Raw genomic sequence first — 128,715 nt, forward strand, 5'->3', positions numbered from 1 at the left:
CAAATTGTGGACCTAAGTAGAGATTGACAGGTAGACAAACAACAAAACAAAAGAAATGCTGGTCAGTGCTGCCCTCAGCTTCCAGAAGACACACCTGTGTCATCAGTTTCAAAATCTTACGTCACATTGTTCTCAAGTTATTGATTTCTCAAAATTTTCAGAAAGCTTACTCTGACCATGAGCTTAAGATTGCTGAGATTGAAAGTCATTCAAGATTTTTAGTAGATACATCCATGGTATGAATTTGAGAGTTATCGCATTCACAAGATTTTTATAAGACTTGACCTTAGACCTTGAGGTCAAACTCACTGAGATTTGAACTCATCCAAGATTTTTAGTAGCTGTATTGATAGTATTAATTTAAAGCTCCCATGTCAGCTCATTCTTGAGATATCACATTCACAAACCACGGTGTCCACACACCAAAGAAGAGCTTTATCTTTATTGTCATCATATAAAGAAATGCATATTAATTGGATCGAGATCACTGGTTATATTGTTGTCATGTGCTTTTATGTCTGTGTGCATAAAACTGAGGGCAGGTGTGGCTTTTTTGAAGAACAAAACAAAAAATATAGTTACTAAAATAATTAAATGCTGATTTTTTTTATATTGATAGTCTTTTATCATCATAGGCTATTGGTGATTTATAACATTTATCCATCATAAGACATGTCTACATACTAGTCAAAGTACAGTATAGGCTGAATTGGTTACATAATGCTAAATGACATCAGTTATACTGCCGTGGTCCTTCCTTGCTTGGCTAACCTGTCATTTCTTCTTTTGTTTTTTCTTCCACCTCTAGCTCTTTCTTTGCCTCCTGTATGTGTGTATATGTTTGTATGCATGTGTTCTTGTCTTTGTGCAGCATAGGGACCTTGAAGAAGTTCCTGCTCTTGAGCCACACATCTGCTGATAATCCACACTTGCCTTGATCTTGATGACGCCATCAAGGGTCACTTTAGTAGAGTGGCTGAGCTTCAGTCAACGCTGGATCGTTGATTAACAATAGCCATTGGAACCCTGCCTCATGCAAAGAATTGAACTTGTTCAAAGTTCAAAGAATTGAACTTGTCATGTTTTTCTGAGTGAAGGAAATTAACCCTCTGTCCTCTCTGTGTCCAGCAAATCTGTGGAGAATTTTGGAGAGAGCACTAAGGCTTTTCTAAATATTTTGGAAGGAACTATGGAGTTTTTTTTTTCTTTCTAGGAATCGCCGCACCCACCGGGAGCTGGGACTATCACCACTGAGGAAATCACATCTTGTTGGAACTGTTTTGCACTTAGTTTTTTCACTTTAAATAAACTCACTGTAACTGTCCATAAAGTCGTGCGACTGGGTCCTGTTCCTCTGCCATTCAACAAACCTGATCTATACATTCCTGTGCAAACCATAATGACACACTTTGACATCAAAAGCTTTTGATTGGGGTTTTCAGATTTGAGGATTGGGCCCAGTGTGTTTTGTAACAGAATTTCTTCATCATATGATATGTGATGGGGGGGGGGGGGGGGGGTTGTGATTTATCTTTTGCTGTCGTTTACGCAACCAAATATTTCTTGGCCCACAACAGTAATGTGACAGTGTGTCAATGTAATAGCAAAGTTCAATGCAAATTCCTGCTGAATATATTTAAACATGTCAAGACTTACTACTTCTCGTGGTTTCATTCAGACTGACTGTAGTCGGTAGCTTGTTGCTACCTCTGTCTTTCTCTGTCCTCTCTGTTTCTGTGTTCTGCTTGTGGATGATGAAACAAAGGATTTTCCTTTTACCCTTTTGACTGCACAACTGTCTGGACAGAACTGAGTCCATCAGCCACTCAGAGTGTAATCATGGTCACAATGTCTACACATGACCTGTTTTACCTCATAATTTTTCCTTACAGTATTTCTCAACTCATACTAGATATCGGGTCCTTCTGTGTTGATAGTTAATAAATTCTGTCTTGGCAAAATGTTCTGTCAGGATGCCTCGACTGTGTAAATATTTTGCTCAGCTTCATCTCTCTGATTTTAAGCTCAGCTGCCTTCTGGAGTAGCCAAAGTATCTAACCCTAACCCTCAAAGTCAAAGTGCCCTTAAAGTACCTTAAAGTGACCCGCTAAGGTCAGTTTAAAGTGGTTCCTGCTTCATGACGAGTGATGAGGACCATTTTTCTTTTTCATTCAAGGACACACACACACACACACACACACACACACACACACACACACACACACACACACACACACACACACACACACACACACACACACACACACACAAATATGAAAGCAAGCCCAGCTACTCTACACTATGTGGTAGTAAAACGTTTACTCAGTACTACTACTAATAAAGAGGTGGATCCTGCCCTCTAGTGGTGGAAGGAGTGACACACATGCTGTCTGGACTATGACGTATCACTCTGCAGACTTGATGAAATGCCTTTGTTGCTTCACATACATCTTCCAAACACTCTAGAATAAACCTAAATCTTCAGCCTGATGTGTTTCTTCAGCATGACTTTGCTCTTGTATGGATGACCAATGCAGAACCCTGAAACAACCAAAGAAAAAGAAAATAAAAACATGAATACCACCTCATCTGTGCGCCCTGGAGCATCATGTATTCATATGACAGGTGTGAATGTCTAAATGACTTTGCGGTTAAAATCTGTTAAAGCTGATATTGTTCAAATAATAGTTCTGTTTTACCCCAGGGAGAGACACAGCAGCAGCAGTAAAGCGGTTAAACAGGCGGCGAGAAGCGGTAACAATGAGGCGAGGAAGGAGCGGGGAGAGTCACCAGACGCGGGGAAAAACTGCCCTCCTGGGAGCAGAGACAGGTCAAATGTCTCTTGCAGCTCTGTGTGGCCTGCCACAATCTGGGGGGTCACTAAGAAAGACACGAAGGGATGAAGACAGGGAATATAGAGGAGAACCAACGATGAATGAAGTGAAAGAGGTTGGTTGAGGAAGTCTGCAGTTTTAATTGTATTTGCTTAGTAGGAGTTTCCTCATTTATTAAGCACAAATACAGAGTTAGTTAGTCTTCTGTACACAGTAGTTGACATGTATCATTAGTGGGTTATAACCCACCAATTCAACAGTTGTATAATTTAAGAAAAAATGTGCTAACCCAGAAAACTAAAATAATTATTCAACTAATCATATAATGTTCAGGAGGTGAGATGCACATAATATTATACCCATATACATAATTACACATGCTAAGCTGTGTAAAAATGCATAATCATGAATGCTAATAGATGCATTCATATAGTCAAACAGTTATTTTTGTTCTTTCCTCCTTTCTAAAATCCCCTTTAACTCCATTTTTCAGTAAAACACAATCTGTACACAGGGAATTGTCTGCACAGGGCTCATTTACATTCTGATATATTCTTCCACATTTCTTTAAATGTGTTAACAACTTTGCTACCAAAGGCATACATCCAGCAGGCCTGATTTATTTCCCTGTAAGAAGAATTTGGCTATAAAAAGCAAGGGTATAGTCAAACTGGATGTGCTTTAGGTTAGTTAGTATTCAGTGTTAGTTATTAGTGCTTTAGATGGGTTAGCCTTTAGTTTAGTTAATATGTTCCTCTTTTGTTTTCATGCACATCACTCCCTCTTGACTCCAAACAGCCAGCGCTTGCTTTGCCAGCCAACAGCTGTATTAAGATACCTGCGGCAGCACGTCCTCGCAGCAACACACTTTCCAAATATAATTTATTTGCAAGGTCACTCAGTAGTAGTGGAATAGTGTTTAGAAACCTTGGGTTCATCATAATTATAATTTTATTTTACTGGATGTGAACATGTTTGGAAGCGCACCTGAGCAGTAGACTCAGAAATAACAAGCTTCTCAGCAGCTCAACAGTCCAGTCTCTTTTTATTCCCTTTTTCTTCAGTGGATTAGTGTGTTGGATCTACATTGCAGACTGGTTAGACAAACTGAAGAAAAATCAAACTAAGAAAAATAATTTTTTTTCGAGAAAACAAAACAGCTAGTGTTTTCAACTTAAATATTATATTTCAAAACTAAATCAACCTTCTAAGGAACAATTCTGCAACAGGCTAAATCCATTATCAGTGGGACCTTACAGCCCTCTGACCTGCTCAGCATCACAGACTGACACGCAACAATCCCTGAGAGAAACTCCTGGCTATATAGTTAATAACTTCTCTCATCCCAGGAAATAATACTTAAATACCAATAAATATTAAACTTATAGCAGTGCACAGTGTCTCAGTCAAACACAATGGTAAAAAGTTAAGTTTAAAAAAATAAAAGTAGATATATTTATCTATCATCTATTTATTTCTTAAACTTCAGACTAAAGCCCCCCTCCTTCATACCACACTTCCAGGAAGGTGACCATAAAAAGCAGTCCCTAAAGTGCCTGGACATGCACAGCACAATGAAAATAGAAACACTGTGGAGTATGTTTGGAGGTCACAGGCCTCCCTGTGACACACAGTAGCCAGCTTATTTAGAAAGGTGCGTGGCTAATTTACAGTGATTTTCCAGAGGATGCTAATTTTGGACAGAGAAGGCTTTCAATTAAATGCACTTACTGGAGACTTTAGAGACTTTCTAGCCAACTACTTAGAGTGTCTCTGAGTGCAATCAAGTGGTGAACAAGACAAACAGGAGCCAGCACTCACATCTCTGGAAATTTATGGGATATGATTTGACTGGTGATGGCGAATTTAGAAAAGAATATGAAAGTTCAATGTACCCTCAAAAACAGCTGTTCTTTCTCATTTAAAAAAAAGCAAAACTACAATGTAAATAATATAATATCTTTAAAATAGTTTCAATACATGTCAAAGTTTGGACCTATTTACTTATTTCATCAAGTGTTCAAACATTTCTCTGGTACAAAGTAATGTTGCTTTAAACGTGAAGAAGTTGCCTTTTTCCAGGTACAACGACTCTCCCCTTGATCAGTTAAAATTTCCAAATATCCTTCTAAAGTCAGCTGTTTTACCTGAGACATAGTAGTATACTCGGATAAAGGAGAGCTGGCCCGAGTACACCTCACACTGGTAGGTGCCCTGATGCTTCAAAGTCACTGAGGGGATGGAGTAGAGCCTGTCAACGCCCACAGTCACTTCTTTAAACTGATCCAATTGCTGCGTTTCAACCTGAAGGATTAAAATGTTCTCAGTTTTTGTCTGCTTCACACAAACAAACAACAAAGTGTTAATAATAACAGCTCAGCATTTTATATTTATTAAATCTGTTGTCACAAGAAGTCAACTCTGTTCATGTGGTTATAAATTTGCAAAAATTTGTAGGCAGCTGAGCAAAATCACGCACTGACAAACACACCTGTTATTAGGAGACATCTTTAAGTCTGCAGTGCAGAGCTAACTGTCTTCCAGCTCCAGCCTCAAATTTCAAAGATTTGAAATCACGTTGCTCATTTCGTCTAACTCTAACTCGAGTAAGCTAGCGTGTGTATTTTGCAAAAATGTTGAACTGTTACTTTTAACAGTGACCCTGAATGATTCACCATATGCTGAGCGTACCTCCTCTGCGAACCTCCAGATCACTTCAATATCAGTTGGCAAGGCAAATGGCACGTCGCACCACATTCGAATCCTGCTGTTTTCCATAACTTTAATTTCTTCCACTGAAATAAACATATAGCCACCCACATGCACACAGACAAATGCACACACTCAGATAACATTCGCACAGGGGCAGCTCTTGCAGCCTGAGCTCTCCTTAATGATAATATTTAAGCCCAGTCTCAGAGGAGTCGAGTAAAACTGATGATATGCTGAAGAGTGGCGGTGCTGTAAAGGCTTGATACGAATACCATGTGTGTGGGAGTCAACTGTCACCTTGCATAAAGAAACCAAGGACTTAAAGAGTACCTTGGGGGCTCTGTGCAAAAGATATAATGTGTGGAAATAAAACCTTTCCTCTGTCTCTCTTTCAAATCCTCACTTTTTGCTAAGAGCATTTCAAGGATCAAGAGTGGATGCTTATGGAGGTGAAAATAGGGCTATTTAAGGATATGTCACATCTGGATTAGTACTTATTTCTTTAGTTGGAAATTGTGACATAACAGAATCAGTGATGTGTTAGAGGTAATAATATGAATATCAGTGCTCACCTGGGCAGTCGAGAGGAAATTCACAGGAGTCGTACTGGCAGGTAACACAGTCGTACACTGCACCTGCACTCTGAAAACCTGATGGGTGAATGAAACCGATACTGATGCCAATATTATTTGGTTTCTAAAAGCAATGATTGTTATGTTGTAGAGTCAAAAAAATACAATAAAATCAAGACAAACCACATGGAGGGATACATCCAGAGACTGTGAAGAGAATAAAAAACTTTGATTAATAAATATTACTGATACAGCATCCAGGAGTGAAAGCCACTTAAAGCAAACCACCTTCTGGATCCTTCATGGTATTTTAAAGACTCTAAAAATGTAACTGGCATCTTAGAGAGAGTACAGAGATCACTGTAAGATGTGATGACCTAATATAAGTTATTATGGACAGAAAGATGGAGGAAAAGGGAAGTCCGTGGCTCACCTCTAGGCAGTTTGGAGGCAGCTGAGATGAAATTGTCTGCTGCTGTCTGCAACCTTTGCTCGTACACAGTGTCTGATAGATGGAGGGGAGGAGGAGGAGGAAGACAGACATATTTGGCTCAATTCATACTGGGGAATTGTGTGGCTGGGGGCATCGTTTTTTGTTTTTTCTAACTTCTCTTTTTCTGACCTCACTTAGCAAATGTATTACTCTTTTATCGATGCAGCTATACAGTCTGCTTAAACAGGTGTTTAGCTACCGTTATTCAGCTTTTGGTCAAACTCTTTCAACAGCCGGAGGACCTCTGCATCCAGAATTTCCTTCAGTTGGACGTCATAGCCTTTACCTAAAAAAAATCAAGAAATTACATATCACCTAGATTTTTACATGCTGTCACAAACTGTTCCTAAATTGGCAAAGAAGAAACTCTTTCGCACCTACTCTACCAGCTTCAATCACTGTCTCATTATTGTTGAATATGCGGTCCAGCTTCTCGAAGCAGGCGTCAACGTTTCTCACATTGTATTCGGTCAAAACGTGACCCCAGCACAGACGGAGACTGTCTTCCACATCCACAAAACACTGATAGCAGCTTTGAGACAGGCACAACAGCAGGCTCACACACACAAGCCGCAAAGCAGATGTCTGCATCTTTCAATATGAGCTTTAAAAACTCAACTAATGTTTCTCTGTAGGTGTTTTGATTCGAATCCTGGTCTCATAGTGACTAAAAATGTGCAAATTCTAAGGTTTTTGTTTTCTTTTTTCTTCAGGGCTTGATGAATTAGAGCCCTGTATTTATGTTCACATCCCACACGGGGATAAAAGTAAAGTCTTGAAAGTGTATCACGCTCATCTTTTCTCGACACGACAGGAGAGCATCACAGACTCCTCTCTGTATTTCCCACCATTCTATTGTCTCTAGTCCCCATTTCCTGCTGCCTCAATGCACCAGTTTTACTGCAGAGCACAGAGATGAAGCGAGCCAAGGAGGGAGGTGGCGGCAGCGAGAGGGAGAGGGGCAGATGAAGATGGAGTTAAATGCTTGTGTACGTGTAGGGGATGGAGTGGGAAGGGTGCCGACGTGAAAACCCAAGAGAAATATATAATATGCGATAAATGAAAGTCTACCCGGCGGTGTGGGGTGGGGGTGGGGGGTGGACGGCGAGACGGAGAATGAAAAAAAGCCAAATATGAAAATAAAGAACAAAAGGGACAACAAAATCGATGGGGTAGCAGAGATAGAGAAGGAGTCAGTGCACATCATTGATGATGAAGTTTAGAAAAAATAGAATTGGTGAAAAACAAAAACGTGAGAGAAACAGAAACAAAGAAAAGACAAGAGGAGGTAAGGGAGGACACGCAAGTGACAGGCAGAGGCAGGGAGAGAGGGAGCGGGACTACAAATCAAGTCGACTGCCTCATCGCATCCTGTATCCCCCTCTCGTCTCCCATCCTCCTCATCCCCTCCACCACCACCCCTTCTCCCTTGTCCCTCACTCCTGGTGCATCTCCATGGCAACCAGACAGGGTGCCTAATACATGAACTTAATATATTTCCAGTGGCAGGGTGAGCTGGGTACTAATGCATTCATCTGTCTCCACACAGACAGGCCAATCAATATTAGGCAAGAGTGTGCTCCAGGACTGCCAAAGTCAGACAGCTAGTCAGATGGTTGGACATGGAAAATCCCAAATGAATGTGTGTGTGTATGTTTGAGGGCATTTAATTGTGTCTAGTGACAAGGACACTTTGATCATTTTTGCTGCTACATATCCAAACTCACTCAGAGCTTTCAAAATGTCTGGCTGTGAGAAAAGATGACTTTATGTATATGGAAGATTTGACACTTAAAACAAACAAACAAAAAAAAGAAGGAGGAAATAGTGCAGGATCAGAGAATTCCCTAATCTCAGAGACTGTCTAGATAACATTAGGGGAAAGCTGGGATAAAGTATATTTAGTGCTTTTTTGTTCATCATCCAATAACATGTTTGATTAAAAAAAAAAAGAAATACACAGAGTACGTTTTCACATTTTATTAACGTACAATTGTTAAAAACAAACAGGAAAGTATGAAAACTTGTACATGATCAAAAACAAATGATGCCATAGATTTTTGAAGGTGTCATATATGGCGGGGTCACAACCCTTGGCTGTCTTCTTATTTTGCCCCCCAACTGGGGTCTGTAACACAAAGTCAGCCAGAAGGGTTGGCTCCCTGAGACGGTCTGTGCTGCAGGACAAGCAGCCGTTCTCTTCTTCAACCTGAAAAGTCTTGACGGTCACTTACAGATACTGAGATGCATGAAATCCAGAAGAAACAGTGACAGGTATCGCCTGTCACTTTTCTTGCACTTAAAGTCCTTTTAAACATACCACTTTAACTGCAAGTGGTATCAAATATACTTTGTAGAAGAGACGGAGTGTATCATGTCGAATATAGTGCTAAAATGATCCCCTCCTCTACAGGATGTTGAAACTGAATGCAGCCCTGTTCCCGAGGACCTCACCTGTGACCTGCTTTGACCTCACAGGTTAAGGGTCTCAGGGACAGAGGGGCATACTGTAAAATTAAAATACACTGAGAAGGTGTAAAGACGGATCCAGTTATTATACAAAAATGCCAAAGCAGAGTTTCAAGCAGTTTAAACTCATTCGAGTTAAATGAGAGAACTGCAGAGTCACTGCACCGAGACAAAGAAATGACCTCATCTGACATTTGGATTCTGCGGCACCAACCGGTCTCCTGGTTTGCTGCAGATTAGAAGCAAAGCTGATCAGTTCAATTAAAACATAATCGGTGCATAATCATGACAGATTTGTCCTTGTTTTATCCACGCTAATCTTTTTGTTCTGCAGTTCATCAAATCAGATATAAAGTAACATTTTTAACAGCAGGCACACATACTCTCAGAAACGCAGCCGCTGAGAGCTCATTGTGGAGGAGACACAATTAATTTAGAGGAAACAATTAATTATAAACTGTTGGTAAATGCCACAGGAGTTTTGAACATAATTTCTCAGCTAGCATGGACAAATTACAGTTTCTAATAGCTTTTCTGAGCCCACTGAGCTGAAGAGGTTTTATAAATCAATTTGTGCTCATGTAAAATACGTTACTAGACCATTTCACACGCTGGAACTTAACACACATACACTGAAATCTTAAAGTTGTCAAAGCTGACAAATAATTATTTAAATATGTAAGCATACTTTGCATAGGTCACATTTTCTTTTTGTTCTCTAGTAACTGTGGCGATATGACTGTTAAATTTTCCACAACTCGCTGTAAAGAGGACTTCAGATTACTCCATCCAGTCTGAGACTTTTTCATTTCAAAGCATCTTTCAGGATCGACGGTGTCTCCGTGCAGTTCTTATCATTAAGGCGTCGCACTGTGCTTTGTCCGTCCACTTCTGAACACAGGGCAGCATGTGTCTTCTGACTTACCAGCAAAAGAGGAAATTAGTTTTCAAACATTATGAAGAAAAAAGAAGAACCCGAGCAGGACACAGGCGGCATGCAAATTATCAATCCACCTGTAGATGACATAACATTATTACACTGCTTGGTCACTTAAACTATGGTGATATCACTATAAAACACTTCAAAGAAATAAATAAATGTCATTGCGTAGAAGTATTAGAAGGCAACGCCACCCACTGGTAGACAGACAGAATGACTGGAGAAGACTGCATATGACCATACCTTAAAATCCAAAATAAAATGGAAATATTTGTATTTCATAGCTCATCTGTGGAGAAATAATGTTTCATCTTGTTTTAATACATTCGCATTAATTTGAATAAAATGAGACGCATTGTGTCCACATCAGTTTGCTGCATTAAACTGAACTCCATTAATGCATATTAATGCATCACGAAAAACCTACAGGTTAACTTTATAAACGTCAGGCCTTCACATTTTGGGACACAGAGGTGCGATTTTTGAGGTTTTCTTTGTTAACAGTTGCAGCTGGGGCAGACCACAGGGAACAGCCGAAATGACTGGAATAACGGCAAAAGAGGTGGAAATGAACATTTGTTTAAATCTTGTCAGTATCCAGAGAACAAAACTCTGAGTTAATTACACAGCTCACAGAAATGATTATATCCAGGTTAATTAAAATGCGTGTCATTTTATTGCCTGTCATAACACTGAAATTCATTGACAGCTGTGAAGGGGAATAAATTAAAAAAGAGATGCACGAATGAGGTGCAAACAGAAAATGTGAATTAAAATGAAGGGCAACTTAGACACAAAATGCAGACATGACCTCGACAGCATGGAGCATGGATTCTAGACACTAATTGAAAGGCTATTCAGCATACGGCAACAAAGACAGAAGAGCAGAATAAATACCACAAATACAGGCACTTACAGGAGGGCTCTCATGCTTTTCCATGCACCATGTTTTATTACAGTCAAAGGGAAGAATGTGAAGTGAATTAGTGACGACAAAAGTTTCGTATTATACTGCATTTTAAAAGCGGCATAAAAAAATACCACTCTTACTCTACATTGAACTTGTGACATAAAATGCGTTTTAAAAAAAAGAAAAGAAAGAAATTCACCTTACACTCAGCCTCTTCTTTCCTTTTCTTCCCCCAGTCAGAGTGCTTCTGTGTTTCCTCTCAGCTCCCTCTCTTTCTGATGGTCTCTGCCGGGGCCAGACAGGGAGCCCGGTGGCAGGTAGGTTACAGACAATAGTATTGATTCCATTATTCTTCTTCTCACTGCCTACCTGCCTGACTAACAGCAGCACCTATACAACACTTCACCTTTTGTCTCTGCAGGGCTGTTGTCACAAACACACAGAGCTGCAAACAAGGGGAAAATAAAGAAGAGAGAGGGGTGAAAAAAAAAGAAGAGAGCTCACTTACTTGTGCGCTCACATTCTCGTGTACACACCAACCCGCCTGGTGCACATACTATCCAACAGTTAAAAACGACACACACACAGACACACGCACATTTACCCTCCATGCTGCATAAGTGGTCTCCAGCCATCTCTTTTTCCTTTCCCTCTATCCAAGTCTCCTCTCCTCCTTTTCTCTCTCCTTCTTTTACACTCTCTGGTCGTCATCCTTCCATCTCCCTCTTTTTCCTCACACGTATTTCCGAGTCTCGTACAAACCCGGTAACCTCCCCAACACGCTCGCAGGCACACACGCACGCACACGCTCGCACACACGCTCCAGTCTGCGAGCTCCATATATCTGTGTGAAAGTGTGAGTGAGGGAAGGAGAGAGGGAATGTGAGTGCCGCGAGTGCATGCAGGCGTGTGTGTGTGTGTGTGTACGAGACAAACTCCGTGTGTGTATATGTGTGTATATGTGTGAGGGGGGGGGGGGGGGGGGGGGAAGCAGGGAGGCTAGCAGAAAGTGGGGATGGAGGGGGAGGGTCAGAATCTCTAATAGGATGAGAATAGAGAGAAAATATGAAGCCCAGGAGTCTCATGAACCTGAGAGGCTGACATTACTGCCTCCTCATATGTGTACAGCAATCATACCGTCATCAAATTGATTACAGGATTTATGGTGTTGCTCCAACACTGCTGTAAATTGCAGCTGGAGTGACTTCAAACACACTAAATAAAGCCGTGGTGGAAAGCTCTGCTAATTGTAAAATGCGTCTTGATTATACAGCTTGACATCAGAGGTGAACAACATGCATTTAGCCATCCTGTACAGCCGAATTCATCCAAATGAGTCTGAAATGTGGGGAGCTGCTTAAGGAGGAATGAGGAAATAACATTAAACCTGCACCCGTGTTGCATGCATAAGTAACAAAACTGCAACAGCTTTGCACGTACGGACAAATACAATCAATATTTCCGCTCTTTGTTCAATCAGCTCACATCTCTTAAGGCAGTTTGATTCTAATATTTGAGCTCGTCTCCGGGAGGAAAGAGAGTTGCCATTGTGCTTGTTGGGTAACAGAATCATACAGCCCCCAGGGAAATTCAGAAATGAAAGTAAATCCAATTTGGACCCACTGATTGGCTGTCTCTTCAGCGAGAGCGAGCATAAACACTACACTTGATGGGTAAGCGTCATTAATGGCTCTAAAGTGTTCTGACCATGTTTTACAACAAAGCATATCACCAGTGCCTCACACATTTAGAGCAAATGGGGGTAAACTGACAACAAAAACACATTGCTTTTGGCCACAAAGTAGCTGCAGTGAGGAATTGATAAAAAACCTCAATGTAATGAAAAGCTAGTTAAGACCTTGGCAACTATAAAAATAAAATAGGCGAGGAGATAAAGAAAACAGCAGGAATAAATAGAAGCACACTGATTGCTTGTATCATTAGGTGAAAGTTTCAAAAGCCTTCTCACTAAAAAGCAAGAACTGACCAACAGCAAATGAAGTGAATCCATCTTCACCTTATTTCAAAAGGGATTTTTTCATAAATACACAAAGCAGGAAAAAGAGCATTCATTAATAACACTTGGTTAATTAACCTGCATGCATATAGGCTATATAGTAGTCTGTGTCACTTTGCCGCTTGTATTCTATACATATACTCAATTTACACTCTTCAGAGTTTTAACATCCTCCTCCATAGCTGCAATCATACTGTAATGGCAAGACACATAAATTTGCATAGAAACAGCACTACAGAACGTGTTTACACAATCTGCTGGGATTTGTGCATTCAGTGGTCGGCGCAATTCCTCTGCACCGAATGCGAGTTCCTCGTCTTGTGCAGCACATATAATCCACCTAATCCCGCTTTAATGTCACACAGACAAACGGCTGTGCGTTTATAACACACATATTCTGGCTGTGGATGGATTTCAGAGTGCAGGAGCCTTTGCCTGCTCTCCTCTACCAGTAAACTAAAGCACCTCTTTCCAAGACAGAGGCAATGTGGGCGCCATTTTGGCAGAAGAACCAAGAAAAAGCCCCTCTCTAGCAGAACGGCAGTATCCGAACCCAAGTCACAAATGCATAACGTCACAGTCACAGACAGGTGTGTGTGTGTCTGTGTGTGCCTGCAGCTGCACTCTGCAGTGCCGCTGACAGACAAAGCACTGGGAGTGCTCCACAGGGATGACATCATCAGTCTGGGATGATGTCTGCCTTGTCTGTCTTAGGATCAGGATGCTCTAGTTTGCCGATGCACCCCACGAGACTGCACATGGCACTGTTTGTGGCAGCGCCGATTTTCACAAAGTATCGCGCAAAGTCTGATGTAGGCAGAGTAATGTAAGAATTTCTGCCTGAGCGAGAGGGCGCTTCAAGGAACTCGCAGCACTTCATATAGAGATTGTAGCATTTTACTCACAGTCCCAACAACTCCTGCAGGCGTTTTTGTAAGGAGCATATGCGCATGCGGACGTCATGAGAATATGTTCACATAACAATCTGTTCACACATATGCACAGTCTGCTGCATATGCAGAGATGGAAACCAGGTACAAAAGGTCGCGAACGCAAACAGTCTTTACTATGTCAGCATGTGACACAGACAGAACAACATGCGAGGTTAATCGCACTTCCTCCCATGCACATTATTATCACTGCTCCACACACCTAGCAGTTGTCTGATGTTCAACTGTCTGCTCAGGCAAGAGAGCAGTGTTGCGCGGTGGATGATAAAGAAGGCTACGACTGACAGTGCAGAATCAGCACATTTCTGATATATGCCCCCTATTTTCCACCCCTTCCAGGAGGCGCGTTGGGGGGGGGGGGAGAGAGAGACTGTAACGCACTGCAGATGGCTGCTGTTTGAACCACCAGTCTGACTTGCTGAGGGGAAGAGGAGAGGGGGAGGAGGCAGGGAAGGTTTCAGGGTAATGAAACGGGTATAAGTACAACGGCAGACACGCAAGGCTTCTCAACCTGTGGTAGTATACAGCAGTCCGTGGATACTGTGAAATGGTGCAAAAATACAGGCAGGGAATTCATGAATGTCACAGTGAGGCTGTGTATGATGAATGTCACTTATGTGAGGTAACTAAAAGAGGGGGAGAGTAGTAGGTTATTTTCATTTAACGAGTGTAGTCTTACATTTTTATATTAATTAAAAGTCTTATTTCATCATTTGGAGCTTTAAAAACACCTAAACTAACCTGTGTGGTTATATGCGAACAGCTTGTTAAGCAAGTCTTAAGGGTATTTCTGCTGCAGTACGAGCCACTGATTGCTGTACAGCCAACAACCTGTCAAGCAGCGGGTAGTCATCCCAACAACTACAATCCAACTGCCACAAATATTGCCCATGAAATGACACAGACCCGGGAAAGAGACTTCATGAGGGTTTGCCCAAAGGAGAGAGCATCATGATAAAGACCTTGAGGGGATAAAAGGCGCTGCAGTTGAAAAGGACGTGCCGTGTCATTAAACACTAGGAGATCCGCTCACAGAGTAACAAAACATACTTACCTCTCTGCTGGTGGTACACTAGACGTGGCTAGAAGTGACTCCGCAGGGAAAGCTAGAAGGTTGTACAGTTATCTCCATGCTGTTTATTATGCGAAACCATACAACCAACTACCTCACACTGCAGAGCACAGACTGTAGAGACTCCAGACAAGATTTCAACAGCAGGACGTAGGCGTCTGTGTACATACTCACCTTTCTGCCTCCTACCCCATGCCCTGCTTTACTCTTTCAGCAATACATTCATAGTGTAAGTGCCCTCTTCACTACAGAATTCAGCAAGTGTTGAGACTGAGTCGCACAAACTCAAATGGGAATTTATCCTTTGATTTCCTTTTGTGCACTTTTCATTGTGCTATGGAACGTCTCTGTTTGCTCTTGGATTTGGGCAAAAAAATCGATTCACTGACATTACAAAGGGCTGTTTTTGTGTGTGTGTGTGTGTGTGGGGGGGGGTTCTATTGAGCTCGTTCAGTGGCGTGTTTTCTATTTCTTTTTTATGAATAGCAGGAAAAGAAGAATAAGAGATGCATGTTACTTCTGAGCAGTAATAAATGGGGACTAAACCTGCAATCATGATTGAAACGTGGGAACTGTAGGCGGCTGCAACCACACAAAAATTCACCTCCGGTCCTGCAGTGATGCCACGGGAAGGAAGATGTTAAGTGGCTGCAGTGGCACATGTTGTACAGAGCACATGTATACAAAAGCACAAAGACTCGGCATGCATATGTATGATGCTGGAGGATGTCTTATGTAATCAAATGTACTGTAGGAAGGAGAAAACCTTGCTGGTCTGAAATTTGACAATGCTGGAACAGAACTATGAAAATCCTTTTCCTGACATCTAAGCCTCTCATGCAAGTGTGAGTACTACAAAAACTTCAATTTATCCATTCATTCATAGTATTTCCAACCATTTCTTAGGACTTGTTGCCCTCTACTGGTGACTGGGCAAACTCCTGCTCACTTCCCCTTCTGGCCCTTGTTCTATCAGTGCCACTAGTCTGCAATAGAGCAGCACTGACAGCTACAAAATACGATTCCAGGGGTTGACTGTCTAAGAAGAGCGACATGCAAAGAATTACAATTACAGTCTCCTATTCTATCAGAGCCTGAATTTTGTCTTTGGAAAAAAAAAAGTCACGAAGCAAAATTATTCGTCGACCTATTGTTGAACCAAATTCCTACATTCACTGACTGCAGCATTTCATCCACATCAACTGTCCGATTTCACTTAAGCGCTGACAGGTTTTCATGAGAGTTAAAGGCCATCTGCCATAACACTGTCACAAGCATAAATTCTGCTGTCAGCTGTTACATCTAAATCTGGGGGACTTCTGCTTCACAGTCAAGCAGGAATTTCCTTCACATTACAAAATGATTGCTAAACTGAAACTTTTTAGGTGGATGTAGATCATCTCTATAGAAATTGCAATTGTTGTGTGCTGCAGTGCTACATTTGCTGGCACAGTGATACATTCCAGCAGAGACCAGCCAGGAGTGATAGGCTACTCTGAACACTCATTCAGACATAACTGGGGCAAGATGATATGCTGTGCAAATGATGTTTAAAGGATTCCAGCAGACCCTTATCAAGGCAGAAATGTAACAAGAAATGATATCAAAGTAAAGATGATTATAGAAATGTAAACACTTCTGTGATCAAGAAGTTAAAACGTTTCTGCATGCACTGACAAAAGAGAGCTATATGTGTGGGAGCTCTGCATTCTCTGCATGAAACCGGTATGCAGGATTTAAGGAATCTGACTTCCAACAAAGAAGCATTAGAGACATAGAAAAGAAGAAACTGAATAGCCTATCTTGAAAGCCTTGAGCCAATTGAGCTGCAGTTTGGTGTAACTTAAAGAAAAAAAAAGCTAGGTTAATATGTGCACATCTTCCTCCTCTTCCTTGTTTCTTTCTTAGTATGCATTTATAGTCCAAACCACTCTTTTTTTGCCACTCCCTTTCAATCTTCTGTCCCAAAGTGCACCCCCACTCCTCCTTCCCCTCACCCACTCAACCTTTTTTGGCTTTTTTTTTTGCTTCATCCCTCATGGGTCCCCATTTCCCGCCTCTTACCCTTTTAGCCACCCTCTGTCTTCATACCCCCCTCCTGCCCTTTGAACACACACATGCTGGCATTTTTACATACCAACAAGCTCCTCTACTTTACTCCGCGTGCAGTATTTCACAGTCAAATCACGCAGAAATGCAGTGTAATTGTGCCAATGTCAGCTATCATTCACCCGCTCCCTCTTTGTCTTGCTCGCTCCACCCTTAAGCAGGCCTATTGAGCATTTATTAAGCTGTAAAAACAAAAAATACTCCACTATGAAAAATGTGTGCAGTAATTCCCGAATGGGTTGGTGTAACTTCAAGTTCAAAATTCCTCGCATACTTGAGCATCATCCACGCATGCTGACGCAGAATGTGATATCACTCAAGTCTTTAAAAAAAAACTTCCCTGATTTACAAGTTGACACAACAAGTTTACTGTAAATGATTTCTTGCTGTAGGCGATGATGCAACTAGGAAAACGTAAAGTGGAAAATACCTGTCCTCTCTGAAAGTGTGCAGTACCATCTGATTTTTATCAACCAGGTTTCTAAATCATGTATTAGCATGCAACTTCTGCCACGCCCTTTGCATTTCCAACACTATTTCTGACAGAAGCCATCTCCACGCTGTTGTTGATATTTTTACTGTTACAGAGTGACAGTGATCTGATGTAATGTGTGTTTTTTCCCCAGGTAAAAGCAGTTCTAATCTAAAGTAATCTGCTTTGGTTTACGCCAACCACATATACCAAGATGGCAAAATGAATGTTGCCATGGGAACCTTTTGCCTGGCAACTCTAACAGCCTGGCAAATAGCCAAACTGTTGCTATGGCACAGCTGTCAAGCTACGTATACTGGGATTGGTGTGTGAGTGGCTGTTCATAATGCCTCCCATCCCAAGTTTCCAATCACATGCCTGATGAAAGAATGGATCTGATTGGAAATGAAGTACTTGGGTTTTAAAGGGGGTGGCTTTGTGGTGGTGGAGGGGTGTTTAACTGAAAATGAGCTTGGTCCATTTTTTCCCCCAAAAGCATCCTCATTTGAAATCTGATTGCATCTTAAGGTTTCATGATTTTATTTTGCATTTTGGTTTAAAATCACTTTTTAGACATCACAAAATATTTTGATGTTGGGTTTTCAGCTGCTGGTAAAATGCACCACAGGTTAAATTTAACTGAACTGTAGGACAAGCATTGTTTAATGTCTAATAAGTCAAAGACAAATATTTTAGACTCCTAAAGCTCTAAGGAGTTATTGCAATCCACTCTGCCTCTGGGCTAAAATTTGTAAAACAAAGTGGCATGAGTGTATGTTAATATATCTGTGAAGCCTGCCCTTTGGCTTACAGCCTTTCTAAATGTCATTTGAAATATGATGATAATGAATTAATTTTGTAAGTAATGCCAATGCCATCTGAGTGATCTCTAATTTACTAAAGATCCATACATTTCTAAATTAAAAAATAGATGTAATGACTATTGAGGATCTATATTTTTGTACAGATAACAGAGATGATGAAAGACAGCTATTAGTCTGCCAGAGTGCAGATATTTCAATCCGCACACTTTACAGTGAGACTATACATAACTCAGGCTTTGGACAAAGATGCTTTTACTACTAAGTCCCTCAGGAGACTGAAAAGATTTGGCATGAGCCCCCGCATCCTCAGGACCTTCTATCGCTGTGCCATTGAGAGCATCCTCACCGGATGCATCACCACCTGGTACGGCAACAGCACCGCTTACAACCGCAAAGCTCTCCAGAGAGTAGTGCGGTGTTCTGAACGGATAATTGGAGGTGAGCTTCCCTCCCTCCAGGACATCTACAGGAAGCGGTGCCTGAGGAAAGCGGGGAGGATCATCAAGGACTCCAGTCACCCCAGCCATAAACTGTTCTGACTACTTCCATCAGGAAGGAGGTTCTGCAGTATCCGGTCCCGAACCAGCAGACTGAGAGACAGCTTTTTCCATCAGGCCATCAGACTGCTGAACACTTCATAGACACCTCACCTTCACTACTGGAACTTCAACATTATGCACTCCACACTGTATATAAATGCCACTGTTTTGCACATGTCCAACTACCAACCTCTGTATATTTTATATATTGTATTTTATTGTTTACTCTATTTAATTTGTAAAATATGTATACACACACACACACACACACACACACACACACGTAGAAAAACATATTTAGTATACACATCCAGTAATGCATACACTCTTATATTGTACATATATTTATTACTCTCAGATTTAGCCATTCTTATATTTTGCTTGTTTTATGTTATTGTATTTTTGCACAACTCTGTTGCTTGTGAAGCTCGCACACAAGAATTTCACTCGCATGTACTGTACCAGTGTACCTGCACATGTGACGTGACAATAAAAGTGATTTGAAAGTGATTTGATTTGAAGTCTATACTCAGCTTTGAAAAACATCTTTCAGTTAGTTTATCACTTTAACTCTTTGCAACGGCCCTAAAAATGAATTCACTGGTAACTTTGCAGCTGTTTTCACACGAGTTTAGAAAATGTTAGGAGTGTCAGAATGGAACGCTGTATGAAAATATGCTTTTACTCACATACAGCACACAACCCGAGATGGTTGACTTTACTACTACTGGACATGTTGCTCTGGCTTAGTCATAGAAGCGTGCAGGAGGTAGAGCTGTGTCCGCTTTGCTATGTGTAAACCAATCAGATCGGCACTATTCCCACCTGTACTCAAATAGATGCAACTGGACTTTACACATTATCGTCATCAGATAATATCAAGAAGAGTTCAGCATGGTGAAAAGAGATTAATTTGAATTCATGATCACAAATTATTTGGCTCTGTTTGCACCTGTTTTAATTGATCTGCCCTTCACTGACAGTGTGCAGTTTCATTTTAATGGGTAGGTAAAAGTATCTTTTATTTGTATTCTTTAAAGCAAACTGCTATTAGCAGAGATTTTTTTAGTTGAAAACCTTAATTTAATTTACACAGGAAATTCTGTTGCATTTTCCTGCAGTGTTAACATCTTTTTATTCTGTTAAGTGTAGGCTTGTTTTACAGAAAAACATAACAAGGCAAATTAAAAAAGAAATGTCCTTGTCTTTGAGACTACTACCTGGTATGACTGAATAATCAAAGGCCTGATAATAAGTGAATTATTTTCTCTTTGATATTCTTGTATTACAACCTGCTACAGGTATCAGCTAATAATCTGTCAATATTTAATTTGGCTGCAATACAAAAGAACAAGAACCGCAACAAATGAAATGTGTACAATAACATATTGTTTAAATATGAGTATGAATATGTGTGTAAGTGCGTGAGAAAGCCATCCATTCACAAGAGGCCATTATTTCTCCACAGAAATCTGTAAAATGTCCTACTGAGATTTTTACCTTGAGATCGCTGTCATGTCGACGTTCTGGATCTTCTTTTAGACTTGAACCGAAAAGTAACTGAAAAACACAAAGAAAACACAGATGGTATCAAGGTTAGAGTGAGTAAAACTGGCCTTGTGAATTAAAAGACTGTTTACACAGTAGGTCACAGGTTCAATGTCAGCAACAGCTGAAGAGAGACTGGACAACCTACCAATTTAATGTAACAGATTAAAACAAAATGAGCACGGTCACTACTGAAGCAGTACAAAATCTGAAAAAAGATTATTCAATTATTTCGTTTAATTACACCACTCAAACAAAATAACTACAAAGGGAAAGCACACTATTTTTTGTGTATGTTGACACAATTTTAATTTTCATTAAGGATTTTAATGTCAGTATTTAGACATAAAAATAACAAGGGAAAGGTGATCCAAATATTCAGCTCAGGGGAAATCAAAAGGTGCACAAACTGAGAGAGTAAAAACAAAATGACACAATCAAATCATCAGTTTATTACCACTTAAAACATCATGACACGAACCTGTATCTAAGTTTTACAATAACTCTGACACATGGAAAAACACATGGAAAACATGAGGCTTAAAGTGCAAAAAGCAATTCATGCATCTCAGTTAATTTCATTATATTTAGTCTGATTTAAAAGAAAACTGTTTATTGCTTTTTGAATGCTTCCATTTGATATTTACTTACTGTGAGTTTTTGCTATGAGGGAATTACTCAGAAAGGGATAATGCTTTTAGATGCTATCATATCAGTGTTTTACTGCTTACAGCTAACATGGAAAGGCATCACTGTTAGAAACACTGTAACCTAAATTGCGTTTCATGCTTATTTTTCTAAGATTTTTTATTTTTAAATAAACATATCAGGGTGCTCAAGTCTTGATGTTTGAAAGCCATCTCAGTGCACACATGCGTTCTGCAGTATGGACAAAGCAATGCACCAGCTTGAAGCGTTAAGCCTCCTGCTCCGGTTTGATAAATATAACTTCAAAAGAAGCAGCCAAACAGCTTTAGCTGGCCGACTGCACAATGAGCATAATAACTCCCCACCTCCTGGGAGCTCCAGCCTAGTTCATTTACCCTTCCAGAGCGCTGCCAGGTCAGTATGTGCACATGTGTCTTTGTTTCACTGCAAGCCTCTTGGAGGCTCCCCACCTTCTGTTCAGTACAAAGCGGATGTATAGAGGAACCTTTTGGACCTAATTTTTTTACAGAGGAAATGCAGTCCCCCCTTTACTCTCCTCTCTTCTATTTGCCCCTCACATGTAATGCCTGATTGACCACAGAGCCCCTTAAAGAGGTCAAAGGGCAGACAAAACAGTCTGGTGTCATGGCAACCTGTGTGCCACCAACCAGAATGTCGGGGGAGAGGAGGGGGATCAAATGGGCTGTCAGTTAAACCTCTTAAAATGCAGCTTTGTGTTTAGGCTAATGTGTGGGCAACATACAAACACGTAATGCACCTGCACTGTGAAATGGACCCTCCTAATTTGCACTCCACAGCCCGGAATAATCAAGCCAAATCCCCCAGTGCAATGCAGTTAAGTGTAGTACCTATCAAAGTGTCACATGACGCGCACGCTGCAGTGATGTGTCGGACTGCACGTGCACACGCTTGTAAGTGTGTGCGTTATTTGTGCGCATGGGAAACATTCCTGTGTAAAAGGTTCTTTGTGACCGCTCAATGCAGTGGCAGTGCATACGTGATGGGGGGAGGGGTGCTAACGGATAAATGGGAGGCAAATGCATTCAGATCAATATTGAGCTGAGAGAGGGTGAGTGGGGTTGCGAAGGGAGAGTGAAAGGTGGTGAGTAGAAAGGGTGGGACCATGGAGCGACTGATTAATCATTCCTGTATTGTTATTGACTTTCTGTTAAAGGGAGTGCGTCAGACTCTGAATTATGTCCCTATATATGTGTGTGTGTGTGTGTGTGTGTGTGTGCGTGTGTGAGCGTGGCTTTACTGTATTCATTGAAAGCACAAAGTCATCAATTACAGACTTCGACTTCCAAAGGGTTGGCACCATTACTGGTCTAGCTGCGCTCTGACTAGCTTTTGCATTCCTAGTGTTCAGTAACAACTTTTGGCCGTTGGTTCACAGAGTCAGCACAATAACTGTGAAGGATTTAATTATTCATGTTTTGTAAAAAGAGCTAATATGCTGTTCCATTTTGAACATGAACAGGAAAGTGAAGGAGGTGAACAGGAAATCCCATGTGAGGAGTTAATGAGGAGCTGTCGAGTGAACAGACACAACAGAGCGGGAGGCAGGCGGGGAAGCAGCTACATGTGGAGGAGGGGCAAACACTGCCCTGACATCTGACCCTCTGACTGTGACCTTGTTCACTGTCTGAAAGGGCAGAGACTGGACACCCCTCAACATGAGCCACGTGCGAGCAATATTTTAAACGATTCGCTTTCAATAATTCTTTAAAAATAGCCAAAGGTTGGTACCAAAACCCTTATTTAAATAAATAAAACTGACATAATTAGTTTGCAATTATAACCAAGATACTGACATCAGATGATGCCAAAGGCAGTATTTCCTCTAATTACGACCCTTTTGAAAAACAGCAGCTTGTCAGGGGATGGAGGGCTGAGCTAAGTGAATGAAAACCCTATTCAGTGTTACCTTGAACTTGAACAATAAGTCTGGTGTTTGTGCTGGGGCCACTTCCTGACCCTTCCATCTCTCTGTGGAAGCAGCCAACCAAAGCTTCTCCTTTCATCTTACAGATGTGACCCTGATGACCTACTGACCAAAGAACAGGCAGCTACTGCAGGTTTTAACTCAGCTACAGACTCCTTGATCCTAAACATTTTTATACTTACACAATTCTTAATGTATGGATATTAGTTTGGCTACTACTTGGCTCTTAAACTGACAACCTTTTGTGCTAAGGAATCACAAGGTTCATTTTCTAATGATACATTGAGCAACACTGAAATTTTTCTTGTTTTCCACCACTTCAACGACTGCACCTCCTCCCATTGTCTAGCATTAAACCCTTTCTTCCCCCTCAGACGCTTTCTGTCTCGCTTTATCACCCACTTGTCTCTACCTCTCAGACAGCATGTTTCTTTACACCTTCATCTTTCTTTTGCCTTCTATCTTCATGTTCTCTCCCCTCCTCCCTGTTGTATTCTCTCCTCTTCCCTGCCTGGCACCAGAGAGCTGGCACGCTCAAGGGAGTCGTTGTGTGACGACACCTCATTGCAGAGTGCGTGTATCGCTGCAACGTGTAACGAAGAGCCTTGTGAATGCCATCAATATGCTTACAGAGGACACACAGTGACACATTAAACCACTATCAATAAACAACATATGCTTTTAGCATTTGTGTCTCATGCATATTTTTTACTTGAATTTAAACGCTTCTTGTCAGTATGAAACGGGAGCTAGCTTAAATTAACTTAAAACAGAGAATGGAAACAGCTAATCGAGCTTTGTTAGAAAGATTACATACCAGCACACAAGGTAATACCAGGGCTCAGTAAACATAATGTTCCATTTGATTTTATTCATATACAATTAGGTGCTGGTAGGAGCCAGACGAGACTTTTTAGCATTATATTTATTGGACAGCCATGAGAGTGGTGCCAGTTTTGTCATCTCTTGAAAAAAAGTATCTTATTATATTTTCAAAAATGTGCAACTACATTTTTTTAAACCTGGTTTGTAGTTGAATCAATTCATGTGATATGCAGTTATGTGAAAAACTAAGTAGACCCTTAACGCTTCCATAACAATTAACATTTTAATAGACTATAGAAATGTCATGGTTCTACCTATCCCGCTGCCCTATGATAGCTGGGAGAGGGTACAGTCCTCCACAACCATTAATTGGGTAAGTGGTAAAGAGAAATGATGGATGGATGAACAGGATGAACAGATGGATGCTAATCAAGTAAATTAGATAAACTGATCATCTGCAAGTGTCATCACTTCTATAAAAAAATAGTTTTTGGGCAAATTTGCTGCTATGCAGCTTTCAGGTATGTGCTAATGCAATGCCACAATCTTCCAGGAAAGATTGTGAAAGCAAAATCTTTTCAAGGTCAAGTTGTACAATACTCAGAGAACTTTTGAAAAACCCAAGAGCTAAATCCCTGACTCTCAGACTAGAGGCAGTCAAGTTCAGCATGTCACATTTGGAAGTTTATTGCAGTAGAATTAGAAAAAGATTGACAACTGTGGCTTGCTTGGAAAGGTTACAGAAGAAAGCATCTTTTCTTTAAAAGGACATGACACCATGTTTGGCGAAAACCAGGCATAACAATCCAACTGTTAGGTACAGCTGTGACGAGGCAAGGATTTTAATTCCAATTGTATTTATTTATTGTCAAATGACAGCAACTGTTGCCTGAAGGGGTTTTATATTGTAAGGCAAAGACCCTATAATAATACAGAGAAAACCCCAATAATCATATGACCCCCTATGACCAAGCACTGTGGCGATGATTTAGGCTTGTTTTGCAGCCACATGAACTGGGCACCTTACAGCCATTGAGTTGACCCTGAACTCTTCTGTACACTATAGTGTCCTAGCCTCAAATGTGAAGCCATCTGTCCAACAGCTACAGCTTGGTTAAAACTAGGTCATGCAACAGGACAGTGATGCTAAGCTCATAAGAAAATGCCTGAAAAAGAAAAGAATCAAGGTGTTGTAATGGCCCAGTCAAAGTCCAAACCTTAACCTGATTGAAATGTTGTGGCAGGACCTTAAGAGAGCTTTGTATAAACAAATGCCTGCAAACCTCAATGAATTAAAGTATCATTGTAAAGAAGAGTGTGCCAAAATTCCTCCACAATGACGTGAGAGACTGATAAAGTCATGCAGCAAACACTGTGAGCTACTGAATCATGGGGTGTACTTTGTTTTGTTTTTTTTACAAAGTCTTGTGAAAACTTTCTTTTTCACATGACTGTTTGAACAGATGATACCGGATGACATCAACAAAGCCAGTTCCTCAGGAACCTACTCCATAAATCATACATGACTGATGTACTGAAGAGGAGCCAGCAGGAGAGCACTGCACTATAGCATTATCAACACTCACTCACAGTTTCACTATCTCTTGCTTTTTACCCAACCCCCAACTCCTGAGGCTCTTTAGATGTCTCACACACATCTAAAGAGTCAGAGAGGAGACGTGCAGAGGATCAAAACTTGAGGCAGAACACAGCAGATAAAGATGTGCATCAAGAATGAGACAGTGGTAGGAACGTGTTGATAAAGACGTGACAGAGCTGGATGGGAAGAAAAATGAGACAGACAAGGGGGAAGAGGGGGAAAGAGAGGATTGAGACAGTTAGGGGAGGTAAGAAGCAATGCTGTGACCTACTAATGCAGAACTGAGGAATTCTCACTGCTGACTCCAAACACATTCCTACAGCTTGCAAATATTAACCCCCACCTTACCACCTCTGCTTGCTTTTGAACACAGAAGGCAGCCACCTGGCCCGTATATGAGGAAACTATTCATTCACATTAGCCAGGTTCAGAAAAGATTCTGACACACTAATAGGTGGAAGGACAAAAAATGAAAACACCCTCCACCCAGCGTGACACAGGCTCACTGTCCTCTCTGTGCTCCAATGCACAAAAATCAGGCAACACCATGGAGGCAAATGTACCAGAAGACTCATTTCACGATACCAGAATATACAGAAGAGCTAAATAAGCAAACGCATGTTAAGTGTATACAATTTTCTGTTAGTCTCATTGAGTTGAGAGAGAGTCATGTTACATATTATCATATTTTACTTAAATTCTTAAATTCAACGTGTTTTATAAAAGCCATAAAAGAGGTGACTTATACCAAACACTAAAAGATTGTAACAGTAGCCACTGAAGTTAGAGGCTGATATGGATTCTGAAATTAATTAAACATACATTTTTAAAGAGCTGTTACTAACATATGTGCTAAGCAATTGAGAAAAAAAGCAATCATGATGATTCTAAACTATCTGCACATCTCAGAAGAAGGAGTGCAGTAGGAGTGAATTTTTCTAGGCCTACAGTTCTCTACTGCACTCCATGTTAAGGCTTTACTGTTTAATGGGTACAGCACTATCGCCTGTACCAAGCTCCTGGGTTCAAAGAAACTTCCTGTACCCGTTCCTTTTCAAGTGTACAAATGAATAATAATAATAATAATAATAATAATAATAATAATAAAATATATGAATAAAGAACCCCTTTACCTGCACATTTTTAAAGGTCAGCTACATTAAGGTACAAATTTGCCACCAGAGGTTGAAGACTGGGCTCTGTGAGGTACAAATAAGTAAAAGCACGCAAGTACGGTTGCAGCACCTTAAAGAATGCCACTCCAGTGACAAGCCATGGTTCCCCCTAAAATACAAGAAGGTACTTTATGTTCTAGGAGTATATATCCTGGCACCATGATTGCTTTTTCACTGTAGCTGTACTTCAGATAATCTTTTTTTAAACTGCTGTTACTTCTAAGCAAAATATCAATGTTAGCTATTAAAAATAACAGCAAATGAGTGCTATCAGCTCCAGTTAAGCATTGAATATAAACAGAAAGTGCACTACCCCGCTTAATAAAAAAAAGCCCTGCACTGAAGATTTTACTTGCATGGAAGTGCAACATATTTTAACAGTGTATTCATTTATATCAATTTGTATAGCATTGCCTGATGGATATTTAGGTGTTAATGTGTAATTAACGTGCAGTTGGTTAATGTGTATGGTATAAAAGATTGAGCCTTTTATTGCATTCAATATACGGCATTTGAACATTTACACATTTCAACAGAGACAAAGCATCTGCAGTAATAAGCCAGCTTGAATGTATATGAAACATTGCTAGGCAGCTGAAAATAATTCAAGCCATGCATCTTTTAGAGGTAGAAAATTTTCTTTTACAAGGTCAGTTAGAGATTTAAACTGGTGCAAAAACTTGCATCCTATGCAACAGAGAGCAACATTATCAGCTTCGTGCCAATAAAGGAGGAGGGCCCTATGGATGTCCAGATGGAGCTCGCTCAGCTCCGGCCCCATTTCAGCCCCATATCCTAGAGAAGGCAGACAAACACTGATGCAACTGGAACACTGAGTCCAGGGGGAATAGTTCTCACTCAGACCGTGAGAGAGCATTAGTACATCTACAGCAGTCACGTGGTTCAGCGCTTTCTCACGCTGGGCCTGGCTGCCTGTTGTGTGTGGCCCTTTTTCCTATCTCTTTCACACCAGAACTACATAATTGATAGCGAAGGCCAAGTTATGTTTTATAAAGTGAAACACATGAATGGCTTCCTCTCCACTCTAATGTTTAGATGTGCTCGGGTCAGTAAGTGGCAGCCTCAAGTTGAGAGGTTTTAAATAACTGATAGGTTCTTTGTCACTTCAAAAAGCCATGGCAATCCATTATTTCTGCCAAAGGATTCAGTATGGCAAGACACTTCTGTGGCCATGTAGTCAGTGTCGAAACTGCTTATTTGCTCTGAGTGTTGAAAAGTGATAATTAGTGCTTAATTAGCTTAATTTTTTACAGTTTCCTTATTTTTTAGTTTGGCATAACATGATTAAAATATATATATATATATATATACAACCCACTGATTTATTAGTACCAAACTCAAAATGTGGGTAAATCAAGCTCCAGGGAATTTATCATTAGTGTAAATAATGTCTAAATAATCCTATGTAAAGGGCAAGAACAACAACAACAAAGAAAATCGCTATAATAATTCAAAATGATGCACGGATCCCAAATATCATCACCGTGTATACCGCACAGCTACACTTTGTGATGTACAAGCTGAAGTGCCACTCACTAATGCAGGAATTAAGGTCAATGAGCTGTACAATTATCCAAATTATTTCTGTGATTTTGCTGTACGTTTTGGTTACACTGGAGTTGAAGTTGTTGCTGCTTAATACAAATTAAATCAGTAACTGCACTGATAACGATTAGACTTCTTAGATATGAATATTTGTGAGTTTAATGAAGTTTTCAATTATAGCAAATTGAGTATGTTGTGGTTTTAGATGTTTCGGCCACACTATACAGTTGACAGCTTAGGCAACATTTTGACTATGCTTTGATATTTAAATCCACTACTGGGAAAACACCTGCCACAATAATTATTGTGAAAATAAGCTATTTACTATTCTCTTATGTGTTTCTTTTACACTAAATCTAACTCTCATTATGCAGTCAAATGCCTGAATATGGGGGTATTTTGTGCCTTCATTTTGTGATAATACAAACGATTTTATACTTTTGGCCAATAATGCATGGTACGTAAACTGGTATTCCAAAGCATTAAATCGGGTATCTAGCAGTGAGTTTTTGGTGCAACCATTAGCACACTCTCCGTTTTGGTTCTCTTCCGGTCAATCAAAGGGATTTCTCATATCTACTACTCTATATCCATCTCCCAACTATGAATTTAGAAGGAAAATGAATAAAGATTTGCTCAAATGTAACTGGGCATGGTGATTTGGTGATTGCTCTTCATTGTTCCATTGCTACAACCTGTACAAACCAGCCACCAAGGTCGGCCGCCTGTTAGTTTTGTACCAACACTAAGTCTTGGTTTAAATCAGATGTATTCAGATCAACACTCGGGACTGCGATCGTCCCCCTATTCAAACTCTAATCCTAGTCACGAAAACCTTTTTACTCCCCTTTGTCAAATGGCACACCCTTGCACAGAGACTCACTATCTGTGCGTTTTGGAATGAGCGCCTGGATCATATTTTCTTCAAAATGGACAGGATGGATTGTTAAGAATATATTTCAAAGACGAGGTTATATTATAGATTTCCAATATGACAGTAACTTGTCAAAACTACCTAATGAAGGCGAGGCCATGAACAAACAGCGGGGTGAGGACGAGATGAGAGGGATGCATACTGATACCACAAACAAACAGTGAGGGGAAGTAGAGGGTGGGACGTGTCGGTCCCAAAGTCGGGAGCATGATGACCAAATAATCCAAATTCAATCCAAGTTTCATATCAGCTGAAGCTGAAGATCCGAAACTGGGCCGAAGACACATTCACTATGTAACACAATCATTATTAACGCATTATTAATATGTTGAAGATTTACAAAGACAACGACAGACACAAAAATGACACAAAAGTGAGTGCCCCAACCCCATTCTTCTTTCCCCGTTATCCTCCCAGCTGGGCCCCAAAACCAGCCCTGAGCTGTAACTGAACGAGACTTAAGGAAAAACGGTTTTAAAGCAAACATGCAAATTCTGCTAAGCAAACAAAAATGATAAAAGACATGTTTGAAAGACTGGAGAAGGATGGAGACAGGAAAAATGTTTCAGTGGGAGTGGGAGGAAGGAAAATGACTTTATGTGCACAAATCAAAGCAGATCCGAGAACAGGAATGAAAGAGGCAAAAAAAGGAAAGAAAAAAAAAACACGATTACTTCCCAAATAAAACGCCGAAAGAAGGAAATAAGAAAATATTATAATAACATCTAATTCCATTTTCTTTTACCTTTTCCCACGTATATTTTCCAACTTGAATCTTCCTCTCAGTCCCCTCATCCTTACTCTCGACTTAGTGCTTTGCCTCTTGACTTGCAGCCCTGCATCTCTATGTCACTCCAGCCGCATCACATTTTATCCACTGTTGTCTCACCTCGTCTTTCACACAAACCATTAAAAAACAAACAAAAAAAAACCCATCTTTTCTTTATCCCGTTGTGGACGTAAGGGGAAACATGCCTTACAGACAAAGGAAATTAACACCAACCATGAGGAGGAAAAAGTGCAGGACGGAAAGGCGGCCGACAAAGTCAGAGGCAGTAAAGTGAGAGGCAGGCTGATCCGCTCCTGCTGCGGCTGCTTCTCAGTTTGTAGCTGGGACAGCATGGTGCTGGAGCTGTGCAGAACGGCTTCCACCGCACGGTTATAACCAGAGGACAAAAAGCCAAAAGTCTCAGAGGTGCCACAGAGAGCTGAGAAAACAGAGAACGCACGAAGAGGAGGGAGAAGACATCAGTCATCGTGTGAGTGTGTGTAGCTGTGTGTGTGTGTGCGTGTGTGTGTTTGTGTGTTTGTGTGTGTGTGTGCATGCAGGAATGAAGGAGAGCGAGAGGGAGGGACGGAGATTGAGAGAAAGGAGGTGGGAGGGAATAGGAGGAGTGTATGTGGAAAGAGGAAAAGGGGAGGAGACATTTTTTCCCCTTTTTCCTGTTCACATTTTTTAAATTTTCTTTTTGTGCATGTGTGTGTGTGTGTGCGTGTGTGTGTGTGTGTGTGTGTGTATTTGCGAATGAGCCCTATACTGTCCTCAAGTACATGGCTAACATATCAGCAGGGTTATTATTCCACCTTTCCATGCCTGTTTTCTCCTCATCCTGTAACCCTTTGTTTATGGCCAGCTGTGTCTTTAAGCCCGTGCACTTGAACTCAGAGAGTGCTTTTCTTTCTCTGTGTACTTCCCCTCTGCTGGCCCCCAGCACACAGGAAAGAGACACAGCTTGCAGGAGAGAGAGAGAAAGACAGAGAGTGAGACACAGAGAGAGAGAGAGAGAGAAAGAGAGAGAGAGCAGGACAGAGGGGCAGAAAGGGGCAGAAAGACAAATGCAGATGGGGGATGGGAATGGATTTTTAAATGGTGGTTCAAGGCTATGGAAGACTTAGTTTAAGAAATACAGTATGTAGCATGTAAAGTGTGCAGACATGAAAATGAAACGAGGCTGAGCACTCTTCATTTTCGTGGGCTTCTCTGATATTAAAATAACGATTGATATGTGTGAACATGTGAAGGAGAGGTGGAGAACAGGCTGCCTTTTGAAATATTGATTTACAATATGAAATATTCCACTATGATTGTTATATCATGGAAGCATACAGTGGAGAAAGTGCAAGGTTAAGGTCAGACCATTAAGCAGAGCCCTGCATATCTCCACAAAATCTCCATGGCAACTGCTGACATACAGGTGAAATGTTTCATAATAAGAAAACTCATTTGTGCTGTGGGTCATAGAGTGGACTATTATGGACTATTATACCAGCTTATCCTTTTATCCACTTGCCCATTTTTTAAAGAAATGTACAGTTACCTCACCTTCACTGGTTTAATTGTTGAGACAGCAAAAAAGGGGGAAGGGGTGGACATAATGGACTCCATCGTAGGCCATGGAGGCACACAGTAAACTGAACCTTACGCGACGCCTCTCAGACTTGCAAATGTTTAATTGCTCTTCAGCTGTCCCTCAGCATTTTCCAGTTTGCATAACAGGTTCTAAATACACCCTGTGACTGCAGGGTGCTTTAAAAGTTATAGGGTTCATTTAAGAATCAATAGCATAAACATATTTTAAACAATGACGAATCACCATATGTAAATCCTATTTTCCTAACTTTAATACCAAACTAGTTGAAATCCCAGAGCTTATCAACTCACTTCTCAGGTTTGTGAAATTCTGCCCTTACCTTGGAGTTTCACATTCACATGTAAATCTAAAAACCATCTAGCAGAGCGCTAGGAGGAAATTTAGGGGAATCAAGAGAGTGTTTCTTGAAATTTTATTTTATTTTTTTAAAAAAAACAGGAAATGCAATTTGAAAGCTTTTTGAATCTGTTTGCAGGCTGGTAGATTTTCCACCCACCACAATTCCCACCTGGAAATGTTCATTTATGAAGTATTTTCCCTTCTCAGATTGTTTCTTGTGTAAACTACTTATCTGTTTATCATCGGTCACTCATTTTTAACAGGACTGCCTTCCAGCTTACTTCTTTTGGGCTTTTTCCTTTTTTTACCTAGCAACTTTAATCCTCCTAATTTGCCACACCTCTTGAAACTTAAATACTATCTGTCCACAAACAAGGAATAAACTGAGGAACCACTCGGAAAATATTGTGGAGAACTGGTGCTAAAGAAGAGAAAACAGCTACTTCACCTTCCTCCTTATTCCCAAGGTTTGATTTTTTTATATTCGTCCTGGTACACACCCAGTGATTTGATTAATTCACCTAATTAATTGGACTCACTGTAAGAAAAAAAAAAACAACCCAAAAAAGATATTTCTATATTACATGGTGGAAAACCTGGAAATTTTCTGTCATTTAATTATTAATCTATCAGTTAAGTACCGTATTTCCTGGACTACAAAGCGCACCCGAATATTAGCCGCACAAGCTAAAATCAGGGGAAAATCCTGTTTTGTACATACATTAGCCGCACCTGACTAAAAGCCGCAGGTGTTTCAATGTTGACTTATCATATGTAAGAGAATATGCACAAAGGGAATTGTCAGGAAAGAGATGGCTGTTTGGAGACACACCCCTTTTATTAATATTTTGAAAAACAAGTTATGGGTACATATTTGCATAACTTTTTAGGTATATGTACAAGTAGTGGTAATTACAAGTACGAAACATGTACTGTGCTTCATAAATGAGTAACAAATGTAGTACATAACAATAACCTACAGCACACCAGAAAAATAGATTCGGCCTACCTTTTAGGCTCAGGTGCAGTGACACGGCTTTAACAAGAAGAAAAGTCAGTCATTCACCACCATCTTTCTCTTCTTCCTGCGCACTAAAACCACCAAAGTCCTCTTCTCCAGTGTCGGAAACGAACAGGCTCAGGATGGCTTCGTCATCCACTCTCGTCATCCCAAACAAATCCTCGTTGTCAGTGTCAGAGTCGAACACCCTCAGAAGGGCCGTGGCGGTGTCCTCCTCTCCATCATGCAGCAGTCCAGCCCTTCAAAATCCGTTGGTGATCATGGATGTTTTCACACTTTTCCACGCTGTCAGAATCCACTGGTGGAGTTGGGCATAACTTGCTTTTCGCAAGTTTATCGCCGCTCATCATCCACACCTCCCGCTGAACGCGTAGCGCTACTTTGAAGTTTGTTTTTCGCGCTACTTCATACGGCACTACATTGCCTGTGACATGTGACCAACATACCACTCTTGAACCCTGATCCTTCCGCCAGGCAACGTAGTGCCGTACAACAGCGGAACAAACAAAACAAATCCTCTTATGATATCACAAAAATCATGGACAAGCCATAGAAAAGCCGCACCTGACTAAAAGCCACAGGGTTCAAAGCTTGTGCAAAAAGTAGCGGCTTATAGCCCAACAATTACGGTACTTTGTGTAGTATGGATTGAACTAAGGGGAGGGGTGCTGTAGTTGTGAAAGCTGCAAAGCCTATAAAAAATACAGTTAAAAGTTTATAATCTATGCACCCCTTCACATTTTCTAAAGCTGTCTAGTGGGCAAGATGAGAGTCTTGGCTGGGCCGATTCTGGTCCCCGGGCCTTATGTTTAATACACCTGCACAGCACTATAGCACCATCAAGGATTGCTGTGAAAAACCCTTCTATTAAAAATGAATAAATAGAGGAGGGCTGTTGAACTTAACGTAATCAGATAATGAGCCATTCGTTCATTTTCACTCTTACAGTCAGATGTGGTAACAAACTTTTTCTAACAAGTTCACCGCATAATTTAATGGTGGCCTTCTGGTAAGAGTTTCTTTCCACTGCCACCTTGTGGCTTACAAAGGTATGTTTAATTACATCTCCTGTCTTCTTTAGCGACATTTTAAGAGCATTTTTCTTTTGACATGCCTTCTCAAATCATGAGTCATTTTAAAACCTCTCAAAGACCAAAACTTTTACACCCACAGGTTGAGAGCAACAGCCCCTCCCTCATGGAGAAGATGAAGGCTTGTTTCGCTCTTCCACAGCTTTAAATCATTTATGACGGGCTGGAATCTGGATTCTCTTCTGATTTTTGCTTGCCCTCCTTGACCTCCTATCTTTAATTAGAAAATCAGAAAACATGACTTTCTGTTTTTTTAACTGCACTAAGTCACTGGTGACTTTTTTTTATTTTATTTAGTATTACTTTTTTCCATCATTTTGGCTGTGCATATGCCAACAAATTCTGAAAAGTTTGAGCTTCTTGTCAAATTCCCCAAAGCTCCCCACTACTTGCACAACCAAAATAAGGCCTCTGAGCACCTGAAGCACACTTGAAACAGGCAAAAATTTTCAGCATAGTGTTGTAATGGACTTAGCTAATTTGCTAAAATATCAGGTGCTCCCTTTATTACTGTCCCAGACAACTTTAGCTTTTAACTCTTTATTAGCAAACACTAATTATCCTTTAAAAAAAGAAAAAAAAAAAAAAAAGAAACAAACACGTGTGGCTCTACAATTTCCCTCATTTTAAGAGGTTTGTCTTCACTTTTCGCTTTTTTTCTGCCCAACTGCTTTACTCTCATTGGTCTTCTCAAAAAAAGACAGCCCACCGTCATCTCCAAAGAGCACACAAATAAGGCAACCAGCTGGTGAAACTACAGGAGAACTACAAGCAAATGACAGGAGCTTAAAAAACAAACAAGTAAATGCTGGACTTACCTCAGATGACGACTCCACATCCATCCGCCCTCTGTTACAGATAAACCCGTGTACATGGTTTGGCTAACAACTCTACCATGGAAAGAGAGTGTTAGCACCGCCCCCGTGTGGACGACAGAAGGTAGGTTTAAACTATTGCTACTATTTCTTGCAAATAGTATATGAGAATTTTTCCTTTTTCACATTCTCGTTCACATACCTTTCTAGAGCAACTGCAGTTTTATAATATTATAAAACACAATAAAAAAAAGAGCCTTTATAAACTACATCTTAAACCTTTAAACTTTGCACTGATATAGGTTTATAACTTAAGTCTCCTGAAAAATAATTGCATTTAGGTTCTCATAACAGGGACAAAGAAGTTACATGATACAGGGACACGCTTTGAACAAAAATCTTATTTACTTTTAATTTAGCCTTTTGTTCATTCATGTTGTATTTATGCAGAATCAAAAATAATTTATGCACCTATACACACAAAATAACATCTTGTGTGTATAAATCCCAGAGCTTACCTTCTCTCTCATCAGAAATCTGAAAGTTGGCATGGGAACTGAAGATTCACATTCACGTTTGAGCTTCAAACCATCAGCAGAGAGCTACTGTACAGGAGGAAATTTTGGGGGATTCAACAGGGTGTTTCTTGAAAGTTATTTTTAAAAAACAGGAAATATATTTTGCAAGCTTTTTCTAACAGAACCAGAATAGAAGAGCTTTTCTCCAAACAGAAAGTCAAACTGAACCAACAGTTATTTTGGTTTTTGCTTTTTCAAAATGATATTCTGTATTGAAATGTTTGTCCATTAATGTATGACTGGAGCTTTATTGTATGCCGTGTTTAAAAAACAACCACGTGACAACCACAGAGACACTGAGCCTTCTTCAAAGCATTAGAGGATAATTATCATGCTTTAAGCAAAAATTGTGTTTACTTATAATTAATCAATTAAAATATCAATGGGATGAAGTAATGCGAGTTCAGGTTTGTCCTCTACATTATTACTCCACGCACCTATTTTGGTACAAACCCCTTTTATTGCCAAACACAGTGATTGGCCTTCCCTTCACATTCTTATCCTATTATTTCTCAGTTTAGGTCAAACTTCCAGTTTTGCAGTCCAATCTCACTACAAGGAGTACAGGTTTGAAATATACATTATTTACCTATATATCTAATGCGTATACATATATAAAATAAATTTCCATGCGGGGGCTTGTGACAAAGTGGATGAGCAGTTGTAATACTCTCCACTTGTCCCAGAAGTATTGACTTATTGACTTTTTGCACACTATGCACATTATTCCCTCTATATATTTATTTGCTATAATTTGCTATTGTCAAAGTAACATTGCTGCACTTACTATCCCGGGTTTGTTTGTGTAAGCATTATGTTGCCAGCAAAACAAACATTCAGCAAATGAAAGCAAATACTCAGTTACATGTTGCTTTATATTTTGTTATGTTGCATAATTAATTCATTTGTGCATACTTACTTTGTTTTTTTTTATTTGTTTTCAGTCAAGGTGTAGGTCAGGTGTAGGGAAAAGCCCGCCCAATGTTTCCTGATTTTTAAAGTACCGATGATGTCATCTCTGACATGAGCTGGTTAAACCAAGAGGAGGGGTTTCTTTTACCATAGGAATGCTTCCTTTTGTTTGTTTTAGGATACAAGGAGATTTATTGAATATTTTTTTTCTTATTTAGAGCCATTTAGTTAGTAAAGATGTCAATCAGAAGAGTGGGGAGCTAACTGCAGGGAAATTGATAGCATTATATATAGTCAGTCTCTGCTTGATTCGGAGGAGGAAGGAAAGGTGAGCTGTTTTACTGAATCCATGTACGTTTGAGTTTTGTTAATTAAGTTAATTTGAGGGAGTTTTATTAAGTTTCACATATGATGGAGGTCACTGTAAATAAATTGCTCATCTCTAGAAACCCCAAATTTCTGCTGACCTATTACCTTTCTTGACGCTCGAGTAGGAGTACCTCACAGAGGTCTGGGAGTTTGAGAATCCTGCGCAGTATCTTTGCTGTTCCTAGGACTGCGCTCTTCCGCTGGGGTTCCTTGCGTAGTAGTAGTCCAACAGCATCCTGTTCTCATCCCTTGTCCATCTATGCCTTCTTGTTCCAATAGTAAACTTCTCATCACTGTGTCCTGGTTCTCCCAACACCTGAATGAATCAATCAAGCAATAGAGCAATTTTTTACAGTTTTTAACACAAAAATCTTTCAAGAACATGATATTTGAAGACCCTAATTATAAAAATTAACAAATACAGTTGACCTTATACCACTGTCCTGAGAAAAACAAAGTACACTCCAGGATCGAGAAGCTGAGAATCACTTTTAGCAGCAGTAACTTGAAGTTATAATTTTCTTTATGAGTTTTTATCAGTCTCTCACCTCATTGTGGAAGGATTTTGACTCACTCTTCTTTACAGCATTGCTTCATTCAGGTTTGCAGGCATTTGTTTAAGCACAGCTCACTTAATCACTTAAGATTCTGCCACAGCCTTTCAGTCAGTTTGAGGTCTGGAGTTTGGGCCATTGCACCACCCTGATTCTTATTTTCAGCCATTCTGTTGCTTCTGTATTTGGGATCATTTTCCTGTTGCATGATAGAGCTTTTGCTTAACTTAAGCCGTCTGACAGATGACCTCACGTTTGACTCCAGAATACTTTTGGTATACAGAGAATCCATTGCCAAATCATCGGCTCCCCATCACCATGCTTGACAGCTGGTGCGAGGTGTTTGTGTTGATGTGCTGTGTTTGGCTTTCACCAAACATGACACCGTGCATTACCATCTCCACTTTGCTCTCCTGTCCAAAAAACATTGTTCCAGAAGTTGTGTGGTTTGTTCAGATGCAGCTTTGCAGATTTAAACTGTGCTGCTATGTATTTTTTCAAACAGGCTTTCTCCTGGTAGTCTTTCCAAAGAAGTTGTGCTTGTTCAGTCTTTTTCTAATTTTACTGTCATGAATTTTAGCATTTTACATGCTAGCTGAGGCCTCCAGAGTCTGAGATGTAGCATGTGGGTTTTTTTTTTTTTTTTTTTTTTACACTTTCTCTGAGCATGGTACGGTCTGACCTTTGGGCAAGTTTACTGTGACATCCACCCCTGGTGAGATTGTGGCGTTGTGTTAAGACATGCCTGAAGTGCTCACACTTCCCAATGATCAGTTAATCAAAAAACATTTGATTAGCATCATCTGGCTGCTACTTAAAGTCTTAATTCCTATGGAAGCAGTAAGGGTGTATAATATATTTATTTGTTTATTTATTTAATTTCCAGTTGATTTTAATGGTGAAATTGTTAACATTCATTTAAAATCAAACCTGCCTGCAAGACGGGAACTTGAGAAAGACCAACTTTTTTTAATCTAAAAAGAGGGAAAGGGTGTAATGCATTGCAAATACAAAGAGGTATCGATCCACTGACAGGTGGGGAGAAGGAGTGGGGTGTGGTGAGGATTGATAAAGGTCAAAGCATGTGTGTGCTGCATCTGGCATACCTTTTGTTAAAGAGGAAATTAAAAGTTCCATACTCATCCCCATTACTGGGGACCAGAGAGAGGAGGAGGAGGGGGATGGATGCCCAGAGAAACAGTTCTCTGTCTTAATGCAGACAAACTCTTCCCTCAGGCCAAGGACAATCATTAGCTGAAGGGAAAGAGCCAGCATGTGTGTTATAAGAAGAGATCCTTATACTGGCGCTGATCTTGAAAGAGCCTGGACGATCGATCGCATTAAGCTCCCTGTGAAAGAGAGAAATCAATATGTTTTTAAAGGCAAGGCAGGCTGCATGTGGTGTATGCGTGTGGGCTTCATTGATACGGCCAGATGCATTCAGGGAGAAGCTGTTCCTGAAAAAGAATCACATTTCGAGGTCAAGTGGTCTCATTTCCAATACTTCCACAAAATGACAACGCTTCTGAGAGAGCCATATAACGGGAAAAGGTGGCAAAGTGTGTCTGAAGAGTCCCAGTTTGGGTTCCTGTTATCACAGCAGAATATCAGTCAATGCTTGAAGAGCCCAGATGACACACTGGCAGGGGGAAAAATCAATAGTTTTCAGTTGGATAAAGTTATACTAGGTGAGGTGTGTGAGAAATACGGGAGGGAAAGGAAAAGATAAATGACCTGTGAGTGTCAGAGAAAAGTCAGTGTTAAAGATACAATTCATTGCCTGAATGGGTTAATGGGAGAATATGGAGTGGGGCAGAGGTCAGCGAAAGAAAAACAAAGAAAAACAAAGAGAGAATTGAATTCCAGTTAATTGTCAAAACAATGCTAATCAATACAAAACACGACCGCCACGCAGCAGATTTGTTGCTCTCACCCTTGCCTTGCCTATCTCTCTCTCTCTCTCTCTCTCTCGGGTATACTCACAGTAATAATTGACTCTTTTTATGGTATCTGGGTGAGTGAGTTCAACCCACTAAAGGCAGGAGTGAAGAAAAATCAACCCAAATGAGACAAACTCCCATGAGACACACACACACACACACACACCTTATAAAGCGGACTGTTTTTAAAACAACCCTGATCCGATTTGATTAAGGGTGGTCCGGAGGGGGGGGGGGGTACCAGTCTGTGGTTGCACAAAAAATTGAAAACGATAAATGGGTGGGTAAGGTTTGAGGGGGATAATTCAGGAAGTAATATGTGAGAATGAAGATAAAGGAAGCAAGGCAAGAAATTTCAAATGTGGCTCAGTGTTGTAAAACAGGCCAGTGACTCTTCTTTTGAAACAAAATACCACACTGCCCTCACATGGTCACAAAGAGAAACAAACTGAAGTGTTGAAGCACACTTCTTGCTTGAGTTTATCTTCTTTTTTGCACATAATGTGGCACTATAGTCAGAAACATTGTACATATATTTGTATTTAAATTGCTGGAATAACCAAGACCTTCACTAAAATATTTTTCGGCATTAATATAACCTTTATATGCATATTCTAAGTATTTTGTTTCACATTTGTTAGTAGTTTTTTTTTTTTTTTTTTTTGCTGGTATATACATAGAAAATAAACAAAAATCTCAATTTTAGCACTTCATGTTCTCTCTGTAATATATATATATATTTAATTTAATATAAAAACAAATGCAAACATTTCTTCAGTGATTTGAAAATAGTTACTGCATTACATCAAAATGATGAAGAAAAAACAATAAACCACCAAGATTGAATCGGGTGGTGGATTTTCTGCCATTTGTGATTCATGTGGAAAATTTATGACATTTTTTGGTCTGTTTTTCAAAGTCTAAAGATTGTTTTATGATTAGTTTGCTATACACCATATTTTAGGAAAAAAGTCTACTTTTCAACATTGTAACAGTTGAAATATGTTCTAGTTTGATTTACTGTGAATTTAGAATTCCCTTTTTTGTCTTTTCCCCCAAATTGTTTTCTTTGATAATTTCAGAGAAAATTGTCGAAGTTTTGCTATTGTTTTCATATGTATGGCTCTCTGGCTTTTTAACTTCTAGCACCCTCTTGAGGTTAAAATATTTTGCCAAAGATGCTGGCTGATTATCACTCAGGGGTGGAGTCAGCACTGGTCTGCTTTGGAGGATCCAAGAATAAATTTGTTACATATTTTTTAATCTATGCAGACTGTCCCAATAACTCACTTTTTTAATATTGAGCTTGTGTTTGTCTTACTGATGAGCAATTGTTGGATAAAGCTTTTAGCACTTCATTTTTTTTCCTTTAAGAAAAAGAGAAAAGCTTTTACAGCTCTTATATGCAATTCTTGTGTCAAACTCTAAAAATGTGTTTGATTGTTTTTTACTATACATGCACAGTAATTGAACTGTCATGGGCTGGGTCTTTTGACCCAGCATGTTGAGTTTCATGCCTTTGTATTACAAAGTTTGTGTTTGTATAGTTTAAACTTCAGTTCGTTCTGTTTGAGTTCTGTTTTTTCTATCTAGGTTTCTCTCATGTCTGTCTCCCCACTATGTTGTTTATAGTGCAGTGTCCTCTGTGTTTAAGTCTCCCTCGCACTTCGTGTGTTTCAGTGATGTCTTTGTCTTCCTCCCGTCATCTCCTCTTGTTTACATGTTTCCCTCCTTGTGTTTCATTCAGTCTGCCCCGTTTGTCTTGTGTAGTCTCCTTGTCCATTTAGGTTCTCCTTGTGTCTCTGTCCTGTTTCCCTCTCTGTGTTTATGTGCATATGTCCCTTTTTCTACTCCCATGTTCCCCTATGTTCATTCCATGTCTCCTGCCTATCTTGTTTATCCATGTTCCCGTGTTCCCTCGTTTAGTTTTGCTTCCCCTGTGATGTCATGTTCATTTGCATCAGCTGTTTCACCATTTGTTTTCACTTCCCCTGATCACCTCCTGTGTGCATTTAGTCTGTGAGTTTCATTCATTCCTTGTCCGGTCGTCTGCTATGTCATGCCATGCTTCCGGGTCTTCATGTAGTCAAGTTGTCACATTTAAGGTTTTTTCATGTTTAGGATGTTTCATGTTATATTTCTGGTTTTCCCCAGTTTAGGTTATTGTTTTGCTTCAAATTGATTTTGCCCTTTTATTTTTCTACTGCTTAATCAGCCATAATAAATAGCGCATTTTCTGTTAGAGTCAAGTTTAGTTTTTGCGTGTCTGCATTTGGGTCCTCCTCCTCACTCCACACAGTCAGCTTCCACCTGACTGTGACATGAACTTAGCACATGAAGCTCAAATTATGCAGTGACTGTATAAACTAAAAACGCTGCTGGCCCATGCCTACAGTTTTAGCAAAACTGCAAGAATTACAGGCCTTTCCTTCCACATTACCATATGTAAAAGCATGATTTTACCTACCAATCAAACATTTTGTCTGGATAACTGCACAAATAGTAAAGAGGGACATCTGAAGAAAGATGAGGAGAAGGAAGATGTATAATAAGATGGAATGAAGATCACTAAGAATCAGTAACACAGCTGTGTAACTGATTGAAGCAGAGTCAATGTAGCTGACTTTGTTGTGGATCATGCATGTGCAAGGCTGAACAAGTGATTCAATCAAATCAAGCAGTGTGTCCAAAAACACCAAAATGCCACAGGCATCATCCACATATGTTGAAATTAAAAAATAAATAAATAATGTGTTTTCTGTAATCCTACTGAACTTTTATAACGACCAACATACATCAGCAAGAATAAGTTCGAGTAAGCACTTCTCATCACACTTCTCTGTTCATACTCTCTTCTTGAATTTTTCTCTGGATTAGAAGCTGTGTGATCATCAGCCCACTGATCAGCTCGTCTTCACAAGGCTTGAGCAGACACTGATCAAGCTTCATGTTAGGAATGGAAACAACACTCTGGGTGGCCCTCTTCATGTTGCCTAGCTAAAAATTCATTCATAGTAACATAGTATTGTTCCACAGCTTTTGCTCCAAGAGTGGTTGGTATATTTGTTTTTCAAATGCGTGACGCTCAACCTGTTGCCTGGTGTTTTTAATTTAATTCATTTTAGATGTATTTTCTATGTATGTTTAGATTTTGTTTTTGAAGCAAGTATCTGCATTTCAGGGGATAGGAATTTTTATTTCTTTGAAAAAAATCTCTCAAGGTGACTGTGTGTCAGTGCAGGTTCTCAGTAAAGCTGGGATTATATTTTCTGGGTCCCTGGCTCTCATGCAGACTCATTCGGGTCTGCATGACATATCTACATTAAAATTAACAAACTATGCATGCGCCCCAGGCAGGTTACTTCAAAGGGACTTCAAGGAAGTATAACAGAAATGACTACAGGGTTCCTGGATCTCCTGCTGTCTGTGTCCGTGCCTACAATGGAGTACAATTGAGGCCTTATCTAGGCCAACTAACACTGTTGATAAAATAGTCATCTTAAGAGTTTTGAATGCTTTAACTGAAGGCAGCTGGTTCTTGAAGATGCTTCATCCCATATCCAAAAGACTTCTTCAGTTCTGAAAACTGATCCAGGGTATTTAACTTCTAATGAAGCTATTACTTTGTGGTGGTCCTGAGCTTAAGACCCAGTAACACACTCAGACAGAAACTGGGAGGTTGAACTGCAATGCACAGAGTGCACTGACTGAGAGGTTTTCAGAAATGCTACCAAGAGTCATGGTATGATATCATATATCAGATTCTGTTTGGAAAGCTCTATACCATGACACACAAGGATCAGTTATAATATTAATAAGCACTGGTTCACAGCTAAGCTGGTTAGGCAGAGACTGGGAATGGAGAAAGTGTTGTGAAGTGGGGACACACACTTTTGCCTCTGTATGCTTCTGTATAAAACAGTTAAAATGTAGTTGAAGTACTGATTTTCTGCTTTAATTGAACGGGTTAAGTAAGAAAAATTAGTTCAGGACTTAGGATTTAAGTCTTTAGTCATTTTTATTCATAGTCCTTTATTCTCAGAGGCTCAAACATATTTGGACAAATTAACATCAATATAAATGTAAATATTGTTTTATCACTTGAATGAAAATCCTTTGCAATCAGTGACTGCCTGAAGTTTAGAACTCATGGACATCAAATACTGTTTCCTACCTTGAGATATTCTGCTAAGCCTTTAACTTCAGTTGATGCTTGTTTATCTGCACTCAGATTTCTATTTAATAACTGAAAAACATGTTCTGTTGAGTTGAGATCAAATCAAAGATTTAGCCATTCATGAATATTCAATTTCATTCCCTAACAAAACCCCTCTTGTGTTGCTTTTGCAGTATGCTTTGGGTTATTAGATATTTCCACTGTGAAGCTCTATCTGGTCATTTTTGTTGCATTTGACAGAGTATGATCAGCGACTATTACCCTGTACACGTCACATTTCATCCTGCTACTTCTATCAACAACATTGTTATGAGTGAATACTTTCACTGGCAGACATACTTGCCCATGACATAAAATTGCATCCACCATGTTTGCCAAATGATGTGGTATCCTTTGGATAATGACTTGATTCTTTCTGCGTACTTCATTCTTCTCAAGTTAGTCTTGATTTAATGTCTTCAAATATGTTTTTCTGATATGTTCTGATGTTTACCTGCAAAAATCTTCTTGTTCTTAAGTGTAACCAGTGATTTCCACTTTGCTGGAATACTTCGTTTAAATTCAACAAATAAATTCAACCTCCTTGAGTTCTCAACTCGATTAGATGTTGGAAATCATTCTGTCATTATCCATTTTAGTTTGTCATTTGTGAGCTTTCGGCCATTTGGTGTTTTCGCGATGACCAGGTCATGCCTTCATAATTGTAATTTTGACCACTCCTAAAGTTTTTGCTGTCTCTATGGTAGTTTTATTCAGGATTTTTAGCCTTTTTTTAGCCTCCTTCACCTCGAATGGCATCACTTTGGGCTTCATATTTAAACTTACAGTGAAATTCTATAAAATACAAATTCATCACTTTTCATTAATATGGCTGCTTCCATGAAACTGCTTCTCAATAAAATCCGTTGAATCAAAGCTGAAAATCTGCACTTTGATCACATGTTCAACAGCTGATTTAAAATCCTCTGTGATGGTGGGCAGAGGCAAAAATAAATTTTGTCTTTGTCTTAGGAATTATGGACCTAACTATATATCCACTTGAACTAATTGAAGCTAATAGTCTACAACACCAAACACCAGCCACCTATAAAACAATTCTGACATCTCTTTCTATGTGTTTCATAACCCCCATTCACACATTGAATTGACTTTAGTGATGGCAGGGTGGTGAATCGTCTCATGGATAATTCACACCTGGGTTCATGCTACCCCACCTTTTGACTGGCTTTGTGACCCCCTAGTGATGACAGGGTGGGTCAACGACTCTCAAGACGACAATTTTCTAAAGACAACTGTCCCATTAAAGGCTAAATACCTGAGACCTCCCATTAGCTTTTAGAACTGAAACAAACTCAAGAGATAACTGTTATTATTATTTCATAGCTAGAAATGCTATGACTGAGGTGTGTGTGTGTGTGTGTGTGTGTGTGTGTGTGTGTGTGTGTGTGTGTGTGTGTGTGTGTGTGTGTGTGTAGCAGGGGGTCTTCATGAATTTTATACACTGAAGTCCTTCCAGCCTTAAGCTGTTAGAATGGGCTGTTCTAATGACCTAAATAAACCTGAAGGCTGTTTGTTTGAATGGCTTCACTATATAAAATTCATGAAGACCCCCTCCTACACACACACACATGCACTAAACCAACTCCCAGTTTTGGGTTTGGGAGACAGAAACTCCAGATTTTTTCTCCAGATCAGTCTTAAAACTTTGATTTTTGTTAAAGCATATACTTTAAGATTTGTGCCTCCCTTAGCACTAATTAGCATCTATCTGTCTCTGTTCAGTGAATCCATGCACTTTATAGATGCTGCTTATTAAACAACCAGGCTTGCAGGAATTTACTGACAACTTCACCCTAAAAATAAATAAACTTCTAGTATATATCTCTCTCCTCAGGGTTCATTTAAGGAAAATTAAAAATAATAATAATAATAAAGAAATGTAAACATAAAATAAAATAAAATAAAAAAGAACAACGATTTTTGGCCCTCATAGACTCGAGGCAATAATTTTTAATTAAAGTGTAAGAACTAAAGAAACTGTTTGGTATAAAATGAACATATAAGATTCAAATACATTTCATTTGATCAATTACATTAAATCTAATGTACTTATGTACCAAATTTACACAGAAAATCAACATGTGATCAAATTACTTAAAGTCAGCATTTTGGGCATAAACATTTTTTAGATCGGTCAACAACTGCTTCAGACCAGTGAGTCTAATGTTTTATTGATTTTTTTATGTAGTTAAAAGTTGAAAAAGTTAACATCCCACAATTTTAGTCTGTAAATGACCATTAAAAAAAATCCACGTTTGACTTCAGTGAAAGTGAGTTCAGCACAATAGCACCACCCATCCATTCTAGTTTATTTGGTATGTAACAGTTATGCAAATCAACCTCTTGAGCGCTTAAATAGTTGTAGGATACCGGCCAAGTCACTTCGAGGAACACTGACAAACAGCACTCACCTCAAACAGAAGGAATCTCTGCTCCCTATTGTAAGTAAAATTTGATTTCCATCGTTAGTTCTGATAAACACTTTTAATTGGTATCTTTCATTTGGTTATCTTTTGAAAATGTCCTCATTTCATGTCCGTGTGAACCGTGGACAGGTTTTTTAGATTCGTCTCAGCAACCCTGGTTACTGTCTAGCACGAGACCAATAGAGACCAATACTTTTTCTCTGTTCCTGTAAATCTTTTCTCATTAATTTGCGTTATCGTTCACACTTTGTCGGACTTTTTAGTCTAAGCCACATTCAGACATGCGCGTCTTTATATTTGGTTCTATATGTTATATGGGTATGTCACTTTCCGTAAGCACCTGAAATTGGCAGAACTGGTCATTATGGGGGTGTCTCAGTCCATTGTAAGTAGTTATCTTGGCCAGGGTAATTGCTACATGTATTCCAACTTAACTTGTGTTTATATTTGTTACAAACTGCGGCCCTCTTGTCCAGGTTTGTCCAGGATTTCAATAGCAGTAAAACTTGACCGTGACATATATAAAAATTGTATTATATAAAAATCTCAGATGTAAAGCCACAATAATCTCTCCAAAATCACAAGCCTTTACCCCTCATTGGCATTAAACTGTAAGTTCAATTTAACACAGACTTAAAATTTCTACAAATTTACAAGATAAATCAGCATCTAACAGCAACAACACTTTAACAGTCTTAACCGACCCGTTTACCCGTGACTAGGTCTTGGGTTATTAAGGTATTTTTCAAATTTGCTCGTCAAGTTCATCTCACCTTATATAAGCTCATCATTGTACTAATTAAGTTATTTTCAAACGTAGCACGGCCTTCAGTTCCAGTTTCCCGAGACTTCAACAGAGAGCGTGAGAGAGGTGGTAGGCGTAGGCGTGGGGGAGTACTGTACTACTTATGCAAATGATCACCATAGCAATGCAGCCCGCCGTTAGAGTCGGTTATATGGTAATAATTAGCCAACGAACAGTTAATTAAGTCTGCTGCTAGTGAAGCTTCAGGTATGTAACAATCAAGCATGTAAATCCATTAAAACGTAACTTCATAATGATGATTCATAGGAACGCATTCCCTATGTGACATGTGTGTAGCTGTGGGGTACAGTTAATTACAATCCTGGGTTTGTTTGTATAGCACATAGTTGCTAAGTGCTTCACAGTTTGGGTGAAACCACACCTTTAAGAGGTGAGGACACTATTAGGTATCCCCCCACCCACACCCTCTTCCGCCTAGAAAAGCAGCAGAGTGAGGGATTTCGCTCTCGTTCACGCTCATCAGCTGTTTACTCCGGTATTCCATATTTGGGCCGGGCGGGCACTAGTCACCGCTTGCTCACTGCACACAGCGAAGGAAGTGAGTCACGCTGACGGTAATCCTACGTCTCTGTTGCTTTACAGCCGAAGAGAACAAGGAAGGAACGTGCCGCCACGAGAGTTCCAGCGCATCAGTACCGAGGGGCAGACAAATACAGCAGGAGGGCACCGACAATAACTACGTTAAAATGTGAGTACTCACTTCTGTACTTCTAACTTTAATTTTATCGCGTTTATTTGTGTAATGTGTTGAAGTTTTGTCGGCTGTGTTACGTCTGTTTGTTGTTGTAAATTTTATTTGATTGTATTTTATTAATGTTTTTTAAACATTTTATTTATTTATTTATTTATTTATCTAATCTCATCTCCGGAAATACCCCCCCCCCCCCCCCACCCACCCAAAATACATTGTTTATTAATTGTTAATTAATACGTTGTTTGGGTGAGCTGCCTACAGCTGTACGCTTCTCGTCACAAACTTTCTGAATTTCCATTTGGGGGTTTCCGCACCGCCTGAAAACTCAAGCGCGTTATTTCCACTAAGTAGTGTGACGTTCCCTTCATCACAGCTGGCTGGAGGATATACATTTTTCGCTTTCTTATATTCTTTGTCTGGCTTTTTTATTTTGTATCCCAACGGTCCACAAGCACGTGAACACGCTTTGCGCCGTGTCCTCATCTGCAGGCGCGGGGGGAATATCGACGAAACCGCTCCTAAAAATGGCTCAACTAATCTTTCCTTTTCAGGGCGACATTTTAACAGAGTTTTGCCCTCGTAGTTAAACATTAAAGACCGCAGTATAAGCAGCTGGAACAAGCCTGTGCCTGAAAATAGGTCAAGTTGTTCCAAACAAACCTGTATCAGAGGTTTGCGTATAATGACAGCCGCCCGCCTTTAAACGAGCACAGTAAACATGGTGTGCAGACTGAGAAGCTACCTCATTTTCGAGCTCACCTAACTTGTGATTATAGAGAAGTAATCAGAGAAAACAAACACCCCCCAGTGATGCGTTTAAGTTCCTTCAAAACGCAAATCATCCATCTGTATAACTCCAAATGAACGTGTGTAAGACCATCTGTCTTCAGTAACATGCTGTTACATTTTGTTAATCATCCAATTTAAGGACTTCATTAAGAACAAAAGTTCAAGATAAACCAGGGATTTAAAATAAGAACATCAGTTTTAAAACAACCTTTTATAAATAAATCAAAGCGTTTTTACAGGCATTACTTACTCTTTGTTCGACAGTAACTAAAATCACTGGTTCAAGTGTCTAAAAATGAAGGTGTAGGCCTGCTATAAAAAGAAAACAGAAAACAATATTTATATTCAATTCTGCAGATGTGTGGTTTAAATAGCTGTTGCGGTCGCATGTACCACAATCGTTGAAGCAATTCTTAAGATATTGTGCTGTTTTTAATGGCTTTAATGTCTCTTAGCACTTGTCACCCAAACCATATTGACTCTTCATTGCAGATTCTAGCCTACCCCTGTTTACCTCACGGACAAATTATAAACTGGAAGTCCGAAATGGTGTCTGAGGGGGATAACACATCGATGCTCTCATAGTTCATGCTACAGCAAAACATTTGTTAGGGATTTAAAGTTGCTGCTTGTGTCACAGGATCACGGCTACCCTTAAGGGAAGGCTGTGGCTCCATGTAGTAGAGAAAATGATTATTTTCTGTGACAACACATTACCCAGACTGAAGCAAGCGTGGCACGTCGCAAGCCACAATAACAAAGTACAGTTTGCAACTCAAAAGTTCAAGGATGGACTTTCTTGTCAGGGATAACAGGAAGATGTTAGCACTGTCAGCTGGTTTGTCTGCAGTTGGCCAAAGCCTTGGCCTAATTAAGCACATTTTTTCTCTCTCTGATCAAGTTGACACTGACACTCAACCCAAAACAGACATGCTATCAGAAAATAAACAGCACAATGGCCTAAATTAATTTGCATAGTCAAATTACTTGGATGTCAACCTGGCATTTATAGTTTGCATCTGATTTGCCCGTGTACAAACTTTATCTTTTTGTTGGCACAGAGCATGGCAATATATGTAAAATTCACTCAGGACATCTCACCCATGCTCAACACTCCCCTGAAGGCAAAGAAAAATAAATATACACTTCAGGGAAAACTGCACAGGGAAGTGTGATAACTGAAGTTCACGGTCTTCCACACCTCACTGAAGTCATAGCAAAACACATGCACAGAATCGCATGGATAAATTGTGTGGTTTTCTTCCTTCTTTCTTTGTCTACAGTCACAATGAAGCAAGAGATCAAGGCCGGGGTGGACTTCCTCAAACGAATGGCTGTGACACGTGGTAACTTAGATGGTGCCAAAGCAGAGTTGTTTGCAGAAAATCTTCAAAAACTTCTATGTGAAAAATACAAGGATCACTGGTACCCCGACTGTCCCAGCAAAGGCCAAGCATTTAGGTAATCATCGCTGTTTAAACATTTACACAGTGGTCAGTGAGTGACTTTTTTCTGCAAAGAAAGAAGGCACCTAACTTTTAATTCCTGAACTTTTCACAGATGCATTCGCATAAACAGAAGCATACCCTGTGATGAAGTGGTGTTGCAAGCCTGCAAAGAGACTAACATCATGCCCACCAGCCTGGGATTTCCATCCGAGATGACTCTGTGGATTGATCCACTGGAGGTGTCTGCAAGGTGAGTCACCGGGTGCCTGCAGAGGCAGACAAAGACGCAGCCATTTCTCAGTCTGTTCTGTTCTGAACGAGTGACAGTTGTGATGCAATATGTGAAACAACAAGTGCAAACTTGTAGGAAGTCACAGGCTGGAAAATGGGTGGCATGACTTAAAAATCATTTACTCCCTTCTTCACAGATCCAAAGAGAACAACAGTCCCTTTAAAGTTGCTTCTTTTGACAAAGAGGAGGAAGAGGAGAATGAAGAGTGTGTGAAGGATGACCTGGATGTGTCCTCGCTGGACTCACTAAGCCAGGAGACTTCAGATTACCACTCTGCCACATCTTCGGATTGTGGTTCAGCTTCATCGAGCGACACGGAGGAGGAGGCAAAAGATGGGGATGTGCAGGGAGAAAAAGAAAAAGAAGGGCAGGTTGCTGAGATGGGAAAGATGGAGGATGAAAGCTGCAAAATAACCATGGTGCCCAGGATTCGAAAGCCACACGAAGATGGATCAAACAGGGTCAAATACCCAAGAAATATGGTACGTTTTTCTTGCTTTCTTTTCTTTTTGTTTTGTTTTGTTTTGTTTTGTTTTGTTTTGTTTTGTTTTTGTTTTGTTTTGTTTTGTTCTTTTCTTTTCTTTTCTTTTCTTTTCTTTTTTTTTCTTTTCTTTTCTTTTCTTTTCTTTTCTTTTCTTTTCTTTTAACAATCTGTTGGTCATCTATTTACCACAATGCTTCTTAGAGCAGTTATCTATGTGGCCAAACCTGTGCTTATGTTAGTAAAAGAAAGCACACCAGGGCTCGCAAAATCGCTAGCCCGACGGGGAGACCAAAATCTATCTTAGCCCCGCCCGTCGGGTTATCATATAGCCCGACAGACGGGGCCGAGATAGATTTTGGTCGCCCGACCGGAGATATCGCTAGCTCCGGGACGTCAGGCTAGCGATTTTGCGAGCCCTGCACACTAATTAACAATAGTGCTACAAGAAATGACTTCTTTGTTACAATGAACCTGAGTACAGTAGTCTAGTCAGAAAAACCCACATGCAGCATCCAGCTGCCACAAATATACACTTACAGATTCTCATCACATATCAGTTCAATTCAGTTTTATATAGCGCTTCATCAGCAGCAGTGATCAACATCTGTTGATCATCTCAAGGTAAAGACCTAGCGTAAAGACCCCACAATAATAAAGAGAAAACCCCAACAAATTAGATGACCCCTCTTTAAGCAAGCACTTGGTGACAGTGGGAAGGAAAAACTCAGGAAACCTTTTTCCATACCTTTTGTAAATTTTTTTAGCTGGCCATTCATGAGGTCTTGTTGATGATGATTTCCAATAATGGAACGACCTCTGAGAGTTGAATGAGGTTTGAATGAGCTTTAAGGACTCTTGTCTACATAAAAGCTAATCCTAGCCTGCCTTTGTTGTGGTGTAGCAGATGTCTTAAGTTGTTGTGCTGGAAATCTGGTTGTCAATTCACACGGTTAGATCACTGCCTTGGCATTGTGCGCGACTATAAATCTGGGCAACTGAGCTACTGAAGGCAAGATTTTTTCCCTCTTAGTTAATTCACTTATTATATAGAATTAATGGCTTTAATAACCTATGCAGCTGAACATTTCTGTATGAAATAAGTGTGAGTTATCTGTGAATTATACGTTATCCAGTTTTAAGGATTTATGGCCTTGTTGTTAGCGACCGTATAGGTCCAGTGTTGTGATTCATTGGATTTGTTGTTGTTATAAGAAACTGGCTTTATTTCTTTTGGATTAACTGACTCACACTTTTTGCAATTTCTTCCTTTACACAAGTAAGATACATGAACAGCTATTTTGAGTTTCATTTGCAGGCTGTTGTTGATGTTAGCTGCTGCTATATTATTACAGTGTTATGTTTTGTTGTTGTGTGCTTTAGAAAGGATTCATCACATATGGAAAAAATGTGTCTGTTACCATCCTTTCAGATTTCACTCAATCCAATCTTTGTCTCTGTTCAGGTGCCTCCTAACCTTCAGGTCATCTACCACCCTACACCAGTGTGGCCTCAGTTCAAGAAGCGTGCTCCAGTTTTCATCAGCACCGTGCCACCACCTCCAGCCCAGCAGGTCGTTGGATACTACGTTGTGCCGCGGACCTTTCCGCAGTTCATCATCCCTCAGGCTCCCCTGCAGCCATGGCGAGCAGGGAAGGAGTAGACCAATTGTGAACTATGGGGAGGGCAAGTTTGGGGGCATTATAAGCATTATAAGCTGAGCCGTCTGATGTCAGGCCTGAGTACAGATCTACTTGGACCAAAAGGTTTAGCTGTACAGTTTAATTATTCCTTTCATAATCTGAAAAAAAAACCTCTTTTTTTTTTCATTTTTCTTTGTCAACGACGGCTATTACTCTGCACAGGGATACCCCACAGCTCAAGTGAAAACTGCTCTTTGAATCTGTTGTGTTTGCACTGCTGCTTTTGTATTGATGAACTGTACTCAACAAGAACAACATCAGTCACTGGGTGCTTGAAGTTGAACTCAGGAATTCTCAGCAATATGTTTAATGCCAAAAATATGTCTTTTAAATTTTTTTTTACCATCTGTAAATCTTTGCAGGGTGTAAAAGTCACAGTTAATCACTGTGAAATGTGATTCAGGATTTTTAAACTACTGTAGCAATAGTGACAATATCTGTATATTAAGTAGAAGAGGCTATTTTTTTACTAAGCTGCTTGTGAATATTACCACATCCGATGAGCACTTTATAATCGTATATTTGTTGTAATTTATTCAGCCACCAGTGGATGGCAGTCAAGTCACATACAGTCAGTTTTATATATATATATATATATTTCAAACTTTGGTTTTACTTTAGAAACTTCACTTTTCCAAACGTGAACATGTTTATTTAATAGTTTAAACGCTCTCTGCTGTAATATACAGAACGCTTGTGTCACTGTTTTTTTCTTGTTTGTTTGTTTTTTAATTTGAAATAGGCTTGCTTAAAGTCGTGACTTTTTTATTGTTCATTGCTTGCTATGAGGTCCTGCTACAGCTTTATAAACCATGAATTGTTACTTTTCATTTTTTATTTATTTACATTTCACGCTTACGCATTGATTGATTTTGTTCTTACTTCTTGCTTGAGCCGCTTGTTTTATCGCAGAAGATTAATCCATGCAGCTTTTTCTGAAATCATTGTTCTGACATGAACCGTACTTTTCAGTAAAGTCTTTGCTGTTGCGTTTAAATCCTGTTTGTGTTTCTTCTTTTTTTGTTCACTTGGCTGGGAAATCACCTGTATAAAGTGTATCCTCGGGTAGAACTCTTACTGCCGTCAGCGGAACAGCAGGATCTGGTTAGCGGAAGTACTCCAGTGCGTTGGATGCGTCACGTTGCCCAAGGTCATGACGCTGTGCCTCAGTTGAAAGGGTTTAGGAGAAAGGCTTTTTTTTCTAACTTTTTGTGCAGTCTATTTGGGGGCTTACCTGTGCAATTTAATAACAGGAAATATGAAGACATCGAAATCAGAGGGCACAGTTACATGAATGTTTTCAAAATGACAAGAAAAACATTTTCAGGTAGAAATGGAATAGTGACAGCAAACGATGTTAGTGAACCCTGACTACTGCATTGAATATAACCTAGTGCAACTCATCCCCGCCACGGCTCTGTAGCTATTGTGAAACTTGCGCAGTCCAGATTGCATTGCGTCAGAATCAAATTGAAAGATTAAAATAAAAGCACGGGGGTTACATAACTGAATTTCCATACATTTGCCGTTTGGCGTTTTCTCTCAATTAAAATAACAATGATTGGATTTTTTTTTCTTACACATCCTCAAATAAAGAAATGTACAAAAGTTTATGTCATTTCACTGCACCTGCAACCTTCCTGTGCTTCACTGCTAAGAGAGTGCGCCACGCATGTGACGAGCGCATCCACCCGCGCACAAAGAAAGCGCTTATCAGACCAGCGCACACTCTTAAATAATAAGACATGCAAATAAGAGCGCAAAGTCCGCTGCAGTGTGGACAGTGTGACGGCGGTGCGCGCGAGCAGTGCGCGTAACCGCTCCGCGCCGGTTGGGCTGGAGCGGTGATTGTGGAGAAGACCCGAGAGTTTTGGTAAACCCGCATCGTGGATGAGGAACGCACGTGAGAAGGGCCTGCTACGCGACTCTGCCATCGGACTATGCCTTACCCAGCTCTGGAGGAGAGCAACAGGCAAAGCATAGGACGGGAAAGCGCAAGGCGACAAGGAGAGGGGAGCAGGCGGACGTCTCGTGTGCGCTCCGGAGATGGAGATGACAAACCGCAGCCTGCACGGCGACTCCAAAGTCGACTGCGTGAGCTGCGATGGCCTGATCAGCCGAAACCGTGGGGACTCCGCAGACGTGTCGGTGCCACTGACACTCCCCGGGAAACGGACAACTCACATGGAGGGAGACGACCTTTACAGACTCCGAGACAGAAAATTATTACTGGAGGATAAAAAGCGTCTGTGCGCGTGGACTCTGGGCACCGCTCTCTTTGGGATACTGCTCATGATAATCCACGCAGAAATATGTCCCTATGTTTACACTCCGGTAGGTTTAAGACACGAAACACGTCAGTGTCTTTCAGACATTATCTCCACACCGAAATGCACAGCTTACATTTGAAATTAAATTAAATGTTTAACCATAAAACTTTATCTTGTATAGTTCGCTACCTTCGTCATTTCTGTGTCAGCTGCCGCCTCTTATTATGTGGATTCATGTGAATATTTTTCTTAAAAGTTCTTAAAGCCCACGCTAGAAGTGATGTGACACATTGCTCTTTTGCGCATGTTGTAAAGCTTTTAAATGATAGCATCTTTAATGATAGCAACTTTGCATCTGCAAAGTTAGTCCTCCGCTTGTTCAGCCCTTCTCTGGAAAGAGCAGACAAAGCTCTGACAGCAACATTAAGCTCACTTTCTATTTTCAGGAGCTTACTTTTTTATTGTTTGCCCTTGGACTCATGCTCAAATGCTAAATGAACAAATGAACACTACTGCTTCTACCTTAATTCAGAGGAACTAAAGCCTGTAAAGACTTGTTCCGCTGCTGGCAAGCAGCACCTCAAATCAATGTCAACCTTTTAATAATACACACCTAGATTTGATTTTTCTTAGAAGCACATTTCAGGACACAGTTTTTCATGACTAATTTCTTGGTTAGCAAACAACACTAACCGCTTGCAGCTCAGCAGCATAATCTGCACCTGGTGTTTGAACGTCCGTGACCCGCTAATTAGTTAGTTCATTTCCAGACAGTCTATTTGGTAGCACAGACTCATGATATTAAGATGCAGATCTCAGTGGATAACAATGCCAGTCTACACAATCAGCGAATGATTGACCCCCCCGCAACACATGCCAGTTCCACATGTGGAAAAAAGTTACGACACGTGCTGCAGAACATCAGACCACATCCATGCTGTGAAGTCAGGGATTGATCATGCTGTCAGGGAGTCTCACATTTCTAATGCACACCAGGTACACCGCTCTGTCTGTTACATTCAATGAGGTTGACCTGGAGAAATTATGATGGTGAAACTAAATGTACTGGCATAAATATGAGTTCAGAATTTCAGTTTACAAACATGAACCAAGAACAGGTGCTGTTCAACTGCTCCTAACAGCAGGCATCGGCTTTGGTATGATGGAAATGCTGATGCACTGGAAAAGTGTTCTCTGCCCACAGTAAAAGCATATTATTTTGGAGAGGCTTCAGTTCTGATTTAACCATAGCTTATATAACTCATGCCAGGATTCATACTATTTTTTGTAACTTCATGCAGTGCCAAAGTCATGAATGTGAGCTGCACCATGGACTCTTTTGGGGGTGGGGGTATCACATAACAGCAGCGTTAATCAAACATAGCATCTATATCTTTCCCTGGAAGTGCACCATATAATATTATTTGTTTTTATGTCATTTTTATGTATGCTGCAGCATATATTTGGAGCGGCTCTATCAAAGTTAACAATCGTCTACAAAGTTGTATTCAAGCATACCTTTTTCGTGGTTATGCACAAAAACAAAGCTATTTATGGAACGTTTTTCCACATTTCACCTCTTCCCCTGCAGCATGATTGTTAACAGTACTTCAGGCGATCTTTCCACATCATTTAGTGTATAATTAGAGCGTTTGCATGGCCAGGCTAATGGTCTCTCTGTCTTGACTAAGGTTGTTCTAGTTGCCAGGGGGATGCACTTTGACTTGAATGTGACCTTGTGTCATCTTTTCTGCTGCTTTTTTAATTAACTGGCTTTTACAGTTTGAAACAATTTACATGCACCGAGACTGAAAATGTGAGCATTCGATCATTATTGCAGGCATTTGAGTGATTCTGAGACTACAGGTCAAAAAGAAAGTTTGTGACAGATTGGTCCGCCTGAACATAAATGGGAGATTTTTGTCTCATACAGAAAACATCATTTGGTAGACAGCCCATACATTTTTATAGCATCCTATTGTTGTATCAAACAGCACCTCTCACTAATCATTACTTTGCAGATTATATTTAAACTTAGTCAAAAGCATTCCATGTGCCAAGCAGGTGAAAGTCCTGATAATGAATGTCAATATCATTATCATAACTTTAACGTGGCTATATTTCATCCACTGACTTCACAGACTTTTGTTTTTTTAAACTCATCACAGCAAAATAATCAGCAGAAATGGATCATCTGATCAAAGGTCAAACAAAATGGGGAGAACATTTTTTTTTCACACACGCAGGGCAGCCACATTTGGTATCTGTGTCCCAATCCCCATAGTGGAAATGACTTCTGTGTGAGTTTTGCTTTTGCTTGATATGGGTCAAAAATGATGTAAATCTTTCTCTTTTTGAATTTGACTTATGTAAATGTAGGCTGTGCAAGCCAGATGTGTGGGTGTGCTGCAAGTACTACACATCCTGTTCTTAAAAATGATGAGTTTAATGTTTCGGTGGTTGCGTTTCCTGTTTCACTTTTATGAATCTACATTGCCTGCAAAGTAGCTGCTGATAGCGAACATAGGTTTGCATGATTATGCCCTTTGCACTAAGAAACTTGGGAAGTCACTGGCATTCTTTGAAAATATGAGTACACAGCATGCGTATATCAACAGGATGAGCTGGTGGTGAGCTTGAGGCTTGGTAGGTATAATGTAGACATCGAACAAAGGAGGCAGCTTGATTAGGATGGATTTTATTTTGTTTGCTGCTTCCCTTTATTGGAATGGTAGTTTGGAGGTTAGTACTGTTGCATTATGGCAACAAGGTCCTTGCTTCAGATCCAGGGTGGGCATGGGGTGGCTTTAAATTAACTATAGGTATAAATGTGAGCATGAGTGATTGTCTGCAACCCTGAACTGGACAAGTTGAAGAAGATAAATGGATGCTTCCCTTTCATTTGGTTGAAAGTTTTGGGGTAATTACTATTATTTCTTTAAACATTTGTTAGCAAATGCTTTAATTTTTTCGCCTACTCTTGATTTAAGACTTACCCAGTAAACATTCACTTTATAATTTTCTGTTTCTAAATAGTATATTCTGAACTCATATGGGCATATGGCACAACAGAGAGAGTTCAATGTATATCACCAACCAGACAGCAGGAATGTAAAAAACAAAATGAGATGAAGAGGCAGTCAAAACAAAGCAGCATCTCTCTGACGTTAAGAATGCAAGATTTTCATTTTTTTTTTACCTTTTCCACTACACTACTTTTGATCTTTTCTGATATTCTTTGTAAACCCACACTTAAATGTATCGCAGAGAATGTACATGAACGTTAATGAAACCACAGTGGCTAACAAACCAAACTCGAAAACTAAAGTCAGATGCATGTATTATTACTTTGGAAAGTATTTATTTATTACAAAACTCAACCCAGACCGCTGACTATTGCGCTAGATATAGTGTTTTGTTTTGTTTTTTTATATTGTTTTGCCATACCTTGGGTGGCCTGTTCTGGTGACACTGGATCCTCATTTGTCCAAGACCATCTGTCCAAGTCTGTTAACCCAAAGTAGGTTAAACAGGAAAATGTTACAGAAATAATTTTAGAAACTCGGCACGAAACATGCTGTTGAGCTCTGTGTTATGGTGTGTGGTGAAATGTTGAGCTTTTGCGGGGTCTTCTAATTAGTGCTGGATGAATCACAGACGTGATGTGGATGCTACGGGAGAGACTGTGGAAAACAATGTACCTTGCCAATGGACGTCACACCATACCACCTACACACTCAACTCGCCTCAAGTTTGAAAGTTTGTAATTATCTTTTTGTCAGTAAAACCACACTGAACTATGCTTCTTGTGAAAAAGCAAAAAAGCTTCCACTAATACATCACCTGCACTGACATGTATGGCTCAGCATTATAGACAAATATAGGGCCTTTTAAAACTGCTGAGACCAAGGTGATTTGGTTTTTGATTCATCACGTGACACCGTCTCAATTTTACGATGGAGCAAAGCATTATGGTGTGAGTATCTGAGCCTGTAACTGCTTGTTCCGTGGAATGGAAAGTATTTAATTACAAGCACACATTACTTTAATTAAGTGGTTTTGTATGTATTTTTTGGAGTTCACTGTAGAATCAGTAACTCCTTTTTCATTAGGACTAATTACTGTAAATTATGTGAAGCTCATTTTGGAAAGAGTCAAAAAGTAGCCTGCAATTGTACTGTTATGTAACAGAAAGACAAAAATTGTTCAATATAATATATTATGGAAAGAGAAATTCCAACAATACGTTCATCATAAACAAAAAGGGGGCTAATGTACATTTGAGAAAACATCAGATTGTAGAGACTGATTAGTGACCATGCAAAGTAACAGAAGTGCAGCCATTATTGGGCAGTAATAAAATACATGCAGTTAAGCTAGTAGCTTTTTGATTTGTTTTTACTATTTTGTAGTTGTGGATAGCATTTCGTGTTTTATAAAGTTGAATATCTTAGGTCTAGTATTATTTTTTAACCTGGTGAGTGAAATACTCCCATCTGGGCAGTTTCTGGAAGGCAGGTGTTTGACTGACAGCCACTGTATACAACAGCAAAATGGTTATTCCTACCCTTTCCCAAGAATAGTGGGGAATTTTATTTTTTATGTTTGTTTTTGATCATTGAACAATTTGGCACTTTTTTCCAAACAAAGCAATTGATCGATCCCTCCACTGGCATGAAACCTTTTTTTTTTAATTATACTTTGTGAATACAATCCTAATTCCAAAAAGGCTGGAATGTTGTGCAATATGTAAATAAAATCAGAACACAAAGACTATGAAACTTTTTTTTTCATGAAAAATGTTACCTCGTTTTGAATTTGATGGCACATCTCAGAAAAGTTGGGATGCAGGCAACAAAAACAGCTGGAGGAGCATTTTGCAGCTAATTAGGTTAACCACTAACAAGTCAGTAACATGACTGGACATAAAACAAGTCTAATCTTAGAGAGGCACAGTTTTTCAGTAAATATGGGCAGTTGTCTACAAATCAAAAAAGAGTAGCTACAATGTTTTGAACATTTCAGAATAATGTTCCTCAACATAAAATTCTAAGGATGTTGAATATCTCATCATGTACAGCATGTACAGTCATCAAAAGAATGTGAAAATCTGGAGAAATATCTGTGCTTAGGGGACAGAGCATTCTATCTATCTATTGTTAATAAAATATCAGTTTATGAGATTTACAAATCATTACATTCAGTTTGTAGTTAAGTTTTACAGGGCCAATCTTGGAATGGGGGTTGTGTTTTATTATTATTTATGTATTTTTCCCATGGACTTATGACATGTCCTTCTGGTGTCCTGTGAGAGCTGCAATAGGTCCCAGGCTCCATTGCAAACCTGAGCTCTGCAAGCATTTAAGACAATATATTGATAGATTTTTTTTCAGATTTTTTTCAGTGGATTCTTTAGTTTAGAAAGATGAAAGGATAAAATTTACAGTGTCACACAGCAGACCAAGACAAAGACGTGCGTTCTCTTCACAATGCCTCAGAATAAATGAATTTTCCTTAGATGAAACAAAGCCAATCCAAGTTTTGAAATCAAAAGAAAAATGTCATATACAGACTGCACCAAGGACAAACTTTTTTACTGCAAATGGAAGAATTTGACTCTACCTGAGGAGCATGTTAACAGTCTGGAACCCATACTGGCTAACAGTAACCATATGTAGCAAGTTTCTGTCTGTTGAGAGCTCTTATTGTGTCTTTTTTTTTTCTCTTTGTGCATATTTAGACCAAGAAGAAAAGAATGTTCTGATATATATATATATATTTTAGATAATTAAAATATTGTGGTTAAAAGAAACATATTACAGCAACTCCTTTTAAAAATTATTAGTTATTTATTTTTCATCTTTCATCCCTTTATGGTCTGGTTTGATCACCGAATGATGTAATTTCAGGATATTGTTTTTATTTTAGTGTGGATTTCTAGTAAAATGTATTTTTTTTTTCATAAAACAGGTGGATGAAGGAACACTAAAACATAATTTCAGCAAATAATTTCTCATACTCTAGACTTAAGAAGTCACTTGGATGAGTGAAGAAACATTTCTCCCACTGAAAACGCTGTCCACATGAAAAGAATCCACTTATTGGGTTCTCATTCTCTAGGTTTTTTTTTTTTAAATTAAACTTCATTCTGCACACTTAATACTCAACCTGGCCTGGACATGGCACCCCTGGAACACTGGTTTGTGTGCTGTGACATGTTTTTCAAAAAGCTGGTTTCCTATTTACACTTTGGCATAATCAGATTGTTTGTTGTGGGTTTTCATGCTTTTTGAAAAAAACTGACCTGATTTCCGTGTCATTTTAATATAATTGATAAAGACAGGAGAGTTTAATGCACTAACATTGCATATATGTTATTAATGATATAAATCAATGGGGTAAAAGAAGAAATCAAAGATATATTTGGTGTGTGTGTGTCTGAGAGAGCGTATATTCATATGTCTTGATGCATTCTCAATCATCCAGGTAAGTAAATCTCCAAAAGTTGATTCTGTTGAACAGATGAACAGAATCAACTTTTGGAGACGTGTGTGTGTGTGTGTGTACTTACTTTAAAAAAGACTTCTTATTATGGACAGTGGGTGCCGTCATATTGCCTGCTCAGGCTCCTCAGAAGCTGATAGAGTATGTCCTAATTTGAGCGTTCACCTTCCTGCTCCGCTATCTGGCCTTCCTCCACCTCATCTCCTGACAGCTCTAATCTGACTCTCCTTCCACAATTTTGAGTTTAATCTTTTCTGTCTCTCCCTGCCCTCTTCTTCCTGAAATAGGCTGAAAATGTGAGGTAGTAAGTCCTGCTGTCCACTTCAAAGGAAACTAAACAAAATGCTTTGTTTCAGAAGAGATAATATCACTGGGCATTTCTGAAATTCTACTAAATCAAATGATTTCGTTTATGGGAGTAGAATCACAATATCTGCAAAAAATGATCACTTAATCTCCCTTGTGGTCATAAAATGTAGAAGCTGCAATTCCTGTTATTTTGAAAAGAAAGTCCATTTGCTCTGTTTGCCAAACAGATACAAATATAGCATCAATAGAAAGTGCATTATGTCCTCTTGACATTGCAGCAGGACTCGTATAGATTGCATAAATAGCCTTTGACGTAGAAGTCTCAGATTCATGTCCTCCACAAAAGGATAAAATTGAATTGCTGGGTCTTAGTTAATAAAGTACATGCTGAATGAAGGACTTGATTTGCGTGTAAGTGTTTTCACTCAGTGCTACAGAAGGGACTAACAGCTATCCAGTTCTTGGGCTATATCAAACCTTGATATATGAAAACGTGAAAAGCAGTGAAATTTTAGACATTGCAGAAGAACAGCTGTGTTTTCATCACTCACGGTTCTGTTTTCTCTAACTCTATCTGTTTTCTTCTCAGGGCTCAAACATTGCATTGATCATCAACTGCTCCATCAGCCTGTCAACTGGGTGTCTTCTGATCCTCATTATAGCTTTCCATTATAAGGACATCCAGGTGAGTATGCTTTTTATGTTTTTTGGCATCGCTTATTGAGCTATAACTTATTGTAATTCAATGTAACTCAGCATTAGTTTGGTTAAAATTCTATTTTTTTTAGAGATACTTAAAGGCAGCTTTTTAAAAAGCCCATCTCAGGCCATGTCTGGTAGCCTCAACACTGATTGTCTGTGATATTTGCTGCATGCAGGAAAACCCCAAATAAAAATCTCAGCCCACACAGGCATGCGCAATATTGCAGCTGTAATGTTTTTCCAGTCTACGTGGCTTGCTGCCGATTTGTGTGGGAATTTAATATACATGAAGGGATTTGGTTGAAATTAAACAGAGTAAACATTCTTTCATTTCCCCTCTTGCACAGTCACAGCATGCATGTTTAAGAGTGGTAACAACAACAAGTACAGAAAGAACTGTGTGTCTGTTTTGTAACAGTTTCTTTCATTTTTGCCTGCTGGGTTTGTATTCTTACCTACAGAGTGTTTAGTTTGGTCATAAGTCGCGTGTATTTGATACAAGAGGGGTACTGTCCAAGTGTGTAGAGGAGATAAGGAAGGACAGGCTTAGGGTGGGGACTGATATAGAGACAGTGTGCAGTGATGCATGCTGTAACTGGTGTCAGAAGTGGCAGGCTAAATCATTCAGACCGTCTCAAAGTGTCTTAGTTGGTGGATTAAAGAAAAAGTAATAATTAACAAAATGATGAAAGAGGAAGTTCTAAGAATGTCCCTGCTTCACTTTCTTAAACAAAATAAAGCTGCAGATTGAAGAAGTGGAAATATCTGAGTCACAATTTCAATACACATTCATAGTTTATCTCACAGGCTTCTGTCAAATATTTCTGGTTCAAATCTTTAGCAGACCAAAAATAATTTTCTTATCATTTCCCTTTTAGCACAGCCCAACTATCATATACTTGCAATCTTTCCCGCTTATAATGCAACGTATGCATGTCGTAGTAATCCACATAATGAGATTATACTATGCGTATCCCAAAGTATTTTGTTCTTTCTAACAATTTTTTATTCCCCATCATAACTTTGCTGAGGAAATTGATAGAAATGGAAGTCATATAGTTGAAAACACATCAGCAAAATGAAAGCACCCTGCTAATGTCATTAGCAAATATTGTAGGCAAATTCAATTCAGTTTAGTTTTATTCATATAGCACCAAATTATAACAGCAATCACCCTCAAGTGCTTTATATTCTAAGATAAAGGCACTTTCATAATACACAGAAAACACAACAATTGGGCGACCACTTGTGAGCAAGCACTTGGCGACAGTGGGAAGGAAAAACTCCCTTTAAACAGGAAGAAACCACCGGCAGAACCAGGCAGAAGAGAAAAGAAGAAAAAAAAACAGACTGTGGAAGACAGCCAGAGATGAACAGTAACTAATGCTACAGTGGGGCAAAAAAGTATTTAGTCAGCCACCGATTGTGCAAGTTCCCCCACTTAAAATGATGACAGAGGTCAGTAATTTGCACCAGAGGTACACTTCAACTGTGAGAGACAGAATGTGAAAAAAAAATCCATGAATCCACATGGTAGGATTTGTAAAGAATTTATTCGTAAATCAGGGTGGAAAATAAGTATTTGGTCAATAACAAAAATACAACTCAATACTTTGTAACATAACCTTTGTTGGCAATAACAGAGGTCAAACGTTTACTATAGGTCTTTACCAGGTTTGCACACACAGTAGCTGGTATTTTGGCCCATTCCTCCATGCAGATCTTCTCGAGAGCAGTGATGTTTTGGGGCTGTCGCCGAGCAACACGGACTTTCAACTCCCGCCACAGATTTTCTATGGGGTTGAGGTCTGGAGACTGGCTAGGCCACTCCAGGACTTTCAAATGCTTCTTACGGAGCCACTCCTTTGTTGCCCGGGCGGTGTGTTTTGGATCATTGTCATGTTGGAAGACCCAGCCTCGTTTCATCTTCAAAGTTCTCACTGATGGAAGGAGGTTTTGGCTCAAAATCTCACGATACATGGCCCCATTCATTCTGTCCTTAACACGGATCAGTCGTCCTGTCCCCTTGGCAGAAAAACAGCCCCATAGCATGATGTTTCCACCCCCATGCTTCACAGTAGGTATGGTGTTCTTGGGATGCAACTCAGTATTCTTCTTCCTCCAAACACGACGAGTTGAGTTTATACCAAAAAGTTCTACTTTGGTTTCATCTGACCACATGACATTCTCCCAATCCTCTGCTGTATCATCCATGTGCTCTCTGGCAAACTTCAGACGGGCCTGGACATGCACTGGCTTCAGCAGCGGAACACGTCTGGCACTGCGGGATTTGATTCCCTGCCGTTGTAGTGTGTTACTGATGGTGACCTTTGTTACTTTGGTCCCAGCTCTCTGCAGGTCATTCACCAGGTCCCCCCGTGTGGTTCTGGGATCTTTGCTCACCGTTCTCATGATCATTTTGACCCCACGGGATGAGATCTTGCGTGGAGCCCCAGATCGAGGGAGATTATCAGTGGTCTTGTATGTCTTCCATTTTCTGATGATTGCTCCCACAGTTGATTTTTTCACACCAAGCTGCTTGCCTATTGTAGATTCACTCTTCCCAGTCTGGTGCAGGTCTACAATACTTTTCCTGGTGTCCTTCGAAAGCTCTTTGGTCTTGGCCATGGCGGAGTTTGGAGTCTGACTGTTTGAGGCTGTGGACAGGTGTCTTTTATACAGATGATGAGTTCAAACAGGTGCCATTCATACAGGTAACGAGTGGGGGACAGAAAAGCTTCTTACAGAAGACGTTACAGGTCTGTGAGAGCCAGAGAATTTCCTTGTTTGAGGTGACCAAATACTTATTTTCCACCCTAATTTACGAATAAATTCTTTACAAATCCTACCATGTGAATTCATGGATTTTTTTTTCACATTCTGTCTCTCACAGTTGAAGTGTACCTCTGGTGCAAATTACTGACCTCTGTCATCATTTTAAGTGGGGGAACTTGCACAATCGGTGGCTGACTAAATACTTTTTTGCCCCACTGTAACTAATGATTAAATGCAAAGTGATGAATAAACATATAGTAAGTGAAATAAAAATGGAAGATGAAGCTAATGACAGAAGCTTTGGAGAAAAAACATCACAGATTTTATTTACACCATATTTACATACCATCATTACATTAATTGCATATCATATCCACAGTATGAGAAGAAGATGCAACTGTAATGTTATTGTCTTCCATCTCCAACTGCACTTTGATCAAATTCCTTCCTATTTTTACTCTTTACTGTCCTCCCTCATCTCTCAGCTGTTCATCATTGACCACAACCAGGTGGACTGGCGTATCGCCATGACCAGCCACAGGATTATTGTCATCACCCTGGAGCTGTTAGTTTGTGTTATCCATCCTGTTGGATCATACTGGGGGGTGGGCCTCCATGTGAACTCCTCTTCCACCGTTCCCACTCCATCTCCACTCTGTGTTTCCAGCCACCACGGCGAGACCCTGATGGACATGGAGCTGCTGTTATCAGTGCTGATGTTCCTCCGCTTGTACTTGGTGCACAGAGCCATCTTGCTGCACAGCAAAGTGCTGCTGAGTGCCTCCTACAGGAGCATAGGCTCACTCAACAATATCAACTTCACCTTTCGCTTTGTTCTCAAGGTACTGATGAACAAACACCCAGCACGCATGCTGCTAGTCTTCATCCTGTTCTTCTGGCTCACTGTGTCCTGGATGCTTACACTGTGTGAGAGGTATGAAGCATAACTGAGACTTTGTGTAATCAAACTGATTCAGAATCGCATTAAACTGATTTTTCATTTGCACGAATGCAGGCATTACAATAGAAAAATATTGTAAAAGGACCAATATGCTGTACAGATTTAAGTATATAAATTTTCTATACATTTTGAATACTGTTTTAATAGAAAATATTAAAATAATTGGCCAAAACAAAAGTCATTAGGGGAAAAACTGTATAGTAATAAAGGGATCTGTATTAAGGGACTTATAATTCAACAATGCTTTGACATAGAGTAGTAGTGTCATTTTTTTATTTGCTGCTTTGACTAGCAGGGCCTGTTCAACAAGTTGTACCTGAAGACAACACAACAAAAAAGTCACTCTAAAAGAATTCTTGTTGTCTTTATTATGACCTTTAATCGTCATGTTCACATTTTCTGTGAACTTGACCTTTTACTGGAGTCAGAAACCATAGATTGAAAGGTCATGTGCTTTTCTAAAGTTACAAACCAAACATTTTCAATGACAAAATGAAAGTTTTCTCATAAAAAAAAAAATAAAAAAATTAATTAGCTCTTTTTCTTAATCTCTCTTCCATCTTCACCCAGGTGTCAACTGACTATTATACACAGAAACACCAAAATGCTCTCCAGTAGTTTAACATTCCTCTTCAGGGTTTGGTAGTCAGTTTGACTTTCTGGTTCAAAATGGATTTCCAATAAATGATTTCATACTTCTCCCCTAACAAAATTCTTTTTGACGTCTGCCAGCTAAATGTCAGCCTGATCCTCTGCAATCTGCCTGGCTGTTTAAACAGCGTGAGGTCATTTGTTCGTTTGAACCTTAATGGGAGGTTTGCCTTCAGTTTTCCGCTTCTTTCTCGCATTTGTGTATATTTTGACATTTTGATTTGTCAGAAGTAATAAAAGAGCTTATTACTGATAGCAGATAATTTCACCAAATCTGTCAACACGCAACCATTATGCTAGCTGATTACTAGATCCGTGAGCCAGACGGATAAAATGATATGTTATCTAGCTGTGAGGCTTCAGCAAAGTTTATATTGGGCTTGTACTTTTGATGTTTTACAAGTTTATACTGGTTTCGACTTCCCGAACTCCTGAGTGCTGTAAAACAATCTGCACTGATAGGGCGGTTTGATTAGTACGCCACACCTTCATCAAACAGACTGTGTTTGAGATGTTAAGAAACAAAATGAAGAACCTCAGAGAGTCAGGGAGAGTGTCACAAATAAACTTATGCATTGCATCACTTCAGCTCTTAATTGTATTTGGTGATTCACTGAAATAGTTAAATATAAGAAGTGATTTAGCCTGTAACTGTATCTATAAACAGGTTTCTGGATTAGACTGATATTAGTCAGAATTATCATCTGCTAATTATACTTATACTCCAGAGCAGTTGTTGAATAGGATTAGAGAACTAATCCTATTCAACAACTGATATTAGAAAACAAACAAAGAAACAACCATACATACAAAAAAAAAAATGTTTTCTGTCTCATACAGTTTCACAACTGGGGGGTGGGGTTAATTGTGGTAATGTTTATTTTTTAACTCAACTAATACCTCTTTATAATATGTTTCATTACACTTCAGTCTCAGTGCTACGTTGTTTCCCCTGCAGGCAGACCAAAGAATCAACAGGCCATATGGATACAGCGCTGTGGCTCATAGCCATCACCTTCCTCACAGTTGGCTATGGGGATGTGGCACCCAAAACCAACTGTGGCAAGGCAGTGTGTCTCTTCACTGGAGTCATGGTAACTAAGCTGATTTGAGAAAATGTAGTACTGAAAATGATTTTAGATTCACATAAAAACTAAGGGCATACTGAATAAAATAAAACACACAATGCTTGTTCTTCATCAAATGATTGTTTTGGCCTTGTATCAGACAGTGTATGAAAAAGGGAAAAGTGTAGCATCTTTAGCATAGCATCTTTATTTATAATGCACTTTACATCCAACAATGTTGGCCAAAGTGCTACAAATATAAAACAAAGAGAAAACAGTTTAAATTACATATAGAATATCTTAAACTTAAAAAAAAAATAATAATAATTGATAACAAACATATTAAGAGACATCAACAAGTCCTGCTGTGTACAGTAAGGCCCAGAAGTATTAGAACAAAGACAAACATGAAGATTTTCAGCTTTAATTCCAGAGGTTTAACAAAGGTATTCCATGAGGAATCACAATCATTTATATACAACTTGATGAACTTGATGAAGTTAATGACTGCCTAAATTCTAGCACCCAGTCGCCTTCAAAGTTTGGTGTTTGTGAAGTGTGCAGTCTCATTTAGATGTTTAATCTGGCAAAGTTTAATCTGGCTTTATTGTTCTTGAGTCTAACCAGTGGTTTGCACCTTGTTGTAAATCCTCTGTAATTCCATTCAGTGAGTCTTGATATTAGACTTTGTCAGTGTCTGCCTCCTGAGGACTGCTCTAGATGTTGTGAAGAGGATTTTCTTATCGATGGTAATAATTCTGTAATCATGCACTTTAGTTGTTAGTGGTCTTTCAGGGCATTTGCTTTGTTACTGAGATGACCAGGTCGTGCCTTCTTTTTAAGACTGTGGCAGGATGTTCACAGCTTTCATTATCTCCCTGATTACTTTAATATGTTTTTTCAGCCCAATGATGGCCTCCTGTTTGCTGTTTACAGGAAGCATTCAGCAAATGCAAATTTAACAATTTGAATCAATTTCAAATCTGTTATCTGCTTATTTTGTCATGGAATAAAAAGGAAAAAGACCTAATTTATCTGAAACTACATGGCATTCAATTTTCCAATTATTTTTGAGCCTCTGAAAATTAGGGAATGTGTATATTGTAATTCCTAAATTCCTTAATTGAATACTTTTGTTATACTCCTAAAAGTTTGTACTTCAGTCGCATCTTGACTGTTTGAATCAAAGTCCTTTGTGGTGATGTATGGAGACAAAATGATAAAAACTGTCTCACTGTACAAACTGTTATCTCCTTACAGTAGCTGTGAGACAAAAACCCTCAATTCAATAGGGAGGCACAGGGAGTGGAGTTTTTTTAATCTTTGCTTTGCTTGTCTTTGTTACCACTGAAACCACCCGACACACTTTTGAGTGCAAAAACAGACAATAACACACAAAACCAAGAGCTTCTGTCACTGTTTTCACTTTGTCACACTATGTTGTCTCTAAATAGGTTGAATTTTCTGTTATCTTCCATTTTGTTCCATTTCTTCTCTGTTCTGTCACACTGTATTACATGTTGATATCATGGATAGCATGAAATCAACATGTTATCCATGTTGATTTCACTGGAGGACTTCCTTTTGTGCAATTGATTTCATTCCTGTACTGTGATCTATTAGCATCTTTTATCGTCTGCTAGGGTTTATTATGTTTTATCGAATCCCTTCTCCGTGTATTTTAGCGTCATTTGTTCTACTTCATTCTACCTTCTCACCCGTAATGTTCTGTTCCACGTGTTTGTTTCATTCCCTTCTGTTCCACTGCAACAACTATTCCTCCATTTTCCTATTTAATTTTTCCTATTTCATTTTCAGGTCAGTTCAGTTTGGTTCAGTTCACTTCTCCGCTGTTTGCAATCCAGCCTATTCTGCACTGTTCCACTAGTTATCTTTGATACATTAAATTCTTCTTGCTTGAATGCCTTCCTTCCCTTGTGTGTGTGTGTGATTTCGATTGCAGCTGTAAGTTGACACAGTGTACTTCTGCAAGACCTTGATATTACCAGGCGCTCACATGAAAAGACTGAGGGAGGGAAGCTGTCAGCATGCAGTGTACCCTGTGCAGTTTGCACAAAGATCTATGTGAAGTGTGATGGCTCTGCTGAGTGTGCCATAGTGTCTCAGAGAATTACAGCCAGGTTTAAGGTTTTTCATGTGTAAAAGAGCAAAAAAGGACATATATGAACATCTTAAAGTGAGATGTTTTTCTTAAAACAAGTTAGTTTTTTATGTTAATGCAAAAATGTTGGTAAGTTAAGACTGAAAAAAAGCTGGAGGGAAAGGTCAAGTGAGGGCAAGCAAGGAGTGGCTCCGTGTTTGAAATGGCAACACATTTTGCTGCTGCCTTGAATTCTGGTACAAGCAGATAAGAATCTCGGCCATGGCTCTGGATGTGGGCACAAGTCCGGTTTAGACACCTCTGTGACAGAGTGGAAAACAGTCCTCCCAATCTTTCCCTCTCTCTTTCTCCATCTCCCTTGTTTTCATTAAGTTCCCCCCTTATAAGGCAAAACTTTCCACCATATCCATTTTAGGTGGTTTATTGCCTTTGGCACCACTACAACAGGAGGGTGTGCCAACCTGTGCCCAGGGTTTGGAAAAAAATAGATTTCCCACTCCCATCAGGGCAGCTCTGGGAGCTAGAAACTTGGGGTGATACTCACACCTGTAATATGGTTGAAAGCCTCAATGTTCAGCACTTTGGCCTCTGTCCAGCTATAACTCAATTTGCAGCTGTTTTAAGGAGTTGACACCACTTTTTACATCCCATCCCTGTGTGAGGATGGATCCAAGGAAAGAGTTTGTACCTCCCAGGTTTAGCAGACGATGTAATGATATATATTTTGTGGCTGGTGGAATGAAGGATAAATATATCTTTCAGAACTCTGGCTCAAGCTTTATTGCTCATGCTTGGTCTTTCTCTCTCTCTCTCTCTCCTCTCTTTCTAATGCAAGCTGAAAAGTGGAAAACAGGTAAAAACTGGTTAACTTTTATCTTTATTCGTAATGGATATGAGTGCAGTGTTTTGTCTCTGTCTCCATTGATACATCTTTTTATAGATGTGGATGTGTTTTGCTTTGAGACCCATTCGAATATTCACCATCATTCTGTATTTCCCTATCCAGGAATAGCGCTAAGCTATTCTCAGAGGAAACCCACACTATTTTAGTGCCACTGAGGCCCGTCTAAGCATTGAACTTTTTGTGTAAATTTAGTTTTGATTTATTAGATGGAAGTACAAGGATCAACACTGAGTTTTCTGAAGAAGTTCTTTCCTTAGAGGGTAATGGACACGTAAAAAGACACGCTGGCCGCTGTCATTGAGCTTAACTTGCAAATTCAGGCTCATCAGTTTTGTCTCAGTATTCTGGATCAGTCTTACATAATCGCTGACGATCTGTTGAGACGACAACAAAAATACTAAAAGCTCTGTGTCTTGGGTTTTAGGGTGTTGCCTGCACCGCCATGCTGGTTGCAATCGTTACAGAGAAGCTGGCGCTGAACAAAGGAGAGAAACATGTGCACTTCTTCATGATGGATATCCAGATTTCTAAAAGGGTAAGAGCATGCAACAATTTTCTGCAAACCTGTATAAACATACAGTAATCAGCCGGCATGCCTTTTTTATCAAGTTCTTTCTTTTTTTGTTTTTTTCATTGCTTCCATTTGAAATATTCTGTAGTGGGTCATGTGACATTTGCATGTATGGGTCTTTTCCTGCTTATTATTCTTTTACTTCAAAGTTGATATTTGTGGTTTTGCTTGTTTTCCCCCTGCGAATCGCTGCAAATCATATATCCTTTGGGATACATGAAGTAGGTGTCCGGACAGCTATCGGTAACTGTTCATACCCACATTCAGTGTGCAGATTTGAGAACCATTTAATTTAGATAATCCCTCACAATGAACACCATGTCCGTGTTTGTTGCTGTCAGAGTCAATGGGACAATGTGTGGTAATGCAGTTGTAAGAACAGAGCAACTGGAAGTCTGTGCTGCATTGCCACACAGCATTGATACAACAAACTAATACACTTTGGTATGCTTTGTATACTTGGTATTCTGGGCAATAAAAAGGAACCCACAAGAAAAGGAGAATTTGAGTTTTTATGGTTCAAAATTCTGTGAAAGTTTAAAGAAAATATTGTTTACTACAGTTTTTTCTGAATGCTTAAACCCTAACTGTGATTCCTGTAGCACAATCTCTAAAACTATTCAGACTTATAGCAAAACCACTCACTGAGTTTGCAAAACTAAAAGCACAAAAACTGCTTTGCACTCAGTTTGCAATTTTGTAACACACACTTTGCAAAACTGTAGGCACAATTCACTGCACAACACTCAATTACCAAATTTCCAACACACTCCTAGCAAAAGTATGCACATGTATGGCTATCATTAACACTAATTTGCCAACTGTCTGGCACACTTTCACATGTGAAAACTTTTTTAGATAATTAGTTCACTTTGCAATCAGCCTAAGCACTATAAACAGGCCACAGGTAAGCTGTCTATGTGGAGTACAATGGAAGGAGCAGAAAGAGTGAGAAGTAGAAGAGGCCGAGGAAGAGGACGTGGAGGTGAAGAAGTAGGATGAAGAGGACGACAAGGACAAGGAGGAGCAAGAGGAAGATGAGGAGGGGGGAGAGGAAGATGAGGAGGGGGGAGAGGAAGGGTAGGAAGAGTAAGAAATAGAATTGCTGATGACATCAGAGCTACAATAGTGGACCATGTAATCAACCGTGGAATGACCCTGAGGGTAGCTGGCCAACGGGTCCAGCCTAACTCGAGCCGCTACACTGTAGCAAGTACCATAAGGACATCTTGAAATGAGAATCGGTTAGTACAGTCACTTCGCACAAAGATTTGTAGCACTGCCATATGCCAATGAGAAACACAACAATGCCATAGATGTAAAAATACTGAAATTGTTACTTTACAGAATTGCTAGACGACCAGATGCTGGGGGCAGAGGAAGCATGTTCACTGCAGACCAAGTAACCCATATAGTCATTATGGCGGTTGCAAATAATCCTATACTTGGAAATAAACACTTGTGTTTGTTTTGATGTGTTTGAATAAACACCAGTATTTGAAGTTTGGATCCCTCTATGCTTATGGATCTATGACAGAAGTATGAGCTCAAACTGACATAGCCTACCTTGTGCACAGAGAAAGCAAAAGCCAGATGTGTTTTGTATTCATACCATCAGTGTGCAGTTGGCGGATTGTGTGCTTAGTAGATGATGGCTTGTGTGTACTGTTTGATACGGAAACACCATTTTTACGAAGGTGTGAAGAGTTAATCTAGCTGTGTTTGCTTTTGCAAGAGAACTACAATGTTTTGATTATTGGGTGACAGGTTTTCTTATTTGTGTGAAGAGTTTTGCAAAATTAGCCAATAGTTACAAAAAATGTGCTTAAGCAATCAGAAAAAACTGTAATAGCTAAATATAAATGACATCAACAGCTCTCTTGTCCAACAAAAAATAATCTTGATAACAATTTATGTTAATATAAAAGTGTAACACATACATTTTCTGAGCTGTGTTGAAGTTCTCATAAATAGTGGCTCTAATTTTTGTAGCATTTGCATGAAATTTTTTGTGCAACAATCCAATAAACATGTTGTAACCATCAATTACCCTCCCTTTTAAATCATGCTTTTTATTTGTTCTTGTTTCTAATGTCTCTGTAAAGCACTTTGAATCACCTTGTTGTTGAATTGTGCTATACAAATAAACTTGCCTTGCCTTGCCTTGCCTTGCCTCCCATCACTGGTAGCTGCAGTGTTGTAAGCCAAACAAGAGACAGGATAAAACAGATAGAGATGTCAGGATGGATGAGTCACTGCTTTCCATGTTGCATGCACGCTTTGGTGTTTGATTCCTTTACTACAGGATTGTGTGGGAAAAGAGAAGGGAGAACTGCCAGGCTCTTGATGTCCTTTTCAAGGCGTCAAACAGAGGAAATAATCTTATCTCTGTCAGGAAAGAAACTTGTGTCACTTCAGGCCTGTGCAGCAGTGGGCAGGAAACTGCTGACGCGTGTGTTTTGCTTTTAAGGGTGTCTGAAAGTAAGTAGGAGAGGAATGTGGTTTCAAGTGTCTGCTTGTTGATGGGAAAAAGGGAAGTTACAAGAAATCATTTTCAGTGTCTTGGTAATACACAAAAATGTGTAATGACTGGCAGATTGTGCAGTCTTGGTTTAAAGCTGTGTTTTGTATAAAGCAGTACAGCTCCCCCCCAAACCGTGTAGCAATGTCTGACTGAAGTAGAAGCACTGCTTTGGAGGATACAACCATTTCCTCTCTCCTGGTGGCTGCATCCTGTCACAAGGTGCATCTTTATGCCTCGCTTTTGGTTGTTTTGGTTTGTGTGTGTGCATGTGCATGCATCCTCCTGAGCTTACTGGTGCAGTCCAGATTTACACTGATGGGAACAAGGGAAGACATCTGGATGCAAAACACTGACAACCTCTATTAATAACCCTCACAACAAGGTCGTAGTGACATCATCACAGGGTAGTTACAGTGATTTGAGCAGGAAGGTAAACAGACATGAATAGAATCAAAGAAAAAACAAAACAAAACAGGAGAATACAAGCGAAATCTAGAAATCTCAAGTTCCTAGTTTAGCCGTTATGGCCTGTTTTATAAATATCTGTATATAAGACTCACTGACCATAACAGCCACTATCTGAAAACAGCATCATTGTACAAAAGGGTGGAACAGGAAAGGCTATCTGGATTTCATCAGCTGGCCTGGACGATGTGTGCTGTACTAAAATCTTTAAAAGTTAACAGTTAGCGGCTCTGCACGAATTTTATCAGTCGAACATCCAAAGTTGATCGATATGTGCTGTCACCACATTTCTGTATGTTTAAGCAGTCAGTTCAAATGTTTCTTTTCCCAGATCCGCCATGCTGCTGCTAATGTGCTAAGAGAATGCTGGCTTCTTCATCGTGCAAACGTGACAAAGGGCAACCGCGGTGAGCACAGAAAACACCAGAGATGCCTTCTGGAAGCCATCAGAGTGTGAGTTACTGTATTGCAAAATAATACCTTCAGGCGGGGTGTCTGCGTGCGTGTTTCAGTCTGTGTGAGGGGTGTACAGTATGTGGGTGGTGGTTTGTGTGCCTTACATGTGTATTTTATGGGTCATTAACTAATTGTCAACATGCTCAGAGTCACCAATTTAAAGATGCTAATTTAGATTACTAATTAGATTTGTTTGCCTCTTTTATGTGGACAGGATATGTGTGAACAAGTGTCTGTTCTTCCTGGCAAGTAAATAAATAAAAGGCCCCTTTTTTAAATGATTATTTGAAGTGTTTGACAATAACTGACAACTATTGTGCAAACCTTTCGGGAGATACTTTTAAGAAGAATCACTTTTTTTCCTCCATAAATTGTGTCTGCTTGTAATTGAACAAGTTTCTCTTCTAAGAACAAGTGGATTACACAAGACAGGATGTCCGAAGCGCTGATCATGTGGTACATTATCCTGACAACAGCAATACATGTGTGAGAATATGTCAGCCTGTGTGAACGGGGTCGTACTTCCTGCTTTGAACTGTTCTAAACTATTATAAATAAACCCTGTGGGGAAAGTGTGAGAAGAAGGCACTTCTCTACTTTAAGAGTTACAGTATATACTGTAGTGAGACCCTTCTGCTGTCTTTGACCAGGTGCCTGATTGCAAAATTGGTTTTCATATGTCTTTGTTAGCTGATTGTCTGGATTATCTATTGAAGGAACTAAATTTAGACCTTTTCCACATTCGCCGCAAACCTTCTAGTAATGTTTTATAGCATTTCAACAAACTCAGCGTGACTCCTTTAATACTGAGTTATTGAATACTTGATTGTCAGAATATTCCTCAAATCAGAGTTTCTGTAAGTGTTTTATCTCAGTGTAGTCACTCATATTGGACGATCAACACTTCACAACATTTATTTTGTTTACATTCCTGTGCCTCAGGATAGCATTTAAAATAAGGTCTAATAAAATACAGTTTGAATTTTTCCACGTGTCTCAAAAATCACATTTACATTTGTTGGTTTTTTTTTTTAACTTCACAGATTTCGGCATTTACGCCTTAAACAAAGAAAACTAAGAGATTACGTCAGTGAGATGGTGGATCTCCCAAAGGTAAATAACAGCACATATGATTCACTGTAAAACTCCATTTATTTACACTTACAGGCCATTACATTTGGTATACATGTTCAGTCGCTCTGTAATGCAGATCTCTAATCAGCCACCTGACAGCTACTCAGTGCATTTAGGCTTGTACGTCAGGTCCAGGCGACCGGCTGAAATTCACACCAAGCATCAGAATGGGGAAGAAAGGTGATTTAAGTGACTTTAAAACAGGGTTGTTGATGCCATACGGGCTAGTCTGCATATTTCACAAATCTGCTGTGATTTTCCCACACAGTCATGTCTAGGGTTTTCAGAGAATGCTCTGAAAAAAGGAAATATCCAGTGACCAGCAGTTCCCTGGCCACTAACTCCTTGTTGATGTCAAAGGAGACTGAGCAGACTGGCAACAGTAACTCAAATCTCAAATAACCACTTTTTACAACCAAGCTATGCAGAAGAGCATCTATGAAAGCACAGCATGTTTAACCTTGAAGCAGATGTGCTACAGTAACAGAAGACCACACTGGGAGTGACATCTGCCAGCTATGAGGAGGAATCTGAAATTAAATATTGCTGTTTGGGGTTTCTTAGATAGAGCAGATAAATGCATACAAAAAAAAACTGGATGATGAGATTTTAATTTGTCAGAAGTGAACAGGCACAGAAAAGGTTTCCATGAGGAAAAAACACATTAAAAAGACATCACCTAGTGAGAGTCACAAATGTAATTCTGGAGCGCTGTAATTGCTGGAATTATATGAAAATGTGCCCAGTTTCACTAAATAAGCCGTTCTATGGTTACCTTACAGTCAGTTACGGTCTAACAATCTACTCCTGCTTACTGACTGAGTGCAGCTGAGCCGCAGCATAAAAAACAAACAGCTTCAAACAAAACAAAAAGCGATCCAAATGTTTTTGTCTGATTCCCTCAAAATCACTGTCAATCAGTCAGTAATCCACACAAACTCTGCAACATACTTTTAAAATGTATCTGCACAGAGTTCAGTAACGTTAGACTTTTGGTTCTAGTTTGAACTCCAAGTGTGTTTTCTTTTCAAAGCCAAAATATTTGTGTTGTGTGGTGGATTTCAACAGATGCAGATGATTATGTGCGACCTCAGTGCCAACTGGAATAACTCCTATCGGGAGCTGGAGCAGCGAATCCTCTCCATGGAGCAGAAGCTGGACGAGCTGAGTCGCTGCTTCCAACAAACGTCTGATCTGCTGTCTCAGGTTGTACGTCACCGCAACCCAGAGATCAGGTAAACAATACTTACAGATGCCAGTGTCACTGCACAGATCTGCTAAAAAACACACTGTAGGATGTCATATATCATACGTATATGCGCTTTGGAGAATAACAAAATTATTTTGTTGGGTTTTTTTTGTAGGTGACACGACTGCACGCAGTTGTTAAAAACAGTCCGTAGTGTTTTCATCTGAAGTATCCACGAATCCTCTCCAACCAGAGCTGCTTTAGACTCTTAACATGCTGAACCACTTGGAGGACTGGCATACTCACTAAAGATCATCTTTTGGCCCCATTCTGAGTGTACTGCACAGTGACTCACTGCTGTTAAATTATACAGATAAAATAAGACCTAAATTCACTGCTGGGAAATCCGAGTGCATTTTCAGGAAATCTGCTGGGTTTTCAAGCAAAAGGATTGGTGACAGAGCCCAAGAACTAACCTGATCTCAGTCAAGGACTGTGGAGGATCCTTTAATCTGCAATAACAACAGATCTGTAAACTTCTATTTGCAAGATATTATTGATGCTCTACATTCCTAGCTTATTCCTGTGGAATAAGCCATTTTGCATGTTTTAATTTTTGCAGTATTTCAGTGTTAATCCAACCATTTTCCATCATCTGAGACACGCAGTGTCTCAATAATTCATCACTGTTGTGCTCTCCTGTAGCCGTTTAAGTAAATCTTGAATGGAAATGTGTTTAACGGTAATAGACTTTGGTGAGTGAAGAGAATGAAGTGAATGTCAAATTAAACTTGATGAAAAGAAAGTTTTATTGCAAACTGTAAGTCGAAGGGATCCCATGGCTATTAACTGAAACTTGCAGACTTGCGTCGGCCACAGTTTGACGGAAGAAAAAACATCCAACACTTTACACCTGTTGAAAATAAAGAAACTTCAGTGGCCTTATAAGCTCATCTTTTAGCAATCCAACTGCTCCATCTAGTGGACAATATTAAAACACACAACAATAATCATAATAATAAAAACTACACGATTTTCTTCCTGATAATTGCGGATTCTTCAGCATCTCAAAGGAGCATAACATTTTCAGCTGTATTAAAACAGAAAACAAGATTTAATCAAACCTCTGTACAAATGTCACTAATAAGAAAGCACTTTGTGAGAACAGCTGCAAAACTGGACCAACTCTCTCTCTCTCTCTCTCTCTCGAGGATTAACTGGAGTTTTGTTTAAACTTAATCCAGTGCTGGAAAAAACGCCTCCTTGTTGGCTACCTTTATTTTTTTTCATTTCATTTTATTTTTTTAACTCCGGTAGTTAGTGTAGCAGCAGAAAAATGTATGAGAAACTAAATATGTAACATTTGCACATGGTAAAAACATGTTAATAACCATCTAAAACATGCTTATAATTCAAAGTCATTTAGAATGAGTGTGTTTATGTTTTTGCTTTATTTCTGTCACTGGAGGACACATGAATTAAACAGACTGGTGACAAGCAGGTGTCATGTGTGGCATATCTATTTTGATTTGTTGCTTGAAGAAATAAAAACTGATCTATTCGTACTTCTGTCACACCGTAGGCTTCTTCGGTTTGTTACTTGTCCTGTTTTTAAGCTGGTGCCATATGTATGCTGAAGGCCTGAGAAACAGTTCTCCGCAGTCACACGTGAAGGGCATTCTGCATGTTCTCTTGACTTTTCTTTTCCACGTGCAGCCAGAGGGAGATTTTTTTAGAGACCCGCCCTTCAGGTGCTGCGCCAGGAGTTTGGCTCCTGTGAAAGTGTCCCCACAGCTGACACAGATGTAGCTTATGGCCTCCGCGTGCTGAATACAGTGTCTCAGGAGGTGCAGCCTGTGTTTAAAAGCTCGTCCACATGGGCACTTGTGCGACCGGCGGCCTCGGTGGAGGTACCGGTGGCTGATGATGAGCGAGGGCTGCCGCAGGACAGCGCCGCACTGCCTGCAAGGGTAAGGCGCCTTGGAGCGCCAGCTGGTGTTCATGCGTTTCATCAAAGCCAAGCGATGGCTGTCATTCTCAAACATGGCTAGGATGGTTGGCATTGGTTGTGAGGGGGGGTTAAAGAGCGCACCCTCTTGGTATGTGTCCCGGGGTCTTGAAAGCACAGGAAAAGGGGAATGAAGGTTACTTGAAGGCGGTTGGTTTGGCTGAGCTAGGGCACCATTTGTCCCTGACGTTTGGCCATCACTGTGTGTTCCATTAATGGCCTTGCTCACGAACTTGGTTGACTGGAGCTGGATTTTTGTGCTCTGGGCTCCTCGGTTATCCTTTGCCAACAGTGATGGAGTAGTAACAGTGCACGCCTTGGTGCTGACCACTGACGTGTGAACTTTGGTTACGTGCTCTACTAAATATTTCTCAGAGGTAAAAAGGAATTTGCATATGTTGCATGCTTTCGGCATTGACTCAGAGCAGAAAAGCACCAAAGGCGATTTTCTCCCTTTGGGACACGGGTGGCTATAGTACAAGTTTTTGTGACTGAAAACTTGGCCACAGATGTCACAGGCATACAGAGCCAAGTGGTGTTTCTTAACAGCACTCTCAGTTAGAAAGGCCTTCTTGCACAGAAAGCATTGATATTTTACTCTTACGCCACTGCAGTGCAGCAAGTGGAGCTTAATTGACTTAAACGGACCTCTGCCGCACACAGTGCACATTACACTATTGGCAGCAGGAAAGGATGCACATGTCGTTTGGGAATCTGGACAGTCTGAAAAATGACCAGAATCATTGGGAAAACTGGAGTTGGAGCGACCATTTGTTTCAGAGTGATCTGGAGGCAGTTTATTAGGTTTAGAGTGTGTCATGACTTCATCTTCAGAAGCAGAGCTTGTTGAATCTTCTGCCATGTCGGAATCACTTTCAGTGCTAAGATCTTCATCATCTGCACCCAGTATGTACGCCACACTGTTTTTAGGCATCTCAGGCTTTATATCAGCTCTCTGTTCAGACCTCAGTGCTGGCAGTGAATCATGTTGAACAGTATCTGAATTTTGCTGCATTGTCTTCTCATTAGGAGAGCTGTCACTGCTCTGCCTCTTACAAATCAAAGAGGAATCTTCTTGGATAAACTCAGAGTCCGTACAGTGTTTCTCTGCATGTTTGTTCAGCTCCCAGACATTGCTGAAAGACTGATGGCATTTGTTGCAGACAGGTGGCAGATGCGCATTATCCAAGTGTGTAGAGAGTGACGTCAGGCGACGGAAACTAACCTTGCAGATGTGGCATGTGGCTTTGGTATTGTGGCTTTTATAATGTGAAATCAATTTCTTTAAGTTGTGGATGTTCTTCCCACATTCCCAACATTTTGATACCAGGTGCACATCTTCGTCGCTGCTCGAGTCTGCTGACATAACAGTCTGTGAATTTTGAACAGAAAAGACAAAAATCAGTTGAAATAGTCCAGAATATAGCACCTTGTTCCTGCATTTACTTTTATACCTGTGGCCCCAGAGACATGTGGACAATGAGTGGACTAAACATTCTGACATGGTTTGTAGTGATGCACTTTGGTTCGCTCAGAGTTCTCTTTAATTGGGCTTCTTCTGTTAGCCATTTAGCACGAAACCAAATCATGGGGAAAAGCTAAAAGTTTACCAACTCATCAACTGATTCAGACCAGAGAAAACAAACCACAGGTGTGAACATGCTCCTAAGATTTACAAACACTGTCTGAAATGGCTCAAAAACAAATGGTTGAACCAGATTTTCTAATGAACCATACGTTGGTGAATAAAAGATGGACCGATGGCTAGCTCACAGCACATCAGTGACCGTGAGCTAAAGTTCAGCCTCACACACCTGCTCACACGGCTGCAGGCTTTTCGTTTGTATTTATGATGTGTGAAGACATAAAACATTGTATAGAAGAGACAGAAAAATACATCAATAAGACACTGAAATATTAACCATTGATGAGGCCACAAGATTAGAATTTTTACAGTAGCCAGTTTAGTTTTTTGAAACCAGACTGATGTGAAATGGTAAATGTTAATGGCACTAATGGAAACCAGAATTAACTAAATTAACTTTTTTTTTAAATCAGGTGATTTGCCCCCTGTTGGCCATTAGATGAGATGGTTCAAGGAATGATTAAGGAACTTTAGCACTGGCTTCACTTTTCAGAACCGGAAGCTACATCTATCTTTTTTATTCAGTTAAAGAGCTTCTAATATGGCAAAAATATAGTGTATAGTTTTTAAACCTTATTGTAAAGCAAAGCTGCCCAACCTTTAAAGTATTTGTGGCATTTTTTTTTTTTTTTTTTTTTATTTGCACAAGTTGGTAGTCTGTACTTGCAGTTTTATGCCCTAATGGAATTAAAGTTAGTTAACCAACTTCCATGCTTTATTTCAAGAAGAGCGCGAACCCTAAGGTAGTCAAGTGGCAATCTGTGAGGCAGAAAAATTAAGTCGTCATGGAAATGCTAAAAAAAAAAAAAAGTTACTCTTGTTGCCAGCTGAAACTGGATTTTTTTTAGATCCACTTTCCAAACACTCTGGTATTAAAAGTCCTAAATTTGTTCTCAAAAGACAGTTAGAGAAAAACTGTTTCGACTTCCATTAGTTCCCCTGTTTACTGCAACTCCAAAATAATATGAATATTTTTGTAACTCAACATCGGGTGGAGCTAGAAGAGGCATCTGCTTCCACATCCATCTTTTACGTGCAGTCTGTTGGCTTCCACAACTAAATAAGTTAATAATAAATTAATATTTATAACTGAACAAACATTTAAATGTCATCTACATAGCTTAATATCTGTTATTATCTGGAAGCTTTGTTGTTGAGTAAACCAAGGTCTTGGCTAGAAAAAAAACAAAGCAAAACAAACACAAAGAAATTCAAATCACCCCCTAAAATTCAAGATATTACCTCTCTCCTGTGATGCTGTGACAAGTATGCACTTTTTCAAAAGTACACAGGTTAATAACAAAAATAAAAATAATTCAATAACATTTTTCAATACTTAAAATAAACATACTTTGTTTAGTAATGACTACTCTTCTCACAGGCATCCACACTCCAGTATCACAGTGCCACTTTGCCATTGAACTATCAACATTTGCTGGAAGAAACAACACACGTTCTCTCTTGTGGCTGACTTAATACTATACTAGATGCACTTACCCCGTCCACAAATACCGGTAACAGCAGACGGTTCGTGCAACTCATTTACTGTGAAAATATAAGTAGCTTAACTTGGTATAATGAGCAAATCCAGCTGTAGGTGGGATAAAAAACAGGTCTCCATATTTCAAAGAGAAAAAGAACAATTCACTTTTACATCGGGAAATCCTCCTGTCCTTTATGGCGTCCAAGATCTCTGTTCCGAACTCATCTACATCCGGTTTGAACCGGAAGAGATGAGCCTCCATCTCCCACAATGCATCGATGTGCTTTACCCACTGAGTGGACAAGCCAAGGCAACTCTAAATTATTCTTACTATAAATATAAATATTTTGCTGCTTGCTGCTGCAATTTTTAATCTACAGATTTATTAAAAAATAAATCTTTAATGCAAAGCGATCTCATGCTAAATTGCTAACATAAGAAGCCCATTATTTATTTTATTTTATTTTATTAATTTTTATTTAAAGAAAATTATGAGACACCTTACTTTTTTTTCTGAAATCAAGCTTATACACTAAGAAACGTATTCCCCTGCATCTTCTAAATATCTCTTTTTATGCATATATGTTTATATGCATTTTATGTTAAATAAGCAGAGTGAGTGGATGCCTGAACAATGGAGAAGATTTGAAGAACCCGGGTGATGTTAGAGCTGTAGTAACTGAAGAGGGATAACGCTTATACCAGGAAGATATGGCAAATAGTATTTTATGCTGGGTTAAGAAGAGAAGTGATGGTCAGTGAGCGGAAGTAAGAATTTATGCATAGAAGGAGCACTACAGATGTGATGTTTGCCTAAAGGGAGGGTGTTACAGCAAACAAGAGGAATGAAAGTTTGTAGAAGCAAGATGGAATTCATGTTCAAAAGAGCGAGAGGCAGGTGTAAGAGTGCAAAGTTGCAAAGAGTAGAGGTAGTCAAGGTAGATGAGCTTAGATATTTGGGGTCATCCATCCAAAGTAAAAGACAGTGCACAAGAGAGGTGAAGAAGAGAGTGCAGGCACGGTGGAGTGAGACAAGTGTCAGGCGTGATTTGTGTCAGAGAGAGGGCAGCAAGAGCGACAGGGAAGTGACACCTGTCATGATGTATGGCTTTAAAAAAAGAAAGACAAATAAGATAAATGAACCAAAACAGTTAAACAATGTGAAGCAAAGGAGAAGATCATAAAGATATATTTTCCTTATTCATTTATAATATTATCCTTCCAGATGTGTTTAGATCAGTGTCATATTAAAACAGTGGGTTTTTTTAATAACATGAAAAAATTACTAGTTGAAATTGAGATTGTGCTGCAAGTCTTTGACGATAAATAGATTAATTTATAAATTAAACAATTCAATAGGTTTTTTGGCTAGGAGCTGAGCATGCCGTTTTTCATTTTTTTTATGAAGAGAGAAAAACAAAACAAAACACAAAATACTGCGGGTTTACTTAACCCGAGATCAATCTAAATGAGTGCATAATTAAATAGTCGAAGTCAAATTTTATTCAAATTTTTAAAAATGTGACTCTTTTTTGAAATATAGATTAAAATGTTCTTGTGTAACAGCTTTATCAGATTTAATTCATTCATTCATTTAAAAATGAAGTCAAGTCAATAAAGTTTAATTTGACTTTGACTTGACTTCATTTTTAAATTAGGATGAAACTATGAAAAAAATCTGTGATACAGCTTTCATTACTGGGGAAATTTCAGATTTCAAAACAATGATTAAAACTAATTATATTATATTATATTATATTATATTATATTATATTATATTATATTATATTATATTATATTATATGTGTGATAAAATAGTTCCTGACAGGGGAACTAGTCATGTTTTAACTGTGTTTCAAATCGACTTCTTTTACATGACGAACAAGATGCATTTGTTTTGTACAAAAGAGATTTCCAGGCGGGTGGAACATTATCGCTTTCCTTATCCGCTCAGTTGAACCGTACACGGCAAACGCCAAGCCACGAAACAAACACTTCACCAGGAAGCCTTGGCTAGCCTTGTTTATAACCACCGTTAGGGTTGACTTGATATGATGAAATGATAGCTTCTAGCTAATTTTTACGTTTAAATGTTAACGATATTAAAAGCCATACCTTGAGACGTCGGTATTAGAGGTCTGTCTTTTAGGAAACAGAATTTTAATTATAAATAATAGCTTTATCTCGGCTCTACTACCCGTCGTTTACAAGCTTTCTCTAAACATCAGCTGTTCCAGGTGAGTCGCGATATGTCCGAGTCCGGTCACAGTCAACCCGGCATGTATGGGCAAGGGCGCAGGAGGAGGCGACGCCGAGGGGACAGAGATGTTGGCCCTCCGGGGCAAAATCTGTCCGGACCCAGTCGAGATCGGGATTACCAACCGAGAGAGCGAAGGGTACTTCAAACGATATGCTGCTTTGGCCTCTGATTTTATCTTCTCTACATCAAAATACTTACTCGAATCATTTTCTTTCCAGGATGGAAGCGAGGATCCACCAGGTCCTCTAATTCAGAAGACCCCCATCATTCTTGCGAAACCTCCCGGAGAAAGGGTAGGTGGGCTTGTCTTTGAGACCACAAACTGTAGTCTACAGTTTAAATTTGTGAGGTATCATTTTGCTTACCCTAACCGAATAGGAAGAATAGCCAAAATCAAAGAATATTCACAATGCCAGAACAAAACGAGCCGTGCTTGTTTGTGCTTACGAAGCACTTCCATCTCCAATTCGTGCTGTTGTTTATATATTCTAAGGCTAAACCCTCACAGAATACACCTGTCAGTGGAACACCAGTCCTTGAGAAGCCCATCATGCTAATGAAGGCCAGGGACGATGGAGTGAAGCCAGGGACACCTACTGAGTCGGCTGCACAGTCCTCTGGTCCACCCTCTAAGATAGAGCGGGAAGGGCAGCGACCTACTCAGCCTGTATACCAGATCCAAAACAGAGGAATGAGTGCTTCTGCATCGAGCAGTGCATTGGACCGTGAGTTGTTATAGACTCTACAAAAAGACATTTTATTTTCTTCTCCAAATTCAAAAGTATGTTCATGTGCAATAATTAAGGCCACAAGCTTTCATGTGACTTCCAGCCATGGTTGGGCAGTCCAAACTCCTTCCTCCGGAGAAAATGAAGCACAGCATTAAACTGGTGGATGATCAGATGAATTGGTGTGACAGTGCCATGGAGGTAAATTCATAGCATTTAATACATTTAGTTGATTTTGCAGATTTAAACAGTGCTTTCAGTTTACTTTATGATATGTGGTCAAAGGAAGCTGAGTGATGTTGTTGTGATGTGTTGCAGTATTTGAGGGACCAGACAGACATGTTGGTGGTGGGAGTTATTGGCTTGCAGGGAACTGGGAAATCCACCATCATGTCACTGTTATCTGCCAACACTCCTGAGGAAGATCAAAGGTAAGGTTAAAGAATAAGATCAAGATGTAAAGTGTTCTGCACTACACACACTACTGAGGTTTTTGCAGACACGTGACAACTAAATATACGGTGTTCAGTTTGGACCTGTGACAATCATGCTGATGGGTTAGGATGAAATGAATGGGACACCAGTTAGAGACCATTCCACACCTGTATAGCACCCACTGGGAAAAATCTGTATTTCCTGGATGGAGGTTGGCGGCAGTTGCTTTGAAATGATTGCCAAAGTTTCAGTCACACCGGACTAGATACTATTTCATGACTCGCATTTAAAAATTTGGAGTCCCTGATGGTTTGGCAAAAACCTCCTTGTTGAGCAATATCCGCATGACTCACATGAGAAATATCAGTAGTGTTTTGGTTTGGGCCAAACTCATGCACATAGGCTTAACTGGTGATTTTTAAATTGCAGAAGATTTGAAATGATGAAAGTGCTTAATTACACAAAAAGACAGGAAAAAGGTCTTTGGCTTGTCTTAAAGCACGCTGAGTGGTCACTGATAATAGAAAAGTACTCTATAATTGCCATTCACTTAAATTGATCCAACACACAAACTGTAGGGAACGGTGATGTGATGTGATGGCTGAAGCTCAAGAGACGGCGCATTTCATTTACTATTTAGAAGGTTATTGGTTTAAACCCTAGGTGCTCCAGTCTGCATGCCAAATATCCTTGGGCAACAAACTGATTCCTAAATTCCTCTCCGATGCATCCATCAGAGTGTGACGCACATAACCCAGGAGGTGCCCAGGAGGCACTTTCCCTTATTCAAGTGAAATGCCTACTTAAGTTAAGAGGGAATGAGGTAATACAACCGTAGAACTTGTCTGAATACATTTTATCCCTCCCATCAAAACGCAGAACATCTAGTTCCCAACCACTGAGCCGTGGCACATTGGTGTGTCGTGGAAGATTATGTGGTTCCACTCCTGCAGGGAAAAATTATCAATATGCTTTTTGTAACATTTTGTTTGGTGGTGTGCCATGTGATTTTTCTAATATGAAATATACTCAATATAATACTCTATATTTGTCTGATAATTACAGATGCATTTCTTTTTTTAAAGGATCAATGCGAGTACTTTTAATAATTAATTTGAGAAAAATCACTTGAACAGTTCTTTGGAGGTGATATTGAATAAAAACGTGTGTTTGTTTGAACAGGAGTTTTGTATTCAGACCCCAGACTCAAGAAATCAAGGAAAGAGGCGGAAATCAGAGCACAGGGATTGATTTCTTCATCACACAGGAGAGAGTTATCTTCTTGGATACGCAGGTGTGAATGAAGTATTGTGATTAGAAATGACAGTTTCTACGGTTTACTGTAGTATTTTCTTTTTGCTGTCAGAATGTAAGTTGGTACAAACTGTCTGTAATGTTAACCTTGGAACTGCAAGATGTCTAACTGTGGTTAAGGATTTGTTGTGCTGAAGCAACAACATGTTTCACTGTGTTTAAATGTCATTCTTCAGCCAATGCTTAGCCCATCAATTCTGGATCATCTTATCAACAATGATCGGAAGTTACCTCCAGAATACAATCTTCCTCATACATATGTTGAGATGCAGGTATGTGGCTTGCCTGCGGAGGACAGTATATAATAATATGAATGCTGGTGCTAAACACCTGTGAACTTTAGTTTTGGGATTCATTGTTTGATGTTGGTTTAGTGATCGTATTTATTCTTTTCTACAAATAAAGCATGTTTGTACTCTCTGTATAATTCCTCTACAGTCTCTTCAGATCGCTGCCTTCCTGTTTACAGTATGCCATGTTGTAATTGTGGTTCAAGACTGGTTCACTGATTTGAACCTTTACAGGTAAGTATTTTAGGTCTGCGATGGACCTGTGCTCTCAAGATGGTTGTGATTATAATTTTAAAGCCCAATACTCTCAAAGGAATGCTGAACATTTCATGCTATATCTTAAAAGGATATTTGTTTTTGCTTTTTCATAAGCTCAGCAATGTTGTTCTTTCAGCCAGTCTGACATTTTAAACAGGCAAATCCAGACCTGTGTAAAATGTCAGACTCCATGCCCATCTAACATGTGCTGACATTTATTACCTTTTGTACGCCACAATCCATTTGGATCAGTTCATGACTCATTTTCTTCACACAGCATAACAAACAATCTGAGCAACTCTGGCTATGTGATTAAAAACCTTTTCCCTTTGCATAGCATTCTTGCCTAATGCTGAAAATATTGCCATTAAAAGCAAGTTTTCACTGGCTTTGTACATAGCTTAAAATGATATCTCTGTAGTAGAAAGCTACAGTTTTAATCAGCACAAATATTGATATGATTATGTATTGTTTTGGCATCCTTTGGTGAAAAATCAATGTCAGATTACCAAACAATGTTTTTTACCAGGGTTATTGCCAAGTAGCATCTCACATTGGCACAGCAGGAAAATGGCAGATTCTGTATATTTACATATGTAACTATCCAAGCAAATTTTACCTGTACTCTTTCCACTCAGTAAAATGATCTAATTCTCATTATTATTGCTTCTTGTGACACAAATTGATTCCACAGCTGAAGTTATATTATGGTGTCACCTTTATGGACAGGTTTCTTCAGACTGCTGAGATGCTGAAACCTTCCACACCATCTGCAAGCCACGACAGCACTGGCTCTTCAGGCAGTGATGACGGAGCAGAGTATTATCCACATATAGGTGGCTGTTTAATGCTGACGCGCTATATTTGACACACAAACCAAATTTAAGCATGTCAAAGTTTAAATTTCTTTCTCCCCCAGTTTTCCTCCAGAACAAGGCCAGACGGGATGATTTCTGCCCAAGAAATCTGAAGAACATGCATATGGTGGTCGACAAATTAATGGCTCATTCTCACCTCAAATACAAAGGTGCAAAACTACAACAAATTTCTCTTTATGTTAATGTTTTATGTGTAAGTAGTAATGAATGCCAGTAAGGGAGCTGGTAGAAGAAAATGAATGTGATATGGTGGCAAAAAAAAGTTAAGTAAATGCTAAGAAATTATCTACATTTAAAGTACTGTGCAAATCTTGAGTCACCCCTCAAAACATGAAAAAAAAAACATGAATGGAAATGCAGTGTATAAGGAAAATACGAAACTTTAAAGTCAGTATTTGGAATGACTACTTTTTCTCTCCTGAACTCTCTTAGGAAAGCTTTGTTATTATTTCTTTAAGCAGTCTTCAGGAACTGTTCTCCACATTTATTGAAGGACAGTCAAAACTCTTCTTTCGACGTTGGCTGCTTTTTGTTACATTTTCTATGGATGATTGCAAACAGTTTTAATTATTTTTGATGTCCAGGTTCTGGGGAGGCCAATCCATGACTGATATAGGGCTGGGCAATATGAGGAAAATCTATATTGTGTCATTTTTTTACTATATCAAGATACATGATATATATCGCGATATGTTTAAATAACCTCCAAAACAAGTGTCATTTTCAATCATGCAGTGCCAAAAATGACACTGGTGTACTCATTTAAATTTTTTCTACAAAGAATCTGAATGAATTGACATGTTTTATTTTAACAGTAACCATCAGTTTCATACAGGGATTTTTCACAAATGACTATGCTGTCACAGTAAGTCTCTTTCTGTGGTCAACACTAGACCTTTAACAAATAAAGAACATAGCAACACAAAAAACTTTGAGCAATAATTCACGAGACAAAACAACTGAAATTAAAAAGGTGCTCCTTTGTGCTTTAGAACATATAAAAAAATGTGATGACCTCAAATTATAGAGACAAAAGTCTACATAATGACTATAAAAACGACTGACCAAGAACAGTCACTGTTATCACAGATGGTTTATTTGAGGTTTTCTTTGGTGTGGGTAGACGTTGACATGCAGAGTTTAAATTGGTCTTAATTTTGAAGTTGAACTTGTGGTACTGATACCTTTAGGGGCATAATTTTACAGCATGTTTCGCAAATTACCCCATTTTGTTTGGCATCCTCCTTGTGAAAGTCAAACAACAGCGAGTCTCATTCCCTCGCTCATCCGATACTCATGCTGTTGCTATTTTTCCTTATCCAGGAGTATATAGAGACATATCCTCAACGCAGTTGCTGGGTAGAAGAATTTCTGGGTGGGGGGTTTATAGCGCCCACCCCCATACTGATAGTGTTCCTGTGAGTGTTTTTCTAGCCAGGTATGCTTTTATGGCATTGACAGTGTGTTTGGGATCATTCTCCCATGATCAATGTCAAAATTAATCCTTTTCTGCATTCATAACTCTATCAACACCACTGGCTGAAATACCTCCCCAAACTATGACCCTCTACCATGTTATACAGATGGCTGTAGACAATCACTGTTGTGCCTCTCTTCTGACCTCCATACATATCACTGATGATTTAACCCAAAAGTTCTAAATGTGCATTCAGGAGTGGTAAAAGGCTCCATCAGGTTTATGGTGTTTCTAGATGAAAACCTTTTGTTTGCTTTGTACTTGTGAGCAAAATGACATTTTGTGACTGTTCAAAGGTTTTTAGTGAATGTGTTTGGTTTTGTAGTCCTGTAAACAAGGCATCACTTCTGAAGTGGATTAACAGGCTGCCCGCAACTATAACATGTGTTTTATTCTCAGGAACATTATCCATGCTCGACTGCAATGTCTTCCCAGGCCTGGGGCAGGACTATCTGACAACCGAGGTCAATATGTTCTTGCTTCCTGTGCAGGAAAATGACGGGGAGGATAATTTGACCAAAGCAGGTTACAAACATTTATTCTTCTCATAAGGTAAAACTCAAGTGACCTCTCGTGTGTTGTGTGAAAAATAAATGAATCTTTGTACGTTGTTTAGGGTCAGGAACGTACCCACTGTTCTCTCTGCTCCCCGGCTATAGAGGACACCCGGCCTTTTCCACCATGGTTTCAAAACTCCGCAGCCAAATACTGGCCATGCCCCGCTGTCAGCTGTCACACACTATTCTCACTGAGAAAAACTGGTAAACATCATATCAGTACTATTTATTTATAAATGAATAATTATTTTATTCATATTCCACTATTCAAAAAGTGTAGGTGACTAATCCGTGGGAAAAAAGTGAGACAACCAAGTATAAATGAGGAAATACATCCTGCACCCAGGGTGAGAATCAGTTTTATGTTTTAAACTGGTTTGCTCAACAAAGCCATCATAAATATAATTATTTTTGAACTCCCATAGAAACAGTTTCTATTCCCTGTGGAAGAAATGCAAAATATCTATTAGAGATGAGGGGTCTCTCTGCTTCCCTTTACTTTCAGTGACTACAACCTGCTGTCTTTTTGTTTTGTTTTTTGTAAACAACAGAAAATGAGCGCTGGTGGTTTGTTGTGAAATAGTTTTCTGAGGTGCAACTTGCTGCATGTACCTACAAGCACAAAACTTTCAGAGTAGTGAAAAATATTTCTTGCTGTGGGATATCAGGTTAATTTTTTTCTGAACATGCTTAAAACAATATCAATTGAAAATGAAATACTACAGTGAAAAGAAACCTATTTCCATGCCATATAAAGAAAGTAAAAGCGTTAATAATTAAGGTTGGTGCAGAAATGCATAATATTTGGATTTTTTTCTTCTTTGTACTATGTCACTGTAATTTTGTGAAATCTTGAGACATTATTGGGATTTCGTTTAAGTTTATCCCTCTGTTTCCTGTCTTAACTTTCTTTGTTTTCACAGGTTTCACTATGCAGCTCGTATCTGGGATGGTGTGAAAAAGTCCTCGGCCCTCTCTGAATACAGTCGTCTGCTCTGCTGACACGTGTTTAACTGCTCTTATGTACAGTTTTATTTCACTGATCAGATCACACAAAGACGAAAGAAGTGCAGCTGAATGGGATGTTGAAAAAAAAAAAAACATCACTGGGGCATAAAATAAATATAATTATTCAGACTTTGAGTCCTGCTTGTTCTATAGTGTCCTGGGACTCTCCTCAGGAATTCTGATAGTTACAGATAAAGTTACAGCCTGTGCAGAGGTGGTGAGCGGGAAAAGAAAGTGTCTTCTCTCAGCAGATCTCTAATAAAAATGCGAGAATAGTTTTTAAATTCAAGTCATTCTTGACTGTGTTTCAGTTTTGATGCACTGATACTTAACATGTTTTATAAGGTGAAAATACAGATTTCTGTCTTGTTATTACCTTTGTAAAAAGAGTATGGTAAATATGAAAGAGAGAACTGGTGGGCCTGGTTTTTTTTAAAGATATATGTTGTATTGTAGAATGCATGTAGCATGCATCACAGTCAGTTTTTTTTTTTTTTTTCATTCAGTGCCACTAGAGTGGTTGCATGGTTAAAACATACTCTGCTGACAACTGAAACAGTCACTGGTTATCAAAGAAAAAAACAAAAACAATTCACGTCCGTTCTAAAAGAAAATGATTTGCAGCCTAAATGCAGCCTAAACATATTTTAGCAATAGAATGAAATGACTTTAAAGAATATTCCATCAAATATATGATACAAAAATCAGCAATTTAATAACACTAAAACTTCAGCTATGAATAGAAGCATATATATAGCCACCTGTCATCAATACACTGATACAAAAATCAATAAGGCATTTTATTATCACTAAAACTTCAAACAAATAAACAAACTGGAACTAAACAGGTTTTTAAACTAGTTTTAATAGATATTATTCTTCCTCATACATATGTTGAGATTCAGGTATTCTATGTTATTCTGTCAGTCCTGATGGGACTGACAGAATAGATGTTATTCTATTTTAACTTTGGAGATTTCTAACTAATACCAATTTAATTATCTAGATATAGGTTCTATGAAGTCTATTCATATGCTGTTTCAAAGGCTTGTTTTTGATAGTCAGGTTCTTTCATTGTCAAAGGAGGAGTTAAGGAGTGGTCACAGCAAGAAGACCACTTCCCCCCAATAAGAATTACTTATAAACTGAACAGAAACTAAACAGAAATTCACTTCTATCTGACCATCACACAATGCATATCCTTGTGCTGATCCTTGGGATGGTGCTGCTCCCTAAAGGCAAGTTTTTGTTCAGTTATCTGTTCTTTAACATTTTTAAACCAGCAAGTTCTGTAATATTCAATGAAATGTTTTCTTTTTTAATGCTTTTACAACAAGTGTCATTACATCTTAGTAAAGGTTTGTCTATTCTACAAATGATTGTACTATTTATTGTACTGTTAGCTATCTATTTTTCAAACTGTTTTAGTGAATGTTTTAGAATATGTCCATGCATTGGAAGCAAGAGAAAGTTTACTTGTCTTTATCTTTGTTTTATCAGCCTATGCATTGAAATGTTACGAATGCATACCGGACCTCTCTGGAAGCTGCGCTCAGACAACAAAAGAATGCCCTTCCAACACTCAGTGTGCATCAGTCAGAATAGCTTCATATGCAGGTTTGATTTTGTATAGTTTTTATTTTATTCTTCTTTTAAACTGGTTCAGTTTTCAATGGTCTTTTTGTTGCAGATGGTTCAAAACTGGTTGATATTAAAGGTAAAAGTTGTGCTGCGGCTGAGGAGTGTGTTCAGGCCTCAATCAACTTTGGAGGCGCCCAAACTCTAATTACCACCAATTGTTGCACCTCTGATCTTTGCAACTCCCAAGATGCCCCTGGTAATTTCTATCATGCTTCTTGGTATTTTGAAATGTAATTTCCTGTCCTTGAAACTTAAAAAATAAAAAATCTTTTTATCAAATATGTTGAGAAATTTTAAAGTGGGTCAATCGTCATATTTGCTTGAATAGATCAGGGCAAAATAATCAATCTGTGAAAATTTCCTGATTGAAAATTCTCAAACAAACATATTAGTAACATAAATGGTTTTTCTTTTGTTTTCTGTTGTTTTTTTTTCCAAGCTGATGTTTTTGGCACACAGTTAAAATAAGCAGGGAAACAAATATTACAAATATTTCTGTATTCAACAGAGGGCAGCATCTCATCTCCAAATGGGAAAAAGTGCTTCCAATGTGTTGGAAACGATTGCACACAAACTCTAAACTGCAACGGAAATGAGGACCACTGCATCTCATCAGCAAGTAATATACCGACAGGATTCAGTGTCTGCATGTTTGTTCTTTTCTGCTCAGACAAATGTTCTGTTATTCCTTCCTTTCATTTCCTCAGTGACTGCAGAAGGACAAAAGGTGACTGTAAAGGGCTGCGCCTCCAAGCTGATTTGCTCAAGCACACAATCTCCACAGATCACAGGAATCACTGCAGCAGAAATCAGCTGCTGCGAGGTTGACCTCTGCAACAGTGCTGGGATGACAACTACATCACAGCACAGTAGTACAACTGCTGGCACTACAGCTGTTGGCCGTCTGCTCTTTGTCACAACGCTGATCTCTCTGGTCTTGTTCTCTTAGCTGATGAAACAACAGCATCACATCCCAGCTTTTCATATGACTGTCACAATGTTTCCTCCCATTTCACCAGACCTTAAAAAATAATTGAAAATGTTGTAACTAAATATAATTTTGGGTTTGTGGAAAAAAATTAACGAATAAATTTCTTAAAATCCTATATGCATCTCTGTTTCCTTTAAGTCTCAAAATCATTTTGCACGCACATTTAAAGGTTATCGTAAGGAGTCAGTGAGACATTTTCCTGAATTACAGTTTTTTCTGAATGCTTAAACCCTAACTGTGATTCCTGTAGCACAATTTCTAAAACTATTCAGACTTATAGCAAAACCACTCACTGAGTTTTCAAAACTAAAAGCACAAAAACTGCTTTGGACTCAGTTTGCAATTTTGTAACACACACTTTGCAAAACTGTAGGCACAATTCACTGCACAACACTCAATTACCAAATTTCCAACACACTCCTAGCAAAAGTATACACATGTATGGCTATCATTAACACTAATTTGCCAACTGTCTGGCACACTTTGACATGTGAAAACTGTTTTAGATAAGTAGTCCACTTTGCAATCAGCCTAAGCACTATGAACAGGCCACAGGTAAGCTGTCTATGTGGAGTACAATGGAAGGAGCAGTAAGAGTGAGAAGAGTGAGAATCAGAGGAGGCCGAGGGAGAGGACGTGGAGGTGAAGAAGTTGGAGGAAGAGGACGTGGAGGAGCAAGAAGAGGACGAGGAGAGGAAAGAGGAAGGGTAAGAAGAGTAAGAAACAGAATAACTGATGACACCAGAGCTACAATAGTGGACCATGTCATCAACCATGGGATGACCCTGAGGGAAGCTGGCCAACGTGTTCAGCCTAAACTGAGCCGCTACACTGTGGCAAGCATCATTAGGACATTTCGAAATGAGAATCGGTAAGTACAGTCACTTTGCACTAAGATTTGTAGCACTGAATGGATCTATAACAGAAGTATGAGCTCAAACTGACATGGCCTACCTTGTGCACAGAGAAAGCAAAAGCCAGATGTGTTTTTCATTCATACCATCAGTGTGTAGTTGGTGAATTGTGTGCTTAGTAGATGATGGCTTGTGTGTACTGTTTGATACGGAAACACCATTTTTACAAAGGTGTGAAGAGTTAATCTAGCTGTGTTCGCTTTTGCAAGAGAACTAAAATGTTTTGATGATTGGGTGACAGGTTTTCTTATTTGTGTGAAGAGTTTTGCAAAATTAGCCAATAGTTACAAAAAATGTGCTTAAGCAATCAGAAAAAACTGTAATAGAAAAGTAAAATACAAATATGGTGGATTTTGACAATTATGTGTAAACAGAATAGCACAGAGTTAGTGAAGGAGTGCTTACAGTGCAAAGTGTACTCATTATTCTTGAACTGTCACCTACTAACTGCCTTTCAAGTTTGTGTGACTAACACACAACCAGATGATGATGTAGAGTCAAAAGTGTAAATACACTGATCATGGGCATTATTAGTCCAGCTAGGTTTGGGTGATTTGCATTTTTTTTTTTGCAGATTGTATTTACTCTAATATAATCTATTTAGAGTATTTATATTATAATATATTATATTATAATCTAATTTATTATATTAGATTATATAATAATTATATAATAATCTAATACAAACTCATATAAGATTTGTTTGATGTTCTGGCATAAACACACATATGAATACATTCTTAAAATGTATGTGTACGCGATAGTCAATATTATGGGTTATCAAATTAATAAGACATAAAGAAAATATGGCTGAACTAATCTACCGATCCGCGGTAACTCGTTAACAGATTTGCCGCATTATGGCGTTAATGTCATTTTAATGAGATTAACGCTGACAGCACTAGTGGGAATCCAATGAATATGACTGCACATTTACTCCGACATCATCCTAGTGCAAAGGCAAAGTGGAAGCAGACAAAAACAACAAGCACGCATGCTACAAACTTTACCCAAGTCATTTAGACAGCCGTTAGCACATGATTCTCCTTATGGGGACCTGATATGTTTAATATGCTGCTGAGAATATAGCCCAGAAGAAGTGTATAGTATAGCTTTTATTTTGGAAAGAACCATTTCTCTGTAATAAACTCTCTTTTCCAAAGATGAGTGATTTCTCGATCAGATAGATTTACTTTTTTTTATTATTATTATTTTTGTTGTTTCAGCAACATTAAATTTAAAAACCGTACTTTTGAGTTAAAATATACATTTATAATTTTAATAAATGACAAGTTAAAAAGGCATGAACATTTTTTTGTATCGAAAAAATATAAAACCGTGACACCAAAGTATCAAACCGAACCGAACTGTGAATTTTGTGTATCGTTGCACCCCTAGTATTCACGTAGTGCACAAATAGAAAAGCCACAAAAAACTATAAAGTGTAATTTGTACTATATACAAATGTACATGCTTGTATGTGTGTTTTAGAAGGTATTTATTGTGTGTATTGTTACGTGGTCAGTCACGTTTGTTTCCGTCATGGTCCAGGTGAGTTGGCTGTTTTTTTCATGTTCTCACTTCTGAGCAGAGCCTCTTCCCTACCCCTGTTTGCTCAGGGGCTAACAACAGGCAGTATTTAGGACCCGTGTCCTTATCTATTTCTCAATAGTTTGTCAGCTTACAGGCTTGGTAACAGGCCACCTTTGCCCCTTGTAATTTATGTCTATGATTAACCCTTTAAGACCTACCATAGAACCAAGTCCGCCAGAGCTTATATTATATTTTTACATGTTGTAGTGCCATTTGTGGGAGCATTTCAAGTTGCTATACATCAATACAACCATTATAGCCCAAATTGTAATAATATGTATGCATTATGTGCATAGTAATTACATAAATTGCAAAAAGTGCAATAAACTACAAAAAAATTGAAAATCGTTTGTTTTTTTAACATATATTTCTAGTTAGAGAAATTTAAGAGGCTTATCCCTCAAAACTGTAAATACAAAAAAGTTGCACAAAATAGTTTGCCACCACAGGGAATTTATTTTGAGTGTCTTCATAGTTTTATTTTTGAAATACACCAAATTTTTATATACTGCAGGAAAAACGAAAATAAATATTATAGTGCAAATTTGCAAAACAGCAGCATATGCATCAAAATAAACTATTTCCAACAGTGCAATATGAGTCCTAAGCATCCCAGAAACGACACAGAAAGTCATAAAGTCAAAGAGAACTTTTAAAAACACCAGTATAGGCTCATGAGGCCCTGATGGTAAAAAACTACATTTCCGTGAAAATGACGTCACTTCCGGTTTCGGGCAGGTAATGGCGGACATGCGAAAGTTCGCGCTGACCTCTATTCCAACGTCGGAAATGTTACAAACAGCTGATCGGATCGGTAAAGCGTGTTTCTGGAATATTATGTTTTTGTTGCTGCAAGCGCTTTTCATGCAGTTTTTGCAAAGCTATATGTGGAAGGAAACCATGACCTAGGACAAGCTGATGGCATAAGATGTAAGTACAACTCCTCCGGTTTCATATGCAAAAAAAAATATTGCGCTAGCTTACGTGGTTGCAGTGCTACCGGGATTTAAAAATAGTTACGCAAAACAGAGCGTGCCCGCTCCCACCGGTTTTAAAGGGTTAACTTACATCCTTCTCCTTGTGCTCACAGTAGTTCCTCAGTTCAGAACTGCCACTGTCTCCCCAGCCTTCTCCTTGCTGCACCTCCTCTAGTATCTCTCTCCCTCTGTTCACAGTGCCACCTGTTTGAGACCTCCACACTCAGTAACTTCTCTAGTGTGCCCTTGTTTAAACTTCCACGCCATGCAACCTCTCCTTATGCCAATGTTTCATTTGACATTTTTGCAGTAAAGCTTGTGTGAGAACAGTAACCTTGGCACTCATGATTGAATCTGCGTGTGGGTCCACGTCCACGTTTGGCCTCCGGGCCCCGTTGTAACAGTTTCTCCTATAACAGAATCAGTCTGGGTTTTCACTTCGGGCTTAAACTGGACAACTGCACATTAATTTATTGAGAATCACCACACAAACTGATTGCATGGTTAGAGCATATTTTGCTGACATTTTAAACAGTGATCAGTCATCTAAGAAAATCATTTACAAGTCTATTCATAAAAATCCAATTATTTGAAGTCCACCAATGATTCAGTGGTGGAATAATACAGTCTTGCCGAGGTGTCTGTCAACTATCTAACATCAAAATAAATGAAACATTTTAGTCAAGCTAGAACTGTTGCAGTGTCTTAGCTGACAGGAACAGGACCTGGTGTGGTTTTCTGCTGCTGTAGCCTGCTCAATATCTGTTGTCAAGTGCCTCAAAAAGAACTAAACATATGAGATAGATATTAGTATCTTAACATGCTTATGCCTTAATACAACTTTCAGCATTCATTGGTGCTATCAGACCATATCATCACCATAAAAACTTCAATTAAAGTAATTATCTTGATAAATATGTAGTTCAATTTACTGATAGTTGACCTGTTTTATGAGGTGCAAATACAGATTTCTGTTTTTGTATTATCCTTGTAAAAAGAGTAGGGTAAATATGAAAGTGAAAAATATACCACTGAAAACTGGTGCCTGGTTTTTATTGATATATGCTGTAAGATAAAATGTATGTGGCAATAACGGTTAAATAAATTTTGAGGGGTCGGTAGTATGAAGAGTTGGACAGCACCAGGCCCCAACATTGTTCACGCCTACTGGCTGAAGAAGCTGACTGCAATCCACGAGCAGCACAAATGAACCAACTGCTAGTTGACGAGAGACACCCAGATTGGCTTATCGAATGCCGGCCAGTCCTGATCCTCAAGGACCCCCAGAAGGGGCCGGTCCCCTACCGACCATAACCTGCCTAAGCACCACATGGAAGCTCCTGTCAGGCATCATAGCAGCTAAGATGAACAGGCACATGGTTCAATGCATGAATGGGATGGGCAAGAATACCCGAAGCGCAAAGTGTTAAAGTGAATTGTTAAATGTTGTCATTTTTATGCTTACCATCTCTACATTGTTTTAACTCTGTGATGAAAGGAATTCCTTTGTCTCTGACCACTGGCTGGAGAGGCTTTTATTGCAGATACATTCTATCTGGAAGATCTGTTTCTTGTGATGTTGCTTCCTGCTTTTATGACCCTTTTGGTCAGCAGGAGGCCACACACACACACACACACACATTCTCACATAACACACACACACACATTCTTACCTGCATACACACACACACATATACATACAGTGCCTTGTCTTTGTAACCAAGGGGGGTTTATGAGGGGAGGTACTTTGTATTGTGTGAACTGTTTTCCCAATAAAAGGCAGCAAGCGGAGGCCGGATTCGGGGTCATTTTGTGGTAGACACCGACGAGGCCTCCCTTGGAAGTAAATCGATCGATCGCTGACTGTCTTGTTTTCTTCATGATGAATAAGTCTCTAAACTAGCGGGGCTTGTGGAAACACAAACCCAACGCCCGAGGCGCAAAACACCAGCTACTGGTAGACCAAACAATCAGCTGAGACTGCAAGACCAGACTGACCAACCTGTGCTCTGCCTGGATTGATTACAAGAAGGCCTATGACTCAATGCCCCACACATGGATCCTGGAATGCCTAGAACTGTACAAGATCAACAGAACCCTAAGAGCCTTCATCAAGAACTCAATGGGGATGTGGCGTACAACACTAGAGGCCAACTTCAAGCCCATAGCACAAGTCACCATCAAGTGCGGGATCTACCAAGGAGATGCTCTGTCCCCACTGCTGTTCTGCATAGACCTTAACCCCCTCAGTGCGCTCATTGACAAGGCTGGCTACGGATACCGACTACGGAATGGAACAGTTGTCAGCCACCTCCTGTGCATTGATAACATCAAGCTGTATACCAAGAGTGAACGAGACATCGATTCACTGATCCAAACCACCAGGATATACAGCAATGACATCGGAATGTCATTCTAACTGGAGAAGTGTAGTCGGATGATAACAAAGAGAGGGAAGGTAGTCAGAACTCCGGGGATCAAACTACCAGAAGGCAACATTGTAGTCATAGAGGACAGCTACAAGTACCTCAGCACCCCACAGGCAAATGGGAACCATGAAGAGGCTGCTAGGAAAAGTGCAACCACCAAGTACCTGCAGAGGGTCAGGCAAGTCCTGAGGAGTCAGCTGAACGGTAAGAACAAGATCCGGGCTATCAACACCTACGCCCTGCCCGTGATCAGATACCCTGCTGGGATAACAAGCTGGCCAAAGAAGGAGATAGAAGCCACTGACATGAAGACAAGAAAGCTCCTGACCATGCATAGAGGGTTTCACCCCGTCCAGCACCCTGAGGCTGTACGCTAAGCAGAAGGAAGGAGGACGGGGACTGGTGAGTGTCAGCGCCACGTGCGTATTTACGACTGTGCGTAAATCCCCCCTAATATTGGTATGATTCGAGCTCAGCAACTGAGTGAGGGGGCAGGGGGAGCTGCTGCCTACGAGTTTGCTGTTGGAGAAGCGCAGCCAGGCAGACAGAGGAGAACTGAAGTTCGAGCACGTACCAAAGCAAATCATTCGTACTGTACAAATAATGTAAATATGACGGTGTATCACGAAAGATTGATGTCAAACTGATCACTTGACCCATATTACATTACTTGCTCTTCAAGTGAATCAACAAATAGCGAAATGAAAAGCCGAAAAACAACAATGCTGTTTCTTTAGAGAGTCTTAGTTTACATGTATGTTTATTTCATATTTTCAGTTGTTACCCTCCACTGCTAAATAAATTGGTTTCAGTAATGTACTGATATAGAAGAATGGACATAAGGGGCTTCTTTCAAAGAAAAAACTCTGGTAGATGTTATTTTATATATTATGCTTTGTATGTTGTTCAGTATATACCTCAAAACAAGAGGAATTTCAATACACAGCAGTATATTCACAGTTGAAACCAGATATTTACATACACTTCATGGAAAACACAAGAACATTTTTTTTACTGTACAACATCAATTTAGAGTAAACTTGTTTTGTTTTGGTTAAATAAATATTGAAATATCTTTTGAATTAGTTAAATGTCAGAATAAAGAGAGACAGAGCTGTCTATTTTAATCACTTTCATCAAATTTAGGAGTACATATACACTAAATTTATTGTTAATTAATAAGAAAACTCCAGACGATTCCATTCTGAGCTGAAGAAGCTTCTGATAGGTTAGTAGAGTCTATGGGAGTAAATTGGTGGCACAGCTGTGGATGCATATAAGGCAAAACACAGAGCCTGTTTCTTTGACATGGGAAAAATCAAGAGTTATCACTCAAAACACCATGAAAAGAATTGTGGAGCTCCATAAGTGTGGCTGAATTTTGAATACAAAATACAAAAGTTAACAAATATGTTTTTTATATTTATCAATCTAAAAAATTAAACATTTAGTCTGATTTGATGTTACAATTAAAAAAGTGTGTTTTTATCTGAAGAGTGTGTAAATATCTGGTTTCAACTGTATATTTGATGATGTTGGTGTTTGGCTTGATTGTCAGCACAAAGAGGGAGAGAGAGGAACAGAGAGGGAGATGGAGAATGAGGACAGAACAGAGATGGAACAAGAGGAGGTGAGACACATATGTTAGTCAAATGGTTGTTTGCCAAAACTCATCAGAACATGTATCCAGTACCTAGTGTAACTTTTTAGATACCATTTGTTACTTTTCAAATTCTATATTTATTAAGTTATGCAGGCTTATGAAGGCTAAATAATTATATAAACTTTTCTGAATCTAAATAGTGTACTTTGGTAGAATAAAAAAATAAGTGTAGTGCAGGTCTATGATGATTTTTAGTGCTACTATCATCTAGTTTTGATTCTGGTTCTGTTTTGTAGTCCTGATTTTGAACTGTTGTAGTCCTGTTTTAATTCCAGATCAGTTCTGGGTCTGGTTGAATTGGGGTTTAGTCCCTGTGTCTTGATACAGCCCGACTTTGTTCTGCCTTGCTGCTTAATTAAAAACTAGTTTAAGGTGATATTTATTTTTTCCTATATGAAGTCATTCTTTTTTGAACAAAACTCAAAACACAGCCTATTAATCTTTCAGTTATTTCTACCCCACTTAATTTCCTTTTGCTGCTCAGCTCTCACACAGTGGCTCAGTTATGCTCCAATCCCTCCATTAGTTACTTTTTAAAAACACGATTTACAACATGAATAGGTGATAAAGCGATAGATCTTTCAGCTCAATTCTACTTTTTCTGCATAATTCATAATACAATATGTAATCAAATGGAAAAGTCTCTTTTTTTAACTTGTTTTTTATCAGTTTTAATCTTTTAACTTTATGCATCAAGCAAAAATGTAATTATATGCACCATTCTCTGACTTGAAGAAATTAGTTTAACATTTAAACCTATTTTCTGCACATTCCAGCACATAAAATTTTTTTTTTGTGTTTACACTCAGTCTTTCAAATAGATGCAAGTAAAACACAGCAGAAAATAAATAAAATCAAAGACTAGCGGTCCTGTTGCTCTATTTTCACCTGTAAAGCAGGAGCAGGGTAGGCGGAGGTTTACCCTGGTGCAGGTGTGCCGCAGCGGTCAGTGGAAGGATACGGCAGTTTCTCTGTGAATTTCCCATTACATGGTAGCGCACTCGGAGCTTGCTTGGAAGTTTAAGGGGTTTTTTTTGCTGTAAAAATAAGTTTTCTTCCCTCGCACAATGCTAATGGACGTTAATGTTTTTGTCACTTTTTATGGAATCAAACTTAAAGTAAGGTCAGTACTTCCACGCTTTAAACGCTGCACGCTCATACTCTCTCCCGTACTCGATATATGATCCACTGTTGATCTGCACACAGCTGTTGTCACGAACGTCGCACTTGCTTACGTCACTGTCATGAGACATTCTCGCAAAAAAATCACGGTTTTAGTAACGCAGTAACGCAGCGTTCCTACGGGAAAGTAACGGTAATCTAATTACCGTTTTGCAATAGTAATCCCTTACTTTACTCGTTACTCGAAAAAAGTAATCGGATTACAGTAACGCGTTATGCCCATCTCTGCTCGTAATAACACAAACACTAAATCCTCCTTCTCTTGTGCTGTTTTGTAGCAGTGTATACACCTGAGACTGTCACCTGTCTGTCTGTCCTGCACTCTCTCTCTTTTTCTTTCTCTCTGATTGTGGAATAAAAGTATGAACATGTATTTATAAGTTACACTTGTGTTTGAATCCTGCAGCTTATCACACATTTGATTTCCATGTGTGACAACTTCAAGTGTCCAGAGTGAGGACAGACTCAGGGACCCACTGCTGCACATCATCTGTGAGGCTTTGCAACCCTGATTATCCACCAGGACAAACTCAGCAGTGTGTGAGGAAGAGGAGGAGGAAGAGCCAGCAGCAGCTGACAGATGGAGAGAATAGACAGACTGTTCCCTGTTTGTGAAGGACTGCTAGAAAAGTTTAGAATAACTAATTGTCTGTCCTGAATCAGTCTTATTAAGTAATGTTCAAATAATTTTATCATTCCAGTGTGGCAAAAACAAGTTTAATATTCAGAAACCTAAAGTATGTATCAGCAGCAGAATGGACCTAAAAATAAATGTTTGTTTCAATTCTATGAAGCTTTGAGTATTTTGGATTAGTTGTACTGCTGTGTTTGTTGCATCATATTGCTGTAATTGTTTATGTGCTTTATATATTCTGAGGTAAGTTGATCTATAGTGTTACATCATATTCTATAAGGATGTTATGTGTTTGTTTACTTTCTGCCCAGTTTGACCCATTTAGCAGAAGTCAGCCTGTTTAAGGCTCTGATATCTATTCTGTATGACTTAAAGCAGTTATTACATGGTATGATTTTCTCACCCAATAAAGGAATATTTAATATATCAGTCTACTCTTCATTCTATCAGAAACAGTTATCACAGCTCGTACTTTTTACACATATATGTAAGCATTGAGCCAAATTTAGTAATCCCAACATATTAAAAGAACAATATTTGTCTCTTATATATAATACATCTATAGATACACTTTCAAAGATACTTGTCTTTGAGTGAAGATTTAAGGTGATAGGAAATATAAATAAATGCAACTTGAATCTTTACTGAAGCTCAGTATTTGACACAGTGTTCAAACTCACTGCTGTAATAACTAATAATGATTAATATAATAACTATAATATTGGCCATATTATATTTTCATTACCAAAGTGAGATGACTTTAGTCTCATGAACAACATTAGCTAATTGTTATTTACTAGCTAATCTTAAAATGACTGTTCAGTACAGAAATGAAGCCCAACAATCATGTTTTACAGTCCTGTGGTCTCAGCCTCAGATACTTATGAAATCACGCAAAGCTCATGTAGAAACAAATGTACAAAATATGTTCTCCTTCATTTCTGTCAAACAAAGCTGTATGAAACGTTTCCAGCTGTTAGTATCATGGTTGCTAGGCAACCTGGGCAGTGCGACGGAGGCTAGACCGTCCCATATCACAAGCCTACAAGCCTCGCACTTCTGCCCTTAGCGGTCTTTGAATACGCGGCCCTTGAGGACCGTTAAGGCTGCGTACTTTAAGGCTGCAGACCCTGAATTGGGATACAGCCATACATACATGTTTTGGTTCATGCAACTGGTCCGTCGGGTTATTGTCTCCCCAGAAACATTTCCGTTGTGTCTTGTGTGCTTTTGCAGCGTTTTACTTTTTGCAGCGTTTTTCTTTTTGCAGCGCTTTTCTTTTTGCAGGTGTTTTTCTTTTTGCAGGTGTTTTTCTTTTTGCAGCGCTTTTCTTTTTGCAGGTGTTTTCTGAAGTTGCAGTGCAGCGTTTTTCTTTTTGCAGCGCTTTTCTTTTTGCAGGTGTTTTCTGAAGTTGCAGTACAGCGTTTTTCTTTTTGCAGGTTTTTTTTTTGCAGCATTTTTCTTTTTGCAAGTGTTTTCTGAAGTTGCAGTCCGTTTGGCCTCTCAGGGCCACCGTAATGAGGCGACTGCTGAATGTTACAGGTGTTACAGGAGTGATACATCTCCTGTTGTCAGGCTTGCAGGTATCAGGCTGTTGTTCTCCTTTATCTCATAGTGGACAGAAATTATTTTTTGGAGTGGCACAAATAATTTGTGTGGCATCAAATATGATGCAGAACAGCTGATTGTTCTGTAAATAGTTTGAAATGTTTATTTAGAAAAATGCCTTGGCTGCATTTTTAGGTAAACAGCTGCAAAAAACGTTGTTGTTTGCAAAACTCAGTTACTTTTTTGAAGAAGTACCTATATAATTAATTGCCCAACATTGGTCTTTATATACTGTATTTTGCAGACAGAGTTACAGGACTCTCTTCCAGACCACAGACTCATAATACAAGTCAGAGCTTTATAAAAAAAAAAAAAAAAAAAGGAAGTTGTCTTTTCAAAATTGGAGTTCAAGTTATTTTTACTTCCAATAGTGTTAACATACTACACCGGTCATGAGTAAGATTTTTTTTTTTAATTTTCATTGTAAGTGGGCTAAAGCAGTTAATTAAAAGTAGTTTAACATAAATGTTAATGATGTAATTTGATTATTTTAATAAACCATGTAACTTGGATGGATTTGATGCTTGTGTGACCACAGTGCACACATCTGCTGTTGCTCACAGTGGTCCAAGGGACCGCTCAGGGAGTTTGTGTGTTCGCTCAGACATATGAAAAATTTAGAGGGAACATTGGTCACAGGTATCACAGATGGTTTATTTGAGGTTTTCTTTGGTGTGGGGAGATGTGGTAGGGGAGACCGGGGATAGTTGTAACGTGGGTCAGTTGTAACACTTCCAATTTCTCCAATCAGGGCTAAGTTTCAAATGATGTGATTCATCCTATGCATGCCCAACTCAGTTCTGCTATCACATGTGAAAAATCAGTACATTTTGTCAAACACAAACAATTTAACACAAAAAAATGTAATTTGTATACCAAAAAGTAAGTTTTTCTACTTTATTTCAATTTCAAATAGCATTATCTGCTTTGCAGTTAAACTCATCAAACTTAAATTATGTTATTTGTATGTCTATGGGGATATATTCTGTGTAGGTCTTTAGTGCTAATGTTTTAGCCGTTGGCTGTAATGTTAGCTAGTTCATGGCTATAGGAGTCTGGGTCAGTTGTAACAGCAACAGTCTGGGTTAGTTGTAACAATAATGCAGATGTTACAACTTACCACACTATTACTTTAACTTATATTAAACAAGTTGGGGCAACGACATCAGCAGAGAGAGGTTCACTGGTCGCTTTTGTATATGCGGTTAATGCCATTGGCAACACAATTCCTCCACTGTTTGTGTTCCCACACATACATTATGCAGACCACTGTGTCAGAGATGGACCAGTAGGAAGTACTGGTAGTGGAAATAATTCAGGATGGGTGTGAGAAACAGATTTCCTCATCTTTCTGAAGCACTTTGAAAACCACACCAAGGTAAGCCATGATAAAAAGTAATGGAATTGCGATGCTGGTGAACAACTACATTTTTTCAGCTTCATTGTTATGTTTAAAATTGGTGCAAGAGTTGTAGGTTATGATGCCCACTGAGCCAATGAGGCCAAACTCAAGAAAGACCAACCAAAATTAATGAAATATTCAGTTGCAGAAAATTCCATAATTTGTCTTTTTTTGGGTGGTTGGAATATGTTCAAAAGCTAGATTTCTGCATTCTGTCACACACACACACAGCTACATAAATGGCTCTAAGTGCATTCATGTGTTGAATAAACAAAGATTACATGTTAATGTTTTGTTAGTACCCTTATTTCATTGTGTTACATTTTACCCCAAGATATGTTACAACTAACCCAGACTATGGGGTTAATTGTAACATTTCACTCTTTGTGTTTGAGGCCAGAGAAAATAGCTGCAGAGAAAATAGCTGCACTATTTAATAGCCGAGACATGTAAATACTTTGCATTACATTTTGAACCCACTACCTTAAAAGAGCTCCAATTTACAGACAGAAATGTCAAAAATGTTACAACTATCCCCAGTCTCCCCTACTGATATATTTAGCAGGCATAAATTTACAGCATGTTTTGCAAATTATCACATTTTGTTTGGCATCCTCCTTGTGAGGATGTCAAACGACAGCAAGTCTCATTCTCTCGCTCATCTCAAACTTGCACTGTTGCTATATTTTTCTCTATCCAGGATTATATAAACTCATATTCCCAGCGCAGTGGGCCAGGTAGAAGATTTTCTGGTTGGTGGGGGTATATTGCCCACCCCTTGGCTGATAGTGTTCCTGTGAGTATATTTATTTATTTATTTCTTTTGCCTGTCCCGTTTGGCTCTTTTGCCATCAGAATTATTGTCTAAAGGCGAAGAAAGATGCCCAACAGATTTACTTTACCAAATGGACCATCCCAGCCTTGCCGTAATAGTCTATTTGATTCACCCTTTGTTGTTTATTTTATTTTTTATTTTCACTTGCTAGATACGGGACAGACTTGAATGAGGAAAAGAAAAGGGAGAAAGAAAGAGGGGGAAAAAAACAGCGGAGAAGAGGGACGGGGATAAAGGGCAAAAAACAAAAACCAACAAAATAAGCAGACAAGAATACATATATCAATCACCTGGATCACCTGTTGAGAAAGAAAAAAGAAAACAAGCATTTAACAAGGGATAAACAACATCATGATGATCTATGGGAATATAACAGTAAATACTAAGTGTTAAACATTATTGTGCAGCACGTAAGATCGACAGCGCACAGTGTGCTTTAAGGTAGGAGCCAAAAAGGGTGTATTTTGTGTGTGTGAGCACCGGTGTGTACAACTGTGAGCATGAACGCGCTTGTTTTTAAAAGGTTCCTACATGTAATGATCTGTTAGAGCCACAGCCCCGTCCTCCAGGGCATGAAGCAGGTATGGAGGAGATCAAAACTCCAGACATCCAGAGGCCCTCAGAACACAAGAGACCAAGGAAGACCAACAGAGGGGCAGCCGCGCCACTGTCCCAGAAAGAGCTGAGGAGAGTCCCAGATGAGGGGTCACTCAGCAGCCGTGGAGCATAAGCCAGGGGGAGTTGCAGTGACGTGCCCGTGAGCTCCGCCGGCAGCCAGCTGTGCCAGAGTGACCGAGCCCCAGGCAGCGAGGCCGAGGGCACCCCACCCCCAAAGTGGCCCGAGCGAGCCCCAGGCTCCAGGCCCCGATAAGCAGCCACCAAGGAGTGAGCCGGTGTGTACCTGGACGCCCATCCCCGGACACAAAGACCCACCAACGCACCGATGTCTGAGGGCTGAGGGGAAGTGGTGGGGGGAGATAGGCCTCCATGCCTTGGAGGGCATGAGATGTCCCCAGAGAGGTGGCGTCTGATACCCGACCTGACATATGGACACAGACAAACAGGCACACACAGATACAAACATCCATTCCCACCCTCATGCTCTCATATGCAATTACTCAACACTCACCCAACGTGGAGACAGACATAAAGAGACACTGTACACACAATCACACTCCCCAAGCGTACTCTACCGATTACAAGACGAACTGCCAACTCTTGAGCCATGATCTTGTTCAAAGGTTTTTAGTGAATGTGTTTCTTTTAGTAGTCCTGTATACAAAGCATTACGTCCGAAGTGGATTAACAGGCAAGCCACACCTATAACACGTGTTTTTTTTTTTTTCTCAGTAACATTATCCATGCTCGAAGGCAGTGTCTTCCCAGGCCTGGGGCAGGACTATCTGACAACCGAGGTCAATATGTTCTTGCTTCCTGTGCAGGAAAATGATGGGGAGGACCAAAGCAGGTTACAAAAAGATTTCTTTTCATAAGGTAAACTCAAGTGACCTCTCATGTGTTGTGTGAAAAATAAATGAATCTTTGTATGTTGTTTAGGGTCAGGAACATACCCACTGTTCTCTCTGCTCCCTGGCTGAAAACTGAAAACTGGTTCTTGCTTCCTGTGCAGGAAAATGATTGGGAGGATAATTTGACCAAAGCAGGTTACAAAATCTTTTCTTCTGATAAGGTAAAACTTCTGAGGCCTGTTGTGTGACAAGTAAATGAATCTTTGTATGTTGTTTAGGGTCAGGAACGTACCCACTGTTCTCTCTGCTCCCCGGCTATAGAGGACACCCGACCTTCTCCACCATGGTTTCAAAACTCTGCAGCCAAATACTGGCCATGCCCCGCTGTCAGCTGTCACACACTATTCTCACTGAGAAAAACTGGTAAACATCATATCAGTACTATTTATACGCAAACGATCCGTGGGAATAAAGCAAGACAACCAAGTATAAATGAGGAAATACATCCTGCACTCAGGTTGAGAATCAATTTTACGTTTTAAACTGGTTTGCTCAACAAAGCCATCATAAATATCATTTTTTTTGAACTCCCATAGAAACAGTTTCTAATCCCTGTGGAAGAAATGCCGAATTTCTATTAGAGATGATGGGGTCTCTCTCTGTTCCCCTTTACTTTCAGTGACTACAACCTGCTGGGTTTTTTTACAACAGAAAATGAACGCTGGTTGTTTGTTGTGAAACAGTTTTCTGAGGCATGGTGAAACCTGCTGCATGTACCTTGTTACGGATTCAAAATATTGGGGATGGATACAAGAGGAAAAACCACAATAACAAATCTGGTCCGGCCGGGTTGAGTCAAACGATGATTTTAATGATCACACGCGCGGGAGATGGATACTGTACGCAGACAGCATCAGATCTCAAAATGGTGGAGCATTGATCAAACTCTTATAGCCTCTAGTGGCCCCCACCTAATCATAAAAGCCTAAACATTAACATTCTTTCTCTCACACGGCGCCTAAGCTACGACCTTGGCTCCCTGTTTATCTGCTCCTGCTGAGATGGGGTAGTATGCTCTCTTCTCTTCTAATCAGACAAATAAGGCGATGACTTTCTGCGAACAGTATTTCTTATAACTCAGCAGTATAATGCATCATAAAACAATATCATTCATTCACAATAAATCAGCAGTCTAATGTAATGCAAATGTAATAGTTATCACCTTCTTCTAATTCAGGAGAATAATGCAAACTAAAACTAAATAATAATTCACAATCTTTAATTAGGGGTCTAACATGGCATAAGGTAATATTATAATCCCACGACCTACAGGTGCAACACATTCAGAGTGGTGTAAAATATTTCTTGCTGTGGGATACCAGGTTTTTTTTTTTCTCAACATGCTTAAAACAATATCAACTGAAAATTAAATACTACAGTGAAAAGAAACATATATTTCCATTCCATATAGGCATGGGAAGTAAAAGCGTTAATAAGTAAGGTTGTTGCAGAAATACATACTATTTGGATATTTTTTTTTCTTTTTATTATGTCACCATAATTTTGTGAAATCTTGAGACATTATTGGGATTTCGTTTAAGTTTATCCCTCTGTTTCCTGTCTTAACTTTCTTTGTTTTCACAGGTTTCACTATGCAGCTCGTATCTGGGATGGTGTGAAAAAGTCCTCGGCCCTCTCTGAATACAGTCGTCTGCTCTGCTGACACGTGTTTAACTGCTCTTATGTACAGTTTTATTTCACTGATCAGATCACACAAAGACGAAAGAAGTGCAGCTGAATGGGATGTTTGAAAAAAACATCAAAGGGGCATAAAATAAATATAATTATTCAGACTTTGAGTCCTGCTTGTTCTATAGTGTCCTGGGACTCTCCTCAGGAATTCTGATAGTTACAGATAAAGTTACAGCCTGTGCAGAGGTTGTGAGCGGGAAAAGAAAGTGTCTTGTCTCAGCACATGTCTAATAAAAATGCGAGAATAGTTTTTAAATTCAAGTCATTCTTGACTGTGTTTCAGTTTTGATGCACTGATAGTTGAAAATACAGATTTCTGTCTTTTTTATTACCTTTTTTGAAAAGATAAGGGGAAATGTGCAAGTGAATAATATACCACTGAAAACTGGTGTGTCTGGTTTTTATTGATATATGCTGTAAGATAGAATGCATGTGGCAATAACGGTTACATACATTTTGTGTGGTTGTCGGTGACTTTCATTTCTCATGAATCACAGTCAGTTTTGTTTTTCATTCAGTGCAAGAAATTAAGCTGTCGTCAAGAACTACCACACATAGTGATTACACGGTTAAAGCATACTCTGCTGACATTTGAAACAGTCACTGGTCATAAAAGACAAAAAAAACAAAACAAACATTTTACGTCTGTTCTTGAAGAAAATGATTTGCAGCCTAAAATATTTCAGCAATAGAATTAAACAACTTCACAGAATATTCCATTAAATATATGATACAAAAATCAATAAAGCAATTTAATAACACTAAAATGTCAAACAAATACACAAAATTAAAACTGAAACAACATGTTTTCAAACTAGTTTTAATAGAATCCCATCAGGACTAAAAGAAAAATGCAGCATAGATGTTATTCTAATTTAACAGTGGAGATTTCTAACTAATACCAATTTAATTATTTAGACTCAAAAACACTGAGTTATAGGTTCTTTGATGTCTTTGCCCAGTTGGTTATTTAACTTTGCAAACAAAAGAAGAAAAGCTACATGGAACACAGAGGTCATATTATAACCTTTAAGAAGCAAAATACGGATGTGTTATGATGTTCACATGAAGAATTCTGCAGATTGCAATTCTGTAGTAGATTAGTGATGTTGGTACAGGATATTTGTACAACAGTTTTGCATCTGGATTTTAAGTCATTAAAAGCTAGTCAATCATTCAAGGTAAACAAACCATATTCAAAGTCTGAAAAGTTTTATTGTTGGACTAGCCTTCTCTTTGAAATAAAGACATGTTTGAACTATGCTTCCTTATTACCAGCTTTAATGAGATATCAGAAGCATCTCTAAAAAGAAATCTAAAAATCTCATTGAGGTCAATATGTTCTTGCTTCCTGTGCAGGAAAATGATGGGGAGGATAATTTTTCAAATTCAAATTCAAATTCAAATTTTTATTTGTCACATACACAGTCATACACAGTACGATATGCAGTGAAATACTTACGCAACTGCTCGTGACCTGAAGAAGAAAAAAAAAAAGGCTATGAATAAGATAGGAAATAAATATGAAAAATTAAAAAGGGTAAATTTAACAAGGAAGGAATAAAATAAAATATAAAAATTTAAGTTAAAAATGAAATAACTGTACAACAACAAATTAGAATGAAGGGTAAATGTAACTGGGAAAGAATAAGATAAAATATATAAATTAAAGTTGAAAATAAAATAACTGTACAACAAATACACAATACACAGTATAGAAATATATAAGAATGTATGAAGAAATATAAATATATATATATATATATACAATAACAGCAGCAAACAGTGCAAATATGCTTAAAGTGATTTAGTGATGAAGTGATTATTGTAAACAATGTCCAGAATGTCTAGTGTGTGTGTGTGTGTGTGTGTGTGTGTGTGTGTGTGTGTGTGTGTGTGTGTGTGTGTGAAAACCATATGTGTGGGTCGGTACTATGTGGTGGTGTGATTGAGAGACCGTATCGCCTGCGGGAAGAAGCTCCTCCTCAGTCTCTCTGTGTTGGTCTTCAGGGAGCGGAATCGCTTTCCTGACCTCAACAGAGAGAACAGTCTGTTGTTGGGATGGCTGAGGTCCTTCATGATCTTCCTGGCCTTGGTCCAGCACCGCCGGGAAATTTGACCAAAGAAGGTTACAAAATCTTTTCTTCTGATAAGGTAAAACTTCTGAGGCCTGTTGTGTGACAAGTAAATAAATCTTTGTATATTGTTTAGGGTCAGGAACATACCCACTGTTCTCTCTGCTCCCCGGCTATAGAGGACACCCGGCCTTTTCCACCATGGTTTCAAAACTCTGCAGCCAAATACTGGCCATGCCCCGCTGTCAGCTGTCACACACTATTCTCACTGAGAAAAACTGGTAAACATCATATCAGTACTATTTATTTATAAATGAATAATTATTTTATTCATATTCCACTATTCAAAAAGTGTAGGTGACTAATCTGTGGGAATAAAGCAAGACAACCAAGTATAAATGAGGAAATACATCCTGCACTCAGGTTGAGAATCAATTTTACGTTTTAAACTGGTTTGCTCAACAAAGCCATCATAAATATAATTATTTTTGAACTCCCATAGAAACAGTTTCTATTCCCTGTGGAAGAAATGCCGAATTTCTATTAGAGATGATGGGGTCTCTCTCTGTTCCCCTTTACTTTCAGTGACTACACCTGATGGGATTTTTTACAACAGATAATGAGCGCTGGTTGTTTGCTGTGAAATAGTTTTCCGAGGCATGGTGAAACCTGCTGCATGTACCTACAAGCACAAAACTTTCAGAGTGGTGTAAAATATTTCTTGCTGTGGGATATCAGGGTTTTTTTTTTCTCAACATGCTTAAAACAATATCAACTGAAAATTAAATACTACAGTGAAAAGAAACATATATTTCCATTCCATATAGGCATGGGAAGTAAAAGCGTTAATAAGTAAGGTTGTTGCAGAAATACATACTATTTGGATATTTTTTTTTCTTTTTATTATGTCACCATAATTTTGTGAAATCTTGAGACATTATTGGGATTTCGTTTAAGTTTATCCCTCTGTTTCCTGTCTTAACTTTCTTTGTTTTCACAGGTTTCACTATGCAGCTCGTATCTGGGATGGTGTGAAAAAGTCCTCGGCCCTCTCTGAATACAGTCGTCTGCTCTGCTGACACGTGTTTAACTGCTCTTATGTACAGTTTTATTTCACTGATCAGATCACACAAAGACGAAAGAAGTGCAGCTGAATGGGATGTTTGAAAAAAACATCAAAGGGGCATAAAATAAATGTAATTATTCAGACTTTGAGTCCTGCTTGTTCTATAGTGTCCTGGGACTCTCCTCAGGAATTCTGATAGTTACAGATAAAGTTACAGCCTGTGCAGAGGTGGTGAGCGGGAAAAGAAAGTGTCTTGTCTCAGCAGATCTCTAATAAAAATGCGAGAATAGTTTTTAAATTCAAGTCATTCTTGACTGTGTTTCAGTTTTGATGCACTGATAGTTGAAAATACAGATTTCTGTCTTTTTTATTACCTTTTTTGAAAAGATAAGGGGAAATGTGCAAGTGAATAATATACCACTGAAAACTGGTGTGTCTGGTTTTTATTGATATATGCTGTAAGATAGAATGCATGTGGCAATAACGGTTACATACATTTTGTGTGGTTGTCGGTGACTTTCATTTCTCATGAATCACAGTCAGTTTTGTTTTTCATTCAGTGCAAGAAATTAAGCTGTCGTCAAGAACTACCACACATAGTGATTACACGGTTAAAGCATACTCTGCTGACATTTGAAACAGTCACTGGTCATAAAAGACAAAACAAACATTTTACGTCTGTTCTCAAAGAAAATGATTTGCAGCCTAAAAATATTTCAGCAGATAGAGAATTAAGCAATTTAAAAACTTTACCATTCACTTAACTTGAATTATGTGGAAAAATAATTCAAATTCTTATTCAAAGGATTGTTTTTTGATAGTCAGGTTCCTTCACTGTCAAAGGCAGAATTAAGGAGTGGTCAGAGAGAGGAGACCACTCCCCTCGATGAGAATTGCTTATAACCTGAACACAAACTAAAGTAGAATTCACTTCTGTCTGACCGCTCCACAATGCAGATCCTTGTGCTGATCCTTGGGATCGTGCTGCTCCCTAGAGGCAAGTTTTTCTTCAGTTATCTGTTCTTTTGAAGAAAGTTCTGTAATATTTAATGAAACATTTTCTTTTTTAATGCTTCTACAACATGTTTTAGTACAACCTAGTAAACATTTGTCTACGTTCTACAAATTATTATACTAATTACTGTACTGTTTGCCCTCTATTTTTTAAACGGTTCATTTTAGTGAATGTTTTAGAATATGTCCATGCATTGGAAGCAAGAAAAATTTCACTTATCTTTATCTTTGTTTTATCAGCCTGTGCCTTGAAATGTTACGAATGCATACCGGACCTCTCTGGAAGATGCGCTCAGACAACAAAAGAATGTCCTTCCAACACTCAGTGTGGATCAGTAAGAGTGACTTCATATGCAGGTTTGATATTTTATAGTTTTTTATTTTATTCTTCTTTTGAACTGGTTCAGTTTTCAATGGTTCCTCTTTTTGTTGCAGGTAATTCAAAACTGGTTGATATTAAAGCGAAAAGTTGTGCTGCGGCTGAGGAGTGTGTTCAGGCCTCAATCAACTTTGGAGTTTCTCAAACTCTACTGACCAGCAAGTGTTGCACCTCTGATCTTTGCAACTCTCAAGATGCCCCTGGTAATTTCTATCACGCTTCTTGGTATTTTGAAATGTAATTTCCTGTCCTTGAAACTAAAAAAAAAAGAAGAATTTATTTATTTTTATTAAATATGTTGAGAAAGTTTTGAAGTGGGTCAAAACCTTTCTTTCAATCGTCGTATTCGCTTGAACAGATGAGGTCAAAATGATCAATCTGTAAAACTTTTGTGATTGAAAAATCTCAAACAATAAACATATTAATAACATAAATGGTTTTTCTTTTGTTTTCTGTAGTTTTTTTTTTTTTTTTTTTGCTGATGTTTTTGGCACACAGTTAAAATAAGGAGGGGAACAAATATTACAAATATTTCTGTATTTAACAGCTGGAAGCATATCATCTCCAAACGGGAAAAAGTGCTTCCAATGTGAAGGAAACAACTGCAATAAAACTCTATCCTGCAATGGAAATGAGGACTACTGCATCTCAACAAGAGGTAACAGGCCGACAGCATTCAATGTCTGCATGTTTGTTCTTTTCTGCTCAGTGATTCAGTGATTCCCTCTTTTCATTTCCTCAGTGACTGCAGGAGGGCAAAAGGTGACTCTAAAGGGCTGCGCCTCCAAGGTGGTTTGCTCAAGCACACAATCTGCACAGATTGCAGGAATCATAGGAACAGAAATCAGCTGCTGCCAGGGTGATCTCTGCAACAGCTCCAGCAGTTCAACTGCCAGCCTTCTGCTCTTTGTGACATCGCTGATCTTGTTGGTCTTGTTCTCTTAGCTGATGGAAACAACAGCATCACAGCCGAGCTTTTCTTATGACTGTCACAATGTTTCCTCTCATTTCACCAGAGCTTAAAAAATAACTACATTTTTGTAACAAACATAATTTTTGGTTTGTGGAGAAAATAAATGAATACATTTCTGAAAGTCCTGTACATTTCTCTATTTTCTTTAAGTCAATATTATCGGCTATCAAATTAATAAGACATATACAAAAAATATGGTTGAAATAATCAACACTTGGCTGACTTTTATCACAGATATTAGCCAGTGATTTATTTTTCTAGAACGTAGATCATTCTGTCCCAATATTTAACTGTATTTGTTACTTACTGCTTTAAAGGTTAATGTTGGAAATGGGTAGAATTATATTTTACATTTTCTCCATCTAATGGACAAATCTTTTTATAGTATACAGTTTAAACATAGACTTTATTAACCCCACACTGGGGAAATTCACATGTTACAGCATCACAAATGTCAGGAAGAAAGAGTGAATTAAAGATATCTTAGAAAAAAAATAAGAAAATATAGCACATCAAGAAAAAAGCCACAATAAACCTATAAAGACGAATTTGTACCATGTACAAATGTACATGCTTGTAAAATATACATGTGTATTTTAGAAGGTATCTATTATGTGTATGTGTGTATTGTTACGTGGTCAGTCACGTTTGTTTTGGTCATAATTCGGATGAGTTGGCTGTATTTTTCCATGTTCTCACCCCTGGGCGGAGCCTCATCACCACACCTGTTTGTTCACCTGTCAGTGATCCAGGGCTAACAACAGGCAGTATTTAAGGCCAGCTTCCTTATCTGTTCCACACCAGTTTGTCAGCTATCCTAGGCTGTTTGTTTGTGTTGTGTTGTGTGTGGGTCCAGATCCATGCTTTGGCCTCCGGGCCCCATTGTTACAGTTTCTCCTAGAACAGAACCAGGCTGGGTTTTCACTCTGGGCTTAAACTGGACAACTGCACATTAAATTTTTGTGAATCACCACACAAACTGATTGCATGGTTAGAGCATACTCTGCCGACATTTTGAACAGTGTTCGGTCATCTAAGAAAATCATTTTCAAGTCTGTTTATAAAAATACAATTATTTGAAGTCCACAAATGCTTCAGTGGTGGGTCAACTATCTACTAGTGTTTGTCAACTATCTGACATCAAAATAAATGAAACATTTTAGTCAAGCAAGAAATGTTCCAGTGTCTTAGCTGACAAGAACAGCACCTGGTTTGGTTTTCTTCTGCTGCTGTAGCCTTTCTGCTCAATATCTGCTGTCAAATGCCTCAGAAAGAGCTAAACATATGATAGATATTAGATATTAGTCTCTTAACATGCTTATGCCTTAATACAACTTTCAGCTTTCATTGGTGCTATCAAATCAGATAATCACCATACAATTTTAATTAAAGTAATAATTTTGATAAATATGTGTCCAAACCTTTGTTTATAAAACTGTAACACTAAATCTACAGTTCACTGGCTGATTGGGTGTAATAGCAAAATATTAAAAATGTATTAGATTGAACACCTCAGTATGTCTGAAGTATTGCAGTTATAATGTGTGGTTTAGTAAGACAGGAAAATGTTTGTGAGAGTGTACACATGAATGTTGCTGTGGTATTGTTGGCTAAGGGTAAACGTAAATACAGTAAAATCGTAATTCACGTCGACAGTAATGACACCCGGTTACGCCAATCGGAGGTCACTAAAATCAATATTGAATCGGTGTGCAACTTTGCCAAAACAATGTCGGACTCTGTAGTTTTCTCTGGTCCCCTCCCCAATCAGACCAGGAGTAACATGTTTAGCCGCATGTTCTCCTTAAATTGCTGGCTGTCTGAGTGGTGTCCAAGAAACGATGTGGGCTTCATAGATAATTGGCAAACCTTCTGGAGGAAACCTGGTCTTGTTAGGAGAGACGGCATCCATCCCACTTTGGATGGAGCAGCTCTCATTTCTAATAATAATAATAATGATGTGTTAATAGACCTCTCTGCATTGAATCATATCTGTTATTAATCCCTGTCTCTCTTCCACAGCATGTCTTTATCCTGTATTTCTTTTCTCATCCCAACCAGTCGCAGCAGATGTCCCCCCTTCCTGAGCCTGGTTCTGCTGGAGGTTTCTTCCTGTTAAAAGGAAGTTTTTCCTTTCCACTGTCGCCAAAGTGTCGCTCATACGGGGTCATATGATTGTTGAGTTTTTCTCTGTATCTATTATTGTATGACCTACTGTACAATATAAAGCCCCTTGAGGTGACTGCTGTTGTGATTTGGCCGTATATAAATAAAATTGAATTGAATGTTAACTGCAGGTTAAAGTACCACATGTGCTGTCAGTGCAGTGTCTGATCTCAGACCTGCACAGCTTCCGTTTTAAACACTTGATGTACTCAGCTGCATGAAGAGCACATGAGATTTTCTCTGACACAATTAAATAAAACATGATGAAGGTCAAAGGTCATCACTTGTATGCTGAACAAAAAGTTGGTAATCTGGAAATCTTTCACAGTTTTTTGCCAATAGTGTGTTATTTACCATAAAGTAATTCAGAGTCATTCCCACCAGAGTAAGAGAGGATAACATATTTTTAAATATACTTTCTACAGAACTAAATATAATATCTTTATGTAAACGTCCAGAGCCTCTGTGGATTTGCCAAGTATTTATAACATAACGCAAAGCAACGGCCTCCATCACAGTGTTCATGAAATGCTGGGTTTATCAATCTTGTGGGGCGGGCATATTGTTGAGTTCAGAAGATTTCCCTGTAAGGGACCTGGTGGTGAACATTAGTCTTCCGTCCTTGCGATGAACTTCAGTCTTCCTGATGTTTCTGAAATGGTGCATCTCTCAGTGGGTTAACAGAACATGTGACACCTTTCTGTGATAACAGAAAGGGAACAAGTTTCTCCAAACCTCTGGAACGAGGAAACCCAGCATGGTCTCCCTCACCAGTTTTCGCCCAGGATGGATGAAGCTGTTGATGATAATGTGGATAATCAAAAGAACAAATGACAGGTCTATGAAACAAGCTGCTGGTTTTATTTAAAGTTTCCATGTTAGCAGACCGTAGAGCAGGCTCCGGAGCCGCATGCGGCTGTTTTGTCCTTATACTGCGGCTTCACATGGTTTGGGAAAATAAATTAGAAGTATTTAGCTGACGTGTATTTTATTTGTGTTTAGTTCTTTTTTTTAACTTGTAGTTCTAAATTGGAAGATTGTTGTGATATTGAAATAAAAATAATAAAATTATATTTTATTATTTTTCATCGCTCAAAATAAGCGTCACACTCGCAGAAGCCGGTATACCCGCCGAAACGCCGTGCATTTATCAAGACTTTCAACCCCAGATAGACCAATGGATCTTCGGATCCACATTATGTCAGCAGCTGTTCTCCACCGTGAACTATGTTAAAAACAAACACCGCTAACGCCTCACAGATGACAGCTTACAGTCCTGCGTAAAGATGAAAGTGACTTCAGCCCCGATTTGCAGAGGCGGTGCCCAGAGGTTCAGGAGCAGAAGTTCCATTGTACACATACCACGGCAGACCCGCTGCTTTTCAGCATCCCGTTATTGACCACTTGCTGTACGCATACAGTCGATGGTAGCTTTTCAGCTCACAGCCCGACAACACAACAGCAGAGAGCGTGATTGCGGGTGCCGCTCAGGCGCGTCCGACTCCCATGCAGCGGCACTGCAGACCACGCCCCGCCACACACATTAACCAGGTAAAATACATATTTAGGCAGAATTTTGCAAATATCTATTTTTCATTTTTTGGCAGCATAGTGCTCCCCCTCCCCCAACTTTTAAAAGTCAGATCAAGGCTCCAAAAGCCCAAAGGCGATAAAACAGTTTTTGTTTGCTACATGGATCATTTTAGTTCAGCTGGGTGTCTTTCCTTTTGTTATATTTCTTTAAGAGTTCAAAATGTGTTAATTACATAAATAAAATGTAATTTTCTCTGTAGCACTTCATGGATTTCATAAGCAACACATTTGCTCTGTGGATTCTTTTGAAAACCAGTTAAAAACTTTTCTGTTCACACAAGCCTTTTGTTGATCTACGTATTTGATATTCTTTACATCATTTACACTTGATCTTGACTGCACCTCCAAGAACTCGGCTGTTAAACTCCTAACATTTGCAGATGACACCACTGTCATTGGCCTCATTCAGGATGGTGATGAGTCTGCATACCAGCAGGAAGTTGAGCGGCTGGCACTCTGGTACAGTCAGCACAATCTGGAGCTGAACAATCTTAAAACTGTAGAGATGACAGTGGACTTCAGGAGACATCCCTCAACTCTGCTCCCCCCTTACGACATCAGACAGCCCTGTGTCGACTGTGAAGATCTTGAAGTTCCTGGGTACCACCATCTTGCAGGACCTGAAGTGGGAGACCAACATGAACTCCATCCTCAAAAAGACCCAGCAGAGGATGTACTACACAACCAAGTACAGTCTTCCACAAGAGTTGCTGATCCAGTTCTACATTGTGTCTGTCCTGTGCTCCTCCATCACAGTCTGATATGGTGCAGCCACTAAACAGGGCAGGAGCAGACTGCAGCGGACTGTACGGGCAGCAGAAAGGATCATTGGCGCCCCCTTGCCCTCCATCCAGGATCTGTACCTCTCAAGAACCAGGAAACGGACAGGGAAAATCATCACAGACCCCTCACACCCTGGACACAAACTTTTCTACCTGCTGCCCTCTGGCAGACGGTACAGAAGTGTGTGTATATATATATATATGTATATATATATATATATATATATATATATTTTACGGGTGCAACGATACACAAAATTCACGGTTCATTTCGATACTTTGGTGTCACGGTTCGATATTTTTTTGATACAAAAAAAAATGTTCATGCCTTTTTAATTTGTCATTTATTAAATTTTCACGACACATTCTGCACCACATCTCTGTGCGTTCATCATTTGTTTGAAGCCAGCTCACCTCCTGCAACTACTTTTCCGAGAATACGTGCTTCTTTTGTGGTTTGGACTCCTGACATTTCTTTGGAGGTGGAGGAACATCACAGTAATTGCTTAAAGGAGCTTGCTTCTTCGACATCTTTAAGAGTTCTAAACAAATGTCTGTCCTCCTCCTGAAAATCTTATGTACGCAAACACGCGTTGCAGTTTTTTATTTTGACAGAGAATGCGCACCAGCGGACCACTTATGTGCACCCCTGGTTATTTAGCTCGTCATATTGCAGCCACAGAAATTCTTTTGTCCATGAAACCATAAAGCTGCACTTTCTTTTTGCCCTATAGTCCGATTTGTCATAACTTTTCCGTTTTGTGGTAAGCTTTTCTTTGGCTCTCACTTCTTCACCCTGAATTGGTGCGCAAATTATCATCACTCACCAATCAGTGCTGTCGCTCTCTATACACAGTTCGCGTGATTGCAAAGTGAAAGCAAAAAACAAGCACAAATTCAAACGCGATTTCAATATGTCACATATTGACAGTGGCTCACCGATGCCAATGACATAATTACCCCAGCTACAATTTCTAAAGAAGGCAAAAGCATTGACATATATTTACCTTCCTACGATATGCCGACGGGCAGGGCAGAGATAGATTTTGGTAGCCTACTTGAAATATTGCTAGCCCTCCGGGACGTCGGGCTAGCGATTTTGCGAGCCCTGTATCTGATTGAGGAATCAATCAGCTTTGGAAAAGAGAGTTTATTACAGAGAAAGTAGGCTCTGTCAAAATAAAAGCTATACATACGCTTCTTCTGGGCTACATTCTCAGCAGCATATTAAACATATCAGGTCCCCATAAGGAGAATCATGTGCTAACGGCTAGCTTGCCCTGCGCTCAGTGAATCTGCGTTCAACTACTCCGCCTAGGCTGCACTGTCGAGCGCAGATCCACTGAGCGCTCAACACAGACAGCATCGTCAGAAGGAAAGTTGATAAAATAAATTAAAATTTTTGTATTGTTCGATACATATGCATACCGAACCGAAAGTACTGTATCGAACGGTTCAATATCGATACGAATATCATTGCACCCCTAATATATATATATATATATATTAGGGGTGCAACGATACACAAAATTCACGGTTCGGTTCGGTTCGATACTTTGGTGTCACGGTTCGATATTTTTTCGATACAAAAAAAATGTTCATGCCTTTTTAATTTGTCATTTATTAAAATTATAAATATATATTTTAACTCAAAAGTACAGTTTTTAAATTTAACCCTAACCCTTGTGCGTGTTTTTTATTTTGACAGCGAATGCGCACCTGCGGACCACTTATGTGCAGCCCTGGTTATTTAGCTCATCATATTGCAGCCACAGAAATTCTTTTGTCCATGAAACCATAAAGCTGCACTTTCTTTTTGCCTTATAGTCTGATTTGTCATAACTTCTCCGTTTTGTGGTAAGCTTTTCTTTGGCTGTCACTTCTTCACCCTGACCTGTCTTATTTGGCTCAGCAGAACTAAAATATATATCTGTCTGTGAAGGTTCTCAGTCATCCAGGTCATCGTAGTCAAATATATATCCTGCTGCTTTTATACACGCACTCACATAAGCTCAGCGATTCTCTGCACGATCAACCTCTCACATGTTTAAGCTTGCTGCGGGAGATTTCATTTGTCATGTTTGCATAGTAAGCTAACGATTAATAAGACGATGTCAGAGGAATTGGTGCACAAATTATCATCACTCACAGATCAGTGCTGTCGCTCTCTATACACAGTTCGCGCGATTGCAAAGTGAAAGCAAAAAAATAAGCGCAAATTCAAACGCGATTGCAATATGTCACATATTGACAGTGGCTCACCGATGCCAATGACATAATTACCCAGCTACATTTCTGAAAGAATGCAAAAGCATTGACATATATTTTTCCTTCCTACGGGCAGGGCAGCGATAGATTTTGGTAGCCCGACCGCTAGCCCCGGGACGTCGGGCTAGCGATATTGCGAGCCCTGTATCTGATTAAGGAATCACTCATCTTTGGAAAAGAGAGTTTATTACAGAGAAATGTCTCTTTCCAAAATAAAAGCTATACTATACGCTTCTTCTGGGCTATATTCTCAGCAGCATATTAAACATATATAAGGAGAATCATGTGCTAACAGCTGTCTAAATGACTCGGCTAAAGTTAGTAGCATGCTTGTTGTTTTTGTCTTTGCACTAGGATGATGTCGGCGTAAATGTGCAGTCATATTCGTTGTGTTCCCACTAGTGCTGTCAGCGTTAATCTCGTTGAAATGACCTTAACGCCACAACACGGCAAATCTCCGTTAACGAGCTACCGCCGATCGCCCCGTGCATGGGGCTAGACGGCCAACACGTTAACGAGCTAACTGCGCTAACACACTAGTTCCCACCCATGTAATTGAGCATTGCGTGGCACATCCAACATACTGTTTTACTTTAGTCCATGACTCGCTTACCTTCAGGGTCATACGTCACATGAAAACCAAAATAATTCCAAACGCCAGATCTGAATGAGGGTCCATGTTACAAGGAGAGCTTAACTTCTGTCTTGCTAGCTTGCCCTGCGCTCTTCCTTCTGACGATGCTGTCTGTGTTGAGCGCTCAGTGAATCTGCGTTCGACTACTCCGCCTAGGCTGCACTGTCGAGCCTAGGCGGAGTAGTCGAACGCAGATTCACTGAGCGCTCAACACAGACAGCATCGTCAGAAGGAAAGTTGATAAAATAAATTACAAATTTTGTATTGTTCGATACATATGCGTACCGAACCGAAAGCACTGTATCGAACGGTTCAATATCGATACGAATATCATTGCACCCCTAATATATATATATATATATATATTAGGGGCTAGCGGGGATTAGCGATATTTCCAGTCGGGCTACCAAAATCTATCTCTGCCCTGCCCGTCGGCCTATCGTAGGAAGGAAAAATATATGTCAATGCTCTTGCATTCTTTCGGAAATGTAGCTGGGTAATTATGTCATTGGCATCGGTGAGCCACTGTCAATATGTGACATATTGAAATCGCGTTTGAATTTGCGCTTGTTTTTTGCTTTCACTTTGCAATCGTGCGAACTGTGTATAGAGAGCGACAGCACTGATTGGTGAGACACTAAACCAAGGCACAATGTACATTTCAATTCCTTTAATTTTAAATATGTTTATATTGTCTATCCTGTAAAATAGTCAGATATCTATTCATATTAATGTACAGAATTCACCTGCTTGCTGCTACTACTGCACATTCACCCAGTGTATATACTATATGTGTGTATATATATATATAATGTTCCTCCTCTACACCCCCCCCCCCCCCCCCCAATTTTTGCACATGTCGAGGAGCGTGTCAGGCTACATTTCACTGTGTGTTATACTTGTATAACTATGCATGTGACAAATAATAAAGAACCTAGAACCTAGAACCTAGAGTGATGATAATTTGTGCACCAATTCCTCTGACATCGTCTTATCAATCGTTAGCTTACTATGCAAACATGACAAGTGAAATCTCCCACAGCAAGCTTAAACATGTGAGAGGTTGATCGCGCAGAGAATCGCTGAGCTTATGTGAGTGCGTGTGTAAAAGCAGCAGGATATATATTTTAGTTCTGCTGAGCCAAATAAGACAGGTCAGGGTGAAGAAGTGACAGCCAAAGAAAAGCTTACCACAAAACGGAGAAGTTATGACAAATCAGACTATAAGGCAAAAAGAAAGTGCAGCTTTATGGTTTCATGGACAAAAGAATTTCTGTGGCTGCAATATGACAAGCTATATCACCAGGGGTGCACATAAGTGGTCTGCAGGTGTGCATTCACTGTCAAAATAAAAAACACGCACAAGGGTTAGGGTTAAATTTAAAAACTGTACTTTTGAGTTAAAATATATATTTATAATTTTAATAAATGACAAATTAAAAAGGCATGAACATTTTTTTTGCATCGAAAAAATATCGAACTGAACCGAACCGTGAATTTTGTGTATCATTGCACCCCTAATATATATATAAATAATGGTCTCTATGGGATGTTTGTAAGGTGAGAACCTGTAGGTTTTTACAAAGGAATCTCTGAACAAACATGCAGAACCTGATTGACTTAACACTGTATGTCTGTTACCTTCTGATGAGATGTGTTTGCAAGACAAGAATAATGAGTACATTTTCCTTTTTCTTTTCTTGAGATTTTTTTTTAATAATAAATCAGCTGAATTTAATTCTCCCACACTGTTCTTCTCTTTTTTCTTCCCATATTTATACTGCACACTGAAAAAGTGTGTATAATGAAAGAAAACAGGTTTGAATTCTGCCCCCACTCCCTCCCCCAACCACATCTATCAATATGTACCCTCTACACACCCCTTGAATCTGGGTCATATAGCCCCCATGACCAGTCACACTCCTGATCAGGTTGAAGGGGACTTCAACCTGAAGGGGACTTCAACCTGATCATTCCATATCTCACATCCACTTTTCATCTTTCTGTGCTTTAATTATTGCCTTTCCCCTTTGTCACCTTATACCATCCTCTCCTTGACTCCTGATCATGTGAGGAAGGAGCTGGAGAAGCTCAAGACCAGAAAAGCAACAAGCCCAGATCACATCATCTCCAGATTTCACTGGAACTGTGCAGATTCGCTATGTGAGGTGATCATGCCCATGTTTATTCAGAGCCTGGAAATCCTAAACGATCACCACAGTGACACCTACTGGCCACTGAATGTAATAAACAATGTGCTTCAGAAAATAGTATTTTCTCCCTCTGTTACCTAACACATGTGAGGCTGTTTCACTTCCTGACTAATTTGGTACAATGCACACTAAGCCAAATTGTAAAGTATATTGAGCAAACACTGCTATGTTGTTGTGTTAAACACATAGGTTTTCCAGTGGTTTCGGGATGGAGTCAGCTTCATTTTATGCAAGTTACCTGCCCAGTTTTGCAACCCTCAAAGAATTGTTTGACTGAAGCTTTATGTGAATGTCATTAGGTCTGTTCTACATGCTGTTACAGGTAGAAACTGCTGGGACATTAGGTTTTATTTTTAAATAATTCAAAGGTGAATATACATGTAAACAAGACTAAATGTTCTTTCTTCTAAATAACTAAAAGATAAGAGCTCATTTCACACTGGCCCATGTCTTTTTGAATCTTGACATGTCTTGGTTTACAAGTTGCTCAGTGGCAGACAAGGAACCTTTCCTAAACTTTATTTGTAATCTATACTGAAGGAAACGGTTTCCAGGGCCTAATCCGTGGATCGACTTCCTTCGAGGCGTGGACGTCTATCAGCAGAGAATGTACCTTCACCTATCAGCAGAGAATGTCCCTTAGTCTGTAACACAGTCAAATATATTCTCAAGTAATATTCAAGCATGCCATTCAGCGTGTTAGTACGAGCTCGGGAGCAGCTTGGGAGAACAAGAAAACAGAGACTGCTTCAGGTTGTCTTCCCAAATTGACTCAACTTTATTCACAAGTACAACAGTTTATATAGAGGGTAAAATTCATGAGACAGCAGATTATCAGTTTAAACCAGTACAGACCAAGATAAGGGAGCGTCTTCCTGCCCTTGGGTGAAGAAGCATCCTTTGTGTAGTTTATTAGTTCAGATACAATTGTGATTATCTCAGCGACATATTTTCAAGGCACGAAATAAAGAGTTCTTTCATTAGTGAATTCTGAAACAAACCATTTGGCCTTCAACAGGCGTCTCCTAAGAGATTTAGAAACTAATGTAGCTGAGGGAGTGATCTCTGTGGTATTTCAACCTTGTACCAGCCTGTGATTCTCACACATCAATTCTTGGGTCAAAGAGAAAAATAACTAAAACAAAGGGGCCTTATTGAATGACAGAGTTTTCCTGCATAATGTCACTATAAAACAATATCCAGTAAATGCTCCCATGGTACTAAAATACCTAACAGTTCCCCTCTTTTATTATTGTTTAAAATAATAACTCAATATAAAGGAAAATCACAAATGTAATAACATAATATAAAAAGCAAATCATAAAATGTAATAGTTCACAACCTAATGTTCAATATACACATCAGGAACATCATTGGTAACATCTGGCACATCCTCAGGATCAATTTGTGCTAATTGCAAATACATTGAAGTAGCTGTACTAGTAGCTATATGGGTTATAACGTGAGGAGTGTACTAGGTGGGTGTCTTGCCAAGTGGAGCATGAGGTATTGTCAGCAAAATGTGGCTTGCAGAAATGTGAACAGGGTTGCAGTTTACAATACAAAATAGTAAATAAAAATCCTAAGGTTAATGCAGTAGATATGATTAATAACCTAAATATATAAAAAAGACAGTTCTTTAGTCGTCTCCTGGCCTGGTCCCAGGTTCGAGAGACCCCGTATAAGCGTTGTGTGATGACAATGGGCATTTCATTTTCTCCATGATCAGGATGGAATGAGTCTATCTGTATCAGGTTAGACATTGTGTGGTACTCTAGGCTTTCTGTTCCTGCTGAATGTCCGAGTACCTTGTTGTTGTTCAGGTGGGGGATCAAAGGGCTTTCTGAGTCTTGGCTCTTTCAGGCGTTGTGTGTTAATCAGTGATTGTGTGTGTGTAGGTGTATTGAATCCGGGCGCTGGCTCGCCTGAGTCGTCATCTGTAGGTGTATTGAATCCGGGCGCTGGCTCGCCTGAGTCGCCATCTACTTGATCCGACGCCTTAGGTGGTTTGGTGGGGCTGGTCTTAACCCTGCTGGCATGAATCCACTGAGGTTGTCCGTCTGTGAGGATGCTGGTTCTCGTCACTGCAAGTACAGTCTGGGGGCTGGAACACGCGGCCTCCCCGAGTGCCCTTGGTTTTAGCGACTTCACCAACACCGCGTCTCCTGGTTTCCACGGATGGTTGGATCTGTGGAAGGGAGAGGCTGAGAGAGACAAACTTTCTGATAGTTATTATTCAGTGTTTCTACCAGGTTATGAACATAGTCAGACAATGCAGTGTCTATGTCCCCTTCCAATAGCGGTGCCCCTCTGGAGGCTGACCATGGTGTTGGAAACGGTCTTCCCATGATTATTTCAAATGGAGATAATTTGGTTGCTGCGGATGGAGTCATTCTAATCTCGCAGAGGATTTGAGGAAGTAGTTTGATCCAGGTCATTCCTGTTTCTATCATTGCTTTAGTCAGGCGATTTTTTATGGTCCTATTCATTCTTTCTACAACTCCTGAACTCTGAGGATGGTATGGCACATGATATTTCCAGTCTATTGCTAGAGTTTTAGCACACTTTTGAATTACTTCTGATGTGAATGAAGGTCCTCTATCACTGTTAATTTGGTGAGGTATTCCAAATCTGGGTATTATTTCATTGCACAACTTTTGACAGACTACTTCTGCAGTTTCTTTTGATGTTGGATAAGCTTCTACCCATTTACTAAATTGATCCACTATTACCAGTAAGTACTTGATGCTTCCTTGTGCTGGCATGTGTGTAAAATCTATTTGTAATGTATGAAATGGGAAATCTGGTTGTGGTAAATGCTGATGTTTTGCTTTTGAGCTACCTACATTAGTTCGTGCACATGTTAGACAGGTTGCTAATATGCGTTTTACTGCGTGTGATGTTTTCTCCCTTCCCCATCTGTTTTATTGCTCTATTTCCCCACTCTTTTAGTCTCTGGCCCCCTTGACTCCACCCCACTTTACCGTGGCACATGCCTCGTCCCGAGCGGTTACTACTAGGACGGGAAGAAAAGGACAGATGTGGTTTAATATAGCTGAGGGCAATTTCCAACCTTCATACTGGTTTTTTAGTTTATAATTAGTTTGTTTTTTTTTAAATGTTGTTTTGGAATTTCCCCCTAATCAGCGAAAATAACACACTTTTTTGTGATTTTCACAGGAATTTAAAATACGACGAGACGGAGGGGCAGAGAAAGATCCACCAGCCATCTCTTTAAGTCAGGTTTTATGCAACACTTAATTAGCCTTTTTATTCATATTGCATAGAATAATAGAGTTCTCATCCCTGACACGCCTGCTTTTCAGCCAAGGAGAGACAACCCTTGCATACACCCATCTCAATTGTGTACACCTTTTCCACACAATTTGCACACTTTATTTCACACAACTAAAGTATCTCTCTTGTCTCATGTCCTGTTGTTGTGACTTGATTAC

At 39.3% G+C, this 128,715-nt stretch overlaps 8 protein-coding genes across 18 annotated transcripts; 6 read left to right on the plus strand and 2 right to left on the minus strand.

Annotated features, from left to right (window-relative positions):
- Positions 1-2,226: 2,226 nt before the first annotated feature.
- LOC120722231 (sperm acrosome membrane-associated protein 6) lies at positions 2,227-30,587 on the minus strand. 2 transcript variants are annotated; one of them, XM_040013135.1, is made up of 11 exons: positions 30,179-30,587; positions 20,414-20,473; positions 6,989-11,375; positions 6,811-6,897; positions 6,552-6,623; positions 6,302-6,325; positions 6,119-6,196; positions 5,526-5,629; positions 4,982-5,138; positions 2,700-2,880; positions 2,227-2,541 (listed from the first exon to the last, which is right to left on the minus strand). In XM_040013135.1, exons 3-11 carry the CDS (start codon positions 7,200-7,202, stop codon positions 2,463-2,465), a joined length of 996 nt encoding a protein of 331 aa, XP_039869069.1. In that variant the 5' UTR covers positions 7,203-11,375; positions 20,414-20,473; positions 30,179-30,587; the 3' UTR covers positions 2,227-2,462. The 2 variants fall into 2 exon arrangements, with proteins under 2 accessions (XP_039869069.1, XP_039869068.1); XM_040013134.1 differs by having other exon boundaries at positions 29,921-30,584.
- Positions 30,588-45,773: 15,186 nt separating this feature from the next.
- si:dkey-79d12.5 (protein BTG3) lies at positions 45,774-53,059 on the plus strand. The gene is made up of 6 exons (XM_040012806.1): positions 45,774-45,844; positions 47,238-47,343; positions 49,422-49,599; positions 49,699-49,836; positions 50,015-50,360; positions 51,825-53,059. The coding sequence occupies exons 3-6, from the start codon at positions 49,427-49,429 to the stop codon at positions 52,020-52,022; spliced, it is 855 nt and encodes a 284-aa protein (XP_039868740.1). The 5' UTR covers positions 45,774-45,844; positions 47,238-47,343; positions 49,422-49,426; the 3' UTR covers positions 52,023-53,059.
- Positions 53,060-53,681: 622 nt separating this feature from the next.
- kcnn4 (potassium intermediate/small conductance calcium-activated channel, subfamily N, member 4) lies at positions 53,682-78,166 on the plus strand. Of its 3 annotated transcripts, XM_040012804.1 has the most exons (11): positions 53,682-54,396; positions 61,735-61,830; positions 65,108-65,556; positions 67,193-67,328; positions 70,259-70,276; positions 70,752-70,862; positions 74,219-74,340; positions 75,387-75,456; positions 76,546-76,712; positions 76,842-76,853; positions 76,900-78,166. In XM_040012804.1, the coding sequence occupies exons 1-10, from the start codon at positions 54,109-54,111 to the stop codon at positions 76,843-76,845; spliced, it is 1,461 nt and encodes a 486-aa protein (XP_039868738.1). In that variant the 5' UTR covers positions 53,682-54,108; the 3' UTR covers positions 76,846-76,853; positions 76,900-78,166. The 3 variants fall into 3 exon arrangements, with proteins under 3 accessions (XP_039868738.1, XP_039868737.1, XP_039868739.1); XM_040012803.1 differs by having other exon boundaries at positions 53,687-54,396; positions 76,842-78,166; XM_040012805.1 differs by lacking the exon at positions 70,259-70,276 and having other exon boundaries at positions 53,693-54,396; positions 76,842-78,166.
- On the minus strand, positions 77,906-84,545 carry si:dkey-79d12.4 (zinc finger protein 585A). 6 transcript variants are annotated; one of them, XM_040012796.1, is made up of 3 exons: positions 81,968-82,071; positions 81,817-81,864; positions 77,906-80,046 (listed from the first exon to the last, which is right to left on the minus strand). In XM_040012796.1, exons 2-3 carry the CDS (start codon positions 81,859-81,861, stop codon positions 78,238-78,240), a joined length of 1,854 nt encoding a protein of 617 aa, XP_039868730.1. In that variant the 5' UTR covers positions 81,862-81,864; positions 81,968-82,071; the 3' UTR covers positions 77,906-78,237. The 6 variants fall into 6 exon arrangements, with proteins under 6 accessions (XP_039868730.1, XP_039868731.1, XP_039868732.1 ...); XM_040012797.1 differs by having other exon boundaries at positions 81,974-82,048; XM_040012798.1 differs by lacking the exons at positions 81,817-81,864; positions 81,968-82,071 and adding an exon at positions 84,261-84,545.
- smg9 (SMG9 nonsense mediated mRNA decay factor) lies at positions 83,761-91,136 on the plus strand. Its single transcript, XM_040012802.1, has 14 exons — positions 83,761-83,938; positions 84,031-84,198; positions 84,281-84,355; positions 84,556-84,787; positions 84,894-84,991; positions 85,109-85,221; positions 86,408-86,519; positions 86,716-86,811; positions 86,978-87,063; positions 87,817-87,923; positions 88,007-88,114; positions 89,842-89,967; positions 90,059-90,203; positions 90,923-91,136. Exons 2-14 carry the CDS (start codon positions 84,052-84,054, stop codon positions 90,999-91,001), a joined length of 1,524 nt encoding a protein of 507 aa, XP_039868736.1. The 5' UTR covers positions 83,761-83,938; positions 84,031-84,051; the 3' UTR covers positions 91,002-91,136.
- Positions 91,137-91,749: 613 nt separating this feature from the next.
- On the plus strand, positions 91,750-93,754 carry LOC120722055 (lymphocyte antigen 6B-like). Its single transcript, XM_040012807.1, has 5 exons — positions 91,750-92,245; positions 92,508-92,624; positions 92,698-92,844; positions 93,157-93,267; positions 93,356-93,754. The coding sequence occupies exons 1-5, from the start codon at positions 92,200-92,202 to the stop codon at positions 93,595-93,597; spliced, it is 663 nt and encodes a 220-aa protein (XP_039868741.1). The 5' UTR covers positions 91,750-92,199; the 3' UTR covers positions 93,598-93,754.
- A 14,362-nt stretch (positions 93,755-108,116) lies between these two features.
- On the plus strand, positions 108,117-113,345 carry LOC120722057 (protein SMG9-like). 3 transcript variants are annotated; one of them, XM_040012810.1, is made up of 4 exons: positions 108,117-108,344; positions 108,434-108,540; positions 108,624-108,768; positions 109,990-110,162. In XM_040012810.1, exons 1-4 carry the CDS (start codon positions 108,238-108,240, stop codon positions 110,066-110,068), a joined length of 438 nt encoding a protein of 145 aa, XP_039868744.1. In that variant the 5' UTR covers positions 108,117-108,237; the 3' UTR covers positions 110,069-110,162. The 3 variants fall into 3 exon arrangements, with proteins under 3 accessions (XP_039868744.1, XP_039868743.1, XP_039868745.1); XM_040012809.1 differs by lacking the exons at positions 108,624-108,768; positions 109,990-110,162 and adding exons at positions 112,309-112,453; positions 113,173-113,345 and having other exon boundaries at positions 108,133-108,344; XM_040012811.1 differs by lacking the exons at positions 108,117-108,344; positions 108,434-108,540; positions 108,624-108,768; positions 109,990-110,162 and adding exons at positions 112,143-112,225; positions 112,309-112,453; positions 113,173-113,345.
- Positions 113,346-114,122: 777 nt separating this feature from the next.
- Positions 114,123-115,729, plus strand: LOC120722056 (urokinase plasminogen activator surface receptor-like). Its single transcript, XM_040012808.1, has 5 exons — positions 114,123-114,235; positions 114,493-114,609; positions 114,688-114,834; positions 115,179-115,289; positions 115,374-115,729. Exons 1-5 carry the CDS (start codon positions 114,190-114,192, stop codon positions 115,574-115,576), a joined length of 624 nt encoding a protein of 207 aa, XP_039868742.1. The 5' UTR covers positions 114,123-114,189; the 3' UTR covers positions 115,577-115,729.
- The last annotated feature ends 12,986 nt before the right edge of the window (positions 115,730-128,715 follow it).

The sequence above is a fragment of the Simochromis diagramma genome, unplaced genomic scaffold (assembly GCF_900408965.1).
Source record: "Simochromis diagramma unplaced genomic scaffold, fSimDia1.1 OVJJ01000618.1, whole genome shotgun sequence".
Lineage (NCBI taxonomy): Eukaryota > Metazoa > Chordata > Actinopteri > Cichliformes > Cichlidae > Simochromis > Simochromis diagramma.

What these genes read in the sequence shown, in the direction of transcription:
- smg9 (XM_040012802.1), top strand. Translation starts at nt 84,052, where the DNA reads ATGTCCGAGTCCGGTCACAGTCAACCCGGCATGTATGGGCAAGGGCGC. An exon ending in ACCAACCGAGAGAGCGAAGG is followed by an intron (nt 84,199 to 84,280) that starts GTACTTCAAACG and finishes TTTTCTTTCCAG; the next exon opens with GATGGAAGCGAGGATCCACC. An exon ending in AGAGTATTATCCACATATAG is followed by an intron (nt 87,924 to 88,006) that starts GTGGCTGTTTAA and finishes TTTCTCCCCCAG; the next exon opens with TTTTCCTCCAGAACAAGGCC.
- si:dkey-79d12.5 (XM_040012806.1), top strand. Translation starts at nt 49,427, where the DNA reads ATGAAGCAAGAGATCAAGGCCGGGGTGGACTTCCTCAAACGAATGGCT. An exon ending in AGCAAAGGCCAAGCATTTAG is followed by an intron (nt 49,600 to 49,698) that starts GTAATCATCGCT and finishes AACTTTTCACAG; the next exon opens with ATGCATTCGCATAAACAGAA. An exon ending in TCAAATACCCAAGAAATATG is followed by an intron (nt 50,361 to 51,824) that starts GTACGTTTTTCT and finishes GTCTCTGTTCAG; the next exon opens with GTGCCTCCTAACCTTCAGGT.
- si:dkey-79d12.4 (XM_040012796.1), bottom strand. Translation starts at nt 81,861, where the DNA reads ATGAGTTGCACGAACCGTCTGCTGTTACCGGTATTTGTGGACGGG. An exon ending in TACCGGTATTTGTGGACGGG is followed by an intron (nt 80,047 to 81,816) that starts GTAAGTGCATCT and finishes CAAAATTCACAG; the next exon opens with ACTGTTATGTCAGCAGACTC.
- LOC120722056 (XM_040012808.1), top strand. Translation starts at nt 114,190, where the DNA reads ATGCAGATCCTTGTGCTGATCCTTGGGATCGTGCTGCTCCCTAGAG. An exon ending in AAGAGTGACTTCATATGCAG is followed by an intron (nt 114,610 to 114,687) that starts GTTTGATATTTT and finishes TTTTTGTTGCAG; the next exon opens with GTAATTCAAAACTGGTTGAT. An exon ending in CTACTGCATCTCAACAAGAG is followed by an intron (nt 115,290 to 115,373) that starts GTAACAGGCCGA and finishes TCATTTCCTCAG; the next exon opens with TGACTGCAGGAGGGCAAAAG.
- kcnn4 (XM_040012804.1), top strand. Translation starts at nt 54,109, where the DNA reads ATGGAGATGACAAACCGCAGCCTGCACGGCGACTCCAAAGTCGACTGC. An exon ending in ATGCTTACACTGTGTGAGAG is followed by an intron (nt 65,557 to 67,192) that starts GTATGAAGCATA and finishes TTTCCCCTGCAG; the next exon opens with GCAGACCAAAGAATCAACAG. An exon ending in ATATCCAGATTTCTAAAAGG is followed by an intron (nt 70,863 to 74,218) that starts GTAAGAGCATGC and finishes TTCTTTTCCCAG; the next exon opens with ATCCGCCATGCTGCTGCTAA.
- LOC120722055 (XM_040012807.1), top strand. Translation starts at nt 92,200, where the DNA reads ATGCATATCCTTGTGCTGATCCTTGGGATGGTGCTGCTCCCTAAAG. An exon ending in GATGGTGCTGCTCCCTAAAG is followed by an intron (nt 92,246 to 92,507) that starts GCAAGTTTTTGT and finishes TTGTTTTATCAG; the next exon opens with CCTATGCATTGAAATGTTAC. An exon ending in CCACTGCATCTCATCAGCAA is followed by an intron (nt 93,268 to 93,355) that starts GTAATATACCGA and finishes TCATTTCCTCAG; the next exon opens with TGACTGCAGAAGGACAAAAG.
- LOC120722231 (XM_040013135.1), bottom strand. Translation starts at nt 7,202, where the DNA reads ATGCAGACATCTGCTTTGCGGCTTGTGTGTGTGAGCCTGCTGTTGTGC. An exon ending in TGGATGTATCCCTCCATGTG is followed by an intron (nt 6,197 to 6,301) that starts GTTTGTCTTGAT and finishes TTCACCCATCAG; the next exon opens with GTTTTCAGAGTGCAGGTGCA. An exon ending in AGTATACTACTATGTCTCAG is followed by an intron (nt 2,881 to 4,981) that starts GTAAAACAGCTG and finishes TGTCTTTCTTAG; the next exon opens with TGACCCCCCAGATTGTGGCA.
- LOC120722057 (XM_040012810.1), top strand. Translation starts at nt 108,238, where the DNA reads ATGCTCGAAGGCAGTGTCTTCCCAGGCCTGGGGCAGGACTATCTGACA. An exon ending in GATGGGGAGGACCAAAGCAG is followed by an intron (nt 108,345 to 108,433) that starts GTTACAAAAAGA and finishes TATGTTGTTTAG; the next exon opens with GGTCAGGAACATACCCACTG. An exon ending in GGATAATTTGACCAAAGCAG is followed by an intron (nt 108,541 to 108,623) that starts GTTACAAAATCT and finishes TATGTTGTTTAG; the next exon opens with GGTCAGGAACGTACCCACTG.